Source organism: Xenopus laevis, chromosome 2L (genome assembly GCF_017654675.1).
Source record: "Xenopus laevis strain J_2021 chromosome 2L, Xenopus_laevis_v10.1, whole genome shotgun sequence".
In the NCBI taxonomy this organism is placed as follows: domain Eukaryota; kingdom Metazoa; phylum Chordata; class Amphibia; order Anura; family Pipidae; genus Xenopus; species Xenopus laevis.
The window spans coordinates 186,715,743-186,843,313 of record NC_054373.1 but is presented as its reverse complement, the minus strand read 5'-3'; the positions used below and the strand labels follow the sequence as shown (position 1 = coordinate 186,843,313).

General features: G+C 41.1%; 2 protein-coding genes across 10 annotated transcripts; one reads left to right on the top strand and one right to left on the bottom strand.

The window, feature by feature from the left end:
• Nucleotides 1-26,684: 26,684 nt before the first annotated feature.
• Nucleotides 26,685-43,328, top strand: LOC108708811 (coiled-coil domain-containing protein 83). 3 transcript variants are annotated; one of them, XM_041582845.1, is made up of 11 exons: nucleotides 26,685-26,783; nucleotides 28,892-29,069; nucleotides 29,607-29,691; nucleotides 31,764-31,932; nucleotides 32,319-32,486; nucleotides 35,660-35,751; nucleotides 37,052-37,120; nucleotides 37,649-37,770; nucleotides 39,217-39,305; nucleotides 40,647-40,771; nucleotides 42,372-43,277. In XM_041582845.1, exons 2-11 carry the CDS (start codon nucleotides 28,978-28,980, stop codon nucleotides 42,561-42,563), a joined length of 1,203 nt encoding a protein of 400 aa, XP_041438779.1. In that variant the 5' UTR covers nucleotides 26,685-26,783; nucleotides 28,892-28,977; the 3' UTR covers nucleotides 42,564-43,277. The 3 variants fall into 3 exon arrangements, with proteins under 3 accessions (XP_041438779.1, XP_041438781.1, XP_041438780.1); XM_041582846.1 differs by having other exon boundaries at nucleotides 26,711-26,783; nucleotides 28,965-29,069; nucleotides 42,372-43,283; XM_041582847.1 differs by lacking the exon at nucleotides 32,319-32,486 and having other exon boundaries at nucleotides 42,372-43,328.
• Nucleotides 43,329-49,377: 6,049 nt separating this feature from the next.
• Nucleotides 49,378-118,035, bottom strand: picalm.L (phosphatidylinositol binding clathrin assembly protein L homeolog). Of its 7 annotated transcripts, XM_041582841.1 has the most exons (23): nucleotides 117,630-118,035; nucleotides 103,116-103,258; nucleotides 97,147-97,222; nucleotides 92,499-92,601; nucleotides 91,221-91,314; nucleotides 88,243-88,354; nucleotides 87,199-87,305; nucleotides 82,855-82,896; nucleotides 79,916-80,001; nucleotides 76,900-77,023; nucleotides 74,642-74,778; nucleotides 72,677-72,774; nucleotides 71,523-71,669; nucleotides 70,142-70,222; nucleotides 64,401-64,511; nucleotides 62,136-62,267; nucleotides 62,018-62,048; nucleotides 61,636-61,735; nucleotides 58,677-58,700; nucleotides 54,088-54,147; nucleotides 53,855-53,950; nucleotides 50,871-50,973; nucleotides 49,378-49,985 (listed from the first exon to the last, which is right to left on the bottom strand). In XM_041582841.1, exons 1-22 carry the CDS (start codon nucleotides 117,757-117,759, stop codon nucleotides 50,881-50,883), a joined length of 2,127 nt encoding a protein of 708 aa, XP_041438775.1. In that variant the 5' UTR covers nucleotides 117,760-118,035; the 3' UTR covers nucleotides 49,378-49,985; nucleotides 50,871-50,880. The 7 variants fall into 7 exon arrangements, with proteins under 7 accessions (XP_041438775.1, XP_041438776.1, XP_018103352.1 ...); XM_041582842.1 differs by lacking the exon at nucleotides 50,871-50,973 and having other exon boundaries at nucleotides 117,630-118,029; XM_018247863.2 differs by lacking the exon at nucleotides 58,677-58,700 and having other exon boundaries at nucleotides 117,630-118,026.
• Between the last annotated feature and the right edge of the window lie 9,536 nt (nucleotides 118,036-127,571).

Below are 127,571 nucleotides of genomic sequence, written 5' to 3'. Positions count from 1 at the left end.
GCTTCACTTGTATTTTAGCCAAAGGAATAAATACCACATGGGATCCGTCATCCGGAAATCCCGTTATCCGGAAAGCTCTGAGATGGTCATCTCTCCACTTTGATCAGATAATTCTAATTTTTAAAATGATTCCCTTTTTCTGTGTAATAATAAAACAGTAGCTTGTACTTGAGCCCAACTAAGATATAATTAATCCTTATTGGATGCAAAACCAGCTTATTGGGTTTATTTAATATTTATATGATTTTCTATTACACTTAAGGTATGAAGATCCAGGTTATGGAACGATTAGTTGCCCAGAAAGACCTAGGTCTCGAACATTCTGGATAACAGGTCCCATACCTGTACCTTATACTTGATCCCAACTAAGATATAATTAATCCTTATTGGAGGCAAAACCAGACTATTGGGTTTATTTCATGTTTATATGATTTTCTAGTAGACTTAAGGCATGAAGATCCAAGATCCCTTATCCAGAAAACCCCAGGATAATAAATCCTATCCCTGTACTATGGAATCACGCTTTGCCTGTAGTTGCCCAATAAAAGTAAGATATTTAGGGCTGCTGGCCCTCTTGTATTATAGAAATATTATGACCTGCATTGGCCGCTGCACCCGTCCCTCCCACTGTCTGATGGGATTATTAATGTTACAACCAGTAGGTCCCAGTAAATCCATGTTCTCATTCAAGCACAATAATAGGAATCATAACTTCAAGTTAACTTTTAGTATGTTATACAAGGGCTAATTCTAAGCAACCTTTCAATTGGTCTTCCTTATTTATTTGTTATAGTTTTCAAATGATTTGCCTTCTCCTTCTGACGGGTAATGTTTCCATTTGCTCTCAGCCAATCACGGGGTGACATCAGGTTTCATTCATTTGAAGGGTTGGTTTAAGTTAACTTTTAGTAAATTATTCTAAGCAGCTTTTCAATTGGCCTTCATTTTTTCTTTTTTTATAGTGTTTGAATAATTTCCCTTCTTTTTCGATCTCTTTCCAGCTTTCAGATCGGGGTCACTGACCCCCATCCAGAAACAAATGCTCTGTAAGGCTACAAATATATTATTAATTATATTACTCTTTCTATTCAGGCCTCTCCTATTCATATTCCAGTCTCTTATTCAAATCAGTGCATGGTTGCTAGAGGAATTTGGATCCTAGCAACCAGATTGATGAAATTACAAACTGGAGAGCTGCTGAATAAAAAGCTAAATAACTCAAAAACCACAAATAATAAAAAAAAATTAAAACCAATTGCAAATTGTCTCAGAATATCACTCTCTACATCATACGTAATAAATAAAAGAATTTATTATTAATGATTATGTTTATTTAAAGGTGAAAAACACTTTTAAAGGGAGTGTAAATCTATGCGTATGTTCTGCAATGGAATTTTGGGTTGGAATGTTGCAATGTGGGTTATACACATAACAAATTGCCCCAAATATTTGCACTTGCCCTTATGTCTTGCAATTACAAGTGTCTGTTTCCCTTAGAATGATCTATTATTACAGTGTAGAGAATCCAGTTCTAAGGTGTCATATAGATCTCCCCTTACAGCTTTAATAATGAACAGGTGGATTATAAACTATATATAATACACAAGAGCCATGAATATCTTGTAAATTATATCCTTATAAACAGTGCTTAGTGATGTCATCAGTTATAATTGGAGCTTAATGATGTCATTACTGTCACATGACTCACTGAAACGTCTGTTTTATTATAAATAAAGTAAAGTAAAGTAAAGTAAAGTTGGAAAATATGAGGTGAGGATATTAGAAGTCACCTCGGAGATCCATGACCTTCGACCTTGTGCTTTTATAGGGTCATGGAACATAATATCCTTATATTTGACAATAGGGGGTACTGTATTCACTATATAAAGTCCTATAATGAAGGGTAATTGCATGGCTGGCACCTGCCTCTGAGCAGAGGAAAAAGCAAGTTGTGACGGTATAGAATATAAAAATAACATAATATATAGTGTAGCCATTCCCCGGGAGCGACACATATCTCCCATTCTTCATGTGCAGGGCCAGGACTTGGACTGACTGCTTTGTCCGTGACTCACAGCCCAGGGAATGGGTTTGGCCGCCTATAAGAACAATCTGCCCGAGACATTTCTTTTCTTCCCCTACAAGTAATTCGACTTTCTACAGAAACAGTCACCAAAGTGCAAATAAATTCAATAGAAATCTGTCAAGGTGACAAGAAACAGCCTCACGTGGCCAATTCTAAGCAACTTTTAAATTGGTCTTCATTATTTATTTTTTTATCGCTTTTTTTTTAAATTATTTGACACTTTTCAACATTCAACTGGGGGTCGCTGACTCCCATTTAAAAACAAATGCTCTGTAAGGCTACAAATCATCTTATTCAAATCAATGCATGGTTGCTAGGGTAATTTGGATCCCTAGCAACCAAATTGCTGAACTGCAGAGCTACTGAATAAAAAGCTAAACCCAAAAACCACAAATAATAAAAAATGAATGTGGCAAAATTTGGTTGACCATGCCCATTTTGTGGCCACATCCCCTAATTTCATGTTCATTTCACTAAATTTGGCAGGTATTGAAAGTTTGAACACATTTCTGAGGTTTTTACGTGTTATTACAGTTTTGCTAATGAAGGTGATTTGCCCTTTAAGCTGCAAGTCACAGTTTCCCCAAGAGACCTGCTTATCTTAAATTGTTACAATTGCTTCTTTTTTTATCTGAAATTGCTACAAATGTATCTAAGTGCACCTGCCACGTATTCTGGGCTCTCTGCTAGAGTCCTGCAGTCAGTCGGGTACCTGCGGGTTACCAGCAAATAAATCGGGAATCCTGCGAAATGAGGGTAGAGTTTTCAGCTGCGGGTCGCGGGTTTCATCGTAATTTCTTATGTAATATTGTCTATATTTTAGTCCTTTTAAAATTTTACAAAACTTGTTTCTGTCCCCGCCCACTTTTGATGATGTCACTTTTTCAGCATCACCACTTCCTGTTTGATGGTGGTCAGCGGGTCCGGGTCGGGTATCAGATCAAAGTGAGTAAATATGCCAGGTCGGGTCCGGTTCTTAACAATTGTTTCCACGCAGGACTCTACTCTCTGCCAAAAGCCAAGAGATCAAAGAGAAAGTCGGGACATCTCAGTTACAATCCGGGACTGCGAGCTGAGCTGTTAAAATCCGCAAAAAAACGGGGACACTTGGGAGGTATTTTAGTAAATGGTATCTGCTGATCAGTTGCCATGGGTTACTGCTCCGGGTGAACTAAGTGCCCCATACAGCTTAAAAACAATAGTTTAATAGTTCACAATCTGAATTGACTGTCCCAGCCTAGAGGTTCCCATGAAAGTAATGAGCCAGGCCTATAAAATGGTGTCACAGGCACCGCACATGCTCAGTGAGAACTGCTGCCCAATAGCTAAACTTCAGGCTCATCACAAATCATGAGAAACATTAGCAGAATTGAGGCCACGTCTCATAGAATGTGATGCCACAAGGCTGGTCATTCATGAAATCTGATGCAGACTGCACTGATTTCTGAGCTGCCATGTAATGTGACTCTAAACTAATTACTGAGGATTATTTCCCAATTATATTAAAAGGGATGTTCACCTTTAATGAGCTTTTAGTATGATGTAGAGAGGGAAATTCTGAGCCAATTTGTAATTGGTTTTCATTTTCTATTATTTATGTTTTTTTATTTTATTTAGCTTTTTATTCAGCAGTTTGTAATTTCCACAATCCGGTTGTTGGGGTCCAAATTATCATAGCAACCATGTATTCATTTGAATAAGAGGATAGAATATGAACAGGAGAGGTCTGATTAGAAAGAGGAGTAATAAAAAGTAGCAAGAACAATAAATGTGTAGCCTTACAGAGCACTTGTTTTTAGATGGGGTCAGCGACCCCCATTTGAAAGCCTTTGAGTCAGAAGAAGAAGAAAGCAAATAATTAAAAAAATAAACTATGAAAAAGAAAAAATGAAGGCCAATTGAATAGTTTTTTAAAAGTAGCCTTTGTATAACGGACTAAAAGTTAAATTAAAGGTGAACTATCTCAATATTACAGGATAAAAGCAAATGAGTCAGAAATTAAACCTTCTTTGTTTGCAAAGGGAAACTATGAGAAGTTGTGTTGCTTTATTTCTGGGGAATATCCCATATCTGCACTCTCAGCCCTAATGTGAATGTCCTCTGCTCCTGTGGAACAATGAGCTCTTGTCTTTCACAATAGTCTCTGATACAAGAGGTGAGAGCCCAAAGGAATGATTCTCTCTGCCCAAACCCAAGTGCTGAACCTTCACAATCAGTCCCTTTAGCTTTAGTTTAGCTATAAAGGAGTTGTTCCCCTTTAATTTAATTTTAGTAGGATGTAGAAAGGGATACTCTGAGACAATTTGTAATTGGTTTTCATTTTTTATTATTTGTGGATTTTGACTTATTTAGCTTTTTATTCAGCAGCTCTCCAGTTTGTAATTTCAGCCATCTGGTTGCTAGGGTCCACTTTAGTTTGGGACGGACACCATAGTAAATGGTTTTCAGTGCGAAAATGTAACATTGATATTATATTTGTTTTTATAACATGCTTTCATAATAAAGGTTCCATGGGAACATGCTGCTGGTCCTATAAACACAATGAAATCTAGGGATAATGTACCCCCTAATGTAAATGATAAGGATATTAGAAGTCACTGAGGGGTTGTTCTGTGACCATATAAAGGCACAAGGCTGCAGGCTGAGTTATACAGGGAACTCTGAGTATCACTCATGTATTATAAGGGATAATGTACCCCCTACTGTAAATGATAAGGATATTAGAAGTCACTGAGGGGTTGTTCTGTGACCATATAAAGACACAAGGCTGCAGGCTGAGTTATACAGGGAATTCTGAGTATCACTCATGTATTATAAGGGATAATGTACCCCTACTGTAAATGATAAGGATATTAGAAGTCACTGAGGGGTTGTTCTGTGACCATATAAAGGCACAAGGCTGCAGGCTGAGTTATACAGGGAACTCTGAGTATCACTCATGTATTATAAGGGATAATGTACCCCCTACTGTAAATGATAAGGATATTAGAAGTCACTGAGGGGTTGTTCTGTGACCATATAAAGACACAAGGCTGCAGGCTGAGTTATACAGGGAACTCTGAGTATCACTCATGTATTATAAGGGATAATGTACCCCCTACTGTAAATGATAAGGATATTAGAAGTCACTGAGGGGTTGTTCTGTGACCATATAAAGGCACAAGGCTGCAGGCTGAGTTATACAGGGAACTCTGAGTATCACTCATGTATTATAAGAGATAATGTACCCCCTACTGTAAATGATAAGGATATTAGAGGTCACTGAAGGGTTCTGTGACTGTATAAAGGCACAAGGCTGCAGGCTGAGTTATACAGGGAACTCTGAGTATCACTCATGTATTATAAGGGATAATGTACCCCCTACTGTAAATGATAAGGATATTAGAAGTCTCTGAGGGGTTGTTCTGTGACCATATAAAGGCACAAGGCTGCAGGCTGAGTTATACAGGGAACTCTGAGTATCACTCATGTATTATAAGGGATAATGTACCCCCTACTGTAAATGATAAGGATATTAGAAGTCACTGAGGGGTTGTTGTGTGACCATATAAAGGCACAAGGCTGCAGGCTGAGTTATACAGGGAACTCTGAGTATCACTCATGTATTATAAGGGATAATGTACCCCCTACTGTAAATGATAAGGATATTAGAAGTCACTGAGGGGTTGTTGTGTGACCATATAAAGGCACAAGGCTGCAGGCTGAGTTATACAGGGAACTCTGAGTATCACTCATGTATTATAAGGGATAATGTACCCCCTACTGTAAATGATAAGGATATTAGAAGTCACTGAGGGGTTGTTCTGTGACCATATAAAGACACAAGGCTGCAGGCTGAGTTATACAGGGAACTCTGAGTATCACTCATGTATTATAAGGAATAATGTACCCCCTACTGTAAATGATAAGGATATTAGAAGTCACTGAGGGGTTGTTCTGTGACCATATAAAGGCACAAGGCTGCAGGCTGAGTTATACAGGGAACTCTGAGTATCACTCATGTATTATAAGAGATAATGTACCCCCTACTGTAAATGATAAGGATATTAGAGGTCACTGAAGGGTTCTGTGACTGTATAAAGGCACAAGGCTGCAGGCTGAGTTATACAGGGAACTCTGAGTATCACTCATGTATTATAAGGGATAATGTACCCCCTAATGTAAATGATAAGGATATTAGAAGTCACTGAGGGGTTGTTCTGTGACCATATAAAGGCACAAGGCTGCAGGCTGAGTTATACAGGGAACTCTGAGTATCACTCATGTATTATAAGGGATAATGTACCCCCTACTGTAAATGATAAGGATATTAGAAGTCACTGAGGGGTTGTTGTGTGACCATATAAAGGCACAAGGCTGCAGGCTGAGTTATACAGGGAACTCTGAGTATCACTCATGTATTATAAGAGATAATGTACCCCCTACTGTAAATGATAAGGATATTAGAGGTCACTGAGGGGTTGTTCTGTGACTGTATAAAGGCACAAGGCTGCAGGCTGAGTTATACAGGGAACTCTGAGTATCACTCATGTATTATAAGAGATAATGTACCCCCTACTGTAAATGATAAGGATATTAGAAGTCACTGAGGGGTTGTTCTGTGACCATATAAAGGCACAAGGCTGCAGGCTGAGTTATACAGGGAACTCTGAGTATCACTCATGTATTATAAGGGATAATGTACCCCCTACTGTAAATGATAAGGATATTAGAAGTCACTGAGGGGTTGTTCTGTGACCATATAAAGGCACAAGGCTGCAGGCTGAGTTATACAGGGAACTCTGAGTATCACTCATGTATTATACAGACGGTGCTAAATGATAATGATGAAACTCAGGGTAACACGATTAATCCCCTCTCTGTATTGTTCTCACTTCCTCTTCACGCCAGATGGAAAAACAATTATTTCCTGGAGACACATAAGGATATATTTTTCTTTGTTCACAGAGTGGACAATTCAGAGTCTGGTTTGTGTTTTTTGAAGGGATCCTGTCATGGGAAAACATTTTTTTTTAAAAAAACACATCAGTTAATAGTGCTGCTCCAGCAGAATTCTGCACTGAAATCCATTTCTCAAAAGAGCAAACAGATTTTTTTATATTCAATTTTGAAATCTGACATGGGGCTAGACATATTGTCAGTTTCCCAGCTGTCCCCAGTCATGTGACTTGTGCTCTGATAAACTTCAATCACTCTTTACTGCTTTACTGCAAGTTGGAGTGATATCACCCCCCTCCCTCCCCCCCCCCAAGCAGCCAAACAAAAGAACAATGGGAAGGTAACCAGATAGCAGCTCCCTAACACAAGATAACAGCTGCCTGGTAGATCTAAGAACAGCACTCAATAGTAAAATCCAGGTCCCACTGAGACACATTCAGTTACATTGAGAAGGAGAAACAACAGGCTGCCAGAAAGCAGTTCCATCCTAAAGTGCTGGCTCTTTCTGAAAGCACATGACCAGGCAAAATGAGCTGAGATGCACCTACACACCAATATTACAACTAAATACACTTGCTGCTTCAGGAATGACATTTTATATTGTACAGTGAATTATTTGCAGTGTAAACAGTGTCATTTAGAAATAAAAACTACATCATAAAAAAAAATAATGACAGAATCCCTTTAGGTCATTTTATTTTAAAAAGGTAACTGCCTCCCCCCCAACTGGAGATCTGAACTACCCGACCCCTGCCAGTACATGCCGTGCCTTTAAAGGGGTGATTCACTTTTAAGTTCCAATTTAGTAGGTTATAGAATGGTGAATTCCAATGAACTTTTAAATTGTTCATCGTTATTTATTTTTTATTGTTTTTTAAATTATTTGCCTTTACCTTCTGACTCTTTCCAGATTTCAAATGGGGGTCACTGACCCCATTTAAAAACAATTGCTCTTCAAGGCTACAATTAATGTAGTGTAATTCATGTATTATTTATTTTTCTATTCAGGCCTCTCCTATTCATATTCCAGTTTCTTATTCAAATCAGTGCATGGTTGCTAGGGGAATTTGGACCCTAGCAACCAGATGGCTGAAATTACAAACTGGAGAGCTGCTGAATAAAAAGCTAAATAAGTCAAAAACCACAAACAATAAAAAATGAAAACCAATTGCAAATTGTCTCAGAATATCCCTCTCTACATCATACTAACAGTTAATTTAAAGGAGAACAACGCCTTTAAGGTTCCCCATTCTGGACTGTACCACTGAAAGCAGAACTACTGGTATGTGGGGGCATTATATAGAGCTGTAACCCCTGCCCAGCTGCCGCCCCACTAATCTCTCGGGGTTAATGTTTTGCGCAGCTGATATAAACCTTTGGCCAATATTTGTATTGTGGGAGGGTGAGACCTGGGAATGCGCTTGTTAAATGCTCTGCTGTTTGTTTTACTGGGCAGCCCACGGGTGCCAATTATTCCTCATATTGATACTTTCTTATATTAACCACATATTGATGAGATTTAGGGGGGTTTTACTTAAATTAGAATTTTAACTCTCTTTTTTTTTTATTAATTAAAACAAAGTCGACCTACAGTAACTCCCTTCCATGAATGTAACTCATTTAAATAATCAGCTTAAGGGCTCTTACACACGGCCGTTCCGACCTGCGCTCCCCTGCGTTCCGTTTTTTGGCGTTCAGCCGCAGGGGAGCGCAGGAATAGACGCAAGTCATTATTTGAAATGGGGCTGTACTCACTCAGGCGCGTGTAGGCGCCGAACGCAGGTTCAGACGCAACATGCTGCATTTTTCCTGCGTTCGGCGCCTACACGCGCCTGAGTGAGTACAGCCCCATTTCAAATAATGACTTGCGTCTATTCCTGCGCTCCCCTGCGGCTGAACGCCAAAAAACGGAACACAGGGGAGCGCAGGTCGGAACGGCCGTGTGTAAGAGCCCTAAAAGCGTCTCAATCAAATCAAACGAAGAATTCGAAACGTACAAATTTTTTGGATTTGACTCCCAAATTTCTAGATTTTTCAAATTGGGATCTGAAACACCCAAATTTTTGGGATTATTATATGAAACTGAGCACAGATCACAATATCTTCAAACTGTAAAAGGGAGATCTGCCATTGACTTATACATGACAGGTTTTAGCAGCAGTATTTTCAGATTCTGATCTTTCTGTAGATTTGGAGTAAAATTTCAAGTTTTGGGGGGTCTATAAACCATCTCTACTATACCTGCTGTCCCACAGTCACACTCCCTTCCCAGAGACTATTATCCCACTGTTACTATAGGCACCATCTCTCCCTACTATACCTGCTATCCCACAGTCACACTCCCTTCCCACAGACTATTATCCCACTGTTACTATAGACACCATCTCTCCCTACTATACCTGCTATCCCACAGTCACACTCCCTTCCCAGAGACTATTATCCACTGTTACTATAGACACCATCTCTCCCTACTATACCTGCTATCCCACAGTCACACTCCCTTCCCAGAGACTATTATCCACTGTTACTATAGGTACCATCTCTCCCTACTATACCTGCTATCCCACAGTCACACTCCCTTCCCAGAGACTATTATCCACTGTTACTATAGACACCATCTCTCCCTACTATACCTGCTATCCCACAGTCACACTCCCTTCCCAGAGACTATTATCCACTGTTACTATAGGCACCATCTCTCCCTACTATACCTGCTATCCCACAGTCACACTCCCTTCCCAGAGACTATTATCCACTGTTACTATAGACACCATCTCTCCCTACTATACCTGCTATCCCACAGTCACACTCCCTTCCCAGAGACTATTATCCACTGTTACTATAGGTACCATCTCTCCCTACTATACCTGCTATCCCACAGTCACACTCCCTTCCCAGAGACTATTATCCACTGTTACTATAGACACCATCTCTCCCTACTATACCTGCTATCCCACAGTCACACTCCCTTCCCAGAAACTATTATCCACTGTTACTATAGACACATCTCTCCCTACTATACCTGCTATCCCACAGTCACACTCCCTTCCCAGAGACTATTATCCACTGTTACTATAGGTACCATCTCTCCCTACTATACCTGCTATCCCACAGTCACACTCCCTTCCCAGAGACTATTATCCACTGTTACTATAGACACCATCTCTCCCTACTATACCTGCTATCCCACAGTCACACTCCCTTCCCAGAGACTATTATCCACTGTTACTATAGGCACCATCTCTCCCTACTATACCTGCTATCCCACAGTCACACTCCCTTCCCAGAGACTATTATCCACTGTTACTATAGACACCATCTCTCCCTACTATACCTGCTATCCCACAGTCACACTCCCTTCCCAGAGACTATTATCCACTGTTACTATAGACACCATCTCTCCCTACTATACCTGCTATCCCACAGTCACACTCCCTTCCCAGAGACTATTATCCACTGTTACTATAGACACCATCTCTCCCTACTATACCTGCTATCCCACAGTCACACTCCCTTCCCAGAGACTATTATCCACTGTTACTATAGGCACCATCTCTATCTACTATACCTGCTATCCCACAGTCACACTCCCTTCCCAGAGACTATTATCCACTGTTACTATAGACACCATCTCTCCCTACTATACCTGCTATCCCACAGTCACACTCCCTTCCCAGAGACTATTATCCACTGTTACTATAGGCACCATCTCTCTCTACTCTACCTGCTATCCCACAGTCACACTCCCTTCCCAGAGACTATTATCCACTGTTACTATAGGCACCATCTCTCCCTACTATACCTGCTATCCCACAGTCACACTCCCTTCCCAGAGACTATTATCCACTGTTACTATAGGCACCATCTCTCCCTACTATACCTGCTATGCCGCATCCAGCAAAAGTATTCCCCTGTACTAAGCACAATTCAGCAGGAACAGTCCCGTATGTTTGCTCATAGCCTGTACAGAGAGATAAAATAAAGCTATGCCAGCACAATTTAATTACTACAGATAAAACAGAAATAAAGAGTATAGAGAGTATAGAGAGTGGTGCATAAACAGCCATTGTCTGTCCGTGTGGTGTAACTTTGTTACATATTCCTATGAATGTTATAAAGCTTTAGGCTAAGGCCACACTAGGCGATAGCGCCGCGATTTGACTCGCGGCGACTTTTCGCCGCGACTTTTAAGCCGCAATCACTGGGGAAACCTTTGCGCTGGCGTCTATGGGGAATCGCGAAAAATCGCCAGCGTAAAAACACACGCGGCGATCTTTTCTCTACTGTCGCTCGAAATTGCCTCGCTAGGCGATTTCGAGCGACAATAGAAAAAAGATTGCCGCGTGTGTTTTTACGCTGGCGATTTTTCGCGATTCCCCATAGACGCCAGCGCAAAAGTTTCCCCAGCGATTGCGGCTTAAAAGTCGCGGCGAAAAGTCGCCGCGAGTCAAATCGCGGCGCTATCGCCTAGTGTGGCCTTAGCCTAAGAGTAGTAACTGCTTGTTTTTTGTCCGTCATCAAGTTTCATTTCTGATTAATTCCTTATCAGTGGTTGGTGTGAGTAGGAACTGCTCAGGCTTCAGTAGGATGTTTATTCTTGCACCAGATTCAAATTAATTAATAAAGACTTATAACAAGGGAAGTTGTCTTCCTGAGAATCACAGTCTCATACACATCTGCATAATAGCTTTTCGCTTAACTTCCCGGGCAGCAAATTAAATAATTATCCAAAGAGATTTAGCTGTTAGTGGATCATTAGTTTATCAAATTGGACTGCATTTTACCATTTTGCTTTACTGTCTCCATCTTCTCTCACTGTCTCCATAGTCTCTTACTGTCTCTATCTTGTCCCACTGTCTAAATCTTGCCCTACTTTCTCCATCTTATCTTACTGTCTCCATTGTCTTTTACAGTCTCTATCTTGCCCTACTGTCTCCATCTTGCCCTACTGTCTTTATCTTGTCCTACTGTCTCCACCTTGTCCTACAGTCTCCATCTTGCCCCACTGTGTTTAACTTGTCTAACTGTCACCTACTTGCCCTACTTTCTTTATCTTGTCCCATCTCCATCTTGTCCTACAGTCTCCATCTTGTCCTACAGTCTTTATCTTGCCCTACTGTCTTTATCTTGTCTTACTGTCACCTACTTGCCCTACTGTCTTTATCTTGTCCTACTGTCTCCAGTCTGCCCTACTGTCTCAATCTTGTCTCCCTCTTGTTCTACTTTCTCCATCTTGCCCTACTGTCCCCATCTTTTCCTACTGTCTCCATCTTGTCCTACTGTCTCCATCTTGTCCTACTGTCTCCATCTTGCCCTACTGTCTTTATCTTGTCCTACTGTCCCCATCTTGCCCAACTGTCTGCATATTTTCCTACAGTCTGCATCATGCCCTACTGTCTCCATCTTGTCCTACTTTCTCAATCTTGTTCCATTGTCTCCCTCTTGCTCTACTGTCTCCATCTTTTCCTACTGTCTCCATCTTTCCTTACTGTCCCCATCTTGCCCTGCTGTCCCCATCTTGTCCTACTGTCTCCATCTTGTCCTACTGTCCCCATCTTGCCCTACTGTCTTCATCTTTCCCTACTGTCCCCATCTTGTCCTACTGTCTCCATCTTGTCCTACTGTCTCAATCTTGTCCTACAGTCTCCATTTTGCCCTATAGTGCTCATCTTGCCCTACTGTCTCCATCTTTTCCTATAGTCCGCATCTTACCCTACTGTCTCCATCTTGCCCTACTGTCCCCATCTTTCCCTACTGTCCCCATCTTGCCCTACTTTCTCCATCTAGCCCTACTGTCCCCATCTTGCCCTATTGTTTCCATTTTGCCCTACTTTCTCCATCTTGTCCTAATGTCTCCATCTTGCCCTAATGTCTCCATCTTGTCCTACTGTCTACATCTTGCCCTACTGTCTCCATCTAGCCCTACTGTCCCCATCTTGCCCTATTGTTTCCATTTTGCCCTACTTTCTCCATCTTGTCCTAATGTCTCCATCTTGCCCTACTGTCTCAATCTTGTCCTACTGTCTACATCTTGCCCTACTGTCTCTATCTTTACCTACAGTTTTCATCTTGCCCTACTGTCTCCATCTTAACCTACATTCTCTATCTTGCCCTACTGTCTCCATCTTGACCTACAGTCTCCATCTTGCCCTTTTGTTTCCATCTTGACCTACAGTCTCCATCTTGCCCTACTGTCTCCATCTTGACCTACATTCTCTATCTAGCCCTACAGTCTCTAGCTTGCCCTACAGTCCATCTTGTCTCACTGTCTCCATTTTGCCCTACTCTCTCATGTCTTACTCTTCTTGTCCTACTGTCTCCATCTTGTTGTAGCACACCCTTGAGTGTACTTTAGCTGTTTATTAAGACTGTGTGTGACCAGGCTAAAACTGCTTGTAGTGTGCCCCAGACCCCAGCGTACCCGTGCAACTCACTGCAACTCCCGGTACCTGGTATATGTCAATGCAGCAGGATAATCAGACACAGTTCTTTGCAGCAAACTTCAACTGATTTATTGAACTGAACAGAGTATTAGAGTACTTTGTTATGCCCTCTAGTGGGATAAAGTATGTTCTAGGATAGACAATATGCAATACAAATAGCCAGCAGCAATGATCCACACTTCACAGGATAGTTACCCTCTCACTAGGTAATATCCCCTCTGGGGTGGAGAACACTAGGTCCTGGGTTTCCCAGCCTGGGGTCTTGTTTCTTGGCACCCGATTTAGCCTCACCTCACACACTGTATTCAGCCTGGGGTCTTGGTACCCTAACTGGTCCTCAACTCACCCACTGGTGTCCCTGATATAGTGGTTCACACCCCACTATTTCTCCTTGTTGGAGCCACAGCTGCTCTATAGCTACCCTGAACTATCTTTCACTCCTAGAGTGACTATCACAGTGACTACTACAACTGTCTAAACTTAACTTTCGAAGAACCAGAGCCTGGTCCTGTAACACCTCCCTGGGAGGCATGGCCCCAGGGGAAAGACCCTAAGCACATGGTGCTAACCCCCTTTATATTATCAAACAGTGCCCCCTAGTGGACACTCTCTGTGAACTAATGTGCAACCAGCAAGGGACATAGCTGCCTGAGTTAACTAAAGGACCCTGAGGTGTCCTATTACCAAGGGGAGACTGCCTGAGTTGAAAGTACCCAAACCTCAAGGTCTCTACATTGTCATTAGGCTTATAGAGCAGAACAGCTGCAATAACAACAATATCTTGTATAAAATATGTCCTAGCTTAAGTTGGCAGAACATTGGTTACACTGGACTCCTTTTCTCAGATAACACTTCACTATGTGGAGGAAAAAAAGGAAAGGTTGGCAATATAGTATATAGGACACTAGAGGTTCCAAAACATGAACAAAAGGTTTATTAGAACACACTGCGGTGTTATACTCACAGCATTTGATGTAGAAGTATGACAGATAGAAGTGTGTAAAGATACACATTTACTTTACCAGCTACTGGTACAGATCCATTCAAGTAAAACAGTTCAAAACACTAAGCGTGAATCCCATTCATTACTATGGTCCCTTCACTTTAGGCCAGTAATTCCCAAGGCAGAGCTACTGCACTTCAAATGATTAATCCTTAAGTGGAGCACAAGGCTGTTATCTATAACTAAGTCTCACTATCTTATGTTCCTAGAATGTAAAATGATTAAAATAATCCTGGATCTGTCTAATCCCCATTCACAGGGTCCCTGTTCTCCCAAATTTTCTAAAGGGGTTTTCCCTTGAGGGCATTTACTCTTCACTGGGCTTTGTTTATGCCAGGCTCTCCGGCTTCCTCAGCCACAAGGTGGAGGCCAAAGAAGAAGAATTACAGGGGTTCTCAATCACTATTTAATTGGTCATAGTCTCTCTAGGCCAATAGGAATACTACCCCACCCAAATACCCAAATTTAAGAACAGAGGGACAATTAAGTAGAATATTTCCAAGCTATAGGGGAAGCTAATCATATAGATCTCTGCTGCTCTGCTATTGACATGTTTCCTAAAAATACCAGGAAAACAATGTGTAATTGCTTTGGAAACATTATGCTGCCTCCCCAAAACTCATTTGCCTATACTAACCCTCCTATTCGGGGGAGGAGCCAATCACTGCCAATCAGGATGGTGCTTCTTGATGAAATAAAGTGAGTTCATGTTACTTGTTATTTAACAGGAGAATTCACCCACCGACCTACGCAGACATTCCCACATGCCACGAAAACATTCACATTTATTTATTATAGGGTGGAGCTGAGATAACTTTAACAAAATATCTTTTTTATGAAAAGAATGTTTCTAAGAATTTCCCAGTCCGTAACTAAAATAGAGACTGTTTTGTTTGTAACTAAAGGTAGAACTGGCATTCTCTCTCCCTGCACTTATTCTAGTGAATTATTCACCTGCCTGATGGGGAACATCTCACTTTTCTTAGCAAACCCAGTGTTAATTGCTGCATTTATATGATGTAGGTCAGGGGTGCCTGGGCATGCTGGGACATTGCACATTCCAATGCAGAACAGCAAATAAACATTCAAACCTGCCAAAACTTCAGTTATTGCCTATTTCTATTCTCTCAGGGGTACCCAGAGCATATATAATCACTCACCCCAAATCTCCCCCTAACTGACCTTCAGACTGGGCCCACTTAGCTCATAACAAGGTTACACATATATAGAAACATTGGGGTAACAGTCACCCTGCTATAGTTCCAGGGGTACCCACGGTACAAATAAACACTCACCCCAAATCTCCCCCTAACTGACCTTCAGACTGGGCCCCCTTAGCTCATAACAAGGTTACAGATATATAGAAGCATTGGGGTAACAGTCACCCTGCTATAGTTCCAGGGGTACCCAGGGTACAAATAAGCACTCACCCCAAATCTCCCCCTAACTGACCTTCAGACTGGGCCCCTTAGCTCATAACAAGGTTACAGATATATAGACACATTGGGGTGTCACCCCCATATAGTTCAAGGGGTACCCAGGGTACAAATAAACACTCACCCCAAATCTCCCCCTAACTGACCTTCAGACTGGACCCCCTTAGCTCATAACAAGGTTACAGATATATAGAAACATTGGGGTGTCACCCTGCTATAGTTCCAGGGGTACCCAGGGCACAAATAATCATTCACCCCAAATCTCCCCCTAACTGACCTTCAGACTGGGCCCACTTAGCTCATAACAAGGTTACAGATATATAGAAACATTGGGGTATCACCCTGCTATAGTTCCAGGGGTACCCAGGGTACAAATAAACACTCACCCCAAATCTCCCCCTAACTGACCTTCAGACTGGGCCCCCTTAGCTCATAACAAGTTACAGATATATAGAAACATTGGGGTGTCACCCTGCTATAGTTCCAGGGGTACCCAGGGCACAAATAATCATTCACCCCAAATCTCCCCCTAACTGACCTTCAGACTGGGCCCCCTTAGCTCATAACAAGGTTACAGATATATAGAAACATTGGGGAATTTATTACACAGAGTGAGACTGAGATCAGTAGAGGAGATGTTGAGTTATTGTTATTGGGAGGGGATATTATGGGGGTATGTGGGGAGTGTGGGGATCAGAGAGGACTGAGGGGTAACACTGAGGGGTGTCAGTAGAACAATAGCTGCGCTTGTCAGACAGACAGACAGACGTGGGTCGGCAGCCTCTTACACTAAATGTACAGACCTGAGAGCTGAACTCTATCCACCTCCTCACAATGGGCCCATTTGTAGTACTGTGTTCAGCTTGTCTGTCTCATGTTCCAAGAAGAATTCAGTGATCGTAAGGGGCCTCCTAACCCTCCGCACAAAAAGAGATCCCTTCACCCCTCAGATCAGACTGTGTGTAGATCAATGCTGGGCCCATGGATACTATTCTAGTGTACGGCTGCTTCTAAAGGGGTAGTTCACTTTTAATTTAACTACAGGTGTGAGATCCGTAATCTGGAAACCCGTTATCCAGAAATATCTGAATTACAGAAAGGCCATAGACTCCATTTTATCCGAATAATCCAAATTTTTAAAAACGATTTCCTTTTTCTGTGTAATAATAAAACAGTCGCTTGTACTTGATCCCAACTAGGATATAATTCATCCATTCATAAGGTAGGAAGACCCAAATTACAGAAAGATCTGTTATCCGGAAAACCCCAGGTCCCGAGCATTCTGGATAACAAGTCCCATACCTCTATTAGTATGTTATAGAATGGCGAATTCTAAGCAATGTTTCAATTGACCTTCATTTTTTCTTTTTTATAGTTTTTTTAATGAGTTGCCTTTTTCTGCTAATTTTTTTCAGCTTTCAAATGGGGGGGTCACTGACCCCATCTAAAAACAAATGCTCTGTAAGGCTACAAATGTATTGTTATTGTTACTTTTTATTGCTCATCTTCCTTTTCAGGCCTCTCCTATTCATATTCCAGTCTCTTATTCAAATCAATGCATGGTTGCTAGGGGAATTTGGACCCTAGCAACCAGATGGCTGAAATTGCAAACTGGAGAGCTGCTGAATAAAAAGCTAAATAACTCAAAAAACACAAATAATAAAAAATCAAAACCAATTGCAAATTGTCTCAGAATATCCCTCTCTACATCATACTAACAGTTAATTTAAAGGTGAACAATCCCTTTAAAAACCATATAAAATTTGTAATGAATGAACCCTAGCAACGAGACGGCTGAAATTGCAAACTGGAGAGCTGCCGAATTAAATGCTAAATAAGTCAAAAACAACAACTAATAAAAACCAATTGCAAAGGTGAAGAACCCCTTTAATGGCCACACAAAGCTCAAACTAAATGTTAAGTACAAATAATAGGGACGTGGGTGCTGCTTTGTTCCATTGCATGTCCAGCTGTGAGTACAGTGTAGGTGTAACTACTACTATTATCTACTGTACACACTGGAATGTTCCTTATTCTGCCAGATAAGCAGCACTCAATGCACCACTTGCTCTGGACCCACATGAAACAATTGTGCAGTGGCCGGTGATTGGCTGGATCTACTGCACGTCTCTAATTAATGGCTGATTAATGGCTGGACACCAGTTAAAGGGGGTGTTTGCCTTTAAATTAACTGTTAGTATGATATACAGAGTGATATTCTGAGACAATTTGCAATTGTTTTTTTATTTTTTATCTGGCCCTGAATCTCAGAGCAAAGTGGATCCAGGGCTGGTCCGGTTTCTGTTCTGGAGGAAGACAACGATTTTATTGGGAAGCTTTGGGCAGAGTATTGGGGCTCAGGATTCAGCTCATGATTGTGTTACATGCCAGGCTATACCATCTCATTCTAGACTGGGTGGCAGAGCAATGTATCCACTGACAAGAGACACTTACTTTGCCCAGCTGCCAGTCACTGTACAACTGCCAGAATCCCTTACATCTGCTCTTCCCTCCATGTCCCCAGCACTGACTGCCAGTCCTAAGCATGGCAGTCCCAATTCTTACCATTAAGCCTCATGCTTTACCATTGCATTATAGGTAATAGTAAAAGGGAATGTCAACCCAAAAATAATGTTTGTCTATTAAAAAAAACCCACAATTCTAAGCAACTTTGCAATATACATTCATTACAAATTTTATATGGTTTTTAAAGGGATTGTTCACCTTTAAATTAACTGTTAGTATGATGTAGAGAGGGATATTCTGAGACAATTTGTGATTGGTTTTCATTTTTTATTATTTGTTGTTTTTTACTTATTTAGCTTTTTATTCAGCAGCTCTCCAGTTTGTAATTTCAGACATCTGGTTGCTAGGGTCCAAATTACCCTGGCAACCATGCACTGATTTGAATAAGAGCCTGGAATATGAATAGGAGAGGCCTGAATAGAAAGAGGAGTAATAAAAAGTAGCAATAACAATACATTTGTAGCCTTACTGAGCATTTGTTTTTAGAAGGGGTCAGTGACCCCCATTTGAAAGCTGGAAAAAGTCAGAAGAAGAGGAAGACAAATAATTAAAAAACTCTAAAAAATAAATAATAAAGGCCAATTGCAAAGTTGCTCAGAACATAGTAAAAGTAGCTTAAAGGTGAACCCCCCCTTTAAGGGAGGCTGAGGGGTTGGAATCAAATGACCCTTATAAAAGCCTCTATGGGGCAAATACACTAAGATTCGTAGTTGCGCCAGCGTCCGCTTCGCCACACTTTGCCGCACTTCGCCAGGCGTATTTTCGCCAGCGCTACGCAAATTCACTAAAATCCGAAGTTGCGCTCAGGGGAAACAAATGGTTGCGAAGTTGCGCTAGCGTTAATTCGCCAGGCAAAGTGAAGTTACGCTAGCGATGCTTAATTTGCATACGGCGCCAAATTGAAGTTACAATGGAGGAATATGTAGCATCACTACACAAGCCTGGGAAACCTTCAAAACAGCAAATAAAATCACCCATAAAAAAAGAAAAAACTCCAGCGTTTTTTGGGACTTTGAAAACATTTCAACTTTTTTTGAAGCAATCCCTATCTACTCTATTGTACTTCGTCTGGTCTGAGGTGGTGAAGGAAGTCTGGCGTAAAAGGAAGTCTGGCGTAAAAGGTAGCGTTCAGAAAAATGCGCGCGTCAGTGAATTTGTGTAGTTACGTCCATTGCGCACATTCGCCAGGCGTAAGGGTGCGAAGTAACACTAGCGAATTTACGCCAGCGTCCAAATTAACGCTAGCGTTAGGCGCTTCGTCCTTTAGTGAATTTGCCCCATATAAGATTTGGGCTGGGGGGGAATAGGGGAAATCACTGAAGTCTTGTTATTATAACATAACAGGGGCCTATGGGGAAGCTGAGAAAAGCTCAGACAGTAACACTTACGTCCCCAACAAAGAGGAATGATGGGAAATAAGATGAAGGGCTCATGTCACTTTAAAGAAACTTCATTAGAAAACAGAGGTGTCATTAATCTTCCCCCACAATAAGTCCAACCTGTCCGGCCTTTCTGGACCCTGCCTGAACCGGTTCTGCTGAAAGAATTTGTTTCATCCCCCGACTGCCACATTCCTCTGCCTCAGTGGGAGGAGCCTCACTAACTGGCAGATTCTCCCCCCCCCCGGGGTACAATGTCTTTACTATGTGACTGGGGGAAATCAATGCGGCGGAACCTGAATTGATGGAATTCTCTGACGTTTTGTATCGCTAACCTGTTATAAAATAGCTGAACACATTGCATTGTGGGTAAATAATACAAAATAAAGATAAATATGCAGAAGAAATATCCATGTGACAAAGTCTTGGTATTTATTGGGCAATGTTGCACCTTTAGCTTTTGTTATGACTCAATATCATTAGTAGGTGAGTAGGGATCTAATGAGTCCATTGTTTTAGGATATGGCTGAACACCCAAAAGGCCCTTGAAGCAATGGAGCTGATGTCAGGTCTCTTACAGGTCCATTAATCAGATGGCTTCTGCTACCTTGTTTTAATAGTCAGAACCAGCAGTGCAGAGAAATTTTATCAAACTTCTCTATGACCAGAAAGCCATGATATCTTCCTCCTCTGCCCATATTACGATTTATTTGTAGCTGGGGTACAACCCCATTCATTGGCCCCTATATCCTCTTACTGACTTATTGGCCCCTACACCCTCTTACTGGCTTATTGGCCCCTACACCCTCTTACTGGCTTATTGGCCCCTACACCCTCTTACTGGCTTATTGGCCCCTACACCCTCTTACTGGCTTATTGGCCCCTACACCCTCTTACTGACTTATTGGCCCCTACACCTTCCTACTGGCTTATTGGCCCCTACACCTTCCTACTGGCTTATTGGCCCCTACACCCTCTTACTGGCTTATTGGCCCCTACACCTTCCTACTGGCTTATTGGCCCCTACACCTTCCTACTGGCTTATTGGCTCCTACACCTCTTACTGGCTTATTGGCCCCTACACCCTCTTACTGACTTATTGGCCCCTACACCTTCCTACTGGCTTATTGGCTCCTACACCTCTTACTGGCTTATTGGCCCCTATATCCCCTTCAGGCTTATTGGCCCCTACACCCTCTTACTGGCTTATTGGCCCCTATATCCCCTTCAGGCTTATTGGCCCCTACACCCTCTTACTGGCTTATAGGCCCCTACACTGGGGAATTCCTATAGAAATCATGTATATCGTTCAGACACTGCACCTTTATTTGTACATTTGTATGACAGCACCACCATCAGCTGACATTACAGATACAAGAATTTATTTATCTGACACTTACCAAGGAATAACTTATTATCCCAGTCTCAGTAGGGAATGCCCTGCTGTCCATATAATTAGGTGACCCTTCCTGTCTGTACTGATGGTGAAATCTCCATTCTCCCTGTGTCTCTATGGCTTTTCTGGTTACTCTGGTTTCCTCCAAACACAAACAATAAAGGCAGGTTAATTGGCTCTTACTGGAAAGCCCCACAGTGATGTGTATGTGATAAGGATTTTGGATTGTAAGCTCTGTGGGGCAGAGACATCATTTCAATTGTCTACTGAAACAGCTAAACACTGTGATGTGTATTGTGTTTTTACATTTGAAAGCAGTGTGTGCATTTGTGCTGCTGTGTAAATACAATACGAGGAAACAGCTTTACTGCCCCCTAGGGGCAGATGTAGGATTTTCCCTGGAATTGTTGAGAAAAATGTATTTCCTAATCCCAACTTTCCCCTTATGTTTATATTGAGCTTTAATGAGATAACACACAATATAAGTTTTCTCATGGAACTGAATCTGGTCCAACATCTAAACAACATAAGAATTTCCTAACGCTTGGGCAGCTTTTATACAGTGTTTTTTGTAGAAGAAAGTAATATTTATACATTAATAATAATACAGGTCATGAATACTCAAAGATTCCTAAGATGCCATCATTAGGGTCACTGACCTGTCCTTTTTTCTTATACTCAGAGTTCCCTGTATAACTCAGCCTGCAGCCTTGTGCCTTTATATAGTCACAGAACAACCCGTCAGTGACTTCTAATATCCTTATCATTTACAGTAGGGGGTACATTATCCCTTATAATACATGAGTGATACTCAGAGTTCCCTGTATAACTCAGCCTGCAGCCTTGTGCCTTTATATGGTCACAGAACAACCCCTCAGTGACTTCTAATATCCTTATCATTTACAGTAGGGGGTACATTATCCCTTATAATAAATGAGTGATACTCAGAGTTCCCTGTATAACTCAGCCTGCAGCCTTGTGCCTTTATATGGTCACAGAACAACCCCTCAGTGACTTCTAATATCCTTATCATTTACAGTAGGGGGTACATTATCCCTTATAATACATGAGTGATACTCAGAGTTCCCTGTATAACCCAGCCTGCAGCCTTGTGCCTTTATATGGTCACAGAACAACCCCTCAGTGACTTCTAATATCCTTATCATTTACAGTAGGGGGTACATTATCCCTTATAATAAATGAGTGATACTCAGAGTTCCCTGTATAACTCAGCCTGCAGCCTTGTGCCTTTATATGGTCACAGAACAACCCCTCAGTGACTTCTAATATCCTTATCATTTACAGTAGGGGGTACATTATCCCTTATAATACATGAGTGATACTCAGAGTTCCCTGTATAACTCAGCCTGCAGCCTTGTGCCTTTATATGGTCACAGAACAACCCCTCAGTGACTTCTAATATCCTTATCATTTACAGTAGGGGGTACAGTATCCCTTATAATACATGAGTGATACTCAGAGTTCCCTGTATAACTCAGCCTGCAGCCTTGTGCCTTTATATGGTCACAGAACAACCCCTCAGTGACTTCTAATATCCTTATCATTTACAGTAGGGGGTACATTATCCCTTATAATACATAAGTGATACTCAGAGTTCCCTGTATAACTCAGCCTGCAGCCTTGTGTCTTTATATGGTCACAGAACAACCCCTCAGTGACTTCTAATATCCTTATCATTTACAGTAGGGGGTAGATTATCCCTTATAATACATGAGTGATACTCAGAGTTCCCTGTATAACTCAGCCTGCAGCCTTGTGCCTTTATATGGTCACAGAACAACCCCTCAGTGACTTCTAATATCCTTATCATTTACAGTAGGGGGTACATTATCCCTTATAATACATGAGTGATACTCAGAGTTCCCTGTATAACTCAGCCTGCAGCCTTGTGCCTTTATATGGTCACAGAACAACCCCTCAGTGACTTCTAATATCCTTATCATTTACAGTAGGGGGTACATTATCCCTTATAATACATGAGTGAGACTCAGCCTGCAGCCTTGTGCCAGTGGTACTGTATTGTAGATTGTAAGATCCACTGGGGCAGGGACTAATGGGAATGTGATAGGGACCTTAGATTGTAAGCTCACTGGGACAGGGACTGATGGGAATGTGATAGGGACCTTAGATTGTAAGCTCCACTGGGGCAGGGACTAATGGGAATGTGATAGGGACCTTAGATTGTAAGCTCACTGGGGCAGGGACTGATGTATAATAGAAAATGCTGCTGAAATGTGTTGGTGCTAAATAATAATAAAATAAACAGATATATTAGTCTTCAAATCATTTTTTATTATCATTGGTCGTGATGTGATTGTGCCAAAATACTTCATGTCTCATGTACAAAGTGTCTTTTTTAATAAATCTCCCGTCTCTGATAAAGAACCAGTGAGACCCAAATCTGTTGTGTGAATATAGTGAGAGTGTCGTGCAGTTGTATTGTACCACTGAGAGTAGCTGGGAATCATATCAATAACTCTACTTATTGTTACACTTACCTGCCGGCCCACACTCAATGTATCAATAGAGCAATGGTGCAAAGGTCTCCTGGTGAATTTGGTGAAGAGTTAATTGCACTATTGGCCCTATGAGAAGAGTCTACTAACTACTTTTATTCCTGGTGCAGCCCCAAATTTAAAGGGGTTGTTCACCTTTAAATTAACTGTTAGTATGATGTAGAGAGGGATATTCTGAGACAATTTGTAATTGGTTTTCATTTTTTATTATTTGTGGGTTTTGACGTTTTTATTCAGCAGCTCTTCAATTTGTAATTTCAACGGTCTGGTTGCTAGGGTCCAAATTCCCCTAGCAACCATGCACTGATTTGAATAAGAGACTGGAATATGAATAGGAGAGGCCTGAATAGAAAGATGAGGAATAAAAAGTAGCAATAACAATACATTTGTAGCCTTACAGAGCATTTGTTTTTTAGATGGGGTCAGTGACCCCCGTTTGAAAGCTGGAAGGAGTCAGAAGACGGCAAATAATTATTAATAATAATAATAATGAAGACCAATGGAAGAGTGGTTCAACTGTAACATACTAAAAGTTAAAGGGGAACTCCACACAAACATAACTTCAGCTTTTTGAAAAGTAAACAGCAACTTTGCAATATACATCAATTAAAAAATACTCAGACTTTTCATGATTTTTAATGGTTTCTGACAGTTCCCTAAGCCCAGCCCCCTGCTCTCCTGCTGATCTGTCTGACTACTTTGCTGAGCTGTCTGACTACTGTTACTTTGTATCATCTGCCCTCAGCCTGCATCCTCCAACCCCCACAATTCCCTGCACATGTGATTTCAATAAGGAAAGGAACATCCCAGTGCAATGCATTGTGGGTTATGTAGTTCCTGCAGTCTGTCTGTAAGTACAATGTGTAACATCAGAGTTTAGTCCCTCCTCCCCTGCCAGGATTCAAATGATGCAGAAAGAGAAGAACTGTTACACAGCTGGATTTCAGCATAGAAAGTGCCATTTATTCAAACAGGTAACTGTAGTGGATATATTAGGGGTTTCTGTGTTATGTGCAGGGCCGGACAAGTGCTTCAGTTGGTCCCCCCCCCCCCAATCAGTAGTCTCACATTACCATTTTCACCTTGGCACATAAAAAAATAATAATACCTTTTTAGTCTCATAAAGTTCCAATGCCTTCTGACCCTTTTATGTGTGTTCATTGATAGGTGATTTGGGTGGTTATGCTATATTATGCAAGGGTCAGAAGGCATTGGAACTTTATGAGACTAAAAAGGTATTACTTTTTTATTAGATTCATCTTACAGTCTCTCACTCAAAACCAGGGATGCACCGAATCCCCAAAGCCGAATCCTGGCCGAATCACGAACCGAATCCTGGATTCGGTGCATCCCTACTCAAAACACTACCTGGTTGCCAGGTTAACTAGCAACCATATAGCTGCTGAAATTCCCAACCAGGAAGCTGCTGAACAAAAATATAAATAACTGGGAAAAATTCATAGAAAAAGAAGACCAAATGCAAATTGTCAGAATATCACTGTCTGCATCATAGTAACATTTAGGGGCATATTTATCAAAGGTCGAAGTAAAAAAAAAACTTCGAAGTTCGAATTCAAAAATACCAAACGAATGGAGGTCGAAGTTTTTTTGGGGTCGAATGAGGGCGAATTCGACCCACTTCGACCCCCAAAAAACTTTTTTTTTCTCTGAACTTTTGTTCAGCAGCTTTCTGGTTTGGTACTTCGATTCGAAGTCTTTTGAACTTCGACCTTCGATCTCCCAAACTCACCCAATTGCCTTGTCAGTTATGGTTATCTATTTACTGCACCTATGTGTACAGTATATATAGTATATCTTTTAAGCCTCAGAACAGATACTGTGCTGCCTTGATTTTTTTTTTAAAAAAAACCTTTCCAATCTGTGCCAGTCATAAAATATGAGCCCCCCTTTTCTGTCAGCAGACCAGAAAATGCAGCCAAATAACATTTTTAGCCAGTCCCCCTTCCTGATTGCACCCAAACATGTGCTAGCATCCAGCATGAGTGCGGACACATAGAATATTTTACCAGGCCAAGGCCCCCTCCCAAACATTTATTTAGCTCCCACTTAAAGCCCTATGTACATGTGCCAGCAGCCAGCCCATAAAAATGTAACCAGGGCCCCCTGAACTTGTGTCAGCATCAGTGCAGCCACATAAACTATTTATATTTTATTTAGCCCCCACTACCTGCCCACGTGTACCTGTGCCAGCAGCCAGCCGGTGCCACATAAAATTGGTCCAACAACTGTGTCCAAACTTTCATCAAACCCTTCTCCAACCTTGCTCCAGTGTGAGAGTTGAGCCACACCAGGATCCCATGAATCAGTGCAGCCATATTAAATTAGCCCCCACAACCTTCCCCATGTGTACCTGTGCCAGCAGCCAGCCAGTGTGCCAAATAAAATTGGCAAAAATGCCTCCAATATCCAGTTCCAATGTTTCTTCTCTTGTGAGGCTAGCCAGCAAGTGTGAGGCCACACCAGCGCAAGTACCGTCAACTGATACAGTGACGTCATGCGGAGCCACCGGCGTCCACTGCGCATGCGTCGACGGAAGAAAGGTACAATCCAGCAGGAGGGGTGAAGAGGGTGTAGAGAAATTGGAAACTGATGGCGCTAAGGTGATTGGGGCGGGCGGTTATTAAACATATACACATGCGTTAATAAAGGCCAAAAAAAAAGACACAGTAAAAAAAAAAAGTTACATTTTTTTTTCCTCCTAAGTGCGCCCCCCAATGATTGCGCCCTAGGCAGGCGCCTACCCTGCCTACCGATAGTTCCGGTCCTGGTTATGTGGACTCTTTATCTAATTTTGGTTTGGAAGCTGGAGTTCCCCTTTAACTTAAAGGTGAAATACTGAGTGTCACCAGCAGGTGTCGCTAGGTAACTGACTAAGCAAAGGAAATTCCTAGTAAGAAACTGCTATTGGGCAGTCTCTTGGGGCGTGGCTGTTGCCGGGGTAACGAGACTGTTGTACTGAGCAGAGACACTTTTGTTACTGTGCAGGAGACAGAGTGGAGGGGCCACAGAGGACGGCAGGTAAATATCCTGATCCCCCATTTATTCTCACTTCCCAGGGTTATTCTTTTGCAGAGGATTATTATTACTTGCTGCATCTTTCCAGTGTTACAGTAGATTTATTGTGATTGGGCGGCAGCAGTAACATGGGAGGGGGCAGATAAGAGGTGCTGGGGGCCCTGGAGATTTAGGGGGGGTGTCAGTTTCAATGGGAATCAATGGGAATCACCCCAGACAAGGGGTTAAATTGTCTGAGGGAAACAGTATGGCATCTCCCTCCCATATATATGTATGTATATTTTTATTTGTATAGCGCTCCTTGAGGGCAAAGCACTGTACAAAAAAAACAATAAATTAGTAGTAACAAACAAGGGGCCATTGAAATAAAAAGGAACAATAAGTGCATTATTAGAAATACAATTCACATAAATATAAAATATAATTACAATACAGATTAAGCGCTCAGTGTCAAGGAGACAAAAGTCTAGAGAACCCTACCCCATAGGGCTTACAGTCTAAATGGGAGGGTAACATACAGACACAATTCAGAGGGGTATTATATAAATCCACAGAGGAGGAATGAAGTCAGGGTCCCCATAATAAAGCCTGTGTATAGAGCAGATGTCTGGAGCAGAACAAGGCCTCGTACATCACATCCATTCACTTCTCTCATCCTGGGACTGATCTAAGCCCAGCACCAATGAAAAGCCCCATTGAACCAGCAGTTCCCCCCACGGAATATTAAAACCCCATAGAGGAGCAGCAGTGACACCAGCCCCAGACGAGTATAATGTATTTCTATTGGTATTGGGGAAACGACTTCCCTCCTGTCTGCTCCCCCCCCCCCATACTCACCCGGCTGCCAGACTTTCCTTAAAGAAATTATTCTCTTTTTCTTACATTGTTCCCCTCTATTAACTGGGACCCACTGACTGGTCTCATACAAATCAACAGCATCTGACATCCCATAAATATATAATCAGCTGTAATGTGAAGAAGCAAAGTCATAAAGCAAATATTATTTATAGGCTATTGTCATCTAGAATCTCAGCTGCCATAAAGCATGACATGACTGCTGCTTACAATGGGGATCAGATAGGATCTGTGCAGCCACTGGGACAGAATGTTCTGTTATACAGATAGCTAGAATCTCAGCTGCCATAAAGCAGGACAGGACTGCTGCTTACAATGGGGATCAGATAGGATCTGTGCAGCCACTGGGACAGAATGTTCTGTTATACAGATAGCTAGAATGTCAGCTGCCATAAAGCAGGACAGGACTGCTGCTTACAATGGGGATCAGATTGGATCTGTGCAGCCACTGGGACAGAATGTTCTGTTATGATAGCTAGAATCTCAGCTGCCATAAAGCAGGGCAGGACTGCTGCTTACAATGGGGATCAGATAGGATCTGTGCAGCCACTGGGACAGAATGTTCTGTTATACAGATAGCTAGAATCTCAGCTGCCATAAAGCAGGACAGGACTGCTGCTTACAATGGGGATCAGATAGGATCTGTGCAGCCACTGGGACAGAATGTTCTGTTATACAGATAGCTAGAATCTCAGCTGCCATAAAGCAGGACAGGACTGCTGCTTACAATGGGGATCAGATAGGATCTGTGCAGCCACTGGGACAGAATGTTCTGTTATAAAGATAGCTAGAATCTCAGCTGCCATAAAGCAGGACAGGACTGCTGTTTACAATGGGGATCAGATAGGATCTGTGCAGCCACTGGGACAGAATGTTCTGTTATACAGATAGCTAGAATCTCAGCTGCCATAAAGCAGGACAGGACTGCTGCTTACAATGGGGATCAGATAGGATCTGTGCAGCCACTGGGACAGAATGTTCTGTTATACAGATAGCTAGAATCTCAGCTGCCATAAAGCAGGACAGGACTGCTGCTTACAATGGGGATCAGATAGGATCTGTGCAGCCACTGGGACAGAATGTTCTGTTATACAGATAGCTAGAATCTCAGCTGCCATAAAGCAGGACAGGACTGTTGCTTAGAATGGGGATCAGATAGGATCTGTGCTACTTTCAGTGCTGTCTTACTCAGGACCGGTGAGGAATGAATGTACACAGTAAAGTTGCTTAGAATGTAATTTCCTTTCATCATGTAGAAAACGGTATTTGGGTGGATATCCCCTTTAAACACGTGAAGATCGTTGCTAATTTTGGACCCGGTTGTTGCAGCTGTTCTGCTCACATGGGGAAGAAAGGGAAGAAGAAAAAGAACGGAGGACCAAGCGCCACAGGAGAAAAGAAAATGACCTTTGCTGAAGCTCTCTTAGCGTACCAGTAAGTGTAAGCCAATCAGATTGCTTCTTATCATGAATACTTTATCATGTGCAATAGGGACACTGTATTCTCCAACCACAACAAGACCCACGTGCCAGAGGTATTCCCTGCCTGCTACTGATATCTACAACTGTCATTCATGTAGAGTCATAGATTCTGCATTCTACCACTAGGTGGAGCAGCTCATGAAAACAAACAGCTAAAAGCCTTGCTATACGACAGTGCTGCAAAGGCTGTAGATATCAATGAAACCAGCCTTCTTGAAATACCAGTCACTCATGATCCATTCTAATCCTTATTGAAATCATTTATACACTCCTATATCCAGATTTCCTCCATAAAGGTCTATAGGTCTGAATCTGACCTACAGGAGTCTATGACAGAGGGATGTAGTTAAGCGAGACCTAACTGCTGTGATTACAGATAGGCTCCTGACCATATCCCACAGCCAAGAATCACAAGTGCATGCTCTGGGTAGGAATAAGGGATTGGGATACTGTATGGCCCTTATGGGATGTACTCGGAATCTGTTCCTAGGATCGAGATGAAGGAAAGTGCCATAGAGGAACTAAGGGCGGAGCTGAAGCAAATAGAAGAGAAGAATGCAAGATATAAGGAACGTGTAAGTAAATCCGTTATGTAACTGGTATGGGAGGTATCAGATTAGCCCTTCACTTTATTATAGGGCCCCTTTGTGTTTCGTATTTACAGAGAAGGTATATACCCTGTAAAAAATAAACTATATCCTCATACTGTACTCTGAAACAATATGGCAGCTCTCATTCCAAAGTATAACATCTCTATGTATTAAAGGGGTTGATCACCTTCACTTTAACTGTTAGTATGATGTAGAGAGGGATATTCTGAGACAATTTGCTATTGGTTTTCATTTTTTATTATTTGTGGTTTTTGACTTTTTATTCAGCAGCTCTCCAGTTTACAAATTCCGCAATCCAGTTTCTAGGGTCCAAATGACCCTAGCAACCATGCATTAATAAAAGATATGAATAAGAGACTGGAATATGAATAGGAGAGGGACTGAATAGAAAGAGGAGTAATAAAAAGTAACAATAACAATACATTTGTAGCCTTACAGAGCATTTGTTTTTTAGATGGGGTCAGTGACCCCCATTTAAAAGCTAGAAAGAGTCAGAAGAAGAAGGCAAATCATTCAAAAACTGTAAAAAATAAATAATGACAACGAAATGAAAAGTTTCTTAGAATTAGCTTTTCTATAACATATTAAAAGTCAACTTAAAGGTGACCCATCCTTTAAGGACCAGTTACTATAAGGAATAAGCCAAATGTAGAGTCAGATATGGGCCATTACTGTATTATTGAATATAAATGAAAGAAAAATCAAATTTAGTTAGAAAGGAGGAATATTTGCCCTTTCAGATATGGGGTAGGGGAAGATGATATTAAATTGTAAGTGACCTTCAGAATAAAGATGATTTCAGCAGTAACAGCCCAATTAATCCCATAGCAATATCCCAGCCTGCATTTCTCTCCCTCGTTTCCAGAGCAGCACAATGAGGCGGCAGTCTAATTAGCCGACAGTCAGGGATTAGTATAAAGGGTAAATGAGATAAAATATCATGAAATCAGAAAATGTAATAGACCCCAGCCCCCAGGAGGCTCATTATGGATCGTCTTCTTTCCCGGTTGCATTTGCATAAAGTTATAGGGACAGGGCGATCGTTAGATCTTTCTACCTGAAACTTTAGTCCTGATGTGTCTCTTTGGGATGTGACTCCTGTGACTGTTATGGAAAGTACCATTGTACCCCTGATATAGTTTCTTTCCCTTTCATCTATGCCATGCTACAGCCAGAGCTATGAGCAAACTTAGGGACTGTTCCTGCTGAATTGTGCATAGTACAGGGAATACCTATGCTGCCATAGTTTTATGGGATCTCTCTGTACAGACTATGAGCAAACTTAGGGGACTGTTCCTGCTGAATTGTGCTTAGTACAGGGAATACCTATGCTGCCATAGTTTTATGGGATCTCTCTGTACAGACTATGATCAAACTTAGGGACTGTTCCTGCTGAATTGTGCTTAGTACAGGGGAATACCTATGCTGCCATAGTTTTATGGGATCTCTCTGTACAGACTATGAGCAAACTTAGGGACTGTTCCTGCTGAATTGTGCTTAGTACAGGGAATACCTATGCTGCCATAGTTTTATGGGATCTCTCTGTACAGACTATGAACAAACTTAGGGGCTGTTCCTGCTGAATTGTGCTTAGTACAGGGAATACCTATGCTGCCATAGTTTTATGTGATCTCTCTGTACAGACTATGAGCAAACTTAGGGGGCTGTTCCTGCTGAATTGTGCTTAGTACAGGGAATACCTATGCTGCCATAGTTTTATGGGATCTCTCTGTACAGACTATGAGCAAACTTAGGGGGCTGTAACTGCTGAATTGTGCTTAGTACAGGGAATACCTATGCTGCCATAGTTTTATGGGATCTCTCTGTACAGACTATGAGCAGACTTAGGGGACTGTTCCTGCTGAATTGTGCTTAGTAGAGGGAATACTTATGCTGCCAGTTTTATGGGATCTCTCTGTACAGACTATGAGCAAGTGTAAACTATTGGGCAAACGAGGCTTCCAGTTAATATCTATAACAACTCCCAGCCAGTCGATGGCACCCACACCAGTATTCTCACCCTTTTATCAATACAGAATGATCATCTGAAAGGGGAACAGACGGGTCACGTGAAGACTCTGTTGAATGAGGCAAAGGCACAAGAGAAGGATTTGGCCAATAAGGAGGTGATTAATAGGGAGCAAGTGGATGCGGCAATCAGAGAGAAGTGGGAGAAGTGTCGGCAGATGGAAGAAATGTTGGAAGGTAATAGTGGAGAATATAGTGATAACGCGTAAATGCAATTTGGGGGGGGGGTCCAGTGATGGGGATCCAGCTGCTCGGTCCCCAGGCCAATGTCTCCGTCACTAAAGCATCATGGAGACAACATGGGTTTCTCTGGGACTTGGAGTTAAGTAGGAATTGTTGGTGTTGCCGTTATTCTGTCCACCCTCTCTATACTGGGGTCGGGAGAGAACAATGTGCCCCAAGCTTCCAGCAGAGGCCGATTTCTACAAAGCTGCTGATTGGATGAACAAATACCTGGAGGACAGTGAAAGTTCTGTGAGACTAGAATTGCACGAGAGAGAGAGCGAGAGCGAATTGTACACTAGTAGCAATGGAAAGATAAAATATAAATATTTGCCTTACAGAGATGGGCTCAGGGATAAATCAGCTGGAGAAGGAGATCGGGGAGAAGAAGATGGAGAGGGATTACTGGGCCGAGTACAAGAATGTTGGGAGTAAGGAACACGCCAAACAGATTTATCTCCTGGAAGCGGAAAGAAACAACATGAAGCAGAGCTGCACCGACATCAATGGTCAGTGCGGGGGAACTATATGGGTTCTGCTATTAGAATCCAGTGTGGGGGAACTATATGGGTTCTGCTATTAGAATCCAGTGTGGGGGAACTATATGAGTTCTGCTATTAGAATCCAGTGTGGGGGAACTATATGGGTTCTGCTATTAGAATCCAGTGTGGGGGAACTATATGGGTTCTGCTATTAGAATCCAGTGCGGGGGAACTATATGGGTTCTGCTATTAGAATCCAGTGCAGGGGAACTATATGGGTTCTGCTATTAGAATCCAGTGCGGGGGAACTATATGGGTTCTGCTATTAGAATCCAGTGCGGGGGAACTATATGGGTTCTGCTATTAGAATCCAGTGTGGGGGAACTATATGGGTTCTGCTATTAGAATCCAGTGTGGGGGAACTATATGAGTTCTGCTATTAGAATCCAGTGTGGGGGAACTATATGGGTTCTGCTATTAGAAATCCAGTGCGGCGGGAACTATATGGGTTCTGCTATTAGAATCCAGTGCGGGGGAACTATATGGGTTCTGCTATTAGAATCCAGTGCGGGGGAACTATATGGGTTCTGCTATTAGAATCCAGTGCGGGGGAACTATATGGGTTCTGCTATTAGAATCCAGTGCGGGGGAACTATATGGGTTCTGCTATTAGAATCCAGTGCGGGGGAACTATATGGGTTCTGCTATTAGAATCCAGTGCGGGGGAACTATATGGGTTCTGCTATTAGAATCCAGTGCGGGGGAACTATATGGGTTTCTGCTATTAGAATCCAGTGCGGGGGAACTATATGGGTTCTGCTATTAGAATGCAGTGCGGGGGAACTATATGGGTTCTGCTATTAGAATGCAGTGCGGGGGGAACTATATGGGTTCTGCTATTAGAATGCAGTGCGGGGGAACTATATGGGTTCTGCTATTAGAATCCAGTGCGGGGGAACTATATGGGTTCTGCTATTAGAATCCAGTGCGGGGGAACTATATGGGTTCTGCTATTAGAATGCAGTGCGGGGGAACTATATGGGTTCTGCTATTAGAATGCAGTGCGGGGGAACTATATGGGTTCTGCTATTAGAATGCAGTGCGGGGGAACTATATGGGTTCTGCTATTAGAATCCAGTGCGGGGGAACTATATGGGTTCTGCTATTAGAATCCAGTGCGGGGGAACTATATGGGTTCTGCTATTAGAATCCAGTGCGGGGGAACTATATGGGTTCTGCTATTAGAATCCAGTGCGGGGGAACTATATGGGTTCTATTAGAATCCAGTGCGGGGGAACTATATGGGTTCTGCTATTAGAATCCAGTGGGGGGGAACTATTTGGGTTCTGCTATTAGAATCCAGTGTGGGGAACTATATGGGTTCTGCTATTAGAATCACAATCCAGTTATCAAGGTTCAAATTCAAAATTCGAATTTTCAAGTTTTTTTATGGTCAAAACTGACAAATTCTACAAGGGAGTAAATTTGATTTGAGTTTTTCAAAACATTCGAATTCGATTTTCCAGCTCTATCATACACTGGCCCTTTAAGAACTCAGAATTCGACTAATCGCCACCTGAAACCTGCCGAATTGCTGTTGAGAGACATCCAGGGATCAATGTTGAGTTGTTTGCAGCCTTCCTGACATCCGATTTTTTTTTTTTCCGGAGAAAAACACTCGAATCCTGTTTTTAAAATTTGAATCAAATTAGATTTGAGTTTTCTGGTCGATCCTATTCAGCAGAGTTAAAAAAATTGGATTTTTTAAATAGATTTGGATTGGTCAAATTTCGAGTTCCTGGGAGTTTATGGGAGTTTTAAAATGAATTCTAAATTCGACCAGTAGAGCAAAGTGGATCCTGGGCTGGTCCGGTTTCTGTTCTGGAGGGAGACAACGATTTTATTGGGAAGCTTTGGGCAGAGTATTGGGGCTCAGGATTCAACTTGATGCTCATGATTGTGTTACATGCCAGGCTATACCAGCTCATTCTAGACTGGGTGGCAGAGCAATGTATCCACTGACAACAGACACTTACTTTGCCCAGCTGCCAGTCACTGTACAACTGCCAGAATCCCTTACACCTGCTCCACCCTCCATGTCCCCAGCACTGACTGCCAGTCCTAAGCATGGCAGTCCCAATTCTTACCATTAAGCCTCATGGTTTACCATTGCATTATGGGTAATAGTAAAAAGGGAATGTCAACCCAAAAATATTTTTTGTCTATTAAAAAAAAAACACAATTCTAAGCAACTTTGCAATATAAATTCATTACAAATTTTATATGGTTTTTAAAGGGATTGTTCACCTTTAAATTAACTGTTAGAATGATGTAGAGAGGGATATTCTGAGACAATTTGTAATTGGTTTTCATTTTTTATTATTTGTTGTTTTTGACTTATTTAGCTTTTTATTCAGCTTTTTTATTCAAATTCCCCTAGCAACCATGCACTGATTTAAACAAGAGACTGGAATATAAACAGGAGAGACCTGAATAGAAAGATGAGGAACAAAAAGTAACAGTAACAATACATTTGTAGCCTTACAGAGCATTTGTTTTTAGAAGGGGTCAGTGACCCCTAATCGGTGGAAAGAGTCAGAAAGGGAAGGTAAATAATCCAGAAACTATAAAAAATAAATAATGAAGGCCAATCGAAAAGTTGCTTAGTATAGGCAATTCTATGACATGCTAAAATATAACATAAAAGTGAACCACCCCTTTAGGGTCAGGCCACACAGGGCGTTTTGAGGAGATTTGGTCGTCTGGCGACTAATAGCGTCGTTTTTGCGGCGACCAATATCCCCAAAAGCCTTCCCTGAATCTGCGCCGGCTTAAATGAAAAAAAAAAAAACGCCTGGGCTAATCACACGTTGCGATTCTTTTTCCAAAGTTTCTTCGTGAAGCAACTTCAGGCGACATCGGAAAAAAAACCCGCAGGCGACCAAATCTCCCCAAAATACCCTGTGTGGCCGTACCCTTAAGTGATTTGTATATAAATTGCAAGTTTTATTTTGGGGGTAACTTGCCCCTTAAAAGCAGAAGAGCCTGTATGCATTGTGACATCACTAGGAATGTAGAATAAGCGACAGACGGCTGCGTATGATTGTCTGTGCATAGGGGTCTCCTGCCCAAAGGCTATTATTGCTGGATGGGGGGTCACAGCTGCTCATTTTCTCTTTTTCCTGTTTTTCCTAAAATAGGATATTTCAGCAAAAATTTGGAGACAGCAAAACTGCAGATTGTCAGAGAGACGGAGAAGCTGATGGAGGAGAAGAAGGAGTTAGCCACACGGGTAATGTTCCTATTTGCTCTCAGCCAATCACAGGGAGCCATGAGCTTTTAATCATTTAAAGGGGTGGTCTATGTTAACTTTTAGGAAGTCATAGAATGGCTAAGTAGCTTTTCAACTGGCCTTCATTATTTTCTTTATAGTTCTTGAATTTTATGCCGCCTTCTTCACTGACCCCATCCAAAAATAACTGCTCTGTAAGGCTACAAATGTATTGTTATTGCTCATCTTTCTATTCAGGTCTCTCCTGTCTCTTATTCAAATCAATGCATGGTTGCTAGGGGAATTTGGACCCTAGCAACCAGATGGCTGAAATTACAAACTGGAGAGCTGCTGAATAAAAAAGCTAAATAACTCAAAAACCATAAATAATAAAAGATGAAAACCAATTGCAACTGGTCACAGGATATCCCTCTCTACGTCATACTAACAGTTAACTCAAAGGTGAAGAATCTCTTTAAAAACCATAGAATTGTTTTTTTTTTTTAATTAGGCAAAAATACACAAATAAAAAATAGGCAACTCAAAGGTGAACAACCCCTTTAAGTTATCACAAGATGCTCACAGTGTGTGTGTAAAATACACGCAGATTAGTCAACGTTTCGGTCCTATACAGTGACCTTCGTCAGGAGCCTGTACACAAGTAACAAATAAAAATGTATCTCCCGATGAAGGTCACTGTATAGGACAGAAATGTTGACTATTCTGCGTGTAATTTCATTTTAAATCCTGAGAGCCCAGCAGCTTTGTTCATATTTATATATACAGTGGAACCTCAATTTGACATCCCCTGATTTTAAGTTTTCCCTCTTTTTAAATTATTGTTTTGTATTCACTCCTCTATATTATACATCAGTGATCCCCAACCAGTAGCTCGTGAGCAACATGTTGCTCTCCAACCCCTTGGATGTTGCTCTCAGGGTCCTCAAAGCAGGGGCTTATTTTTGAATTCCTGGCTTGAAAGCAAGTTTTAATTACATAAAAACTAAGTATACTGCCAAGTTGAGCCTCTTGTAGGTTTCCAGTCCACATAGGGGCTACCAAATAGCCAATCATAGACCTTATTTGGCACCCCAAGTGACGCTTTCATGCTTGTGTTGCTCCCCAACTATTTTTACATTTGAATGTGGCTCATGGGTAAAAAAGGTTGGGGACCCCTGTTATACATAATACATTTTCCTGGGCGGCGGGTGGGCGCGGGTCGGGAAAATCGCATACCTCACATCACTAATGCAGATATATATATATATAAATATATATATATAAAAAAAAATACGTTCTTACTTCCCCTTTATTTTCCCAGAATGCAGTTAAAGACATGGATGAGGAGAGCCAGAAAGAGATGAATGAAAACGACTGGTTAAAGAGAGAGGTTTGTGCAACTGTTACTCACACAGAGAGTTGCCCAGGGGTGAGAGGCGATGCTGTGCCCATTGCTAGTGAGATGCCCTTGTGCTGATGAAATAAATAATACATTTATTCTGCAAATGACATTTCTTTTCAGGGAATAACATTCTGCAGAGAATCTGGCGCCAGGGGCTGCCCCCACTTTGCCCTTTCCAAGGTCCCAAAGCTCAAGCCCAACCTGTTCCTTTATACCAGATTCACTATATACTAAATATAGTGAATAAATACCCCCATATCTCTATTTATATTCACTATATAGAATAATGCCCATATCTCTATTTATATTCACTATATAGAATAATGCCCATATCTCTATTGGAGTGTCTGAGTGTATACAACACTGGAACTAATCTGCCTGCTGTTTATACCTGTGCTTTGTACTTGGATCCCCCTGAATAAATAAGCCCATAATGACCCTATATAGGTGGGCACAGTATATGCCACACGTCTCTGCCCATCTGTAGTCTGATCTCTCTCTGTATCTCCTCCTCAGGTTGCCATTTACAGGAGAGTCGTCGGTGATCTGAAGCGGACATTGCATAGACTTGAACAAGAAAATTTGGCATTTGTAAATCAGCTTTTTGAATCTAGACTTCAGGATCTAAATATAACAAGGTAAATACCTATGCTGCCATAGTTTTATGGGATCTCTCTGTACAGACTATGAGCAAACTTAGGGGACTGTTCCTGCTGAATTGTGCTTAGTACAGGGAATACCTATGCTGCCATAGTTTTATGGGATCTCTCTGTACAGACTATGAACAAACTTAGGGGACTGTTCCTGCTGAATTGTGCTTAGTACAGGGAATACCTATGCTGTCATAGTTTTATGGGATCTCTCTGTACAGGCTATGAGCAAACTTAGGGACTGTTCCTGCTGAATTGTGCTTAGTACAGGGGAATACCTATGCTGTCATAGTTTTATGGGATCTCTCTGTACAGACTATGAACAAACTTAGGGGACTGTTCCTGCTGAATTGTGCTTAGTACAGGGAATACCTATGCTGCCATAGTTTTATGGGATCTCTCTGTACAGGCTATGAGCAAACTTAGGGACTGTTCCTGCTGAATTGTGCTTAGTACAGAGGAATACCTATGCTGCCATAGTTTTATGGGATCTCTCTGTACAGACTATGAGCAAATTTAGGGACTGTTCCTGCTGAATTGTGCTTAGTACAGGGAATACCTATGCTGCCATAGTTTTATGGGATCTCTCTGCACAGACTATGAGCAAATTTAGGGACTGTTCCTGCGGAATTGTGCTTAGTACAGGGAATACCTATGCTGCCATAGTTTTATGGGATCTCTCTGTACAGACTATGAGCAAACTTAGGGACTGTTCCTGCTGAATTGTGCTTAGTACAGGGAATACCTATGCTGCCATAGTTTTATGGGATCTCTCTGTACAGACTATGAGCAAACTTAGGGGACTGTTCCTGCTGAATTGTGCTTAGTACAGGGAATACCTATGCTGCCATAGTTTTATGGGATCTCTCTGTACAGGCTATGAGCAAACTTAGGGACTGTTCCTGCTGAATTGTGCTTAGTACAGGGGAATACCTATGCTGCCATAGTTTTATGGGATCTCTCTGTACAGACTATGAGCAAATTTAGGGACTGTTCCTGCTGAATTGTGCTTAGTACAGGGAATACCTATGCTGCCATAGTTTTATGGGATCTCTCTGTACAGACTATGAGCAAACTTAGGGACTGTTCCTGCTGAATTGTGCTTAGTACAGGGAATACCTATGCTGCCATAGTTTTATGGGATCTCTCTGTACAGACTATGAGCAAACTTAGGGGACTGTTCCTGCTGAATTGTGCTTAGTACAAGGGAATACCTATGCTGCCATAGTTTTATGGGATCTCTCTGTACAGACTATGAGCAAACTTAGGGACTGTTCCTGCTGAATTGTGCTTAGTACAGGGGATACCTATGCTGCCATAGTTTTATGGGATCTCTCTGTACAGACTATGAGCAAACTTAGGGGACTGTTCCTGCTGAATTGTGCTTAGTACAGGGGAATACCTATGCTTACACAGTGATGTTTATGTTTACAGGAATACATTTATAACCCAAGTGTTAGGTATGGAGGATCCAGGTGTTGCCACATCAGAACATGGTTTATCAAAGCTACAACATGGTACAGGTACATATAATCTCCATAAATCCAGAGAAATTAGTATTTTTTAGGAAGGGGCAGAAGTTATACATTACTTACTGAGTATATATAAATGCAGAGATTAAGACAAATATAAAAGTACCAAGTTAATTTAGTAAAAAGTATATATTCTGAGTATCATGTCATTTTAATCTGAACAGTCTTTGGATCAACTTTATACTGAGAAGCTATTTAATGTATCAGTCAGTACAACTGCTTAAGGGAGAGAATCCAACAAACCAAACCCCCAGCTCTCACTGTAAAATGCCCATTTGCACCAACTCACCTATTTGCTAATCTGAGTTACACTTGTATCCTCAGGTCTGGATTCACCCCTTCTGTACAGTGATCATATCCCCCTTATATATAGTGATCATATCCAATTATATATTTGTATATAGTGATCATATCCAATTATATATTTATATATAGTGATCATATCCCCCTTATATATTTATATATAGTGATCATATCCCCCTTATATATTTATATATAGTGATCATATCCAATTATATATATATATATATATATATATATATATATATATATATATAGTGATCATATCCAATTATATATTTATATATAGTGATCATATCCCCTTATATATTTATATATAGTGATCATATCCCCTTATATATTTATATATAGTGATCATATCCCCCTTATATATTTATATACAGTGATCATATCCCCCTATATATTTATATACAGTGATCATATCCAATTATATATGTATATATAGTGATCATATCCCTCTTATATATGTATATATAGTGATCATATCCAATTATATATGTATATATAGTGATCATATCCCCCTTATATATAGTGATCCTATCCCCCTTATATATTTATATATAGTGATCCTATCCCCTTATATATTTATATATAGTGATCCTATCCCCTTATATATTTATATATAGTGATCCTATCCCCCTTATATATTTATATATAGTGATCCTATCCCCCTTATATATTTATATATAGGGATCCTATCCCCCTTAAATATTTATATATAGTGATCCTATCCCCCTTAAATATTTATATATAGTGATCCTATCCCCCTTAAATATTTATATATAGTGATCCTATCCCCCTTATATATTTATATATAGTGATCCTATCCCCCTTATATATTTATATATAGTGATCCTATCCCCCTTATATATTTATATATAGTGATCATATCCCCCTTAACTGTCTCTTCTCCAGTGTAACCAATCCCAACTTGTCTTTCCCCATAACTGATCCCTTCCATTCACATAAGTGGCTGATACATTTAAGTTCTAAGTTGCTATAGAGACACATCATGACTATATTTTTCTTCAGAGTCCAAGAGTCTGATTGTGGCAGCTATTAAGGAAAGTGTGTCCTCCTTGGAGGTTCCGTTAGACGCTGACCCCACAAGCCAACGTAGCTTCAATCTGTTGTATGAAGACGAAAAAGACTTTGAGGTGAGTAGCAGCAATGTTCATACAAAAGCTAATGTTGCTAGATATTTGCATTATATTACATTATTATTCAGTACAACGGCATAAACCAATGTATTACAGCTATGGGACCTGCTATACAGAATTCTCAGGACCTGGGGTTTTCCAGATAATGGAACTTTCCATAATTTGGATCTTCATACCTTAAGTCTAATAGAAAATCATATAAACATAAAATAAACCCAATAGGCTGGTTTTGCTTCCAATAAGGATTAATTATATCTTAGTTGGGATCAAGTACAAGCGACTGTTTTATTATTACACAGAAAAAGGAAATCATTCTTTTTAAAAATTTATTTTTTGGATAAAAGAGAGTCTGTGGGAGACGGCCATCCTGTAATCCTGAGCTTTCTAGATAACAGGTTTCCATAAAACTGGTCACAGACTTTTTTTTTTTTTTAAAAAAAAAAAGGTTATTTAGTGTAGCATCATTAGGAGTCACATTTATCAAAGGTCAAATTTCAAATTCATGTGTGCTTTTAAAAACTCCCCTAAAATCCCATAAGTTCGAAATTCAACCTATCAAAATTTATTAAAAAAGTAGAATTTTTTAAACTCTGATGAATGTAATCGACCCAAAAACTCGAACTGAATTCAATTTAAAAACAAAAAAACCTTGAATGTCAGGAAGGCTGCAAACAGCTCCAAACTGATCCCTGGACGTCTCCCATTGACTTAAACAGCAATTCAGCAGGTATTAGGTGGCGAGTAGTCGTATTTGAGTTCTTAAAGGGCCAGAGTATGATAAATCTCTAAAATGCAATTCAAATTTTTTTTAAAAAACTCGAATTGAATTTGAATAACTCCCGAATTAGAGAGTTTTGACCATACAAAAACCTCAAAATGTTAATTTCGAATTAGAATTTTTCAATTCGACTTGCTAAATCTGCCCCTAAGTATTAAAAAGATTTATACAAGTCGCATAAGGATATATAATACACAAAAGCCATGAATATCTTGTAAATTATATCCGGTGAGTTCTGATGTCATCAGTTATAAACGGTGAGTTCTGATGTCATTTCTGTCACATGACTCACTGAAACTCGTGTATTATAATAAATAAAGTACCCCCAGTTGCAAAACATGAGGATATTAGAAGTCACCTCGGAGTTCCATGACCTGCATAAAAATATTCGGCCGAATATGGTCATGAAACTCCTCGGTAACTTATAATATCCTTATATTTTACAAGAGGGGGTACTTTATTCACTATATTATTCATCACTTCATTATCCAGTCTGTATAGCAGAAATATGGTCCATGGAAAAAGCATTTCTGTATAGATTAGGGATGCACCAAATCCACTATTATGGATTCAGCCAAACAATCCTAATTTGGGAAGGGAAACAGTTTTTTTTACTTCCTTGTTTTGTGGCAGTCACACAATTTCCATCCTGCCCCTAATTTGCATATTCAAATTAGGATTCAGATTGGCTGGGCAGAAGGATTCGGCCGAATCCAAGTCCTGCTGAAAAAGCCCGAATCCGAACTGAATCCTGTATTTGGTGCATCCGTAGTCTTATTAAAGTAGAATAATATGGATGTGTCCATCTCTTTGTTAAAGCAATACTTACAGCTGGGCCCACTGGAGATGAAACTGTTACGTCTCGAGGGGCAGCCAATGCCTTTACATCAAGAGAGGGAAGAAGCCACGAGTCGAAGAAGCCACGAGTCGGATGATACAGACGCTCACAAGAGACAAAAATGGCCGCTTAGCCCTAGAACCATGAGATCTGCATTGGCTCAGACTTTGTGATACGGAGGATAAAGGTTCCCTATGTTACGATTGGATAAATGGGAAGACAACTGTAAGGCTGCTCCAATCTGTACATAAATATTGTACGAATTAAAAGAATAGACAATCCCAGGCATTATATGAGGCTCAGGATAGAAAAGGCAGGAGAAGGGAAAATGGGAAGTAAAGGGAGAAAAATAAATTTGGGAAAGACAAACCCAAAGAGAACTGCTGGTTGCACTGTTGGATACAAGGGGGGAGGGAGGTGCAAAAAGAAGAGGTTACATGCATGAAAAGGGAAAGAAATACATGATCAGAGAGAGTGAGCCTCAAAATAACGAAAAAGCATTTAAAAATAAAACATTAAAAATGCACTTTTTGAGCCAGTCCATTTTTTGGGGTGTCAGGGATCCTGCCTTGCAGTTGCAGCCTGGGAATTGTCAGAAGGAATGTTTATAATTCAAATAATAACCAACTGAATCAGCCCATGAATAACATGGACATTCAAAGTTCTGCTCAAGGGGAACTTCCCCTTTAAAACGCTCTTCCATTTTAGCTGCCCTAAATGATCTTTATGATCTTTATTAGACACTTACCGAAACTGCCTAGAGTTGCACAGGCTGTTACCCACAAAAACACCCAAGTGCTTTTCAATTAAGGAGGCCCCAGCAGAATTCGCTCTCATGTACAGGTATGGGACCCGTTATCCAGAATGTTTAGGATCTGGGGTTTTCAGGATGAAGGAGTCTTTCCATCATTTGGATCTCCAAAAATCTTTAAACAGCAATCAAACCCAATAGGACTGTTCTACCTCCAAAAAGGATTAATTATATCTTAGTTGGGATTTAGTACAAAGTACTAAACGTGTTGTCTAACAGAACATGTTTTTAAATGGGGTCAGTGAAACCCATTTGAAAGTTGAAAAGAGTCAAAAGAGAGTCAAAAGAAGGCAGCCAATAATGTAAAATAAATAAATAATGAAGGTCGTTTGAAAAGTTGCTTAAAATTAAGAAATTCTATGACATACTAAAAGTTAAATGTGAACCACCCCTTTAATTATATCTTATTTAAGATTAAGTACAAGCTACAGGTATGGGACAGCGCCCATAACCAACTGAAGCATGAATAACATAGGAAAAGTTCTGATCAAGGTGAACTTCCCCTTTAAAACGCTCTAGCTGCCCATAGAGATTTATGATCTGTATTAGACACCGACTAGAGTTGCACAGGCTGTTACCCACAACAACACCCAAGTGCTTTTCAATTAAGGAGGCCCCAGCAGAATTCTCTCTCATGTACAGGTATGGCACCCTTTATCCAGAATGCTCGGGACCTGGGGTTTTTCGGATAATGGATCCTTCCATAATTTAGATCTTCATACCTTAAGTCTACTAGAAAATCATATAAACATTAAATAAAGCCAATAGACAGGTTTTGCTTCCAATAAGGATTAATTATATCTTAGTTGGGATCAAGTACAACCTACTGTTTTATTATTACACAGAAAAAGGAAATCATTTGGATTCATTGGATAAAATGGAGTCTATGAGAGAGCTTTCTGGATAACAGGTTTCTGGATAATGGATCCCATACCTGTACTGTTGTTATTATTACAGTACAAAAGTAAATTAATTTTTAAACATTTGGATTAATTGGATAAAATGGAGTGTATTGAAGATGTAATTTGGAGCTTTCCAGATAACAAATCCCATCCGTGTACCATTGTTTTATGACACAAAAGCAGCACAAATGAATTAATGATGCACCGAATCCACTATTTGGTCGAATCCCTGAATACTTCATGAAAGATTCGTCCGAATAATAAATCAAATCCTAATTTGCATATGCAAATTAGAGACAGGAAGGGGCTAAAGTGGAAAAAACACATTTTTTATTTCCTTGTTTTGTGACAAAAAGTTACGCGACTTCCCTTCCCTCTTATAATTTGAACACACAAATTAGGATTTGGTTGTCAGGCACAAGGGTTTGGCCGAATCCATCTGAAAAAGGCTGAATCCTGGATTTGGTGCATCCCTATAAAAAAAGAGCGGGTACCACCTTTCCTGGACTCATCAGCGGAATCGTTCAAATCTCGAGGAGATTCGCTGGAGTTTCTTTCATCATTTGCCCACGCACACGTCTGAAGTACAACGGATCCTTGTTGAAGCTGAATTTATTTGAAAATCCACCAATTCTTAACCACATACATTTTTTTAAATATATTAAAGAAAAATAGAATCATTTAGAGACAATGCAGCAAGTACATGTACAGAATTGCTTTCATATTGTTCACTTTCCTTCCCGGCTTCCTCTGATTAACTTCAGTTGTATTTACAGGGTGAGCGCTGGTCAACAGCACCCGGGCTTTGCCTCACTACTACCAGGCAGCCAAACTGCTAAGGACGGAGGATTCTATATGAGGCCAATGGTTGCTCTTGGCCTGGCAGGATGAGGGAACCCCTAACATTCAACCTGACGGCTGTTATTAAACTACAACTCCCAGCTGGAAATACAACAACCAGCCCCAATGCTCTTGGGAGGTGAAGTTCAATAAACTGCCAGAGACGGCCTTAGGCCCATCTTAATGTATGGATTTCTAAAACCTCCACATGTTGAACTAGAACACTCTGTTGTTGTCTGGCCAATAAAAGCCCAGAATATCCATTTTTTTCCTTTTTATGGTCACCTGGCTGATTAATAGCCTTGTGTTTTAGGGCCAAAAATGAAAAAATAAAAGTTTTCCTTTGAAAAAAGAACATATGGAATAAGCTTATGGCACTTTTATTTTTCAGAGTGAAGATTTAGGTCTCTGCCAACCAAGCAGCTTCATTATAAACCCATCTCTCGCGTCTTAAAGGAAAACTATACCCCCAGAACAATGTAGGTCTCTATAAAAAGATATTGCATAAACAGCTCATATGTAAAACCTTGCTTCATATATATATAATTTTCTAGAAGTATGTGCCATTGGGTAATCATAAATAAAAAATTGCCATTTTAAAAAATAAGGGCCGCCCCCTGGGATTGTACGATTCATTGTGCACACAAACAAACCAAACATGTTAGGTCACATGAGCCAATGTGTCTTTTGCTTCCACACTTCTTCCTGTTACAGTTAGAGCTGCAGTATTTCTGGTCAGGTGATCTCTTCCTGTTACAGCTAGAGCTGCAGTATTTCTGGTCAGGTGATCTCTTCCTGTTACAGTTAGAGCTGCAGTATTTCTGGTGAGGTGATCTCTTCCTGTTACAGCTAGAGCTGCAGTATTTCTGGTGAGGTGATCTCTTCCTGTTACAGCTAGAGCTGCAGTATTTCTGGTCAGGTGATCTCTTCCGGGTACAGCTAGAGCTGCAGTATTTCTGGTCAGGTGATCTCTTCCGGGTACAGTTAGAGCTGCAGTATTTCTGGTCAGGTGATCTCTTCCGGGTACAGTTAGAGCTGCAGTATTTCTGGTCAGGTGATCTCTTCCGGGTACAGTTAGAGCTGCAGTATTTCTGGTCAGGTGATCTCTTCCGGGTACAGTTAGAGCTGCAGTATTTCTGGTCAGGTGATCTCTTCCGGGTACAGTTAGAGCTGCAGTATTTCTGGTCAGGTGATCTCTTCCTGTTACAGCTAGAGCTGCAGTATTTCCGGTCAGGTGATCTCTTCCTGTTACAGCTAGAGCTGCAGTATTTCCGGTCAGGTGATCTCTTCCGGGTACAGTTAGAGCTGCAGTATTTCTGGTCAGGTGATCTCTTCCGGGTACAGTTAGAGCTGCAGTATTTCTGGTCAGGTGATCTCTTCCGGGTACAGTTAGAGCTGCAGTATTTCTGGTCAGGTGATCTCTTCCGGGTACAGTTAGAGCTGCAGTATTTCTGGTCAGGTGATCTCTTCCTGTTACAGTTAGAGCTGCAGTATTTCCGGTCAGGTGATCTCTTCCTGTTACAGTTAGAGCTGCAGTATTTCTGGTCAGGTGATCTCTTCCTGTTACAGTTAGAGCTGCAGTATTTCTGGTCAGCTGATCTCTTCCTGTTACAGTTAAGATGGCCATAGATGTTGAGATTTTTAAAATATTCGATCCTCATCGTGAGACCACGATTTTCTCGGAACGATCATACGAATTGACCAACTAAAAAGACCAATTTGCCAGGAAAACAAAGGGGAGCTGCCTGCTTGGCCCTGCAAACATAGATAGATTGCACTGGGACCGACAAAGATTTTTTGACCTGGCCAATCAATTTCCTGACAGATGTCGGCCGAAAAATTGTAAGATATACAATTGTTCAAATCCCACTAACCGCACGTTAATTTCGAAGGATTGGTCGGACTTCCCTAAAATCGGTCGTTCGTTAAGAAGAATCGTCGCGTCTGTGGGGAGCTTTAGAGCTGCAGTATTTCTGGTCAGCTGATCTCTTCCTGTTACAGTTAGAGCTGCAGTATTTCTGGTCAGGTGATCTCTTCCTGTTACAGTTAGAGTTGCAGTATTTCTGCTCAGGTGATCTCTTCCTGTTACAGTTAGAGCTGCAGTATTTCTGGTCAGGTGATCTCTTTCTGTTACAGTTAGAGCTGCAGTATTTCTGGTCAGGTGATCTCTTCCTGTTACAGTTAGAGCTGCAGTATTTCTGGTCAGGTGATCTCTGAGCAGACCATCACAAAATGGTGGCTCAAGGCAAGAGATGTAAAAGGACAATATTTACTTACATATATATTCCAGTTTGGTAAGGTTCTAATATGTCACTTAAATATATAAACTGTTGCTTAAGTATTGATTTTGGGGGTATAGTTTTCCTTTAAAGGAAAATGCACAATGAAAGCAATTGCTCACATTCATTTTTGTTTCGTCTGAAAGGCATTACCATGTCGAATGTAAAATAATGACCTGCCAAGCATGAAGCAATAAATTCCTTTCCCGCAAATGAATCTGATTTAAAATCTAGTTCTTCCCCCCTCCCTCCCCATATCGGTGACCCCCCTGCAAAATCCCAGGCACAAAATGATGTCTACGGGGGACTCGATGCAGGTTTCACCATTAAAAGACTGATAAAATTGTCCCTTCTCCCCATTAGCAGTATATGGACTTAAAAATATTTAGTGCTCTGTATGGAATAAGTTTCATATTAAAAGAAAAGGAATTGTATACATCCATACGTTCGGTGTTTGATACATTAAATGTTAAACTGGTCATTATAAATAAATACAAATAATACATAAGGAATGTCTACGGCAAACTGAATATATATATATATATTTTTCAAAGGCGGGGGGAAGGGAATAAAAAGTGTTAACGTCAATTACGGTCTATATACAGTTAGGCCAATACATTTTTGCACAGACAACTTTTTTTTTTGGTGCTAATTTTGGTTCTGTACATGACCACAATGAATTTCAAATGAAACAACTCCGATGCAGTTGAACTGCAGACTTTCAGCTTTAATTCAGTGGGTTGAACAAAAAGATTGTATAAAATGTGAGGAACTAAAGCCTTTTTTAACACAGTCACTTCATTTCAGGGGCTCAAAAGTAATTGGACAATTGACTCAAAGGCGATTTCATGGGCAGATGGGGGCAATTCCTTTATGTTATTATCAATGAAGCAGATAAAAGCCCTGGAGTTGATCTGAGGGGGCGCTTGTATGTGGAACAGACAACATGAGGACAATCTCTTCTTATACATATCCCCTTGGGAATATATATGTGCTTGATTTTGGACTTATATACAGTTGAGAGACTGTGAAGGGGTCGGCAAGAAATTATCTAAGAGACTGACATTTTTAATTGGCTCACCTGTAAGCTATATATTGTTTTTATTATGAGGACAAAGGAGCTCTCCATGCAGGAGAAACAAGACATCCTTAAGCTGCAAAAAGAGAAAAAAAAACCATCAGAGAAATTGCTTCAATATTAGGAGAGGCAAAATCTACAGTTTGGTACATTCTGAGAAAGAAGGAAAACTCTGGTGAACTCAGCAACACAAAAAGACCTGGACTACCACGGAAGACAACAGTGGTGGATGATCTCAGAATCATTTCCATGGTGAAGAGAAAGCCCTTCACAAGAGCCAAATAAGTGAACAACAGTCTCCAGGAGGTCCAAGTCTACCATAAAGAGAAGACTGCATGAAAGTAAATACAGAGGGAGCACTGCAAGGTACAAGCCACTCATAAGCATCAACAATACAAAGGCTACATTGGACTTTGCTAAAAACATCTAAAACAGTTCTGGAAAAACATTCTTTGGACAGATGAACCAAGATGAAGCTCTAGCAGAATGATGGCAAGAAAAAAGTGTGGAGAAGGTGTGGAAGAGCTGATGATCCAAAGCATAGCACATGATGTATAAAACATTTGGGAGGCAGTGTGATGGCTTGGGGTGCATGGCTGCCAGTGGCACTGGGACACTAGTGTTTATCCATCATGTGACACAGGACAGAAGCACAAGAATGAATTGTGAGCTCTTCAGAGACACTGTCTGCTCAAATCCAGCTAAATGCACTCACATTGATTGGGAGGCGTCTCATAATGACCCAAAACATACAGCCAAAGCAACCTAGGAGTTTATTAAAGCAAAGAAGTGGAATATTTTTGAATGGCCAAGTCAGTCACCTGATGTGAAGCCAATTGAGCTGCATTTCACTTGTTGAAGACTAAACTTGGGACAGAAAGGCCACAAACAAACAGCAAGTGAAAGAAGCGGCTGCAGTAAAGGCCTGGCAGAGCATTAAACAGGAGCAAACCCAGAATCTGGTGACGTCCATGAGCAAAGGGTTTTCAACCAAGTATTAGAAATGAACATTTTATTTTCAGTTTTTTAATTTGTCCAATTACTTTTGAGCCCCTGAAATGAAATGAGTTAAAAAAAAAAAAGGCTTTAGTTCGTCACATTTTTATACAATCTTTTTGTTCAACCCACTGAATTAAAGCCGAAAGTCTGCAGTTCAACTGCATCTGAGTTGTTTCATTTAAAATTCATTGTGGTCATGTACAAAACCAAAATGAGAAAAAAAGTTGTCTCTGTCCAAAGATTTATGGATCTAACTGTATGTGTCCAAGCAGAAGTAAAGTATTGTGTGATTAATGACAGGGGGGCTTGTGTTTTCAATTTACCCTGCCCAAGGGAACCGCCCACAATGTGACTGCAGATTGGGTATTCGTTTCACTTCACACGGCAGAGCCAATCACAGCGCTTAGCACTTGCACGTCCTGGTATCCTGTGCCCCCCACTATATGACTGGTACCATCACTCTATAGGACTGAAGACGAGAGACGGGAATACATCGGGTCCCTTTTCCGACTATCTTCTAAGGAAAGCTTCGGGTCTTTCATAGCGCCACGCCATGTTCTTCTACCATTCCGGAGGAAGAGGAGAGCTTTACAGCAGCTTGGATTGAACTGGAAGAAGGGATTTTGTTACTTAGCGTTGCCTTTCCTAAGGGTGATCCCCTTCCGGCTGGGTTACATGAAATGCATCTGCAGGGAGAAAAGGAACAGCAATGGGTTTCTGAATATCTGACTGGTGAAGTAGAAAATGCTCAAGAACAAAACCTAAGTATCACAATAAATGAATAAAAAACAAATAAACACACTGTTAAATTCCATTGTTTTAAAGAAACTAACTAATGGGTAAATATCCCCTTTAAAGGAGCTAGAAATGTTGTACATTATGTTTTGTGCTTCTGTACCAGCCCAAGGCAACCACAGCCCTTTAGCAGTAAAGATCTGTGTCTCCAAAGATGCCCCAGTAGCTCCCCATCTTCTTTTCTGCTGAGTCACTGATTCACATGCTCTGTGCTGCTGTCACTTATTGAGCTTAGGGAGCCACTCACAATATACAGTACACATAGAATAGAAATGTCACAATATAAGGCTGATTAGTCATTAATACACATAATTACTACATGGCAGCACAGAAACTAGTGCAATTAGCATCAGAATTGAATAATCAGCAAACCTGTAGCATCAGCTTATATTACAGCCAGGGAAGCTCATTTTCTGCTGGATAATTAGTGACGAGCCCTAAGCTTAGCTTCTCAACAGCCAATCAGAGCCCACTGAGCATGTGAGTGTCACAGACACTTTCCAAGATGGTGACCCCCTGTGACAAGTTTGAAGTCCTGGATCATTGCTGCTATTGACAAGCTCAAACTTTAGCCTCGTGCAATAAATTCACTATATTATATAATCATTTTTATAGTTTAGTTCTCCTGCAAAGCAATAATATATGTGAATATATATACACATACAATATAATACCAATTTATATGGGCATACACACTGGAATCAGTTGAAGTCAGCCGCAGAGCCCCTATCTTTTACCCTGCTAGAATGGCTAGTTGCCAGTGAATCTGGCTATACCTAATGTGTCCTACAAGAAATCCTGCAAAGAGAGCTGTGGATAGTGGTCCTCGCCCGGAGCTCTGTGAGGACTCTGGCTGGAGGGGCTGGATGCCGCAGACAACTGTTTGACACAAGACGAAAGAAAGAAGGAAGAGAGAGAAAACTTCTGAGAATGACAGGATATGAAAGCAGAAAATGTAATGAAAAGTGAAATTTAGTTCTAAGCAGAAACAGTATCAAGCACTAACACAAACAGACACAAACTCATTCTACTTGCCCTCCGGCACAGACTAAAGGGGTAGTAGATTGCCAGTGTTACCCCAATGTTTCTATATATCTGTAACCTTGTTATGAGCTAAGGGGGCCCAGTCTGAAGGCCAGTTAGGGGGAGATTTGGGGCGAGTGTTTATTTGTACCCTGGAACTATAGCAGGGTGACACCCCAATGTTTCTATATATCTGTAACCTTGTTATGAGCTAAGGAGTCCCAGTCTGAAGGTCAGTTAGGGGGAGATTTGGGGTGAGTGCTTATTTGTGCCCTGGGTACCCCTGGAACTATAGCAGGGTGACACCCCAATGTTTCTATATATCTGTAACCTTGTTATGAGCTAAGGGGGCCCAGTCTGAAGGTCAGTTAGGGGGAGATTTGGGGTGAGTGCTTATTTGTACCCTGGGTACCCCTGGAACTATAGCAGGGTGACACCCCAATGTTTCCATATATCTGTAACCTTGTTATGAGCTAAGGGGGCCCAGTCTGAAGGTCAGTTAGGGGGAGATTTGGGGTGAGTGCTTATTTGTGTCCTGGGTACCCCTGGAACTATAGCAGGGTGACACCCCAATGTTTCCATATATCTGTAACCTTGTTATGAGCTAAGGGGGCCCAGTCTGAAGGTCAGTTAGGGGGAGATTTGGGGTGAGTGTTTATTGTATCCTGGGTACCCCTGGAACTATAGAAGGGTGACTGTTACCCCAATGTTTCTATATATCTGTAACCTTGTAAGGAGTATATTACATAAGTAATGTGAATATTTGTTACTCAATTGGCTTATGTGCCACCCAGGTGGGCAGCTCCACTGACAAATGGGCAAAGAACCAGCAGTAACAGGGAGATACAATAAAATGTCTGACTGGGGGAGTGAGACTAGAGAGAAGGCAAGGGAAGCCACATCTATACAAGAGATCTAGTGTAAGAGACCTTTATAGTGGGAGTTTATTCAGATGCAGTAACAGTGAGCCTATTTACATCAGCGGCAGACAGAAAGGCCTTGTTCCACTTTAGAGATTCCCTGGTGGGACAGCGGCCAACTCCAATATGAACAGCAGCGCAGCTCTCGTATTAATTCTGCCCTGCACCTCATGTTTAATGGAAAAAGGGACCCTGGGACTTAGATATTTGTTATGAAATGCAGCAATTACACACAACGGAAAAATATAGTTGTGTAATTCTTAGTATCTCAACAGGCTCTTTTAGCAACAGTACATGGAGTGGATGCAGCTTTTAAATACCTTTAAGTACCAGGTCTCGATCTGCAGGTGGGAACTGGCAAATATCAATTTGATTGATTTATTTATTAATTCTGTATGACACACACGATGCCTCTTTTCCTGCAAATCTATATGCACTTTCAGGCCATGATAGGATCTCATTGGTGTCGTTACTATCTGGGGAACAGGTAAAGACTCAGGCAGGCTGTACTCTTCCAAATACTCACACAGGGAGATTTAATTGTACTGCTGGGAAAGCACCGGAGCTTGCACTCATGGAACACAGGGTGCTCTGTACCATGATACTTTATCCCAATAGAGCGTTATCTAGAATGTTAGTAGAGACATCACGGGGGATTGACCTCCCTACCCCTGCATGTAGTACCCTAGTGACCACTGTAGAAGTCTCATTAATAGGGTATTGGACTGATCCTGCTGCATTTACCCAATCAAATATATGACATTGTCTAAAATTAATCAATTCATTACTTTAAACCCCTGACAGATCTGCAAAACTGCATTTGAAGATCATTATCTTATAAAAATGAATGAGCATTATGTCTGATGGGGGGATAAATGATCTTCCAATGCCCCAAGCTGACCTTAAAGGAATTGTTTATTGTAAAAATAAAAACTGGGTAAATAGACAGGCTGTGCAAAATAAAAAATGTATCTAATATAGTTAGTTAGGCAAAAATGTAATGTATAAAGGCTGGAGTGAGTGGATGTGTAACATAATAGCCAGAACACTACTTCCTGCTTTTCAGCTCTCTTGCTTTCCACTGATTGGTTACCAGGCAGTAACAAATCAGTGACTTGATGGGGGCCCACATGGGTCATAAAATGTTGCTTTTGAATCTGAGCTGAATGCCGAGGATCAATTACAAACTCACTGAACAGTTATGTCCCATGTGGCCCCCCTTATAGTCACTGACTAACTCAGAGTTAGAGAGCTGAAAAGCAGGAAGTAGTGTTCTGGCTACTATGTTACACATCCAGTCACTCCAGCCTTTATACATTACATATTTGCCTAACTAACTATATTAGAAACATTTTTTATTTTGCACGGCCTATTTATTTACCCAGTTTTTATTTTTACACTGAACTGTTCCTTTAATACTGATGGGAAATGCACACAAAATGCTGGAGTTGCTAATTGGCTGGAATTAACTCTAAAGATGCCATGGAATAAGACAGGCTAACAGCAGACATCAGAAAAAGATAAAGAGTACGGTATGTTATGGGAACCCCTGTTTACCTACCGCTTAAATTTGGGGTTTTATATCAAGACTAGTGTTTTGATAGCAGGAATACCGCCACTAACAAAGCACAGGAGTGAAGGTGAATAACTGCAAGTGTAGTAAATAGGTTTTATTATTATTCAGGTTTCCATGCCTTCCAACAGTAATCCAGGAACAGCAGGTTTTCCCCATTACTGCTCCATGTGAAAGCAAGAGAAAGACTGGATCACAGGTAGAACACCTGCTATAGGACAGGCACTGCAGCGGAAACACTTACCTGTGCTCCTGATACAGGGCCAAAAGGATTAGGTGGCCTCATAACAGGCTGGTTGTATATTAATTGTGGCTGCTGCATGACTGGTCCCATTGGAGGCTGGCAAAAACAAACACAATGGTTTGAAGACACTGCAAGATATTCATTCTTCAAAACACGTCACAATCTTATAAATGCCAAATAACAATGGTAATATTAGAGATCTTATTTGTATACCAATTAAAAACACGGCTTACCATTCCAAATCCCACCATCCCTGTAGGCGTTGTTGCAGGAAACGCCATTACTGGTGGAGCCTGATGCAATAAAGAAAAAACTGTCAGTTGCAAAATAACTCACTAAAGGCTTTTATTGTATTCATTGTATGACCATTTAATGGTGGGGACCCAAACCCTAGGCAGTGTGTGTATATAGTATGATAATATTTACTGACAGCTTCTTGGCTTTGTCCAACAGAACATTCACTGGCAACCAAAGTGATGAGCGAATTTATTCGTCAGCCATGGATTTGCGGTGAAATTCCGAATTTCACCATGTGTGTATTTTTCTTGAAACTGCAGTAAAAATTTGCAGTGAAAAAACACCCATTGATCAATGCATTTGGAGAAAAAAGTCGCCATAAGAAAAAAAACGCCCATTGACTTCACTGCGTTTCTCTCATCCCTATTAACCAAAAGAGGGTGTGACTAGTTCCAGCTGTAACCTCAGATGCCACCAATGTATAACCAATGTATAACAGAGTGACCATACACAGAAAGATCCGCTTGTTTGGTTATGTCACTAAACGAGTGGATCTCTCCCGATACGGCTACATTGAGGTGGGCCCAAAGATCGGATCATAATGCAGGACTATGGGCAGTCGGATCGCGGGACTGCATCAACGAACAGATGCGGTACACGATCCTACAGGATTTTTAACCCTGCCTGATTGATGTCTGCCGACTTTTGGCCCTTCGGAGGGCCCCATACACTGTCCAATAAGCAGCTTTTATCGGCCCATGTATGGTCCCCTTTAGAGATGAGTTGTGACACAATAGTGGAGTGCCGGACTCTCCAGCCGACCCAAACAATAGAATACACAGCGTGCCTGCTCTCACTGATTTCTCTTCTCACAATAACTTGTACTTAACAGGAATGTTTCTATTGCATCACATAATGTAATCCATCTACTTCAGACTTACAGGTTGGACTTGAGAAAGGAAAGGCAATGTTATGACCATTCATATCAATATTATGAATATTCCCCATTTTGGTTGAAGTGCATTATAAATAACTAGGGAATTGTATACAGAAAATGTTTCCAGAAAAGAAGTCAAGTAAGCTCTGGCTCTGTTGGAAAACGTCAGGGGATATACAAGGTTACTTTATTTTAACAGCATTCTCTGTACAGGCTACAAGCAAACTTAGGGACTGTTCCTGCTGAATTGTGCTTAGTACAAGGAATACCTATGCTGCCATAGTTTTAAGGGATCTCTCTGTACAGACTATGAGCAAACTTAGGGACTGTTCCTGCTGAATTGTGCTTAGTACAGGGAATACCTATGCTGCCATAGTTTTATGGGATCTCTCTGTACAGACTATGAGCAAACTTAGGGACTGTTCCTGCTGAATTGTGCTTAGTACAGAGGAATACCTATGCTGCCATAGTTTTATGGGATCTCTCTGTACAGACTATGAGCAAACTTAGGGACTGTTCCTGCTGAATTGTGCTTAGTACAGGGGAATACCTATGCTGCCATAGTTTTATGGGATCTCTCTGTACAGACTATGAGCAAACTTAGGGGACTGTTCCTGCTGAATTGTGCTTAGTACAGGGAAATCCTATGCTGCCATAGTTTTATGGGATCTCTCTGTACAGACTATGAGCAAACTTAGGGGACTGTTCCTGCTGAATTGTGCTTAGTACAGGGGAATACCTATGCTGCCATAGTTTTATGGGATCTCTCTGTACAGACTATGAGCAAACTTATGGGACTGTTCCTGCTGAATTGTGCTTAGTACAGGGAATACCTATGCTGCCATAGTTTTATGGGATCTCTCTGTACAGACTATGAACAAACTTAGGGACTGTTCCTGCTGAATTGTGCATAGTACAGGGAATACCTATGCTGCCATTTGTTGTTACAGAAATACCTGCAAGCATTAATACAAAGAGACATTTCCTCTGCCCCTTATAAAAGAAGCCTCTGCTCCTCATAAGTCTAAGCCTCTACTGTTACACACCCACAACAAGTTGTACGGGCAGTTTCGAATGCTAACAGAGGCTGTGGCCTTCCGTAGTGGTTTCTAATTCTTATGCAGGTTCCCTAGAAGTGCACATCTTCTGAATATTCTGCCAGTATCACAGGTGGATCAGTGAATGTAATCACCCGAGTCACTAAATGATCCATCCATGCTGCTGTGACAATATCCAAAAAGTGTGTGTGTGTGTGTTAGAAGCTACGTGCAACTGTACAACACAACACAGCAGATAACACACTCACACACACTGGAATTGTCACATACACAAAGCCCCACTGCTCAAAGTCCCGTTCAGAACAGAACACTGCCCAATAAAAACAGACCTTCGGTGCCCAATCTACAACTCCTAGCAGTATTCCACAGGCAAAGGTTTGAAGCTAAAAATTTAAAACCTAAATTAAATTAATTAATAATAATAATTATTATAAATAATATTTAATTAAATTAAAGCCTAGAAGCTAAAAACTGAATTGTAGCAGTCAAGAAGCTAATTTTTTATTCTAAAAATAAAGTGTAACACAGGGTTATTTAGGGAAACATTTAAAAAAAATAAATAAATAAAACGTAAGAAATGTGTAATTAAAAGACTTCCATTATTTCAGAACACCTGCATTAAAAAGGTGCAGCAAAACTCAAAGCAAAACAACTGTATTTATCTTCTTTTTCATTAACCCCATGTGCTCTGATGATCCCATAGCAGGGTACTGCCTCTGTACCACGGACAGTTTAAACAATGATTTAGGTGTTTTGCATTAAAGGGGTGGTTTACCTTTAAGTTAAAGGAGAAGGAAAGCTACAGAGGCATTTTATTGCCAATAGATTAACCACAATAGTGCAAGCTATAACACTATATTTATTCTGCAGAATGCTTTACCATACCTGAGTAACAGCTCTAGAAGCTCTCTCTGTTTGTTTAGGATAGAAGCTGCCATATTAGCTTGGCCTGCCTGCTCAATCATAGCTCTGGGCTCGGATTACAGCAGAGAAGGGAGCGGAACAAACTGAGCATGCTCAAGCCCTAGCCCTGGAGGTTTAAGCTGAAAACAGGAAGTCTGATTCAGAAGCGCATGAGTACACAATAGAAGGAAAGAAATGTGATGTTTCTTTTGACAGGGGACTCAGAGCAGCATTACTTTGAGGGGTTACTGGTGTATTTATATAGTCCTTTCTGATACAGCTTACTTAGCCTTTCCTTCTCCTTTAACTTTTATTGTTATAGAATGGCCAATTCTAAGCAACTTTTCAATTGGTGTTTAATTTTTCTTTTTTATAGATTTTGAATTATTTCCTTTTTTCTTCTGTTTACAGCTTTCAAATGGGGGTCACTGACCCAACCTAAAAAACAAATGTTCTGCTACAAATGTATTGTTATTGCTACTTTTTACTCCTCATCTTTCTATTCAGGCCTCTCCTATTTATATTCCAGTCTCTTGTTCAAATCAGTGCATGGTTGCTAGGGGAATTTGGACCCTAGCAACCTGATTGCTGAAATTGCAAACTGGAGAGTTGCTGAATAAAAAACGAAATATGTCAAAAACCACTAATGATAAAAAATGAAAACCAATTGCAAATTGTCTCAGAATATCCCTCTCTACATCATACTAACAGTTAATTTAATTTAAAGATGAACAACCCCATTAAATGACTATATTTGCTTTAGTAGGACCCATGTAAAGGGGTCACATAATGTATGTTGTAGTAAGAACACAAAGTGTGTGATTAAAGTGTATACTATTTATTTGGCACTGTCTTTGCCTCAAGTCCTTTCAGTGAGCAACACCGGGGCACAATAGGGTTAATTGTGAAGAAGATAACGGCATTGCTGATACTAATTATTGCCGCAAACCAATCAATAAAGACTATGTTCAGCCTGAGGCAGAGGCAATTCATGCAGAATCAGCCTTAGTCACAGCCGAGAGTAGTGAAAGTGGCTGAGGAACCAGTGCAGCAGAATCTGGCTATAATATTTATATATATTAAAGGACAAGTCAACCACAAAAATAATTTTTTGCCTAATAAAAGAAAACATTAGTCTAAGCAACCTTCCCATATACATTCATTACAAATTTCCTATGGGTTTTAAGTTCTTTGTATATGTATTGCGATTGAAAGCAGCGTTGTCTGCCCCTTTCTATTCTCTGCACTGGTGGTTCATACTGTTGATACAATGTTGCAACAGTCAGAGTTAAAGGGACAGAGACACTGCTTTCAATAGCAATACATTTACAAAGAACATAGGAAATTTGTAATGAAGGTATATTGCAAATTTGCTCAGAATAAGGTTTTCTTTTATTAGTCAAAAAAATAATTTTTGGGGTTGACTTATCCTTTATAGATAAAAGATTCCCTTCTTATCGAGCTTCCACAACCCAAAAGCTCTGGCAGTTTCAGCCGGAGTTTTGTAAGCAGGAAAGGAAGGGTTTGACATGCCATTAGTCAAGATCAAATGAAAGCAGGGCGCGCCAGATGCAGCACTTTGGTGCACCAGCAATCAGACGGATTAGTGTGAGGCTGCAGTTTACAGTGTTTACCAATCACATGCCAGTTGACAGTAAAGAGGTTTGTTTTTTTTGTTTTCACTTACGTATTGTGGAAAATGCATGCCGTTCTGGGAACAATTATACAATGCAATAACACAGGATTAGAACACGGACTTCACACACAAAAACACATTCTCATTAATATCTGGAATTAGGGATTTCTAGTAACAAGGTTCTAGTTAACAGAGATGTAGCGTGTTTGTGTCAGTTGCTGGTATGGGGGGGATACGTTATGCTGAAACCCATTATCCAGAACATTCCGAATTACGGAAAGGTCATCTCCTATAGACTCCATTTTATCCAAATAATCCAAATTTTTTAAAAATAATTTCCTTTTTCTGTGTAATAATAAAACAGTAGTTGTACTTGATCCCAACTAAGATATAATTAATCCTTATTGGAAGCAGAACCAGCCTATTGGCTTTATTTAATGTTAAAGGATTCGGCCGAATCCCAAATAGTGGATTTGGTGCATCCCTAATTGGGTTTATTTAACGTTTACATGATTTTCCAGTAGACTTAAGGCATGAAGATCCAAATTACAGAGAGATTCATTATCTGGAAAACCCCAGATATAATTAATCCTTACTGGAAGCAAAACCAGCCTTTTGGGTTTAGGGATGCACCGAATCCAGGATTCGGTACGGGATTCGGCCAAATCCTTGAGTCTGGCAGAACCAAATCTGAATGCTAATTTACATATGCAAATTAGGGGTGGGGAGGGAAATCATGTGACACCAAACAAGTAAGTAAGAAAACTTTATCACTTTTATCCCCTTCCAGCACCTAATTTTCATATGCAAATTAGTATTCGGATTTGGTTCGGTATTCGGCCAAATCTTTTGCAAAGGATTTGGCCGAATCCCAAATAGTGGATTCGGTGCATCCCTAATTGGGCTTATTTAATGTTTACATGATTTTCCAGTAGACTTAAGGGATGAAGATCCAAATTACAGAAAGATCTGTTATCTGTAAAACCCCAGATATAATTAATCCTTATTGGAGGCAAAACAGTCCTACTGGGTTTAATTCATGTTTAAATCTTATTTAAGGTATGAAGATCCAATTATGGAAAAACCCATTATGTGGAAAACCCCAGGTCCCGAGCATTCTGCATAACAGGTCCTACACCTGTATTTAGAGTAATGTCCCAGATGCTTGTGGCCAGTGTGGGCACCAGTGATATGAAGCTGCACTTGGCACAAGGAGTGTTTTGGTCACTGCCTCAAGTCATTACGTCCCACAAGCAGTGAGAGACAGACCCAAAGCTCCAGTAAAGCACTGCAATTCACAAAACATCCCGTGTCCCACAGAGCTTACACTTCTGGCTCACTTGGCCTCTCAGACCCAGGTATAAGGGGTGAGGGGGCCCATGCCGGCTTAAAGGAACAGTAACGCCAAAAAATGTAAGTGTTTTAAAGTAATAAAATTATACAGTCGCATGAAAAAGTTTGGGAACCCCTCTTAATTCTTTGGAGTTTTGTTTGTCATTGGCTGAGCTTTCAGGTAGCAACTTCCTTTTATTGAATTAACAGAAAATATACAATATGCATCATAACAAATTTAGACAGGTGCATAAATTTGGGCACCCCAACAGAGATATTACATCAATACTTAGTTGAGCTCCTTTTGCCACAGCCTCTAGACGCCTCCTATAGCCTTTGATGAGTGTCTGGATTCTGGATGTGGCTATTTTTGACCATTGGTCCATACAAAATCTCTCCAGTTCAGTTAAATCTGATGGCTGCCGAGCATGGACAGTCTGCTTCAGATCATCCCATAGATTTTCCATAATATTCAAGTCGGGGGACTCCAGAATATTGTACTTGTCCCTCTGCATAAATGTCTTTGTAGATTTCCAAGTGAGTTTAGGGTCATTGTCTTGTTGGAATATCCGACCCCTGCAGCAGAACTTCAACTTTGTGACTGATGCTTGAACATTATCCTGAAGAATTTGTTCATATTGGGTTGAATTTATCCGACCCTGGACTTTAACAAGGGCCCCAGTAGTCCCTGAACTAGCCACACAGCCCCTGAACTAGCCACACAGCCCCACAGCATGATGGGACCTCCACCAAATGTGACAGTCAGTAGCAGGTGTTTTTCTTGGAATGCGGTGTTCTTCTTCAAAATGACTGTCTTGTCTAAATGAGCTTTTCCATACAACAAGCGAGTGTGTTTGTGTGAGTGCAGAAAGGGCTTCTCATCCCCCTGCCATACACATGTTCTTTGTGCAAATTGTGCTGAATTGTAGAACGATGTACAGACACACCTGCATCTGCAGCAAGATCTTCTTGCAGGTCTTTGGAGATGATCTTTGGCTTGTCTGTAACATTCTCACAATCCTCCACATATGCTGCTCCTGTATTTTTCTTGGCCTGTCAGACCTGGGTTTTACAGCAACTGTGCCTGTGGCCTTCCATTTCCTCATTACATTCCTTACAGTTGGAACTGACAGTTTAAACCTCTGAGATGCTTTTTGTAGCCTTCCCCTATACCCTGATACTGAACAATCTTTGTTTTCAGATCTTTCGAGTTGCTTTGAGGATCCCATGCTGTCACTCTTCAGAGGAGAGTCAAACCGAAGCACAACTTGCAATTGGTCACATTTAATACCTTTTTCTCATGATTGGACACACCTGCCTATATAGTTCAATGTTTAATGAGATAATCCAACCAATTTGGTGTTGCCAGTAATCAGTATTGAGCAGTTACATGCATTCAAATGAGGAAAATTACAAGGGCACCCACATTTGATTTAATTTCATACAACTGAATACTGCTTCACTAAAAATCTTTGTTCAGAAAACAGCCCAGTACTCTGATGTTCCTGGGAAATAAAAGACATGTCACTGTTATATTTTTTGTTGAAAGTGGAGTAAATTATTATGCAGGCTGAGAGGGGTTCCCAAACTTTTTCATATGACTAATATTATTATAAAAATAATAGTCTGAACGGATGAGACAGTGTGGTGGAAGGAGAGTGAGCAGTGTGTTACCTACCAAAGTTGCAGGGTTCCATGTTGTTGTAGGAGCTACTTTTGGCTGCCAGTTGGTCCCACCAGTGAGCTTCTTCTCTCCAGGCTGACTCCAGTAAATATCACTATCATTAAAAACAAGTCAGACGGTCTTTATATTAAATACCATGAAAAGATATATTGAAACAAGTGCTGGCCATCTATTTCCATATAGTAAATGCAATATAACAGATTTCTATGTCATCCATGGGCAGGTTTCAGGTCATTGTTCCTCTTGCTACAAGATATATATTTGTATACATAATTAGGAATCATATAAATGTGCTCCCTATAAAATCTGCATTTTGGAATAAGCTCACGAGACTAGTACAACCCCATTCCAATAGGCAAATGGAAGGAATACTCACTTCTTTGTTGTTCCGTTTCCAATGCCCAGATCTACAAAAGGGAATAAGCAGAGTGAGTGGATGAAATGAATAAGGAGGGTCTGTTATTGCTGTGCCTTATGCTCCGGGAAATACTCACTGCCCACAAGGTTGGCGAGGGATGAATCCAGGTCATCAGACACCAGTTTGTTTTGTGGGTTCATAGAGGAAGGAAGATTTTGATTCTGAGAGGTGACTGTTGGCTGAAGGAGCCCACCTAAATCATCAAAAGCTTTATGGGAGGAACACACAGAGAACAACATTAAAAGGCACATTTATCAAGGGTCGAATTTCGAATGCATGTGAGTTTTAAACACCCTAAAATTCAGATATATACGAAATTCGACAGGGGGGGTTATTTATGAAAAAAAAAATCAAATTTCTAAAACTTCGATGAATTTTACCGACTCGATAACTCAAATCAAATGAATTCAACCAATCTCAAAGCCAGGAAGGTTCCAAACATCTCCAAATTGGTCACTGGACCTCTCCCATTGACTTGTACAGTAATTCGGCAGGTTTTAGGTGGTGAATTAGAATTCTTAAAGGCACAGAGTTTGATATATCTCGAAAATCAAATTTTTTTTAAAAAAATTCTAATTTGAGTTTGGATAATTCCCTAGTTGAATTCGAATTCTCAATTCGACCCTTAATAAATCTGCCCAAGTCAAACAATATGGAAGCTCCAGTTTCTCGCTCGCCCCAAGCCTCTCGCCCGCCCCAAGTCCCTCACTCGCCCTCTTTCCATCAATCACTAAAGGAGTCATGTGCATGGCCACTCATATCGGGAGCTCCCTCTCGGTGCAGGTGGTCTAACGGTGGCGCAATTTTTTAAAAAAAATACTTTTACCTCCAACTGGAGTGCAGGCTCTATTAGCCACACTTTTGGTTAGGGATAATATTTTTGTCCAACAGGTACACTTTTAAGTCCAGTACAGCCGATGACATTATGTGTATTCTTTATTTAAATATCTGTAATATTATTTTTACAGTGAGAGCTGTGAAGATGTGGAATTGTCTCCCTGAATCAGTGGTACAGGCTGATACATTAGATAGGTACAAGGAAGGGTCGGATGCTTTATTCACCAGTAGCTCCTCCCAGCAGACAGGAGGGAGCCAATGAGATTAGAGGAGGGAAAGGGGTGTTACAGGGAGAGCTGGGAAGTGAATCAGGGGTACAGGCTGATACATTAGATAGGTATAAGGAAGGGTTGGATGCTTTATTCACCAGTAGCTCCTCCCAGCAGACAGGAGGGAGCCAATGAGATGAGAGGGAAAGGGGTGTTACAGGGAGAGCTGGGAAGTGAATCAGTGGTACAGGCTGATACATTAGATAGGTACAAGGAAGGGTCGGATGCTTTATTCACCAGTAGCTCCTCCCAGCAGACAGGAGGGAGTCAATGAGATTAGAGGAGGGAAAGGGGTGTTACAGGGAGAGCTGGGAAGTGAATCAGGGGTACAGGCTGATACATTAGATAGGTACAAGGAAGGGTCGGATGCTTTATTCACCAGTAGCTCCTCCCAGCAGACAGGAGGGAGCCAATGAGATTAGAGGAGGGAAAGGGGTGTTACAGGGAGAGCTGGGAAGTGAATCAGGGGTACAGGCTGATACATTAGATAGGTACAAGGAAGGGTCGGATGCTTTATTCACCAGTAGCTCCTCCCAGCAGACAGGAGGGAGCCAATGAGATTAGAGGAGGGAAAGGGGTGTTACAGGGAGAGCTGGGAAGTGAATCAGGGGTACAGGCTGATACATTAGATAGGTATAAGAAGGGGTTGGATGGTGTTTAGCAAGTGAAGGAATACAGGGATATGGGAGATAGCTCATAGTACAAGTTAATCCAATTGCTTGATAAAGAGGCGGGAGCTTCGAAACGTTGTACTTATTACTTGCTTGATAAAAGTTTTTTCTTGATGAACAAGCAAGTTGTCTGGACTTTTTTGATATATATATAATTTGTCCTTTGGACTAGGTCACAGACCAGGGTTAATCTCCACTCCATTTTGTTGGTTTATATATATATATATATATATATATATATATATATATATATATATATATATATATATATATATATATATACATATATATATACATACATATACATATATATATATATATATATATATACACATATATATATATATATATATATATATATATATATACATATTCAACAGCAATATACAGTTCATTAACTGTTCAGATGAATTGCTGCCCCAATAAAGCAAACGCACTGGGGTCAGATTTGCCAGGAGTCAAGCGGCCTGTATGTTTTGTGTGAGTCGAAACTGAAATACTGTGAGAAAAACCCGCACAGACACAGGGAAAACATACAAACACGAGTGTCCATGCTGCACTTACCTGTTGAGTCGATGTTAATATTGGAAGGAGATTTGTTGGCAAACACTGAATCAAAGTCAACATTAAGGCTGCCGGAGGACTGTGGTTGAACAGCTAGGGATGGTGTGAACCCTAAAAACACATTCCATGCATTATTAACCAGTCAATGCAAACCGAATATAGTAATTCTGAAAGGGTTAAATGCTCTGTATGCACTGGCCATTAACCAGCGAGAAGCTTATACTGCTATATACTGTCTCCTCCGGGTCATGGAAATCATGGCAGTTAATCATAAGCTGAAATACAGGCAAATGGCTGAAAGTGCCAAATAAAATGTTTTAGGCCTTTAAAGGGATTCTGTCATGATTTTTATGTAGGGTTACAACCTTTTCCTAAAATTTTTCCGGCTGGTGGAGGGTCGGAACTGTGCCATAAAAAGGGGCAGGACCACGATGTGGAGATCACCAGAAGGAGGACAAAAGTTACGTTTCCGGGGGATTGGGGGTGGGCCAAGGGGTCTTATTAAGGGTATTACAAATTTACCGGTTGCTACATTGCCGGTAAATTTGTAATACCGGCCCCAGCGTTGGAAGGTGTTCTACTGGCTAGGCCGGCGAAATACAGGCCATGTGGAAACCCTATTTTTATGGTGTAGTTTTAATTCTAAATTAAACTGTTTACACTGCAAATAATTCACTGTACAATATAAAATGTCATTCCTGAAGCAGCAAGTGTATTTAGTTGTAATATTGGTGTGTAGGTGCATCTCAGGTCATTTTGCCTGGTCATGTGATTTCAGAAAGAGCCAGCACTTTAGGATGGAACTGCTTTCTGGCAGCCTGTTGTTTCTTCTACTCAATGTAACTGAATGTGTCTCAGTGGGACTTGGATTTTACTATTGAATGTTGTTCTTAGATCTACCAGGAAGCTGTTATCTTGTGTTAGGGAGCTGTTATCTGGTTACCTTCCCATTGTTCTTTTGTTTGGCTGTTGGGGGGGAAAAGGAGGGGGGTGATATCACTCCAACTTGCAGTACAGCAGTAAAGAGTGATTGAAGTTTATCAGAGCACAAGTCACATGACTGGGGGCAGCTGGGAAATTGACAATATGTCTAGCCCCATGTCAGATTTCAAAATTGAATATAAAAAAAAATCTGTTTGCTCTTTTGAGAAATGGATTTCAGTGCAGAATTCTGCTAGAGCAGCACTATTACCTGATGTGTTTTGAAAAAATTAAGTTTATTCAAGTCATTCATTCAAGCACTGCCTTTAACCCAGCACCCACAGCATTACATTTGCCAAAGCTCTAAACCAGGACAAATCTGGTATGTCATGTGTTTAGTTGGAACACTCACTGTGACGTTCAAAACTGTCAGCACAAGAACTGTTTATGGGGAACATGGGGATTTTATGAAGGATCAGAGGCAAATAAACCTAATTTCACCATGTACAATGCTGAGAGGCAAATTTATTAAGGGTTGAATTTCAAATTCATGTGTTTTTTTTTCTTTTTTCAAACTCCTATAAATTCGAAATTCGACCAATCTAAATTTATTAATAAAATCGATTTTCTCTACTCCGACTAATTGATTCGACCCAAAAACTAGAATCTAATTTGATTTAAATTAGAAAAACTCTGAGTTTTTTTTCTCTGAAAATAACTCGAATGTCAGAAAGGCTGCAAATATCACCAAATTGATCCCTGCACGTCTCCCATTGACTTCTACAGTAATTCGGCAGGTTTTAGGTGGCGAATAGTCGGATTCGAGTTCTTAAAGGGCCATAGTATGCTAAATCTCGAAATTCAAATTAAAACTCGAATCGAGTTTGGATAATTCACAATTCGAATTTGAGAGTTTTGACCAAAAAAAAAAAAAAAAAAAATTAAATTCTCACTTTGACCCTTAATAAATGTGCCCCTAAGTGTCAGCTGGAATGGTGTAAACATCACTGCTGTTGGATTCAGATAATACATCCCCAGCATGGGAAAAGCCTGGGCTTGGCAGATGCCGGGAGAACTCTATGGTCGTAGTGAAAATTCAAATTAAAAAAAAAAAAATCATTTCGAGCTCAGTTTTGTGTACTTCGACATATTTGAAAAAAAATTTGAATATCGAAATTTATCATGTACGGTCTCTTTAAAAATGTGACTTTGACCATTCGCCATCTAAAACCTGCCGAATTGCTGTTTTAGCCTGTGGGGGACCTCCTAGAACCTATTACTCAATTGGTGGACTTTGAAAAACCTTTGATTCGAATTCACAAAAAGGACCTATTCGGGTGAAAAAAAACAAACTTAGATTTTTTGATAAATTGATCTTTTTTAATTTGAATTTCGAAGTTATGGGAGTTCAAAAAAATTCCAACACTTTGAAATTAGACCCTTGATAAATCTGCCCCTATCTGTCTGAACCCATAATGTCATTTGGTGGAGAGGAAATAATATTCTGGGGCTGTACATATTGTTTCGGCTACGGTCCACTGGGTACAAGGATATTCCTTATACAGGAATGGGATCCGTTATCTGTAAACCTGTTATCCAGAAAGCCCTGAATTACGCAAAGGCCGTCTGTCATAGACAAAGCTTAAAATGATTTCCCTTTTCTGTGTAATAATAAAACAGTAGCTTGTACTTGATCCCAACTAAGATATAATTAATCCTTAATAGAAGTAGGGATGCACTGTTTTGGATTTGGCCGAACCCCTGAATCCACCGCGAAAGATTTGGCCGAATACCGAACCAAATCCTAATTTGCATATGCAAATTAGGGATGGGAAAGCATTTTTTTACTTCTTTTTTTTGTGACAAAAAGTCATGCAATCTCTCCCTGTCCCTAATTTGCATATGCAAATTCAGATTCGGTTTGGCTGGGCAGAAAGATTCGGCCGAATCCTGCTGAAAAATGCCGAATCCTGGATTCGGTGCATCCCTAATTGGATGCAAAACCAGCCTACTGGGTTTATTACATGTTTACATGATTTTCTAGTAGACTTAAGGTATGAAGAGCCAAAGTATGGAAAGATCCATTATCTGGAAAACTTCAGGTCCCCAGCATTCTGGATAACAGGTCCCATACCTGCTTCCTACTTTGTAGCAATATTTGGGGGAAGCTCTTTCCCTGTACCATGCACAAAGTGAGGTCCCTACAGAATAGGTTTGCCGAGAACATGACTGGCCTGCATAGAGCCTGGACCCCCAATCCAACACCAACTGTGAGCAAGGCCTGAACCCCAATATCGAAGGTGGGAGAGTGGACAGAGAAGAAAAGCCCTGGATTGGTAGAAGGGAAACCTCTATTCCCATTCTCCACTACATGACACTAATATTATATAGCAATGTGTAACTTGTTATTGTTTTAGAATCTCTCCAATTCTTTAGCCAGGTGCCAAACGTTTGTACAGACTTGTATGAATTCCTGAATTGTGTGTCACGCTTCTTGCACTTTTATATCTTCTCTTATCTGAGTGCTTGTAATGTATTTAACAGCTGGATCATGACTCTCCTAAACCTGAGAGCTCCCTCTATTTATATAGTTATATGCAATCTGCATTATGTTTAATTACTCGACGTACACCTCAACGTTTTTAAGAAGTGGTCAAGTAATGGTCACATATACAAGATTGCCCGACTCTTAAGAGGTGGTTCACCTTTAAAGGAGAACTAACCCCTTCCAAACACGTTTTTTCAGTTCAGTTGTTTTTAGATTATTCCCCTGAAATAAAGCCTTTTTTCAATTACTTTCCATAATTTTTTTACTGTTTTTCCAAAATCTAAGTTTAAAGTTGAATATTCATGTCTCTGGTGTTTGAGTCTGGCAGCTCAGTAATTCAGGTGCAGATTCTAAACTATTACAATTTGCTCCATTAGTTGATCCATTTCTCAGCAGCATCTCTGGAGTATCAGTAACTATTGTATCAATTCTTAACAGCTGCCTGTAATGAAACTCAGAGATTCTGCTCAGCAGGGACAAAGATAAGAAATGGATCAATTTAGAACAGTTTACAGGGTCAGCGACCCTCCCCCCCTTCCAGAGCTGCATTGGGGTCAAGGCACACTGGCAGATACGGAGAGATTAATCGCCCGGCAACAAATCTCCTCTTCTTCGGGCGACAAATCTCCCCGAACTGCCTTCCCACCGGCTAAAATGTAAATAGCCGGCAGGATGGCACGCTGAGCGATTCGTTTTCCGAAGTCGCCCGTAGTTTCCTTATGAGGCAACTTCCAGCAACTACGGAAAACTCAGCTGCAAAAAATAAGATAAAATCCAGAGGTTCTGCAGTTCACTCCCTTTGCCCGTATAGAAATCTGTTCTCCTTCAGATTAGTCACAATAAAAATCTTTTTCATACGAAGAGATACCAGCGCTGCAAGCTGACGGGTAGACACCAAAAAAAGCAAAGAAATAAAATATAGCGTACTATAATGTACTTCCAGCAACTTCGGAAAACTAATCGCTCCGAGTGCCATCCTGCCGGAGATTTACATTTTAGCCGGTGGGAAGGCAGTTCGGGGAGATTAGTCGCCCCAAAAGAAGAGGAAATTTGTGGCCGGGTGACTAATCTCCCCGAATCTGCCTGTGTGCCCTGACACTTAGAAAAGCAGTGACACATAGAAAAGTAATTGGAAAAAAGTCGTTATTTCTGGTGATCTATCTGAAGTTGTTTGAAGGTGAGCAACCCCTTTAAAAAGCCATATTTCATATAGTGAACTTATTGCACGAGGCTAAAGTTTGAGCTTGTCAATAGCAGCAATGATCCAGGACTTCAAACTTGTCACAGGGGGTCACCATCTTGGAAAGTGTCTGTGACACTCACATGCTCAGTGGGCTCTGATTGGCTGTTGAGAAGCTAAGCTTAGGGCTCGTCACTAATTATCCAGCAGAAAATGAGCTTCCCTGGCTGTAATATAAGCTGATGCTACAGGTTTGCTGATTATTCAATTCTGATGCTAATTGCACTGGTTTCTGTGCTGCCATGTAGTAATTATGTGTATTAATTACTAATCAGCCTTATATTGTGACATTTCTATTCTATGTGTACTGTATATTGTGAGTGGCTCCCTAAGCTCAGTAAGTGACAGCAGCACAGAGCATGTGCAGTGAATCAGCAGAAAAGAAGATGGGGAGCTACTGGGGCATCTTTGGAGACACAGATCTTTACTGCTAAAGGGCTGTGGTTGCCTTGGGCTGGTACAGAAGCACAAAACATCATGTACAACATTTCTGGCTACTTCTTTAGTTACGCTTTAGTTCTCCTTTAAGTTAACTTTTAGTATGCTATACAATAGGCCTAAGCAACTTTTCATTTGGTCTTCATTATTTTTTTTTTTTATAGTTTTTTTGATTACTTGCCTTTTTCTTCAGACTCTTTCCATATTTTAAATGGGGGGGGGGGTCACTGAGCCTATTTATTGTTATTGCTACTTTTTATTACTCCTTTATCTATTCAGGCCTCTCCTATTCATATTCCAGTCTCTTATTCAAATCAATGCATGGTTGCTAGGGGAATTAGGACCCTAGAAACCAGACGGCTGAAATTACAAACTGGAGAGCTGCTGAATAAAAAGCTAAAAAACCCCAAATAATAAAAAATGAAAACCAATTGCAACTTGTCTTGGAATATAACTCTCTACATCATACTAAAAGTTAATGTTAAAGGTGACAGCCCCTTTGACTACTGCGAACACTTACTTGTAGCCTCTGGCAAAAACAAGAAAGGTGTTTTTCTCCCAAAACGCCTCTGCACCTTGCGGTGTTATACCTACCTCCATATAGACCAGCTACTGTATAGGGATCACTGCGGAAATGGGAAGGATTGGGATAGCCTTGAGGACCACAGAAAGAATCTAATAAGTTTGGGCAGAAAAAAGTAATAGAAAGTGTTAACAAGAGCAAAGAAAGACAAAGACACGTTATCCCAAAATTTACAGCACACAAAGACAAAAGAAGAGGGTACATTTTGGATAAGTGCCCTAAATATTAATGTTTATAATATTATTTATAATTAATAAACTGTACCCCATCTTTACCAGTTCATATAAGACTGTCTGTATGCATGACTGCAATCTGCCCACTACAGAAAGGAAAAATTACCATAGCAACCCATCAGATGTTTGATTTTAACTGTGTAACCAGTAAATGCAGCAATGGGCTATCAAACCTGGTGCTAATGTACAATTGTTCTTATATTACTCTCTAATATCCTCTGATGACTTAATTACGCCCCTCTCAGCTCTTATGGAGAAACTAAATGGGGCATGAAATTACCAAGCATCTATAAATGTCTATCTATGTCCTTATCGTAAAGGGGAAACTATCATGCAAATCTAATATAAGCTTCATCATACTGAAATAAGAAACTTTCTAAATACAATCAATTAAATATTCTGTCCCGTTTCTGAAATAATCAAGTTTATCTTCACTATTCCTCTCTCAGTATCTGTTTCTCTTCATTCTCTCTTCATGCAGCAGTTGGGTGTCAGATATTCACTGACAGTTAGATCCAATATATCTTATAGGGGGGCTCCTTTTGCCTAGAACAGGGGCCGCCAACCGGGGGCCGCAGACAGTCTTGAACTGGGCTGCCGAGCCTAGGGGACAATTAACGCGGTGCGCCGAATTGGACACCGACCCCCTTCCCCGGTCCAAAAAAGGTTGAGGACCCTTGGCATAGAGAATGTATTAGAGCTCACTCTTTTAAAATCACCAGACATGTCTCTCTACATGCAGAATTTGTGCAAAAGGCAGTTATTTTGTAAGTTAGTTTGTACTGGAATCAGTTAAATGAGAGCTCTAATATATCTGCTAGTAAAGGAGCCCCCCCATAAGATATATTGGATCTAACTGTCAGTGAATATCTGACTCCCAACTGCCGCATGAAGACAGAATGAAGAGAAACAGATGCTGAGAGAGGAATAGTGAGGATAAACTTGATTATTTCAGAAACAATGCAATATATTTAATTGATTGTATGTAGAAAGTTTCTTATTTCAGTATGATGAAGCGTATATTCGATTTTCATGATAGTTCCCCTTTAACTAACGGCAACCTTAGCCAGAAAGAGAATCTCTATGGAAGACAAACAGCAATCCCATTGAGCCATGCGGCCAATCTGAAGAGGATACAGGGGAGCCCATGGTAATTTACCAATAAATATTTCATGGCTTGGTGTTTTAGCAGTAAAACTGGCTGATTCTGTGGATACGACAGGTAGCTGGACACCCTCGCTAGCTTTACTGAGGAACGGATTTAGACTTGGAATGGAATCATCAGCAGCTTCAGAGGTGAAAGGATCTGCTCACGTGACAGAAAGCAGAGAGGTTAGTAGTAGAAGTAGTAGAGGAAGAAGTAGTATAAGTAGTAGAGACAGACAAATAACAGGCATGCACTGTTTGGTCTGATTAACCAATAGGAACCCTCTTACAGTGTATTGCTTCCGTTTGATCTTCATTATCTCCATTTTTAAATGATTTTTTTTGTTGTCGTTTTGGAATGGAAAATGCTAAATGGTTGCGAAAGCCACTGATCTCAGAAACTAGTGGCTGTTGATGGATTAACACTAGATAATAACAAACAGGGGCCCTGAGGGCCACGGCACGCACTCAAATTCGGGGATTCGACAAATCTCTTCTTCTTCGGGGCCATTAATCTCCCTGAACGACCTTCCTGCCGGCTAGAATGTAAATCACCGGCGGGATGGCACTCGGAATGCTTCGTTTTCCAAAGTCACCTGAAGTTTCCTCGTGAGGCAACTTCGGTCGACTTTGGAAAACAAAGCGCTCCGAGTGCCATCCCGTCGGTGATTTACATTCTAGCCGGCGGGAGGCAGTTTGGGGAGATTAGTTGTTTAAATGGAGTCAGTGACCCCTGTTTGTAAGCTGGAGAGAGTCAGAAGAAAAAGAAGGCAATTAATTCATAACCTATAAAAAACAAATAATGAAGACCAATTGAAAAGTTGCTTAATATTGGCCATTCTATACAAAACTAAAAGTTAACTTGAAGGTGAACTACTCCTTTAGTAAATAAACATATATGCCCATATTGCCATAATTCTCTGCTACCCAGTGGCTGGTGATCCTTAGCAGACAGGTGTAATTTGCAGTTACCCATGAGAAGCATAAAAGATCTCACCAGTTTGCAGCAGTAAAACGACAGTTTATCAATTTAAAGGCCAGAGCATAATGTCACTTCCTCCAGAGGATTCCTTTAGAGGTGCACATGGCGGATTGCTGAATTGGGGTGAAACTAAAGGGAAGGGGAAAGATTTGTTTTCGGGAGGGGGGGGAGAATGCTTTGCTTACCTGCCCAGGAACCTGCAACTTGCTGCACGACAGACAGAGGATGGACAGCTGGCTGGAACGTTGGCTGCATGTCTAGCAGGTCATTAGACAGTTTGGAACTAGTGAGGAAAGAAAAGACAAGCGCTGCTTCATCTGCTTTAGAGACAAGTCCCATTACACCGGCCCAAATGCTTTGCTCAACCAGCAGAAATCATAGAATAACATGAACACCTGGAGCAACTTTCTTTTGTACCAATTAAACTACAAGTCTCACTTCAGACCTTACGTTCAAGGGGATGTTCACCTGCCTACACTTTTGCAGTTCAGTTGGTTTTAATATATATTGCCATTGTTTTTCTAATATTGAAGTGCAAGTCTCATTTTTCACTTTCTAAAGCAGCGATGGGAGGGTGGGGGTCGCCGACTCTCTAAACTGTTTTAAATCGATACATTTAGTTGATACATTTCTTATTTTTGCCCCTGCTCAGCAGAATCCCTGAGTTTCATTAAAGGGGTGGTATACCTTTAAGTTAACTTTTAGTATGTTATACAAAGGTAAATTCTAGGCAACTTTTCAATTGGTCATCTTTATTTATAGTTTTTGAATGATTTGCCTTCTTCTTCTGACCCTTTCCAGCTTTTAAATGAGGGGTCACTGACCCCATCTAAAAAGAAATGCTCTATAAGGCTACAAATGTATTGTTTAGGGATGCACTGAATCCAGGATTCAGTTTGGGATTCGGCAGAATCCTTCTGCCTGGCCGAACCAAATCCTAATTTCCATATGCAAATTAGGGGCGAGGAGGAAATTGTGTGACTTTGTCACAAAACAAGGAAGTCAAGTGTTTTCCCCTTCCCACCCTTATTTGCATATGCAAATTAGGATTTGAGTTCCATTTTCAGCCAAATCTTTTGCAAACGATTCTGGGGTTCGGCCTAATCGAAAATATCAGATTCTGTGCATCCCTAGTATTATTACTGTTACTTTTTATTACTCGTCTTTCTATTCAGACCTCTCCTTTTCATATTCCTGTCTCTTATCCAAATCAATGCATGGTTGCTAGGGGAATTTGGACCCTAACAACCAGATGTCTGAAATTGCAAACTGAAGAGCTGCTGAATAAAAAGCTAAATAACTCAAAAACCCCAAATAATAAAAAATGAAAACCAATTGCAAATTGTCAAAGAATATCCCTCTCTACATCATACTAAAAGTTAACTCAAAAGTGAACAACCCCTTTAAAGGCAGCTGTTAGACTTGATACAATAGTTGCTGATATTCCCCATAGATCCTACTGAGAAACGGATCAACTAATCAGCAAATTGAATCTGCATCTGAATTACTGAGCTGCCAGACTGGAACAATACAGACAGGAACCTTAAACTTTAATCTTGAGATTTTGGAAAAATGGTAAAAAATGGAAAGCAATTGAAATAAAAATCTTTATTTCTGGAAAACAACCCGGAAACAAACCAATTGATAAAGTGTTTGGAAGGTGAACATCCCCCTTTAATTTTTTTTTTTTTAAACAAACAAATCATGAAATGTTTTCTAGAAATAGCACTGAATTTCTGACTGGCAGAATAAGTAAAAAGTAAATAGTAGGGTGAGATTTTCATGCTCGTTGATTGTTTAGGGCTAAAAACATTCATCCAGATTCAGTAAGATGCGGGAAAACAAATCTAAATCTGTATGCAATCACTAAGGGTAAGGCCAGACGAGGAGATTCGGGGAGATTTTGTCGCCTGGCGACCTATCACCACGTCTTTTGTGCGACTATCTCCCCGAACTGAATCAGCGTCTTTTCCCCATAGGCTACAGCGCAAAATCGCCTGCGCTAATACACACGCGGCGATGCGATAAGTCGCCAAGCGACAAAATCTCCCCGAATCTCCTCGTCTGGCCTTACCCTACAGACTTGTACTGAGTGATGACATTTATTATTCACACCAGCTTGACTGTTTGGAGAATTAACAATACAATACCTATTTAAAGAAGTAGGGGTGGCAAACATATCAATAGCCGCCATGGTGTTTATACTGCCTGCTGTGGAGGAGACCGGGGAGGAGGCCGTTGTAGAGGTGCTGTGAGGTTTCTTTGAAAGCTCTTTCAGACGTTGTTCCTGGGAACCAAAAAGAGCAAATATAAGAAAAAAACTCTTCCATTGTTACGGTTAAAAGCACAACCAAACTTCACACGGTATTGTAGACCATAAAAAGGAGGAACCGAATCATTAAAGGGGTGGTTCACCGTTAAGTTAACGTTTAGTATGTTTAGACTAATTCTAAGCAGCTTTTCAATTGGCCTTAAAGGTCACGTAAAGGCAAAAAAATAAAATCCCATTTTTATTTTCTTTAATGAAAAAGAAACCTATCTCCAATATTTTTTAATTAAAAAACGTGTACCGTTTTTATAAGAAACCTGACTGTAAGCAGTGAAATTCTCCCTTCATTTACTGCTGTGGATAGGAATTGTCAGACGGTCCCTAACTGCTCTGCAGGAAAACAATCATACTTATGTACAGCAGGGGGAGCCCCCGCCTTACTTCCCAGCCATGCAGAACTCAAGCAGCTTTGTTTGTTTCCCTGTAGAGCAGTCGGCGACTGTGTAGAGATTTGTATTGGATTTTATTTTTGCCTTTACATCCCCTTTACTGTTTCCAACTCCAGCTGCAGGAACAAAGATCATGGAGCCAGATTTAAACAGATAAACTGGGATTCTATTTGGAGGATTATTTTGCTGCAGCCACTGGTTCTGCAGAGTTGGAGAAAGTTTGTATTAAACAATACAAAAACTATAAAATCCCCATTAGATTACATGACAACAGAGGACCCAGTGCAGTCTGTATATTCTGATTATTAATCAGTCTTGTTGTATCGGCTTCTGGCAGATATTATTTGACTTGTGCTGTTTTGATAATTTATGATGATCCCTAAGCAGCCCAGACTACACTGAGCATGTGCACAGTCTTGGTCTTGCAAAGATGTATAACAAAGTTACAAGATGGTGACCCCCTGTGGCCAACTTTGAAAGCATAAATCATTTGTTTGATTAGGCTTGTGGTACAGTAAGTTCATGTTTATGTTTAGTATACAAAATACAGCATATCTAGCCTTATTCTATTTTACAATTTACTTTAATTTTTCTTGTAATTGATTTAGTTGGATGAATTGATTTTAATCCACTGCACTTTAGTGTAGAACTCAACGGGCAATTTCAGCGCGATCAGACACGCTGCGCAAGACCACAGGCGTCACGTCGGATGCTACGGAAAGAAGGTAAGTAATAGCATTGTTGGATGGTAGTGTTGATCCGACGCAACCTGACTGTCGGATGCAGACAACGCTGCGATTTCATCCAACATTTCCATCTCTTACCTTATTTCAGTCGCATCCGACGTGACGCCTGCGTTTTTGCGCAGCGTGTCAGATCGCGCTGAAATCGCCCATGGAGTTCGTCCCTAAAACACACTACGTTTAATTAGTGATTGTTCTAACTAGATTGACAACCACTGGTGGTTCCTATTGGGTTGTCATACATATATATTTAATTAATTCTCAACTTATCTGGATGTTGATTAAGGTATTAGAATTGGGTGACTGTGGAGTTTCATTGATTTAGCGGGGTACTTTTCTCTTTGGACTTTGTTACTTTTTATTACTCATCTACCCAGGGACTTTCCGATTCACATTCCAGTCTCTTATTCAAATCAATACATGGTTGCTAGGGTAATTTGGACCCTACCAACCATATATCTGAAACTGCAAACTGGAGAGCAGCTGTATAAAAAGCTAAATAACTCAAAAACCACAAGTTGAAAAAATGAAAACCAATAGCAAATTGTCTCAGAATATCCCTCTCTAGCTGAAGTCCACTAACACCTGTAGGGCGTCTGCATGCCCTTCATTGCATTGCTGCTAAAAAAAAAAGTGGGGATGCACCGAATCCACTATTTTAGATTCGGCCGAACCCACGAATCCTTTACGGAAGATTTGGCCGAATACCAAACCAAATCCTAATTTGCATATGCAAATTAGGTGTGAAAAGGGGAAAACATTTTTACTTCCTTGGTTTGTGACAAAAAGTCACGTGATTTCCCTCCCCATCCCGAATTTGCAAATTAGCATTCGGTTCGGCCGGGCAGAAGGATTCGGCCGAATCCGAATCCTGCTGAAAAAGGCAAAATCCTGAAATGCTGATCCTGAAAGTTTAGCCAAAATGCAACATAGGCACAAAGCGTTACCTTTAAAGATTTTAAACAAGACTGTTCTTCCTCCACTGCCACTTGCTTTTCCCTTTCATCCACCCGGGTGAGTGACAGGCTTGTGGTTGCAAGTGATGAGACTGCATTTGAAAGAGTTGTTGCCCTGTATTAAACATATGTAAACAATTACCCCTACTGTTACACAGAGTCAGTTACACTTTATACATACGCAATCAATTCCTGTCTATTTCAATAGTAGTAAATTATACTAGGAACAATTATTGTCTGTAGTAAAACATCACAATTTCTTTGTAGGTACAGTATTAAAGTTCATTCTGTCCCAGTGGCCCAAGTCTTATCAGATCTCCATTGTAAGCAGCAGTCCTGTCCTGCTTTATGGCAGCTGAGATTCTAGCTATCTGTATAACAGAACATTCTGTCCCAGTGGCTGCACAGATCCTATCTGATCCCCATTGTAAGCAGCAGTCCTGTCCTGCTTTATGGCAGCTGAGATTCTAGCTATCTGTATAACAGAGCATTCTGTCCCAGTGGCTGCACAGATCCTATCTGATCCCCATTGTAAGCAGCAGTCCTGTCCTGCTTTATGGCAGCTGAGATTCTAGCTATCTGTATAACAGAACATTCTGTCCCAGTGGCTGCACAGATCCTATCTGATCCCCATTGTAAGCAGCAGTCCTGTCCTGCTTTATGGCAGCTGAGCATCTAGTTATCCTTTACAAACATACACTTTATATACAAATGCTAAGTGAGAAAAAGAGACAAAGAGGGTCATGTTAATAAAAGCTTACAATCTAAATTAGCAGAGGTAAACCTAAAATTTTAATGAATGGGAGTGTCAGGCCAGAAAAGAATACTCCCAATGTGCCTTCAGTCTAAAGCAGTGACACTACCCGCAATCATTTTAAGTAGCTGTAAATTTCCGGAGCAAATCCTGTAATCATTTGAGGCAGGTAAAGTTCCCCGGACCCTGAAATGAAATCAATAGCGAGGAACACTGCCCAGTATTCCTTTGTTTGCAAATAACCAGTCGAGGAAGAGCTGCAGAGGCTAAAATCAATTAGAATTCATGTATCTTTCATAGATTTCCTTGGCAACAAAATTACAGAGTGTGTTTGAAGCCGAGCGGGAAGGAGATACGCACTCCCTTATGTAACATCCATCTCAGATTTAATGGATTTCAGCTTTTTTCTGCTGGAGATGAATATTTAATCAGGATATATAGGCAAGAAGGGAAGCTTCCAATGGATACTGTGAAGCAGACATGGGCAGCAGATCATCTCAGATGTGGCCGATTCCTGCAGAAGATCCTAATGTGAAAGGCAAGTGTTTGACTCAAGGGTCGACTGTATGGGCCACGGAAAGTAGTTTCAAGCACTAACAGCACAATGTTTAAAGGAACAGGAACATCAAAAAATGAAAGTGTTTTGAAGTAATACAAATATAATGCAGTGTTACCCTGCACTGGTAAAACTGGCGTGTGTTTGCTTCAGAAACACTACTATAGTTTATATAAAGAAGCTGCTGTGTAGCCATGGGGGCAGCCATTCAAGCACAGGATACACAGTAGATAACAGATAAGTACTACTATAGTTTATATAAAGAAGCTGCTGTGTAGCCATGGGGGCAGCCATTCAAGCACAGGATACACAGTAGATAACAGATAAGTACTACTATAGTTTATATAAACAAGCTGCTGTGTAGCCATGGGGACAGCCATTCAAGCACAGGATACACAATAGATAACAGATAAGTACTACTATAGTTTATATAAACAAGCTGCTGTGTAGCCATGGGGGCAGCCATTCAAGCACAGGATACACAGTAGATAACAGATAAGTTCTACTATAGTTTATATAAACAAGCTGCCGTGTAGCCATGGGGGCAGCCATTCAAGCACAGGATACACAGTAGATAACAGATAAGTACTACTATAGTTTATATAAACAAGCTGCTGTGTAGTCATGGGGGCAGCCATTCAAGCACAGGATACACAGCAGATAACAGTTAAGTACTACTATAGTTTATATAAACAAGCTGCTGTGTAGCCATGGGGGCAAAAAAGAAAAAAAAACTTACACTCGCACACCCTGGCCGTCCGAAATCACACGAGTTCCAGGTGCTAGATGTGTAGAGGAATTGGACAACCTCGAAAGCAGCATAGACACAAGACACACCAGCACAACATGGATACTTCTAGCAGGATTAGACCTTGCTCGTTTATTTGCGGATGCAACGTTTCGGGGCGTGACCCCTTTCTCAAGGTTGCTTGAGAAAGGGGTCACGCCCCGAAACGTTGCATCCGCAAATAAACGAGCAAGGTCTAATCCTGCTAGAAGTATCCATGTTGTGCTGGTGTGTCTTGTGTCTAGCCATGGGGGCAGCCATTCAAGCACAGGATACACAGTAGATAACAGATAAGTACTACTATAGTTTATATAAACAAGCTGCTGTGTAGCCATGGGGGCAGCCATTCAAGCACAGGATACACAGTAGATAACAGATGAGTACTACTATAGTTTATATAAACAAGCTGCTGTGTAGCCATGGGGGCAGCCATTCAAGCACAGGATACACAGTAGATAACAGATAAGTACTACTATAGTTTATATAAACAAGCTGCTGTGTAGCCATGGGGGCAGCCATTCAAAGGAGAAAAGGTAGCAGATAAGCTCTGTAGATCATAATGGTGTTATCTGTTATCCACTATTTAACCTGTGCCATATAGCATTTAATTCCTTTTAAAGAGTTCTTTAACCAATAAAAAATTTAGTTGGGACAAATCGTCCAATAGAAGGGCTGTAATAGTTGCAGATTGTGTAGCCGTTTGAGAGCACAAGTGGCTGCATAACAAAGAGCCTAATACACGGTTCCTTCTGTTTTCCCAAGAAAAGGAACAATCTATTCCCAGAGGAATCTGGTAAAATACAATGAAAGTTGTTAGCAGGCTGGCGACATGAGGAAAGGGTGGACTGTGTACTCTCAGCGGGAATTCTGGGAGTGAGTTTGTGTAGCTGTGAGTGTTCCATACACATACCTGCTTGCTGCTGTCGAGTCTTTGATTTTCTTTCCTTCCAGCGAGGCTAAATGTTGTTCCAAAGCATCAAGCAGACTGCTAGGAGCCTGCAAGTCCAAGACATATGATGTTAAATATGCACATTAGAAAGCAAAATATCACATACTGCAAAGCAAATATATCCTGCAAGTAAAATTACTTCCTATTGAATCCTTCCTTAAAATTTCCCATAGTCAAATAGACGGCATCTATATCTACTTTTTTTAATCAATAAAAACAATATGGCAGCTCACAAGTACAAAGTAAACACATGTATCTGTATCTAAACGGCTTTGCCTTCCATACTATATTTTTGTGAAGTTTCATAAGAGACTGTCGGATGCAGATTAATCCCAGTCTACTAGTTCCTGCCAAAACCTAACATTGGGGATTAGCACTTACTGTTCAAGAGCAGAGAGCAGACGGCTAAATATCTGAAATTCCTTCCAAATCATTTCTGCTCTAAATGTGTGTTTAATGGTAAAACTTGCAATTAAAAAAATATTCCAATAATGCTGTTGTGCCATACCCAAGACTAAATAAATGGCTTTATATTATACACATGTACAGTCTCTTTGTCCTGGGCTCAGTGTTAGACTCGTTCATCCGGTAAAGGAGCCAATTGGGCTGAAATTCGAAAAATGTTCTGTTTTTGCTGGCAGACAACGGGTGAGGGAGAATGTGACGCAGAAGCCAAAGGCATTCCTTTGCTTGGCTAGATAGAGTGCATTTTGGTAGCGAGTGAGAGCACATTACTAGTATCCAGCAGATCTGGAACAGCAAAAGGTTGGGAGTTTACTCCGAAAGTAAATTCAAATCATTTACTAGGACATACAGATGACTGCCTAACGCGTTCCGTGCCTACTGGGGCAGACACTCTATACAAGTCTATGAGTAAGTGCCCCAGTAGGCAAGAAACTCGTTAGGCGGTCATCTGTATGTCCTAGTAAATGATTTGAATTTTTAATTATAATTCTGGTTTTTACTTTTGGAGAAAACTCACAACCTTTTGCTGTTCCAGATTCTTGAACTGGGGTGAACTGTGAGTATTTTTTCTCCTCTCATTAAATTGTTTTGGATATTTTTTCTTTGATTTATAATGGTACAGTTACTGGCATAGTGCACCAATTCCTTTAATGTTTGATATCTAAAAGATCTGAAAATCACAATATTTTCCCATGAAGCTTGCTTGCTAGTCCTTTATCGCTCCGCTCGTCATAGTCACTGCTAGTGTATTGCAGATTAGGAAGATAAGCAAGCAGAAAAGAAGATTTATTAGCCAGCATTTGGAATATACAGGTATTAGCGTGACGATAGCAAAGTCATGGGAAAATCCCAGCGACTCTGTATATGGGTAACATTGCTAGTGCCAATCTGTAAAAGATCTACTTACAGGCCCTGAATATACTGAACAACAAATCCCGGGAGGAGAGACACAGTCACAGGGGAATAATGTTGCTTTCATTTTATTTGAGCATATAGATGGATAGAAGAAACATTACATACGGTAATGAGCTGGTAGCAAGATAGATGCCACTTATATCAATTAATGCAAATATGTAGCAGGATTATCCTTTGTAATGTAATGAAAATTATCCACATTGAGCAATAAACATTTATATAGCCATCTATTTATCTAAAAACAGACCATCAGGAATTACAGGGCCCCATACTACTAACTTAGTAGTCAGAATTAACCCAGTGGTCACCTGGGTTAAAGGGACTTGTCATCTTACGAAATAATTCCGACTTCTATTTTATGACGTTAGCCGAGCAAAATAAACTTCACTTGCACTTTGAAAATTGTTTAAATCTTGAGGTTTTTTTTGTCTTGGAATTCACAATCACAGCAAGTAGGCAGCGGACATGTTGTTAACACTGTTATTAAGGCAAGGTTTGCATCATGCCAAAATCTTGTTTATGTGCCAGAATGGGGCACCTGATGCCTATGCACTGGCTACACAATTACATGGTGAGGAGGGAGGGGGAATGTGAGGAGAGCAGTGACATCTAGGAAGTGCTGAATGGAAAGTGAAAGTAATTGCTTGCCCCGCCTCTAGGAGGGGCAGACAATATTTGATTGACAGCTGAGACTTTTAAACAAGTTTATAACAGGTATGGATGTTTTAATAAAAAAAAAGAATTTGGGTTTCATGTTTAACTTAAAAAGGACATTTATTATACAGATTTTTATGTGGGTGACAGGTTCACTTTAAATAAAATGAGGCCCAATGGGTGGGGGAATAACACACAGATTAGTGGGTGTGCTGGTTGAAAAACCCGCCTCCTCCCAACCCGCCGTTTGCCCTCTATTTATAGACCCACTCGCACCCCACAGTGATGTCACAAAAGGGGCGGGGAAGGCGATAAAATATAAATTTAGGGACCGGAAGCCAGCAGTGATAGGTCGCCCGCTCTATAGAGGTTCCCCCTCTATTTATAGACCCGCCCCGCAGTGATGTCACAAAAGGGGCGGGGAATGCGAGAGTGTATAAATTTAGGGACCGGAAGCCAGCAATGCTAGGTAGCCCGCTCTATAGAGGTTCCCCCTCTATTTATAGACCCGCCCCGCCGTGATGTCGCAAAAGGGACAGACAAGAGTCTATAAACTTAGGGGCCAGAAGCGTTAGGTTGATTATGTGCAGGAGTTGCCCGAACCCACATGACCAGCGGATTTCGGGCCAGCCCACAAATCACTAGCACAGATGCATGGCCTCATCCATTATCACTTTGAAAATTGACGCCCATTATACTAAAACCCCCATCCACCCAACCCCACCCTCTCTCTTTTGGGTGAATAATAAACGTTACCCTCGTATTATACAGCAAAAGAGTAAAACTATATTGCAGCTCCTATAACTGCTGTCAAAACAGGCACAACTAAAGGTGCAACACTTATAAAAGCAGGGACTGTAGCTTACCTGAGAAAGATCAGGTATGTCTCCTCGATCGATCCCAACTTGCTGAAATGATAAACAAATTAGAAACAATATTAAATGAGCTCATAATATAACAATGGTTAGTGACAATACTATCATTTGAGAAATGATTTGCTTCTTTACAGAATCAATTAGACTGGAAGCATTTTGGGTTATTTCTGTTTAATGGCTACAACCTTTAGCTCTTTGTTTCTGGCCCACAGATGTTGCACTACAACTAATAACATGCTTTAAAGGGGGTGTTCACCTTTAAATTAACTGTTAGTATGATGTAGAGAGGGATATTCTGAGACATCAGCCGCTCTCCAGTTTGCAATTTAAGCAATCTGGTAGCTAGGATCCAAATTCCTCTAGCAACCATGCATTTATTTGAAGAGACAGAGACTGGAATATAAATAGGAGAGGCCTGAATAGAAAGAGGAGTAATAAAAAGTAGCAATAACAATACATTTGTAGCCTTACAGAGCATTTGTTTTTAGATGGGCTCAGTGACCCCCATTTGAAAGCTAGAAAGAGTGAGAAGGTGGTAAATCATTCAAAAATTATAAAAAAAAAAAAAAAAAAGAAATGAAGGCCAGTTGAAAAGTTGGTTAGAATTAGCCATTTTATAACATACTAAAAGTGAACCACCCCCTTAACCTTTAGTTGAATGTCAGCTTTGGTGCCAAGATTAAAAAACAGATACCTAGGACATGGCACATGTTGCAGGCTTGGGCTTTTTTCTGCTCAATTTTTCATTTACAGGTAAGGACCAGACAACTATGATTTTTTTAGGCAAGTCACAACGATGGGGCAAAGCCTTAAAATTGCATCAAAGTGGCTGTTCACCTTCAAAACATTTTTTGCAGTTAAGTTTTCAGATTTAAAGACTTGCTTTGCATTTTTTGTTATCAGTTTTCCAAAATTAAAATTTAATGTCTCAGTCTCTGAAGTTCCAGTCTGACAGCTCAGTGATTCAGGTGCAGATTCTGTTACAATTTGCTCCATTAGTTGATCCATTTCTCAGTAGGATTTATGGGGAATATCAGCAACTATTGTATCAAGTCTAACAGCTGCCTGTAATGAAACTCAGAGATTCTGCTCAGCAGGGACAAAGATAAGAAATGGATCAACTAATGGATCAATTTAGATCAGTTACAGAGTCGGCGACTCCCCCCCCCCCCCAGGGCTGCGACAGAAACACATAAGAAAGTGGAAATTAAAACTTCGATACAGGTATGGGACCTGTTTTTCAGAATGCTCAGAACCTGGGGTTTTACAGATTAGGGATCTTTCTGTAATTTGGATCTACACACCTCCTGCTAGAAAATCATGTGAATATTACTAACCGCCCCTAATTGCATATGCCAATTAGGATTCAGATTCGGTTCAGCTGGGCAGAAGGATTCGGCCAAATCCTGGCTGAATCCTGAACCGAATCCTGGATTTGGCACATCCCTACTTTTTATTCATAAGCTCTTCAATTTGCATTATAAACAATCTGGTAACTAGGGTCACAATTCCCCTAGCAACCATACATTGATTTTAATAGACTGGAATATGAATAGGACAGGACCTGAATAGAAAGATGAGGAATAAAAAGTAACAATAACAATATATTTGTAGCCTTACAGAGCATTTGTTTTTTTTTTTTTGAAGGGAGTCAGCGACAGCCATTTATAAGCTGCAGAGAGTAAAGAAGTAAGAAAAAGGCAAATAACTAAAACTATAAAAAAATAAATAATAAAAACCAATTGAAAAGTTGCTTAGAATTGGCAACCTATAACATAATAAAAGTTACCTTAAAGGAGAACTAAAGCCTAACTAAAGAAGTAGGTAGAAATGTTGTACATGATGTTTTGGATTTCTGTACCAGCCCAAGGCAACCACAGCCCTTTAGCAGTAAAGATCTGTGTCTCCAAAGATGCCCCAGTAGCTCCCCATCTTCTTTTCTGCTGATTCACTGCACATGCTCTGTGCTGCTGTCACTTACTGAGCTTAGGGAGCCACTCACAATATACAGTACACATAGAATAGAAATGTCACAATATAAGGCTGATTAGTAATTAATACACATAATTACTACATGGCAGCACAGAAACCAGTGCAATTAGCATCAGAATTGAATAATCAGCAAACCTGTAGCATCAGCTTATATTACAGCCAGGGAAGCTCATTTTCTGCTGGATAATTAGTGACGAGCCCTAAGCTTAGCTTCTCAACAGCCAATCAGAGCCCACTGAGCATGTGAGTGTCACAGACACTTTCCAAGATGGTGACCCCCTGTGACAAGTTTGAAGTCCTGGATCATTGCTGCTATTGACAAGCTCAAACTTTAGCCTCGTGCAATAAATTCACTATATAAAATAGGTAATTTTTTAGCCATTCATTTTTAGGGTTTAGTTCTCCTTTAAAGGTGAACCACCCATTTAAATAAACCCAATAGGCTGGTTTTGCTTCCAATAAGGATTAATTATATCTTAGTTGGGATCAAGTACAAGCGACTGTTTTATTATTACAGAGAAAAAGGAAATGATTTTCAAAAATTTGGATTATTTGCCTAAAATGTAGTCTATGGGAGTCGGCTTGTAATTCTGAGCTTTCTGATTATAGGGTTTCCGGATAACGGATCCCATACCTGTATTAGAAAAGCAGTCACAAATAGATTATAGAAAGTGATTGAAGGTAAAAAAACTATATGAAAACTGAAAAAAAAGTTTTGGAAGGCAAACAAATGGCCCTGACAGGTTTTATGCTGCGCTTCTTGGTTATTGCTGTGCTTTAAAAAGCTGACGATTATGGGCATAAAAAAACAAAAAACTGATTTTTGTAGGTCTGGTTTCCTCTGAACACCATTACTTTTTAGGTTTCCCCAAACAGGCTGGTTAGGAAACAAGTCATTTGTACAGACAGGGTCATGTCTAACTGTACTGCTATAAGGAAATCTCTTAGGATATATAGAAGCAAACATTCCAATGCACAGAAAGGCACATACCATAATAGGAAACATGATGAATATCAGCAGTTTATAAATAGCAGAGACATGGGGGTTGCAAGGGCAGTGTCACATGGAGGCAGCCATATGCAATGGTCCAGATGAGTCACAGGAAACTGCCAGTTAAGAACACCCATGATGACTACTGAGAGAGGAAAGTTTCCCTTAATGGGCAGTTCAGCTTTAAAGAGATTTTTTCAGAATGGAACAGTTAATAGTGCTGCTCCAGCAGAATTCTGCACTAAAATCTGTTCCTCAAAAGAGCAAATGGTTGTTTTTATATTTAATTTTGAAGTCTGACATGGGGCTAGACATATTGTCAGTTTCCCAGCTGCCCCCAGTCATGTGACTTGTGCTCTGATAAACTTCAGTCACTCTTTACTGCAAGTTGGAGTGATATCACCCCCCCCCCCAGCAGCCTAACAAAAGAACAATGGGAAGGTAACCAGAGAGCAGCTCCCTAACACAAGATAACAGGTGCCTGGTAGATCTAAGAACAGCACTCAATAGTAAAATCCAGGTCCCACTGAGACACATTCAGTTATACTGAGTAGGAGAAACAACAGCCTGCAAGAAAGCAGTTCCATCCTAAAGTGCTGGCTCTTTCTGAAAGCAGAAGACCAGGCAAAATGACCTGACCTGAGATGCACCTACACAAAATATAGCTAAAAAAAAAAAATACACTTGTTGGGTTAGAAATTAACAGCGTAATTTAGAAATTAAAATGACAAAAATCATGACAGAATCCATTAAACTTAATCTTTTAGTATGTTATAGAATGGCCTTCTCTTTGGAACTTTTAAATTGGTCTTGATTTAATATGTAAATTTTATGCCTTCTTTGGCCGCTTTCCAACTATGAAATGGGGGGGGGGTCACTGACCCCCAGCAGCTGAAAGAAAACAATTTCTCTGTGAGTAGGGTTGCCACCTGGCCAGTATTTTACCGGCCTGCCCGGTAAAAATGATGGTTGATCCGAATGTTATTAATAGGGAGAAAAGATAAATATATAGGAAGGCCGGTATTTTTTTCCAGAAAAGGTGGCAACCCTATTTGTGAGGCTAATAGTAATGAAATAAGGATCGCTTCGTTTTCGGAAGTCATCGGGCAACTAATCTCCCCGAATGGCAGCGTGTGTCTCTGCCCTTAGGCCCTCTGTTATTCCTCTTCCGGTCTCTCAATTACACCACTGGACTCTAGCAACGAGATAAGTGCTAACATTTCCAAACAAAAAGCTAAATAATTCCAAAAACCCAAAAAACCAACAGCAAATGACCTCAGAACTTCATTCCGATGAATGTGAATCTACATTACGTAACTAATTGGCTTTTCCAGGCATGTTACTGAACTCACCTCTGCTACTTTCAAGAATTCTGAAATTCGGGTCATCCGTGTGAGGAATTTCTTGTAGATATCGAGGCCTTCTTTACACTGATTTTTCTTCATGTCAAAATATTTTTCTAGAGACAGAAAGGAGCCTTGTTATACCAGCCTTTGTGTGCACTTCATTGGCTAATCATCTTGCCAACTATCCTGGCTTATAAAGAGCAATGGAAATTACAATAAAAAGTCTACCAAACATTGGCTGCTGTCAGACAAAGTCGGCAGCTTATTGGCCATTATATGGGGCCTCAAGGGCTTCAGCGATCGATATCTGACCAAAAATCATCCAGATGTCAATTGGGCATGCTTAAAATTCCTATTGGTTTGATTATGCGGACGTTGATTCTACCGCTTGCATTCCTGGCCTTGTGACCCTAGGGCCCACATAGGATCAGCCCGATATCACAGACTCAAAGTGGGCATATCTGTGAAAGATCCACTCGTTTGAGCGGATCTGCTGATGTACAGCCACCTTATAGGAAAAAGCTTCTGAAGCAGTTTATTGCCAATGGATTAGCCACAATAGTACAAGCTATAACACTTTATTTATTCTGTAGAATGCTTTACCATACCTGAGTAAACAGCTCTAGAAACTTTCTCTGTTTGTTTAGGATAGCAACTGCCATATTAGCTTGTGTGACATCACTTCCTGCCTTAGTCTCTCCCTGCTCAATTAGAGCTGTGGGCTCAGATTACAGCAAAGAGGGGAGGAGGGAGGGGGAAAGGGGATTAGGGAGAGAGGAGCAAACTGAGCATGCTCAAGCCCTAACCCTTGAGGTTTAAACTGAAAACAGGAAGTCTGATACAGAAGCCCATGAGTACACAATAGAAAGAAAGAAATTCTGTGTTTCTTTTGAGGACTCTTTTGAGCAGCATTACTTTGAGGGGTTACTGGTGTACTTATATAGACCTTTCTGATAAAGCTTACTTACTTTTAGCCTTTCCTTCTCCTTTAAGTCTTTCAAAAACAATTGCAGCAGACATTACATACATTTAATGTTTCCCTATACTCACCTAACAAGTTAATGATGCCTTCGTTGTACGCAGCAAACAGTCGTATGGCATCTTTGAAGAGGAGCATAAAGGCAGCATTAATGATCCCGTTTGTCAGCTCGTTGGCATTAACCTAGAAGTACAGAAGAAGGAATGTATGAAAACTCCATGTAGTCATCTGTATCCTGCTAAACAGTGATTAATAGCCAGTCGCCATCCTCAGAAGCATCTGTCAGTGCCTGCAGCTCTCTCTTGCCATCAAATAAACTATATTATATGTAGGTTACCTTTTATGTGAACTACCCTTTAAAGGACAATAAAAGACAGGACACTTCTGCACTGCCCGCGGCCACCAAAGCACCGCAAATACCTTTCAACTGCTGCAAACAGGAATGATTTGAGATAAAACATTTGCACAATGAAACCACAGGAAAATGTAATTTTCCTGCCCAACACTGTGTGGCACAAGTCAAGTTAAAGGGGACCAGTCAAACTAAAAAATAATTTCAAATCCTGTTTTATGATGTTAGTCAATCAAAATAAACTTCACTTACAATATATAAATGATTTCAATCTTCTTTCTTTTAGTCTTGTAAATCACAATCAAATCAAGCAGACAGCAGCCATTTTGCGGACACTTATTAAGGCAAGCTAAAATCTTGCCCAAATCTTGTTTATGCACCATAATGGGGCACCTGATGCCCATGCACTGGCTACAAAATTAAAGGGATCCTGTCATCAGAAAACATGTTTTTTTTATTTATTTTTTTCAAAACACATCAGTTAATAGAGCTACTCCAGCAGAATTCTGCACTGAAATCCATTTCTCAAAAGAGCAAACTGATTTTTTTTATATTCAATTTTGAAATCTGACATGGGGCTAGACATTTTGTCAATTTCCCAGCTGCCCCTGGTCATGTGACTTGTCTGCACTTTAGAAGAGAAATGCTTTCTGGCAGGCTGCTGTTTTTACTTCTCAGTGTAACTGAATGTGTCTCAGTGGGACCTGGATTTTACTATTGAGTGCTGATCTTAGATCTACCAGGCAGCTGTTATTTTGTGTTAGGGAGCTGCTATCTGGTTACCTTCCCATTGTTCTTTTGTTTGGCTGCTGGGGGGGGGAGGGAGGGGGGTGATATCACTCCAACTTGCAGTACAGCAGTAAAGAGTGACTGAAGTTTATCAGAGCACAAGTCACATGACTGGGGGGAGCTGGGAAACAGACAAAATGTCTAGCCCCATGTCAGATTTCAAAATTGAATATAAAAAATCTGTTTGCTCTTTTGAGAAATTGATTTCAGTGCAGAATTCTACTGGAGCAGCACTATTAACTGAAAGGAATTGCCTGCCCCCACCTAAGGCATAGGAGAGGGGCAGGCAATATATGATTAACAGCTTGGAGTTTTTTTTAAACACGTTTATTACCAGTATGGTTGTTTTAATAAAGAAAAAAAGAAAGAATTTGGGTTCTATGATAAATTTTAAAAAGGAATTTTATTACACAGATTTTCAAGTGTGGGTGACAGGTCCCCTTTAATTGTTGAAATGATCCGTAACATTAGCACTAGGGATGGTAATGTGACCCAGAATAGGGTGCAACATGGAGAAACAACAGTACCTAGAAAAGATCAGGGTTGTAGAATGCACAAAGGGCTAAACCTGGGCTAGGACCAGAGGGAGCTACTTTCCAAAAATGTTGAGACATTGTGTAACATATAAATGAAAATTTCAATTTAAACCCTACATTGACCTGCTAATACAGGTATGGAACCTGTTATCCAGAATGCTCTGAACCTGGGGATTGCTGGGTAAGGGATTGTTCTGTAATTTGGATCTTCATACCTTAAGTCTACTAGAAAATCATATAAACATGAAATAAACCCAATAGGCTGGTTTTGCTTCCAATAAGGATTAATTATATCTTAGTTGGGATCAAGTACAAGCGACTGTTTTATTATTACACAGAAAAAGGCAATCAGTTTTAAAAATTTAGATTTGGATAAAATGGATATAGTACAGGATATAGCCTTCCCGTTAATCGGAGCTTTCTGGATAGCGGTTCTTATACCAGTAGTACAAAGACAACGTATAAAATGTTGAAAACAAGAAATGATGGTTTCTGAAAAAGATATGTTTGGGGTTAACTATCATCCCATTCTCTTTTTATTTACATTTTAAAGTAGGGATGCACCAAATTTGCTATTTTTGATTCGGTCGAACCCCCGAATCCTTCGAAAAAGATTTGGCAGAATACCAAACCGAATCAGAATCCTAAAAAAAAGTCACATATGCAAATTAGGATTCGGTTCGACTGGGCAGAAGGATTTGGCCGAATCCTGCTGAATATGGCTGAATCCTGGATTTGGTGCATCACTACGGGCAGATTTAAGATGCAATATCAGTCCTTTAGACTGATTTGGTAGCTTATCTGCGGGTGTATGGGGTGTTCTGATGGGCATCAACCCCCCCCCCAACAAAAAAAAATCAGGCAGATATACTGTAGATCAGGCAGGTTTTTTCCCTTGCGTTCGAGGACCACATTGGATAGTTGATGCAGTGCTCGTACCGTCTGCACCCATTGATTGTTTGTTAGGGCTGAACGATGGGATTAGCCCGATATTGCCCTGCCTTTAATGGACACATCAGGGAAGGATCCGCTCATTTGGCCACCTCACCAAACGAGCGGATCTTATAGTGTATGGCCAACTTTACTGTAGCAACCAGGTAGTAGCTCGAATGAGGAATATGAATTGTAGGGGGCCTGAGTAGAAACATAACTAATAAAATGTAACAATTACAATAAAGTTGTTGTGTCAAAGAGTATTAGGCTTATGGCTGCCGGGAGTCAGTGACCACTATTTGAGAGCTGGAAAGAGGCAGAAGAGGAAGAGAAATAATTCAGAAAATGTAAAAAAAAGAAAAAAAGAAAGAAAAAAAAAGGACCAAGTGAAGAAGCAATTCAATAACATACTAAAAGTTACTCAAAGGAAACTACTTACATTGAAATCAAGTAGTGCATCCATTTGGTTCTGTATAATGGGCATCGTCTTTAGTAGCTTTTCTGTATTCATTGTCCTCATCACTCCGTCAGCCCTAGAAGAAAAAACATAAAAATAAATCAGTTTCATTAAAGGAAAACTTTACCCCAAAATGAATATTTAAGCAACAGATGGTTTATATCATATTAAGTGACATATTAAAGAATCTTATCAAACTGGAATATATATATTTAAATAAATATTGCCCTTTTACATCTCTTGCATTGAGCCTCCATTGTGCGATGGTCGGTGTGCTGCCTCAGAGATCACCTGACCAGAAATACTGCAACTCTAACTGTAACAGGAAGAGATCACCTGACCAGAAATACTGCAGCTCTAACTGTAATAGGAAGAGATCAGCTGACCAGAAAAACTGCAGCTCTAACTGTAACAGGAAGAGATCACCTGACCAGAAATACTGCAGCTCTAACAGGAAGAGATCACCTGACCAGAAATACTGCAGCTCTAACTGTAACAGGAAGAGATCACCTGACCAGAAATACTGCAGCTCTAACTGTAACAGGAAGAGATCACCTGACCAGAAATACTGCAGCTCTAACTGTAACAGGAAGAGATCACCTGACCAGAAATACTGCAGCTCTAGCTGTAACAGGAAGAAGTGTGGAAGCAAAAGACACTGTCTGTTAATTGGCTCATGTGACCTAACATGTATGGTTTATTTGTGTGTACCGTGAATCCTACGATCCCGGGGGGCGGCCCTTAATTTTTAAAATGGCAATTTTCTATTTAGGATCACCCAATGACTACTAGAAAAGTATATTATGAAAATGGTTTATTTACATGAAGCAGGGTTTTACACATGAGCTGTTTTATGCAATATCTTTTTATAGAGACCTACATTGTTAAGGGGTACAGTTTTCCTTTAACTAACGTTTCCATTTGGCCTTCTAGGAGAGCAATACTTTATGGGATCTCATATCCAGAATGATTGGGATGAGACCGTTATCCACTTTAATTAATGTAGCAGACAGTAGGACATATATACTGGGGGTTCCAATAGTTTCAGGGCTACGGAAGACACAAGCTTGAATGTAAAATGATTAATTTAGGCAATGGGGCTGCTGGGCCCTTCTATAAAGAAGGAACAACCCCAATTACTATGGTCTGTAGTCTCTGGAAGCCAAATTTAACTGATATCTGTATCTGGGTACTAAACTATCACAGCAGGGAACCAAATATTTGGGTTAAAAAGGAATAGAAAATAATAACAATCCTTACCCTCTCTTTACTTTGGTGAAGTCAAAAGCAACTTGTCTGTAGGAAACTGCCTTTTCATTCAAGTACCGACTGTAGCGCCTAATAAACGTGGACATGTCGTATCCTAGAGAAAGAAGTCTTCTATTAATGCTGCTGCAGCAGAAGCCAATCAGGAATTCACGTTGTAAATATATATAATTAAAGGTCCTTGCTGCAGTATTAATTGCTACAACTTGGTCCAAATCATGCAATTTTATTTGATATGCGACTGGTGGTTGCATCATGTGATCACACGCAGTTATTCAGTGGCATATTTATTAACACTGGAGACATACATCACCGGTAATGTTGCCCATAGCAACCAACCAAATCTTTGCTTTTGTGTTCTAAATTATAAGAGACTTCCCCCACATGTAATATAATGCACTCAGTTTGCCCAGGAGAAGTAACCCATAGCAACCAATAAGATGTTTGCATTTAAACCGGTGATCAGTAAATTCTACCTGCTGATTGGTTGCTCTGGCTTACAGCCCTGGGCAAACAGTGACATTTAATACATAACCCCATTAGAGATTATTCAAATCTAATTGCCAATTGGATGCTATGGGCAACATCCCGAGTGATGAACGTGTAAGAGACTAACCCCTAAATGTAATATAACTTTGCCCAGGAGCAGTAACCCATGGCAACCAATAAGATGCTTGCATCTTGTAACAGATGACTAGGGAATTCTACCTGCTGATTGGTTGCTATAGGTTACTGCTCTCCAGTTTGCAATTTCAGTTATCTGGTCGCTAGGGTGCAAATGACCCTACTAACCAAACACTGATTTGAATAAGAGACTGGAATATGAATAGGAGAGGCCTGAATAGAAAGAAGAGTAATAAAAAGTAGCAATAACAATACATTTGTAGCCTTAAAGAGCAATTGGTTTTTTTTAGATGGGGTCAGCGACCCCCATTTGAAAGCTGGAAAGAGTCAGAAGAAGGCAAATAATTCAAAAAATGTAAAAGAAAAAATGAAGACCATTTGAAAAGTTGCTTAGAATTGGCCATTCTATAACATACTAAAAGTTAACTTAAAGGTGAACAACCCCTTTAAAGGAGAAGTCAACCCCTTCTGCGCTAAAAGTCCTCCCCCCTCCCCTGCATAGCCCCCCCTTCTTCCCAGCAGCCTTCCTCCCCCCCGGGCAAATGCCCCTAACTTATTAGTTGCCCCTCCATGCAGGTCCTCTCTTGCCAAGTTCACGGGCGCCATCTTTGTCCGATTGCTCTTCTTCCTGTATTCGGCTGCGCATCCGTAGTAGGAGGCATTTGCCGGTTGGATCTACTGCGCATGCGCCGAAAGTCACGAACTTTCCGAAAAAAGAAATCGGAAACTTTGTGATATTCGGGCGCATGCGCAGTAGATTCAACCGGCAAATGCTTCCTACTGCGCATGTGCCGCCAAATGCCAATCAATACAAGAGGAAGAGCGCTCGGACGAAGATGGCGCCCGTGAACTGCATGGAGGGGTGACTAACAAGTTAGGAGCATTTGCCAGGGGGGGGGGAAGGGCCTATGCAGGGGAGGTATTTTAGCGCCGAAGGGGTTGACTTCTCCTTTAATGACCTCCACAACATCTTACGGATAGAATGCTTCATTCCTGTGTGCCACCAACTGACAGATTGCACTTCAGACTTCTTTAACAAAAACTGTACAAGTTGTTCTGTAATGTGGAGCATTAGAAAAACAAATCTAACAGGAATATTTTGTTTCGAACATAGATTTCTACTCCTGTAGCGAATATCAAGTTAATTTTAATGGAATTGCTTTAAAGAGAAAGATTGGTGAACTTTCTGGATCAGGAGTTTCCTGATCAATCCAATCCCATACATTATACCCAAAGGATTTTCTGCTTCTTAGCTCTGGGATATTTCGCATACAAATCTATTTCAAAGGAAGTTATTTTGCTTTTACAGTTGTTTGACTGCTAATCACAGGTAACATTGCGTATTGTAACTGCGGGTAGTGATTAAATCAGAAAGGTCTATATAAATATACCAGTAACCCCTCAAAGTAATGCTGCTCTGAGTCCTCTGTCAAAAGAAACAGCACATTTCTTTCCTTCTGTTGTGTACTCATGGGCTTCTTTATCAGACTAACTGTTTTCAGCTTAAACCTCCAAGGCTTGGGCTTGAGCATGCTCAGTTTGCTCCTCTCTCCCTGCTGTAATCTGAGCCCAGAGCTATGAGTGAGCAGGGAGAGACTCAGGCAGGAAGTGATGTCACACCAAGCTAATATGGCAGCTGCTATCCTAAACAAACAGAGAGAGCTTCTAAAGCTGTTTATGGTAAAGTATTCTGCAGAATAAATATAGCGTTATAGCTGCACTATTGTGACTAATCTATTGGCAATAAAATGCTTCTGTAGCTTTCCTTCTCCTTTAAAGGAGAAGGAAACCCCCAGGGCGCTAAACCCCTCCCCCCCTCCCCTGTGCTGCCCCCCCTCCCTCCTCCCCCCTGGCCTACCTGTCCCCCTGGGCAAATGCCCCTAACTTTTTACTCACCCCTCTGCGCAGGTCCTGTCCACGGAGTACGCAGTCGCCATCTTCTCCCACGCGCGTCTTCTTCCTGCTCTGATCGGCGTTTTCTGGCGCATGCGCAGTAGGAACAGGTACCGGTACGGCTCTACTGCGCATGCGCCGAATGTCACGAAGTTTTCCGATTTCACTTCGTGACATTCGGTGCATGCGCAGTAGAGCCGTACCGGTACCTGTTCCTACTGCGCATGCGCCAGAAAACGCCGATCAGAGCAGGAAGAAGACGCGCGTGGGAGAAGATGGCGACTGCGTACTCCGTGGACAGGACCTGCGCAGAGGGGTGAGTAAAAAGTTAGGGGCATTTGCCCAGGGGACAGGTAGGCCAGGGGGGAGGAGGGAGGGGGGGCAGCACAGGGGAGGGGGGGAGGGGTTTAGCGCCCTGGGGGTTTCCTTCTCCTTTAAGGGGTTAAAATCCTGCCCATTTATAACTGCAATAGAACAGCGCACTAAGAGAAAATAGCAAATCAATATTATAATGGCAACACCATAGAACTGCAAATAATGTTGAGTAAAAACCCATTAACACCTCAGTAACAGTGTAGCTGAAAGAAATTTATATTGATAATTAAACCACAATTCATAACGGCAAATAAAAAGGCTGCATTCAGACCAAGCACAAAAACACTGAGTAGGCATCCCAGTAAGGTATAGTATGATAGTAAATAAATGGAGGATCTAAAGCAGTGATTCCCATCTGATCTTCCAAGCAGTCTGTTCTGTGGATAGAATACAGAGCACTAGAAAGGACAAGTGAAATAGATCTCAATCCGACACCGAGGGGATTGTTCATGTTATAAACAGAGCCGGATAAGAAACATGCTCCGAGTGTGGATCAATTAAACACAGACTTTATTTCATAAACATTGCACTTACTGAAAACCAGATTAAGATTTTTTTCAAAACACATCAGTTAATAGTGCTGCTCCAGCAGAATTCTGCACTGAAATCCGTTTCTCAAAAGAGCAAACAGATTTTTTTATAATTAATTTTGAAATTTGACATGGGGCTAGACATATTGTAAGTTTCCCAAGTGCTCTCAGGCATGTGCTCTGATAAACTTCAGTCACTCTTTACTGCTGTACTGCAAGTTGGAGTAATATCACCCCCTCCCTTCCCCCCTCCCCTTGCCTGGTAGATCTAAGAACAGCACTCAATAGTAAAATCCAGGTCCCACTGAGACACATTCAGTTACATTGAGTAGGAGAACAACAGCCTGCCAGAAAGCAGTTCCATCCTAAAGTGCTGGCTCTTTCTGAGGCAAAATGACCCGAGATGCACCTCAACACCAATATACACTTGTTGGTTCAGAAATAAAATGTTATATGGCAGAGTAAATTATTTGCAGTGTAGATTCGAAACAGAAACTACACCATAAAAATCATGACTTACACAGTTTCTCAGGCTGGCTACAAGCTTCATTATCACCTATCATAGCCATCCTACTGTGTTATACTACTAAACCCTGTACCCCACACCCCAGGAAGACCTCCCTCCCTCCTCCCCCCAGGCTAACTACCCCCTCCCCCCCGGGGAAATGCCCCATACTTACCCCTCAACACAGATTTTTCCAGCGAAGTTCCACGCATCCATCTTCCACGTTCTCTGTGAGCTGACTGGGAGATCTGCAATTTCCGTGTAATTCTGCACATGCGCAGTTGACGCAAACTGCGCAGAAATACCGCTCTCAGTCAGCTTACAGAGGATGCGGAAGATGGATGCGTGGAACTTCGCTGGAAGAATCTGCGTCGAGGGGTAAGTATGGAGTACTTCCCCAGGGGGGTAGTTAGTCTGGGGAAGGAGGGACGGGTTTTTTTTTTTGCAAAAGGGTTTCCTTCTCCTTTAAGTTAACTTTTAGTATGTTATAGAAGGTCTACTTTTAAGCAACTTTTCCATTGGCCTTCATTTTTTTTTTTTTTTTTTTTTTAATGACTTGCCTTCTGATTCTTTCCAGCTTTTAAATGGAGGTCTCTGACCCCATCTAAAAACAAATGCTCTGTAAGGCTACAAATGTATTGTTATTGTTACTCTACAAAACTTTCCTTCCCTTTTCTCCATGTTACCCATAAACAGAATGTAAACAGAATCTTACCTTGCAGGCCACTTTTGTCCAGGAAATTGCTTAAATTGAACAATGTATTTCTTGATGCAAGATACTGGATAAAACGCTAGAGGAAAAGGAAAAAGACGATCACTATCCATTGGTAAACAAATGAAAGGGGCACTAAACCCCCTTGTTTAACATGAGTTCAATGAGTGTGGCCTGTGCCCTTTTACACTGTATACCTGTCAATAAATCAATTGGTTTGTTATGTGCCAACACCTCAAAGGGAAGCATCGAAAATATTATTTCAGTATGATAAAGTTTGTATTAAATTTTCATTTTCCGATAGTACCGCTTTAAGAATAAGCTTTCCAGTTTCCCTTTACAAAGATCTCTAGAAACATAATAAAAATATAAGTGTGACATTATTACCCAGGAGCTATTAGAGCGTAGATTAAACAGTATGTTGTGATGGCTCAGATCCAATACTGGTAACATTCCAAGCCGACAGCATTATTCCTTTACTGGAAATGTGCTGAGAGTAATACCAGTAAGTTAGCCACGTATAAATAGAAATATCCCATAGCATTAGGAAAATATGCTAAATGCAGCTCTTTAACACTCCGCATGGCTCACGGAGTGGGGGGTTTGCTGTGGTTATCGTGCATCCGGTTATAAACAAGGCCACGGCTACTGTTCCTAAAGGACAGAGAGAAATATCTATTTCTAAGTCATTTAATCTAAAAGACACCACTTATAGCCCCCAATGTAAGATTCTCACTATCTGGGATGCATTTCTCAATATCAGCAACAGCATCAGTTTAAAAACTACAATTCCCAGAATGCACAGCTCCACTGAAATAAGTCTCATCTACTGGAAATGTGAAGGGGCTGTTCACTTTGCAAACACTTTTTTTGGTTCGGTCATTTTCAGAAATATTTTCAATTGCTTTGCATTTTTTTTTTTACCGTTTTCCCAAAATTTACGTTTTTATATTCTAGGGTTCCAGTCTGGCAGCTCCGTGATTCAGGTGCAGATTCTGTTACAATTTGTTCTAGTATGTTATAGAATGGCTAATGCTAAGCAACTTTGTAAAGGGGTTGTTCACCTTTGAAATAACTTTTAGTAGGAAAATGTACAAAATTATGTTCTGAGACAATTTGCAATTGGTTTTCATTTTTTATTATTGAAGGTTTTTGAGTTATTTAGCTTTTTATTCAGCAGCTCTCCAGTTTGCAATTTCAGCCATCTGGTTGCTATGACCCAATTTCCCTTAGCAACCAGGCATTGATTTGAATAAGAGACTGGAATATGAATAGGAGATGCCCTGCATAGAAGGATCAGTAATAAAAAGTAACAATAACAATACATTTGTAGCCTTACAGAGCATTTGTTTTTTTAGAAGGGGGTCAGTGATACCCATTTTTAAGGTGTAAAGATTTGGAAGAAAAAGGCAAATAACTATAAAAATAAGTTGCTTAAAATTGGCCGTTCTATAACTATAATAAAAGCTACCTTACAGGTGAACCCCCCCTTTAATTAGCCTTCATTATTTATAGTTTTTACAATATTGGCCCTTTTTTATGACTTTTTCCAGCTTTGAAATGAGGGTTACTGACCCCATCTACAAACAAACGCTCTGTAAGGCTACACATGTATTGTTATTGCTACTTTGTATTCTTCATCTTTCTATTCAGGCCTCTCCTATTCATATTCCAGTCTCTTATTCAAATCAATGCATGGTTGCTAGGGTCATTTGGACCCTAGCAACCAGACTGCTGAAATTGCAAACTGGAGAGCTGCTGAATAAAAAGCTAAACAAATGAAAAACCACAACTAATAAAAAACAATTGCAAATTGTCTCAGAATATGACTCTACAATCATACTGAAGGTTGATTTCAAGGTGAAAAAACCCTTTAAACTTCAATATTAGAAAAAGTAAGGCTGCCTAGGAATATCCCCCAGCATAAACCTGCACTGAGTAGGTAACTAAGGAGTCACACAGTGTAAGCAGAAATGTAGGAATTTAGGGGCATAGAAGCACGTAACAAGAAGCTTCACGTAGGAATGGACTAACAGCAGCAGCCTCTTTAACAGATGACATTGTAAGTAAGAAACAAGTCAGATACAGCAGAGTTACTGTAGCCTTTCCTGCAGTGTATTCACTAATTCTATGGAGCCCTGGACCAAAAGCAGCACTTGTCTGTCTCACTGACTAACATTTATTTTCTTTACTTACAAAAGTCAATCCAGATGCCCACGTCTCAATGACTGACTATGAGTCTAAAGATAAAGCCCCTCTTGTTTCCCTGCAGGTGTTATTTAAAAGCTGCATGAGTAAATACACTGATATTACTGTTTATTAGGGGAAAAAAAGTGATGTCTACAAAGCAGCTGTGAGTAGAATTTAAGAGACATGCCAAAAAGGCCTGCCATGTGATATGAGGTTCTTAGCTACAGTCTGCCCATCAGCCTTGTCTTTAGCACAGTATTCCTCGGTCCTAACACTGGAATAGCAGGTATAGTAGGGAGAGATGGTGTCTATAGTAACAGTGGATAATAGTCTCTGGGAAGGGAGTGTGACTGTGGGATAGCAGGTATAGTAGGGAGAGATGGTGCCTATAGTAACAGTGGGATAATAGTCTCTGGGAAGGGAGTGTGACTGTGGGATAGCAGGTATAGTAGGGAGAGATGTGTCTATAGTAACAGTGGATAATAGTCTCTGGGAAGGGAGTGTGACTGTGGGATAGCAGGTATAGTAGGGAGAGATGGTGTCTATAGTAACAGTGGATAATAGTCTCTGGGAAGGGAGTGTGACTGTGGGATAGCAGGTATAGTAGGGAGAGATGGTGCCTATAGTAACAGTGGATAATAGTCTCTGGGAAGGGAGTGTGACTGTGGGATAGCAGGTATAGTAGGGAGAGATGGTGTCTATAGTAACAGTGGATAATAGTCTCTGGGAAGGGAGTGTGACTGTGGGATAGCAGGTATAGTAGGGAGAGATGGTGCCTATAGTAACAGTGGATAATAGTCTCTGGGAAGGGAGTGTGACTGTGGGATAGCAGGTATAGTAGGGAGAGATGGTGTCTATAGTAACAGTGGGATAATAGTCTCTGGGAAGGGAATGTGACTGTGGGATAGCAGGTATAGTAGTGAGAGATGGTGTATATAGTAACAGTGGATAATAGTCTCTGGGAAGGGAGTGTGACTGTGGGATAGCAGGTATAGTAGGGAGAGATGGTGTCTATAGTAACAGTGGATAATAGTCTCTGGGAAGGGAGTGTGACTGTGGGATAGCAGGTATAGTAGGGAGAGATGGTACCTATAGTAACAGTGGATAATAGTCTCTGGGAAGGGAGTGTGACTGTGGGATAGCAGGTATAGTAGGGAGAGATGGTGTCTATAGTAACAGTGGGATAATAGTCTCTGGGAAGGGAGTGTGACTGTGGGATAGCAGGTATAGTAGGGAGAGATGGTGCCTATAGTAACAGTGGATAATAGTCTCTGGGAAGGGAGTGTGACTGTGGGATAGCAGGTATAGTAGGGAGAGATGTGTCTATAGTAACAGTGGGATAATAGTCTCTGGGAAGGGAGTGTAACTGTGGGATAGCAGGTATAGTAGGGAGAGATGGTGCCTATAGTAACAGTGGATAATAGTCTCTGGGAAGGGAGTGTGACTGTGGGATAGCAGGTATAGTAGGGAGAGATGGATGACAAGTTGCCTGAATAAAGGGAGCTATAGCTAACAGCAATCCCTTTCAATAAATAAAAATGTTCTACACCACTGATTACCATGGGGCAGCATCTCTCCTAAAAAAACAAAAGCAGTGACAGCTATGATGTGATTGGTTGCTGCCCATCTTATGCCCAATGTTGATAAATGAGCCCTGCTATGTGCATGTATTGATAACACTCATCACTGAGCCCCTTTCCCCATCACACTGTGTAGCAGCATGTCATTTTATGTTTTGCAGAATCAGATGCTCCTTATTTCTAGAATTCCCCCAAGTAACTGAATTTCCATATGGGAATTTTGGACTGTGGTTGTCAATCCATGCCTTGTGCAATTGGTAGAGGCCACACATGGACAGACTTAAGCTGCTGATTCTGCTCCTTTAGACAGGCCTTGTCTTGCAAATGCAAAAAAATGCATGTATCTAGGCATAGAAAAAAAGAGTGAGTAGCACTGCACATAGAAGAGAGAAAAGGCAATATTATAATAAACCAAACTTTTAAGTAGGGACACACTGAATCCACTATTTCAGGATTCGGCTGAATCCTTGTGAAAGATTCAGCCGAATACCAAACTGAATCCAAACCCTATTTTGTATATATAAATGACGGCAACGAGAGGAAAGAGAGTATAAAAAAAAAAAAAAAAAGATTAAAATTGGCCAGGCACTTTGATTTGGCTGAATAAGAATCCTGCTTGAAAAGGCCGAGTTTTGGCCGAATCTCGAACAGAATCTTGGATTCGGTGCATCCCTACTTCAAAGACTAAGTCACTTGAGTTTTTGTTTGTGTTTTATGAATGCTGTCTATATGAATGGTAAAAAAGTCGGTAAATAGCCCCATTAACCTGACAGTCTTTGACTGACTAAGTCAAATCAAGGATTCGGATCAGGATTCAGATTTTTTCAGCAGGATTCGGCCGAATCCTTCAGCCCGGTCGTACCGAATCTGAATTTGCATATGCAAATTAGCGATGGGAAGGGAAATCGCATGTCTGTCAGAAAACAAGGAAGTAAAAAATGATTTCCCTTTCCTACCCCTAATTTGCATATGGAAATGAGGATTTGTCAATTCGTTCACAAAGGATTGGGGGGTTTGTCTGAATCCAAAATAGTGGATTCGGTGCATCCTTAGTACTAATGGATGCAACAAATCCCAGAATCCTTTGTGAAAGATTCGCTCGAGCAAGTCAAGAAAAGCCTGACCCGCACATCACTAATGTGAAGCAAAACACCCTGTAAGGCCCCTTTATTTATACTCCAGCGGTCCAGCTGTTAAAGGGGTGGTTCACCTTTAAGTGAACTTTTATTATGTTATAGAATGGCTAATTCTGAGCTAATTCTATCTTTTCATTATTTATTTTGCCCCTGTCTTCTGACTCTCTTCAGCTTTCAAATGGGGGTCACTGACCCCATCTAAAAAGTAAATGCTCTGTAAGGCTACAAATGTGAAAGTGCAAACTGGAGGAGCTGCTGAATAAATAGCTAAATAACTAACCAAATGCAAATTGTCTCAAAATATAATTCTCTGTATCATTTTTATTTAGAAATAACTTACTGAAACTCCGCTTGTGCTCCTCTTCAGAAAAGGCGATAGGGTGATCCATCATGTGGCGCTCGATTTCTGCTCCCTGCCTTCCTTATAGGAGAGCCAGGGAGGAGAAATCGAGCGCCGCACAAAGGATCGTCGCCCTGTCGCCTTTTCTGAAGAGGAGCACAAGTGGAGTTTCGGTAAGTTATTTCTTAAAGGAGAAGGAAAGCTACGGAGGCATTTTATTGCCACTAGATTAGCTGCAATAGTGCAAGCTATTACACTATATTTATTCTGTAGAATGTTTTACCATACCTGAGCAAAAAGCTCTAGAAACTTTCAGTTTGTTTAGGATAGCAGCTGCAGTATTAACGTGGTGTGACATCACTTCCTGCCTGAGTCTCTCCCTGCTCACTCATAGCTCTGGGCTCAGATTACAGCAGAGAAGGGGGGGGGGGAGAGGAACAAACTGAGCATGCTCAAGCCCAGGGCAATGAGTTTTAAGCTGAAAACAGTAAGTCTGATACAGAAGCCCATGAGTACACAATAGAAGGAAAGAAATGTGCTGTTTCTTTTGACAGAGGACTCAGAGCAGCATTATTTTGAGGGTTTACTGGTATATTTAGATGGACCTTTCTGATAAAGCTTACTTACTTTTAGCCTTTCCTTCTCCTTTAATAAAGACTTTGCAGACACAAACACCAACCACCTGGGCAATACTAAGTACATTTATAAAGCACATAGAATACTGACCTCATTTCCATTCACCATCAGATGGTGGGTTGTTATAAGAGACTTGAAGACCACCACCCAACTACTATTGGTTGTTCTTTCAAACAACGAGTCCGCCAGCTGTGGGATGTTTACATTCATCTCGTTGGTGCACTGAACTAAATCTGAAAGAAAAACATTTCCCAACAATAAATCTGTTAGGATCGTCCTCAGTGATCAGTAAGTCATTACATAAAGCAGAAAAATGTTAAAGAGACCATTGAAGGAGAACTAAACCCTAAAAATTCATGTGGGTAAAATGGGCTATTTTCTATAGTGAACTTATTGCACGAGGCTAAAGTTTGAGCTTGTCAATAGCAGCAATGATCCAGGACTTCAAACTTGTCACAGGGGGTCACCATCTTGGAAAGTGTCTGTGACACTCACATGCTCAGTGGGCTCTGATTGGCTGTTGAGAAGCTAAGCTTAGGGCTCGGCACTAATTATCCAGCAGAAAATGAGCTTCCCTGGCTGTAATATAAGCTGATGCTACAGGTTTGCTGATTATTCAATTCTGATGCTAATTGCACTGGTTTCTGTGCTGCCATGTAGTAATTATGTGTATTAATTACTAATCAGCCTTATATTGTGACATTTCTATTCTATGTGTACTGTATATTGTGAGTGGCTCCCTAAGCTCAGTAAGTGACAGCAGCACAGAGCATGTGAATCAGTGAATCAGCAGAAAAGAAGATGGGGAGCTACTGGGGCATCTTTGGAGACACAGATCTTTACGGCTAAAGGGCTGTGGTTGCCTTGGGCTGGTACAGAAGCACAAAACATCATGTACAACATTTCTAGCTACTTCTTTAGTTAGGCTTTAGTTCTCTTTTATTAAGAGTTTATGTTCCTAATAGGTGATATGGCTGATATACTGGCTGCACACAAGTGTGTATAAAAAGATATATGTGTCACATTGCCAAAGCAGTAAGTGAAAAAATCATTGAACACACAGAGCAGCCTAGCATCAGACTTGGGAGCCCGGGGCTGCACCTCGGGGACCCACTACACCCCCATAAAGCCCACACTGCCCCCCCCCCCGCATGTAACTTTTTCTTCTTGCAGCCTCCCCAGGGACTAGGTAGGGAGGTCAGAAGTAGCGGCAAAACCAGCCTATTGGCTTTATTTAATGTTTATATGATTTCCTAGTAGACTTAAGATCCAAATTAGGGAAAGATCCATTAAATCTCGAAATTCAAATTAAAACTCGAATCGAGTTTGGATGATTCACATAGTTACATAGTTAAATTGGGTTGAAAAAAGACAAAGTCCATCAAGTCCAACCCCTCCAAATGAAAACCCAGCCCCATACACACACCCCTCCCTACTGTCACATAAATGATATATACCCATATCTATACTAACTATAGAGTTTAGTATCACAATAGCCTTTGTATTATGTCTGTCCAAGAAATCATCCAAGTCCCTCTTATAGTCATTAACTGAATCATCACCCGGCAGTGCATTCCCCAACCTCACTGTCCTCACTGTGATGAACCCCCTACTCTGTTCCTTTAAATGAAACTTCTTTTCCTCTAGTCTGAAGGGGAGGCCTCTGGTACGTGATTCTCTTTATGGGTAAAAAGGTCCCCTGCTATTTGTCTATAATGTCCTCTAATGTACTTGTAAAGTCTAATCATGTCCCCTCACAAGCGCCTTTTTTCCCCCAGAGAAAACAACCCCAACCTTGTCAGTCTCCCCTCATAATTTAACTCTTCCCTCCCTCTAACCAGTTTAGTTGCACTTAGTCTCTGCACTCTCTCCAGCTCATTTATATCCCTCTTAAGGACTGGAGTCCAAAACTGCCCCCATACTCCAGATGAGGCCTCACCATGGACCTATAAAGAGACAGAATTATGTTTTCATCTCTTGAGTTAATGCCCTTTTTTATGCAAGATGGAAAAAAATTAGAAAAATCAAAATTTTCACTTTGACCCTTAATAAATGTGCCCCTAAGTGTCAGCTGGAATGGTGTAAAAGTCACTGCTGTTGGATTCAGTTAATACATCCCCATCATGGGAAAAGCCTGGGCTTGGCAGATGCCGGGAGAACTCTATGGGGGCAATGTAATAAAAGGTGCTAAGTTTGCCCAAGAGCAGTAACCCATAGCAAACAATCAGCATGTAGAATTTACTGGTCAGCTGTTTAAAAGCAAACATCTTATTGGTTGCAATGGGCTACTGCTCTTGGGCAAACGTAGTGCCTTTTATTACATTTGGGTTATGTCTGAACCCATAATGCCGTTTGGTGGAGAAGAAATTATAGTCTGGGGCTGCTCATATTGTTTTGGCTAGGGTCCACTGGGTCCAAGGATATTCCTGATACAGGTATGGGATCTGTATGGGAAACCTGTTACCCAGAAAGCTCCAAATTACGCAAAGGCAGTCTCTCATTCACTCCATTTTATCCAAATTTTTTTAAATAATTTCCTTTTTCTGTGTAATAATAAAACAGTAACTTGTACTTGATCCCAACTAAGATATAATTAATCCTTATTGGAAGCAAAACCAGACTATTCGCTTTATTTAAAGGGATACTGTCATGGGAAAAATTTCTTTTTTCAAAATGAATCAGTTAATAGTGCTGGGTTAATTAAGAAGACCTCAACCAAATAACCTTTTACTGGTAAAATGCTGCAAAATGTATTAAAGGGGTTGTTCACCTTTAAATTAACTGTTAGTATGATGTAGAGCAGTGCTGTCCAAGTTCTGTGGTACCGAGGGCCAAAATTTTACTGGCCTATGTGGAGGAGGGCCGATAATGGAAGTCTGTGTTGGCCACTCCCCCTTTTAAACCACACCCACGGTTTTTCCAGCAGGAACTCCAATAAACCCCATTTTCAGAAGTGCCGTCTGCCTTTCGAGTCTTTGTCGTTTTAAGATCGTATCCACATTAACGGTGGTAACACACCAAAAAACCAAATGGTTGGTGCTCACTGCAGGGAAATCCCTCATCACTCATATGTGAAAAATTGAAGTCATGTTAAAAATATATCCTTAAATCCATATGCCTCATCCTCCCCTGTGGATAATACAACAACCCCCCAACACATGATTAAACACCTTGGGGGCCCTTAACAAAAATTTCCAAATGCTAATAACCCCCTAACAGGCTTTCATGCCACAGGTAGGGTAGGGCAAGCAGAGAATGGCACACACAGGCAGCACTGGGCAAGCAGAGAATGGCACACACAGGCAGCACTGGGCAAGCAGAGAATGGCACACACAGGGAGGCAGGGCCGGGCCAAGGTATTTTTGCACCCTAGACAGGGGCTTCAATCAGTGCCCCCTCCACCCAGTCCTGCATTACCATTTCCAACCTTACCAGTCATATAGCCCCCTGTACCTGTGCCAGCACCTATCATATTGCCTCCATTTGTACATATACCAATGGCAGTCAATCCCTCAGATTGCCCCCAGGCCCCAATCTGTACCTGTGCCAGCACAAGCCAAAACATCCATCATATTTTTACCCCCAATCTGTACCTATGCCAGCGGCAACCAAAAGAATCCATTATATTGCCCCAATTTGTATCTGTTCCAGCAGTAGCCAAAGATCCATCATATTGCCCTCAAACATGTGTGTACCTGTGCCAGCAGCCACCGTATTGCCCCATGTACCTGAGCCAGCAGCAGCCAATCCCTTATTTTACCCCCTAATCTGTACCTGTGCCAGCATCAGCCAAAAAATCCACACTATTGCCTCCATATATGTACTTGTGCCAGCAGCAGCCAAATATCCATCATATCATCTGTTTACCTGTGCAAGTAGCAGCCAAGATATTGCCCACAAATATGTACCTGTGCCAGCAGCTGCCAAAAGGGAGTGATTGTGTCTGGAACAGGGGGTTTAAAAAGTTGAAAGACTATTAAAGGCCAAGCAAATCAGGGTTTAAAAAAGAAAGAAAGTAAATTCCCCTAAAAAGTGTACCCCGTCTATGATTGCGCCCTAGGTGGGCTCCTACTCTGCCTGCCCCTAGTTCCAGCCCTGCAGGGAGGGAAGACAGAAGAGAGCAGGAGACAGGGAAAGCTCTCAGTCTAATATGTACTACATACAGTGACACAGAGCTGGGGCCCCATTAGCATTTTGTATAAAGTGTGAACAGGTGAACAATGTGGCAGTTTCAGTCTGGGTCTCAGGTAGAACAGTACAGGGGCTTTAGGATATAAACAATAGAGGGGTCTCAGGTAGAACAGTACAGGGGTTTTAGGATATAAACAATAGAGGGGTCTCAGGTAGAACAGTACAGGGGTTTTAGGATATAAACAATAGAGGGGTCTCAGGTAGAACAGTACAGGGGTTTTAGGATATAAACAATAGAGGGGTCTCAGGTAGAACAGTACAGGGGCTTTAGGATATAAACAATAGAGGGGTCTCAGGTAGAACAGTACAGGGGTTTTAGGATATAAACAATAGAGGGGTTTCAGGTAGAACAGTACAGGGGCTTTAGGATATAAACAATAGAGGTGCCACAGGTGTGAACAATACAGGGGGATCACAGGTGTGATACAAGGGATTAGAGTCTGAATTTGAGGTTTAAACAATGCAGGGTGCAGTTTATCTCTACAGTGTTACCTTTGAAATCTTACATATGGTAAACAGACACAGCATCTGGGTGGCCAAAAGGGGGGGGTCGCATGCGGCCCGCCAGTTGGACAGCCCTGATGTAGAGAGTGATATTCTGAGACAGTTTGCAGATGGTTTTGATTTTTTTATTATTTGTGGTTTTTGAATTATTTAGTTTTTTTATTCAGAAGCCCTCTAGTTTGCAATTCCAGCCATCTGGTTGCTAGGGTCCAAATTATCTTCCTAGCAACCACACTGATTTCATAGGAGACTGGAATATGAATAGGAGAGGCCTGAATAGAAAGAGGCGTAATAAAAAGTAACCTTACATAGCATTTTTTTTTTTATATGGGGTCAGTGACCCCCATTGGCAAGGAGGAAAGAGTCAGAAGAAGAAGGCAAGCAGAGGAGCAAGTGACTGATGGCAGAGCCCATTTCAAAGGCAATAACTTCTGTATGAAGAGTGACAGCAGCTTTACAACATGATTAAGACTGATGATAGTTCCCCTTTAAATCTCCATGAGACGGAAGTTTCCTGTTTATTAGATTCAGTCTGAGGTTGAGCTGGTGAAAGCTCAATGTTTACAGACAAATGGTACGTACAGCGGAGCAATACACCGACATCTGGCAATTCCAGCAGCTCATCAGGGAAATCCAAGAGAAGCAGAGAACGATTATAATTGGGCAGCGTCACTTGTACTTGAGAGCTGGACACAGATTGCCTAGGACTAAAGCTGGCCATAGACACACAGATTCCATCGTACGAATCGAGAATTTGTACCATTTTCGGATCGTGTGTGGGGAGTGCCGACAGCTTTCGTCCGGCGGAGATCGGTCGTTTGGTCGATCGGTCAGGTTTGATTTTGACCCGGCCGAACAATCAGATTACCCCCGATATAGACATGCTCGTTAAAGGAAAACTATACCCCCAAAATAAAAACTTGAGCAACAAATTTATATCAAATGAAGTGGCATATTAAAGAATCTTATCAAACTGGAATTTATATTTAAGTAAATATTGCGCTTTTACATCTCTTGCATTGAGCCACCATTTCGTGATGGTCTGTGTGCTGCCTCAGAGATCACCTGACCAGAAATACTACAGCTCTAACTGTAACAGGAAGAGATAACCTGACCAGAAATACTGCAGCTCTAACTGTAACAGGAAGCGATCACCTGACCAGAAATACTGCAGCTCTAACTGTAACAGGAAGAGATCACCTGACCAGAAATACTGCAGCTCTAACTGTAACAGGAAGAGATCACCTGACCAGAAATACTGCAGCTCTAACTGTAACAGGAAGAGATCACCTGACCAGAAATACTGCAGCTCTAACTGTAAGAGGAAGCGATCACCTGACCAGAAATACTGCAGCTCTAACTGTAACAGGAAGAGATCACCTGACCAGAAATACTGCAGCTCTAACTGTAACAGGAAGAGATCACCTGACCAGAAATACTGCAGCTCTAACTGTAACAGAAAGAGATCACCTGACCAGAAATACTGCAGCTCTAACTGTAACAGAAAGAGATCACCTGACCAGAAATACTGCAGTTCTAACTGTAACAGGAAGAAGAGTTGAAGCAAAAGACAGAACACTGTTAATTGGCTCATGTGACCCAACGTGTATGATTTGTTTGGTATGCTTGTGTGCACAGTGAATCATATGACCCCAGGGGGCGACCCGCATTTTTTAAAATGGCAATTTTCTATTGATGATTACCCAATGGCACATACTACAAAAAAGTATATTATTATGAAACTAGTTTATTTACATGAAGCAGGGTTTTACATATGAGCTGTTTAACGTAATATCTTTTTATAGAGACCTACATTGTTTGAGGGTATAGTTTTCCTTTAATGGCATATCGGGGAAAGATCGGCGATGTCGCCAAACGAGCGGATCTTTGCGTCTATGGCCACCTTTAGTGCTAGGTAAACATGAAACACGTTAGGCGCCTTAAGGGGATTGTTTGATTTTTTATAATATGCAATAAAACTTGTACTTTTTAACTTAAGCTGGCCATAGATGTTGAGATTTTTAAAAGATCCGATCCTCATCGTACGAATTGTCCATCAACTAAAAAGTCCAATTTGCCAGGAAAACAAAGGGGAGCTGCCTGCTTGGCCCTGCAAACATAGATACATTGCACTGGGACGGACAAAGATGTACGATCATTCGAATCCCACTAACCGCACGATAATTTCGAAGGATTGGTCGGACTTCTCAAAAATTGGTCGTTCGGCAAGAAGGATCGTCGCGTCTATGGGGAGCTTTACAAGCGGGCTTTGGGAATATTTTTCAAGTTACATGGACACAGCAATGGGCCAATAATAAATGAGACGTAATCACGAGCATGACAATTAGAAGGCAAGTTAGGGGAAGATCACACTGGGAGATTCGGGGAGATTTAGTCGCCTCTTCTTTGGGGCGACTAATCTGCCAGAACTGCTTTCTCCTGTCTTCCGCCTGCTAGAATGAAAAATCACCTGCGGCATGGCACTCGCGGCGCTTCGTTTTCCGAAGTCACCTGAAGTTTCCTCGTGAGGCAACCCCAAAGAAGAGGCGATTAGTCGCCGGGCAACTAAATCTCCCCGAATCTCTCAGTGTGACCTTACCCTTAAGCTGGCCATAGACGCAAAGATCCGATCGTACCAATCCTCGATTAGTACGATTTTCGGACTGTGGTCTCTGCACCGATTTCCGCAGCACTTTCTATCACGTTTACAGTCAGTATTACATTTATGGCTGTTTAATATTTAACCGTGCAACACTGCTCAAACAAGGTGATCATTGGACATTGAACTTATTTCAAGCCACACATTATCAGGACAAACATATCTATAAAAATGTAGTCATCTGTGGAGTTGAAAGAGACAGAAAATAATTCCAGCAAAACATAATAGACATAAATAGACAGAGCAATGGAGAGAACATTCAACTAATAAATTCTGTATTTTCTCCTTATTAAAGGGATACTGGCACATTATTTGGTTCTGAATACAAGTTATTATTGGGGAGAATGCTCAATACAGGTATGGGACCTGTTGTCAAGACTGCTCGGGCCCCCAGGTTTTCCGAACGACGGTTCTTTCCATAATTTGGATCCTTAAGTCTACTAGAAAATAATATAAACATGAAATAAACCCAATAGGCTGGTTTTGCCTCCAATAAGGATTAATTATATCTTAGTTGGGATCAAGTACAAGCGACTGTTTTATTATTACACAGAAAAAGGAAGGCTTTTCCGTAATTTGGAGCTTTCTGGATAATGGGTTTCTGGATAATGGATCCTATACCTGTACTCTGTATGACAGCTTTTACTTCCTTCCTGGAGAACAGCAGCAGTTTCTTGCTTTATGGCAGGAACTCTAGATACAGACTTGGGATCACAGATAATGCTATTCAAAGTAGAGCAGGATTAGTTGCCCTTTAATTTGCAGCACTGCTACTTAGAGAGAAGTTGACTGTTAGTGCAACAAACATGAATGTGTGGCTGAGACAGACTAAATAGAATCACAGAATGTTTGCTACAGTCTAACCTCGACAACCAGAAAGAAACCCGACAGTGAGATTAGATTTATATGCACTAATATTTAAGTTTAAAGGGGTGGCTCATTAACTTTTAGTACAGGAATGGGACTGGTTACAGAGAATGCTCAGGACCTGGGGATTTCTGGATAATGGATCTTTCTGTAATTTAGATCTTCATACCTTAAGTCTACTAGAAAATCATATAAACATGAAATAAACCCAATAGGCTGGTTTTGCTTCCAATAAGGATTAATTATATCTTAGTTGGGATCAAGTACAAGCGACTGTTTTATTATTACACAGAAAAAGGAAATAATTTTTAAAAATTTGGATTTGTATAAAAGAGAGTATATGGGAGACGGCCATTCCATAATCATTGGTCTTCTTCTGATTCTTTACAGTTTTCAAATAGGGGTCACTGACCCCTTTACGAAACAATTGCTCTGTAAGGCTACACATTTATTGTTACTTTTTATTACTCCTCTTTCGATTCAGGCCTCTCCGGTTCATATTCCAGTTTCTTATTCCTGTGCATGGTTGCTAGGGTAATTTGGGCCCTAGCAACCATATAGCTGAAAATAGTGAATAAAAAGCGAAATAACTAAAAAAAAAAAAAAATAATAATAATAAATAAGGAAATCTATCGTAACTCTAACTTTTAAGGTGAACATGCCCTTTAATTAGCCAAAAGGTATCTTGCGCAGTGAAGGGACCATCCACTCTCAGAGAGTCATAATAAAAAACAAATATACACAGACTTTGCATAAGGGATCAGCTTTTCCCCACATTAGCATCCCACTCAGAAGTTTGAGTACACATGGACACCTGCTCAGCCTCATAATATGACCGGTCAACAGATGTGCCTAAAAAAATAATTGTGTGCAATTCTGTAGAAATTTGCATTTCTCAACCTGGTAAATAGAGATTGTGTGGACAGTATTTAATAAACAAGTGAAACAGCCAATCATTATATCTCTTCTGTGCCCCCCTTCTGGCCCCGAGTAACTGGGGGCTAGTAGTAACTGGGGGCTAGTAGTAACTGGGGGCTAGTTGTAACTGGGGGCTAGTTGTAACTGGGGGCTAGTTGTAACTGGGGGCTAGTTGTAACTGGGGGCTAGTTGTAACTGGGGGCTAGTTGTAACTGGGGGCTAGTTGTAACTGGGGGCTAGTTGTAACTGGGGGCTAGTTGTAACTGGGGGCTAGTTGTAACCGGGGGCTAGTTGTAACCGGGGGCTAGTTGTAACCGGGGGCTAGTATTCCCAGTGTACACTTGCCTTCTTTTTATAAGTCCCCCTACATGGTTGAACTCAGAGCACCCCTCTCCCTTGCTCATGTCATGCTGATAGTCCCCGGCTAATGAAAGCATTACAGATATGGATATTAGATATTGGTCTTGAGTTAAATGACATGAATTGTCAGCCCTAATGTTTCAGGCCACATACTGGGAGCAAATGTTTGGGCACCAAGAGAAAGTGCTGCGCTTGCACGTGTGGCACTGAAATTACTTGTTACTGAACTCAATGGACAACTCACTCTTTACACAGACAACAAAGAAAGAGTAGACAGTGTAAGTGATCATTATTAGATTGTACCACTCACTGGGGACAAAATTCTGAATTTGCCTTCAGATGCACAGACAAACTTATCATTTCTGACCGAAAACACAACATGAAGATGACGCGAAATGACTTGCAGTAGTGTGTTTATTTACAGTCAATAACTGAGCCAAGTCTTATTCCAAGTTTCTTCAGCGGAAGAGACCAATGCCAACATTCCCCCGCACTAGCGATTCTACACATCTGCTTTGGAGAAACTCAGGAAAGCCACAAACACAGTTATGGCTAATTATATATAAATACTGTATATATTTAGTCAGGTGATCCCACCGGTGGCTAATACAAGGGCAACCAAATTTGGGAGTTTTACTTTAAGAGCAGCAAGTAAGTTGCAGGTAAAACGTAGTCCCTTTATTAAATGTATAATGAAGCAATAGAATTCTTAATGAATCAGATGAAAGTTAAGTGTATGACTGGTAAGGATATTATAAGTCACTGAGGGGTTGTTCTGTGACCATATAAAGACACAAGGCTGCAGGCTGAGTTATACAGGGAACTCTGAGTATCACTCATGTATTATAAGGGATAATGTACCCCCTACTGTAAATGATAAGGATATTAGAAGTCACTGAGGGGTTGTTCTGTGACCATATAAAGACACAAGGCTGCAGGCTGAGTTATACAGGGAACTCTGAGTATCACTCATGTATTATAAGGGATAATGTACCCCCTACTGTAAATAATAAGGATATTAGAAGTCACTGAGGGGTTGTTCTGTGACCATATAAAGACACAAGGCTGCAGGCTGAGTTATACAGGGAACTCTGAGTATCACTCATGTATTATAAGGGATAATGTACCCCCTACTGTAAATAATAAGGATATTAGAAGTCACTGAGGGGTTGTTCTGTGACCATATAAAGGCACAAGGCTGCAGGCTGAGTTATACAGGGAACTCTGAGTATCACTCGTGTATTATAAGGGATAATATACCCCCTACTGTAAATGATAAGGATATTAGAAGTCACGGAGGGGTTGTTCTGTGACCATATAAAGGCACAAGGCTGTAGGCAGTATAGCTACAGTAAGTGGTTCTTTCCATTCTCGAAATTAGCACTCATGAATTATTAACCAAGGTATAATTCATTTTCCTTTCCCCATTAGTTGCTATAAGAATGCTTTGCTCTGAATCTTGTCTAGAACAGAGTGAAAGCAACATACGTATAAAGAGCTGCTGGTACTTGTCTCTATTCGTTTATGTCTCTAATCAGTGATGTCTGTACATAAAGCAGGGAGCTGGCACACAATGAGAACTGTCATTTTTCTTTCCAATCCAGATACAAAATGTGGCTACTGGCCCTTTGAGATTAATGTCCCCCATTCAGTGCTCCTCTTGAGCATTTCAGCGTAGCTACAAGTGAGCCCCTCCTCTACGCCCCACGTATAAGAATGCTGTAGGAGTGAATAAAATAATGAAACAGATCTGCAAACACACCATCACATAGTGATGTGCCACAGAAATATAACAGCGTGGTACAGCGTAAACGCACACGAATTACATTATCCCACAATCTCCATTGCCCACAATTAGGACGCCATTAAAAAGTGCCTGCACCGCTGCAAGACTAATGATTCTTGTCTGAAACCCAATGTACTGCAGCAAGTCACTGAGTATCAGACTTACCGGATTATATTTATAAAAGAAACATACATGAGCTAGAGCAGTACAGTCATGTGACAAACGACATGATTGACAGCCCAATTATACCAAAATGACTTCCACACTGAACAGATTCTCTGGCTACAATCTGTACTTAATGTAACAGAAAATCATAAATCTTTTACATTTCTAATCATATAATGAAAGTGTTTTAAAGTGATAACAATACGATGCAGTAATGCCCTGCACTGGTAAAACTGTGAACATGATCTTGATTATTTCAGAAACAATGCAGAATATTTAATTGATTGTATTGAGAAAGTTTCTTATTTCAGTAAGATGAAACTTATATTAAATGTTCATTTTTGCCATAGTTCCGCTTAAAGGACAAGGAAAGTTAAACTAAAGAAGTAGGTAGAAATATTGTACATGTATTTTGTGCTTCTGTACCAGCCCAAGGCAACCACAGCCCTTTAGCAGTAAAGATCTGTGTCTCCAAAGATGCCCCAGTAGCTCCCCATCTTCTTTTCTGCTGATTCACTGATTCACATGCTCTGTGCTGCTGTCACTTACTGAGCTTAGGGAGCCACTCACAATATACAGTACACATAGAATAGAAATGTCACAATATAAGGCTGATTAGTAATTAATACACATAATTACTACATGGCTGCACAGAAACCAGTGCAATTTGCATCAGAATTGAATAATCAGCAAACCTGTAGCATCAGCTTATATTACAGCCAGGGAAGCTCATTTTCTGCTGGATAATTAGTGACGAGCCCTAAGCTTAGCTTCTCAACAGCCAATCAGAGCCCACTGAGCATGTGAGTGTCACAGACACTTTCCAAGATGGTGACCCCCTGTGACAAGTTTGAAGTCCTGGATCATTGCTGCTATTGACAAGCTCAAACTTTAGCCTCGTGCAATAAGTTCACTAAATAAAATAAGACATTTTTAGCCACATTCATTTTAAGTGTTTAGTTCTCCTTTAAGGACAACTCTCACCATTCCTCCAGACAGCAGGGAGTGGGAGTAGCTGGTGGGCACCCAGAGCCACCTGGTAAATGCCCTCCTTTCTATCCAGACTTTCCCACTGGAAGTTTATCAACAGCTGTAGAGAAACACGCTGACCATTCCAGATCTAATCTAGCTGCTGCAAACTACAACTCCCAACATTCCCCAAGAAAGCAGAGGTGGGAAGGGCATTTCTGCAGCAGCTGGAAAGCCTCAAGTTCCTGCAGGTAAAAGTCCTGTGCGGGTCTATTTTTTTTTAAAGGAGACATTTTGTGTAAAAAAAACTAAAAATGTACCAGAGCTTAATACTTAGATATAGATGAATTTTGCTTAAAATGTTAAGTGTTTCAGGCTGATTTATTGAATATTTCTAAAAAAAAAAAAAAAAAAAAACCCAATAATCCCTTCCTTCTCTTCCACTTCCTGTTCCCTGAATTCCCAGGCTGTGCAGGGGGGCCGGCAGCACTCCGCTCACTGCAGGACAGGAACCAATCAGCAGCTATCAAGACCTGATAGAGAACTGAAGCCTGTCTGTGCTTGTGTGACTGCAGGGCTGTGATTGGCTGTCCCTACTGTGCTTCTGGCAGGGACCGTTAGGATACGCCCTTATTTGAAACACAGACAGGGACCAGAGAACATCTGTAGGGAGCTCCAATAAAGGGGCTATTTTTAAAGATATTCATTTAATCTAATACTTAATGTAAAAGCAACACCATATTACTCATAATTGCCTACAAAATTAGGGTTTTTTCATTTATCCTATATGTCTCCTTTAAACCCGCAACTGTAGTTTGACCCACATGTTCCAACTACTCAACCTGCAATAGGCCAATTAACCTTCCAACCTGGGGGACACGCAAAGCCACATGTCACACTTGACCAGAAATGACATCACTCCGGCACTGAATATTCCCAAAAAAAATTAAACCCTAGAAGACCCATAAGGGAGGGATAAAGCCAGCAAATTTGTTGGGTACCAGCCAAGTTACCAACGGACTGACTGCACTGCCAAGGAATCAGTGACTTTTTGCCCAATGGGGATCAGATAGGATCTGTGCAGCCACTGGGACAGAATGTTCTGTTATACAGATAGCTAGAATCTCAGCTGCCATAAAGCAGGACAGGACTGCTGCTTACAATGGGGATCAGATAGGATCTGTGCAGCCACTGGGACAGAATGTTCTGTTATACAGATAGCTAGAATCTCAGCTGCCATAAAGCAGGACAGGACTGCTGCTTACAATGGGGATCAGATAGGATCTGTGCAGCCACTGGGACAGAATGTTCTGTTATACAGATAGCTAGAATCTCAGCTGCCATAAAGCAGGACAGGACTGCTGCTTACAATGGGGATCAGATAGGATCTGTGCAGCCACTGGGACAGAATGTTCTGTTATACAGATAGCTAGAATCTCAGCTGCCATAAAGCAGGACAGGACTGCTGCTTACAATGGGGATCAGATAGGATCTGTGCAGCCACTGGGACAGAATGTTCTGTTATACAGATAGCTAGAATCTCAGCTGCCATAAAGCAGGACAGGACTGCTGCTTACAATGGGGATCAGATAGGATTTGTGCAGCCACTGGGACAGAATGTTCTGTTATACAGATAGCTAGAATCTCAGCTGCCATAAAGCAGGACAGGACTGCTGCTTACAATGGGGATCAGATAGGATCTGTGCAGCCACTGGGACAGAATGTTCTGTTATACAGATAGCTAGAATCTCAGCTGCCATAAAGCACTTTGCAGCAGGCCTGGGCTGGCAATGTGTGGGATGTGACTAATGCCAGATGAGCTGCTGTAAGATGACATATAAAGTGGTTATTAAATGGACAGTTTGGGCCTGTGTGTATCAGGAATGGCAGGGCCTATGTTGAAGTCCAGTTCTGATTTGCAGGTATTCCCAACACAGGACTGTAGTTGCAGCAGTTTCCCAGTACAGGTGCCAGCAGGGCCCAAACCAATTCATAGGAATCAGCTGCTTCACCTGTGGGAAGTAGAGCTCTCAGAATTGGCCAATACAAAGCAGCAGCAGACTGACTGAGAGAACAGGTGGGTTCGCTGGTGTCCAGCTGAGCAACTACAACTCCCAGCAGTAACTACAACTCCCAGCAGCTCCAGGAGGCGGAAGGGAAGAGCGTGAGGTGAGCAGATACTCACAGTCCAGGTGCTTCTTCTTGGGGCCCATGATCTCGTGGGTAGTGGCCTTACACACGGTCTTGGAGACGGCCGAGCCGGTCATACTGTGCTGCGCCGCGGTGATGCGGTCGGTGATGCTCTGGCCGGACATGTTCCCTGTCACTGGGAGGAGGAGGAGCAGCCGCTGCGCTGAGGACAAGGGGGGCTCCGGAGTGACGATGTAACCATCGAGGAGGAGGAGGGCACGAGGGGTTCAGTAGGGATGAGGTCCCTTTAACAACCCACTCCCACCCTGTAATCCAATACGGAGTGACCGCGGCGAGGCGCTGCAGGAAAATGGCGGAGAGACTCCACCTGAGAGCGCTGGACCGGCAGCATCACGTGACAGCGCAGGGGGCGGGCTTTGCTGGAAGGTTTCCACGTGTGGGCGTGGTTGTCTGCGAGGTGCCGGGCAAAGGGGCGCGGTTTCGCCGAGAACTGTTTGTGGGCGGGAAACTTTGGGTCGTGTGATCGTGAGGCTGCGAATGAACCAAATGATCATGTACCTTGTGTCTATTCATTGTACTCAGCGCTTGAATTGGGCGGGGCGCCATCCCGTTACTTTTGTAAAAAGACTAGTTCCCTTCCCTGTGGGCGGGATGTAAAAATTAATAATATTGGAAGTCTTTTTTTCTCGCGCATTCGCGCTCTTTTTCATGATTGACAGATCCTTGGTCCAACCATTACACAGCTCCCAAATGAAACAACAGCCTATTGGGTGCGCGGGCCATAAATTAACCAATAGCGCCTCGGCTCTGCCGACAGTGAGAAGCGCAGAGAGAAACAGTGTGAGGGCTGCACCTGGGCAAGTCTGTAGTAAAACTCGTTATTTGTTAGTTATTATTATAGTCTACTCTATTGTTTGTTTTGCTCTTACCAACAGGAATGACTGAGTTCTCTTCTTTACACTGATGATAATCCTATTCCACCTATTCTACTTACACTGACTCACCTACTGTCTGTCTCTCACTGTCTGTCTGTCTCACTGTCTGTCTGTCTCACTGTCTGTCTGTCTGTCTGTCTCACTGTCTGTCTGTCTCACTGTCTGTCTGTCTGTCTCACTGTCTGTCTGTCTCACTGTCTGTCCTCTCATTGTCTCACTGTCTGTCTGTCTCACTGTCTGTCCTCTCATTGTCTCACTGTCTGTCTGTCTCCCCTGTATGTGTCTGACTGGATTTCTTCGACGCTCTGATTTTATCTCCAGAGATCTTGTTCCCTTCAAAAACAAAATTCATCCAAACAAAGATTGGGAGTTTCTGCCAGGGGTTAAGTTTAACCCATCAGATCAGCATTGACACCAGTCACTTCCTGAGCAAAGACTTAATAGATTGCAAGCTCCCAAGCCAATATCTGCCATACTTTGTCTATTCCAGTCAATGTGAGGGTGAGACCTGTGGCACATTAACTTCAAATGTCTTAATTACACCTCTAACTCATTTCAGAACCGTCCGTGTCCATAATAGGGTTAATCCCTACAGAACTGCCACTTACTGCACAGACTAGAAATAAGATTTTATTTTATTCTCTTACAATTCAGGAATTAGCTGTAAAAAAACATTTTGTACGTTAAATACCACTGAACATGCATTGTGCCTAAACATATCTCCTCCAGCTCCCTCAACTAAGTAGTTAAATTACAACTTTACTACATGTACAGCAAATTGTATTGGGATAATCTGTCACTCTTCTTCCCTGGCACTTTGTGTATGGAAAATACAATTTGTATGAGAAGTGGTGTGATTGTAACAGACAGAGCGCTGGGTTATGTCTATAGTAACAGTGGATAATAGTCTCTGGGAAGGGAGTGTGACTGTGGGATAGCAGGTATAGTAGGGAGAGATGGTGTCTATAGTAACAGTGGATAATATTCTCTGGGAAGGGAGTGTGACTGTGGGATAGCAGGTATAGTAGGGAGAGATGGTGTCTATAGTAACAGTGGATAATAGTCTCTGGGAAGGGAGTGTGACTGTGGGATAGCAGGTATAGTAGGGAGAGATGGTCTCTATAGTAACAGTGGATAATAGTCTCTGGGAAGGGAGTGTGACTGTGGGATAGCAGGTATAGTAGGGAGAGATGGTGCCTATAGTAACAGTGGATAATAGTCTCTGGGAAGGGAGTGTGACTGTGGGATAGCAGGTATAGTAAGGAGAGATGGTGTCTATAGTAACAGTGGATAATAGTCTCTGGGAAGGGAGTGTAACTGTGGGATAGTAGGTATAGTAGGGAGAGATGGTGTCTATAGTAACAGTGGATAATAGTCTCTGGGAAGGGAGTGTGACTGTGGGATAGCAGGTATAGTAGGGAGAGACGGTGTCTATAGTAACAGTGGATAATAGTCTCTGGGAAGGGAGTGTGACTGTGGGATAGTAGGGAGAGATGGTGTCTATAGTAACAGTGGATAATAGTCTCTGGGAAGGGAGTGTGACTGTGGGATAGCAGGTATAGTAGGGAGAGATGTGTCTATAGTAACAGTGGATAATAGTCTCTGGGAAGGGAGTGTGACTGTGGGATAGCAGGTATAGTAGGGAGAGATGGTGCCTATAGTAACAGTGGATAATAGTCTCTGGGAAGGGAGTGTGACTGTGGGATAGCAGGTATAGTAGGGAGAGATGGTGTCTATAGTAACAGTGGATAATAGTCTCTGGGAAGGGAGTGTGACTGTGGGATAGCAGGTATAGTAGGGAGAGATGGTGCCTATAGTAACAGTGGATAATAGTCTCTGGGAAGGGAGTGTGACTGTGGGATAGCAGGTATAGTAGGGAGAGACGGTGTCTATAGTAACAGTGGATAATAGTCTCTGGGAAGGGAGTGTGACTGTGGGATAGTAGGGAGAGATGGTGTCTATAGTAACAGTGGATAATAGTCTCTGGGAAGGGAGTGTGACTGTGGGATAGCAGGTATAGTAGGGAGAGATGTGTCTATAGTAACAGTGGATAATAGTCTCTGGGAAGGGAGTGTGACTGTGGGATAGCAGGTATAGTAGGAAGAGATGTGTCTATAGTAACAGTGGATAATAGTCTCTGGGAAGGGAGTGTGACTGTGGGATAGCAGGTATAGTAGGGAGAGATGGTGCCTATAGTAACAGTGGATAATAGTCTCTGGGAAGGGAGTGTGACTGTGGGATAGCAGGTATAGTAGGGAGAGATGGTGCCTATAGTAACAGTGGATAATAGTCTCTGGGAAGGGAGTGTGACTGTGGGATAGCAGGTATAGTAGGGAGAGATGGTGCCTATAGTAACAGTGGGATAATAGTCTCTGGGAAGGGAGTGTGACTGTGGGATAGCAGGTATAGTAGGGAGAGATGGTGTCTATAGTAACAGTGGGATAATAGTCTCTGGGAAGGGAGTGTGACTGTGGGATAGCAGGTATAGTAGGGAGAGATGTGTCTATAGTAACAGTGGATAATAGTCTCTGGGAAGGGATTGTGACTGTGGGATAGCAGGTATAGTAGGAAGAGATGTGTCTATAGTAACAGTGGATAATAGTCTCTGGGAAGGGAGTGTGACTGTGGGATAGCAGGTATAGTAGGGAGAGATGGTGCCTATAGTAACAGTGGATAATAGTCTCTGGGAAGGGAGTGTGACCGATTTTTGTCTGTCTATCGATGAACTTATTAATCTCTATCTATGTAACTATCTACTCTGCCACTATGTCTCCCATGTCGATCATCGATCTCTCATATCTAACAATCAGTCTATCTTTCCCTGTCTCTCTATATAAAGGTGCAGTTTATATAAAGGACTGCCCCGGGGCAGGATCTTAGCTCTTCTATCATATTATTAAGGGCTGGGGCTCCCTGTTACTTCTGTTTGTAATTTGCCTCAGTAGCAGATATGAAGTGGAGCCCCCTAGGACTTATTGGGGCCCCTCCTGTGTACACAGGGAGTGTTAATGCTGATCCTCTTCTGTTTTTTTTTCAATTCTAGGTTTTACTGGCTGGTGGGGGTGGGAACAAATTGTCACTGTCTTTATGTTAAATGCTTGTATGCTTTGTACGATTTTTCTAAAAATAAATCTTATCTAAATGTCCATTGGCTTTTTTTTTTTTTTTTATCAGTTTTATAATATTACTAATTTTATGACAACTGTGATGTGCATATGTTAATCTATTTTGTTTATAATTTTGTCTAAATAAACTAACCAAGTAACAAATATAATCTTTGCCACTGTGACATATAGCGGGGCTGCTGCATTTCATTGGTGTAAGAGGAAATATGTTGTATTTGTGTAAGAACGTTAGGTTATAAATCCAACAGTACTGGGTGAACTGTCTGAGTCTGGTGAGTTAACAATACAGGGACCAGTTAATCTTAGTACTGATACTTTTTAAAATCAATCACAGTAGCCAAACTATCATGTGGGGGGGGGGACACAAGGAGGGGACAAGATGCATCCCACTGGTTGCCAGTAGGACAGCATTGAATGCATTCTGATCCCCATTGTGAGCAGCAGTCCTGTCCTGCTTTATGGCAGCTGAGATTCTAGCTATCTGTATAACAGAGCATTCTGTCCCAGTGGCTGCACAGATCCTATCTGATCCCCATTGTAAGCAGCAGTCCTGTCCTGCTTTATGGCAGCTGAGTTTCTAGCTATCTGTATAACAGAACATTCTGTCCCAGTGGCTGCACAGATCCTATCTGATCCCCATTGTAAGCAGCAGTCCTGTCCTGCTTTATGGCAGCTGAGATTCTAGCTATCTGTAACAGTGCACCCTAGGCAGCCCAGCTGACTATGTTCCCCCCCTTCTCAGGACTCAAGTGCCCGAGCACAAGCGCTTGTGGGAGGAAGAGAGCAGGTATACACCGAAGAAGAGAAGCTGCTGGTTGTGGATAATGCAAGAGTAAAAATGTCCTATTTTTTATATAGTGAATTTATTGCACGAGGCTAAAGTTTGAGCTTGTCAATAGCAGCAATGATCCAGGACTTCAAACTTGTCACAGGGGGTCACCATCTTGGAAAGTGTCTGTGACACTCACATGCTCAGTGGGCTCTGATTGGCTGTTGAGAAGCTAAGCTTAGGGCTCGTCACTAATTATCCAGCAGAAAATCAGCTTCCCTGGCTGTAATATAAGCTGATGCTACAGGTTTGCTGATTATTCAATTCTGATGCTAATTGCACTGGTTTCTGTGCTGCCGTGTAGTAATTATCTGTATTAATTACTAATCAGCCTTACCGTATATACTCGAGTATAAGCCGAGGTACCTAATTTTACCTCCAAAAACTGGGAAAGCTTATTGACTCGAGTATAAGCCTAGGGTGAGAAATGCAGCTGCTTTTGGTAAGTTTCAATGAAAAAATTGAGGGTTCTGCTCCCATTGGAGGTGCCGGCGTCTCGTTTTTGGATGCCGGCGACCGTTCTTGGACGCCGGCGAATATTCTTGGAGACTATTCTTGGGCGCCGGCGACCGTTTATGCACTTGACCCGAGTATAAGCCGAGGTAGAGTTTTTCAGCATATTTTGGGGGCTGAAAAACTCGGCTTATACTCGAGTATATATGGTATATTGTGACATTTCTATTCTATGTGTACTGTATATTGTGAGTGGCTCCCTAAGCTCAGTAAGTGACAGCAGCACAGAGCATGTGAATCAGTGAATCAGCAGAAAAGCAGATGGGGAGCTACTGGGGCATCTTTGGAGACACAGATCTTTACTGCTAAACATTTCTAGCCTACTTCTTTAGTTAAGATTTATTTCTCTTTTAAATGACCTATACACAGCTAAAAATGTGTTGAAGGGCGTTCCAGACTATATTAAATAAGAGAGAGGACAATATTGATTATCTTAACAATGATGCCACTCCCATAGGCGCGTCAAACCACATTTAAAAACTGGAATGTGTTTCAGCCTTAAATAGGTTTTGACAATAAGTTGTTATTGGTTAAATGGGTAAAGAAGCTGCAGGCTTCATCTGGAAAGTCAGAATCAGCCGCGTAAATTCACCTCAGTATTGATCATGCCTTTAGGCAAACAAGTGGACCCTGGCAGGGTTGGACTGGGCCTGGTGGGGCCCCAACTCTCATGGGTTCCGTTGTCCCAGGCCACTCCCCCAATCTGACCCCTATAAGGAAATATGCATGTGATGTATGCGCCGATATGCGGTGTAACGGGGCACAATGGTGCATGTGGTGGGGGAAGTTGCTAGGGGGGGTCCTGGTGGTTGCCAGGTGCCTTCCTGGTAGGGTTTTCCACTTTTGCCTTTGGCTAAACCTGAACAAAGGGGTGGGCACTGATGTTAGGGTGGGCATGATGACATCAGAGGTGGGCACAATGATGTCGGTGGAGATATGACGCCATGTCAGGGTTATTGCATCACTTGGGTAGAACTACACAAACCTTTTCAGCGCGATCCGACGTGCTGCGACAAAACACCAGCGTTAAATCGGATGCTACGGAAATAAGGTAAGAGATCGAAATGTCGGATGAAGTCGCAGCGTTGATCCGACACAGTTGTATGCAGGCGATTCACTCTGCGTCTGCATCCGATAGTCGTGTCGCGTCGGATCAACGCTGCGACACCATCCGACAATGCAATCACTTACCTTATTTTCGTCACCTGCGTTTTTGCGCAGCGCGTTGGATCTCACAGAAAACGCTTGTATAGTCCTACCCTTACACACAACTGGCTTGTACCAGACAGAACGTTTTGAATGGACAACTCCAGTTCAAAACCACAGGGGTGGCGACCTTATCTATATTCTGCCTGATGAGTAAACCCGATCCTTTAATTACAGGTATTGGATCTGTTATACAGAAATCAGTTATTCTGAAATAATAAGAAAAACGTATTTCTGTTTGATTGTAGTTTGGTCGTTTTTCAGCCCAATTTAACTGTAACTATGATTTTTTTTGTATTGATATTAACTGCACTGCAAAATAACTAAGCCATATCAAGGTGAGTATCTTAGTATTTGAATGTTTTTATTTTATTGGACAAATTATAGTTTGGGTTTACAAGGCTGGAAACCGAACAGAAAGTTGAGACCCGAACAGGCCAAACCGTTCAGATGAAAACCGAACAGTCTGTCGATGGACCCTGGTACCTCTTGCTTCTGAAAAACAAAGGTGTTAAAATGAAAAATAATTGGCTTTTCCTGCACTTTGTCAGTGTTAATGCTGATCTGACATACAACATATTTCTGGTCAACTTCAGGCTTGGGCTCCATTTCTAAATGAACAGAAACTCACTCAGATGATATCAGAAATATAAAGGAATGTCAGGTAAGGAATTGCTCATACGACTCTTCCTCTGCTTTGAAATCAGTAGCAATTGGAGGAAATCCTGACAAATTGTTCTTGGTTTAGCAAAGATTTATTTTAATATTATCACAACACAAGAGGCATGAGTGACCTGTAAAATGTATACGCACGACTGGTTATCAGTGATGCCATTATTATTAATCCAATTCCAAGCAACTTTTCAATTGGTCTTCGTTTTTTTTTTTTTAAATCGTTTTTTAATGATTTGCATTTTTCTTGAATGGCAAAAAGGAGAATTATAAACCATTAATAATGACAACTGCCTGGGAAATGCAGCATTAACTAACGACGCGGCAAGTACCAATTTAAAGGGGTGGTTCACCTTTAGGGCAGAGACATGCTCAGATTCCTTGTGAGGCAACATCGGAAAGCGAAGAGCACCGACTGCTAGAATCTAAATCGTCAGCGGGCGGCAGTTTGGGGGTAGGGAGGCACCAAATCCACTATTTTGGATTCAGCCGAATCCTTTGTGAAAGATTCGACCGAATCCTAATTTGCATATGCAAATTATGGGTGGGAAGGGAAAACATTTTTTAAGTCCTTGTTTTGTGACAAAAAGTCATGTGATTTCCCTCTCCACCGCTAATTTGCATATGCCAATTCCGTTTTCCTGCTGAAAAAGGCTGAATCCTGGATTCGGTGCATCCCTAGTTCGGGGAGATTAGTCGCCCCGAAGAAGAGGCGATTTATTGCAGAGCGAGTAAATTTCCCCGAATCTGAGCGTGTCTTTGCCCTAAAAGTGAACCACCCCTTTAAATTGATTGCCAACCCGCTGGCAACTTACATTCTAGCCAGCAGAAGGCAATTTGGGGAGATTAGTCGCCCTGAAGAAGAGGAGATTTGTCGATGGACGACTAAGCTCCCCGAATCGGAAGGGTGTGTCTCTGCCCTTAAGTTAACTTTTCGTATGTTATAGAATGGCCAATTCTAAGCAACTTTTCATTTGGTCTTTTGTTATTTTTTTTTATAGTTTTTTAATTAATTGCCTTTTTCTTCTGACTTTCCAGCTTTCAAATGGGGGGGGTCACTGACCCCATCTAAAAAACAAATGCTCTGTAAGGCTACACATTTAGGGGCCCATTTACTTAGCTCGAGTGAAGGAATAGAGGAAAAATAGTTCAAATTTCAAATGTTTTTTTTTTGGCTACTTTGACCATCGAATGGGCTACTTCGACCTTCGAATCGAACGATTCAAACTAAAAATCGTTCGACTATTCGATAGTCGAAGTACTGTCTCTTGAAAAAATTCTTAGACCCCCTAGTTTGCCACCTAAAACCTACCGAGGCAAATGTTAGCCTATGGGGAAGGTCCCCATAGGCTTCCTAACAATTTTCTGATCGAAGGAATATCCTTCGATCAATGGATTAAAATCCTTCGAATCGTTCAATTCGAAGGATTTGTTCGATCGAACCATAATTCCTTTGATCATAGGAATAGTGGTAAATCCTTCGACTTCGATATTCAAAGTCAAAGGATTTTACTTCAACGGTCGAATATCGAGGGTTAGTTAACCCTCGAGATTCTTATTCAAATCAATGTAAGGTTACTAGGGGAATTTGTAAGGGTGAACAACCCCTTTAAGTAAAATATTTGCTTTGCTTTCTGGAAGAATCCAGTATAAAACCAAATGCCTGTTGAAGTTATTACGGCGTCAGTAATATGTAAAACAAACAAGTTCCCAGCTTGGGAAAAATGTTGATATTTTCCTCTTATTACAAAATGTTGGCATTCCAGTTTGGGTCAATAACCCTGAATATAAGCAGCGGGCAGGAACTAGCCAGAATTAAAGCTACAAACTCAACAAACAGGCAAGGGTGAAACTGCAGCCTGACGTTTGACTGCAAACACTTATTAACGACCCCGATTTCAAGCAGTTGCTGCAAATTGTGACACACATCAATAAATATAGAGGCTTTAACGGCCTTTTTCTGAGACTTCCACTCTTACCATCTCATGAGGGTAACGACATATAAACTCCCCTCCATCAGTGGCCAAAATGCCCCCCACCTGTCACTGCCCTGAGATTATACAATGACAGACCCCCTGGTAAAAAAAACGCTAGATGCCAGTTAGTTAACCTGCCTCATTTTAATTATATCATTCAAATGTTTAAAAATGATTTCCTTTTTCTGTGTAATAATAAAACATTCGCTTGTACTTGATCCCAACTAAGATATAATTAATCCTTATTGGCTTTATTTCATGTTTATATGATTTTCTAGTAGACTTAGGGGCACATTTACCTAGGGTCGAATATCGAGGGTTAATTAACCCTCGATATTCGACCGTCTAAGTAAAATCCTTCGATTTACCGCTATTCCTACGATCGAACGATTAAATCCTTCAAATCGACCGATTCGAAGGATTTTAATCCATCAATCGAAGGATTTTCCTTTGATCAGAAAATTGTTAGGAAGCCTATGGGGACCTTCCCCATAGGCTAACATTTGCCTCAGTAGGTTTTAGGTGGCAAACTAGGGGGTCGAAGAATTTTTTCAAGAGACAGTACTTCGACTATCGAATAGTCGAACGATTTTTAGTTTGAATCGTTCGATTCGAAGGTCGTAGTCGAATTAGCCAAAAAACCATTCGAAATTCGAACTATTTTTTTCTCTATTCCTTCACTCGAGCTAAGTAAATGGGCCCCTTAATGTATGAAGATCC

What these genes read in the sequence shown, in the direction of transcription:
- LOC108708811 (XM_041582846.1), top strand. Translation starts at nt 28,978, where the DNA reads ATGGGGAAGAAAGGGAAGAAGAAAAAGAACGGAGGACCAAGCGCCACA. An exon ending in GAAGCTCTCTTAGCGTACCA is followed by an intron (nt 29,070 to 29,606) that starts GTAAGTGTAAGC and finishes ATCTGTTCCTAG; the next exon opens with GATCGAGATGAAGGAAAGTG. An exon ending in ATGCAAGATATAAGGAACGT is followed by an intron (nt 29,692 to 31,763) that starts GTAAGTAAATCC and finishes TTATCAATACAG; the next exon opens with AATGATCATCTGAAAGGGGA.
- picalm.L (XM_041582841.1), bottom strand. Translation starts at nt 117,759, where the DNA reads ATGTCCGGCCAGAGCATCACCGACCGCATCACCGCGGCGCAGCACAGT. An exon ending in TTCACCAAAGTAAAGAGAGG is followed by an intron (nt 91,315 to 92,498) that starts GTAAGGATTGTT and finishes TTTTTCTTCTAG; the next exon opens with GGCTGACGGAGTGATGAGGA. An exon ending in ACATACCTGATCTTTCTCAG is followed by an intron (nt 80,002 to 82,854) that starts GTAAGCTACAGT and finishes TTGGACTTGCAG; the next exon opens with GCTCCTAGCAGTCTGCTTGA.